The following is a 144,179-nucleotide window of genomic DNA, read 5'->3' as shown; positions in this document are numbered from 1 at the left end:
GAATCAGTAAGCTCTTCAATCTTTCATTCACTGGGCACAACTTACATCACTTACATCACTCAGTATATATGCCTCCTTTTTGGCCATGCAGACACACCTATGCTTACAATGTGGTGACCTCCCGCTTTTATCCCCATTTTTATGCCCACTATGTCATAGTACTACATTCCATTGTGCCAGCTTCACTACTAGCTTTTTTCCTTTGCCGCTATTGTCCTGTACAACATATAGGTCACTACAGGCCTTGGGACAATGAAGGACACCTTTTTCTCCTATCTTCCCCCTTACACTCCAGCATTACAGCTGTGCGTGCGCATTCGGGACACATTTTCCCCAGGCTTCCCATTCACAAGCTAAGCAACAGCACTGCGCAGGCGCGCCCATAACACAGGCAATCACATGACCGCAATTATACAGCTCCCAGCCGGGATTTAAACCCGGAAGTACTACGGGAACACAGCGTTCCCACACCTCCTTCTCTGCACCGAGGACCATGGCAGTCAGGTAACACAGGGAGACGAGGCTTTGGCCGGACTCTCTGTTGCTCAATATAGCTCACTATACAATCCCTTTCATTACAGCGCCTTCTATTTGCAATTCAGTTGCCCTAATCCCAAGCGCTTTTTCCTGCCTTATGGTACCCAGCAGCCATTCAGGGAGCAGAGCCATACATACATACAAGATGGGACGGGAGCACAGCCATACATACAAGATGGGACAGGGGGAGCAGAGCCATACATACAAGATGGGACGGGGGAGCAGAGCTATACATACAAGATGGTACAGGGGGAGCAGAGCCATACATGCAAGATGGGATGGGGGTTAGCAGAGCCATAAATACAAGATAGGACGGGGGGACCAGAGCCATACATACAAGATGGGACGGGGAGCAGAGCCATACATACAAGATGGGATGGGGGAAGCAGAGCCAAACATACAAGATGGGATGGGGGGAGCAGAGCCATACATACAAGATGGGACGGGGGGCCGAGCCATGCATACAAGATGGGATAGGGGGAGCAGAGCCATACATACAAGATGGGATGGGGGGAGCAGAGCCATGCATACAAGATGGGACAGGGGAGCCATGCATACAAGATGGGACAGGGAAGCCATGCATACAAAGATGGGAGGGGGGAGCTGAGCCATGCATACCAGATTGGGGGCATGTATGAAGAAACAATATGGGACAATGAGGGCATGTATGAGGAAACAGTACAGGGGAATGGGGGGCATATCTGAGGAAACAGTATGGGGGAATGGGGGGCATATATGTGGAAATAGTATGGGGGATGGGTGCAGACAATATGAGGAGGAATGGGGGAATGTATGCAGACACAGTATGAGTAGCAATGTGAAAAATTTATGTGGACAGAGTTCAGGGAGTGAGGGAGGTGGGATGTGTGCAGTCACAGAATGGGGAGCCAGGTGAGCAGGCAGTATAGGAAGTGAGGGGGTAAATATATGAGGAGACAGTGTGGTGAACAGGGGGATGTGAGAGGAGACAGTATGAGGAGGGAGGGGAATAGTGTGAGGAGACAGTATGGGGGGGGAAAGTGAGTGGGCACAGAATAGAAACTGAGTAGTGGGGGTTTAGCATGGAGGGACAGTGTAAGGGCAAAGCCAGGAGGGGACAGTATACCAGGGAGGGAGAAGTGTGATGAGAGAGTAGGGGGGGGGGGACACAGTATGAGAGGACAGTGTGTAGAGGGTGCTGGTATGGAAAGGAGAGGTCAGTGTGAAGAGCATGTACCATAAGAGGGACAGTGTGGGGGTCATATTTTGTGCAGACACTATAGTGAGGGTCAATTTTTTATTAAGGAGCATTTTAATAACACTTGTATCTTTAAGGGCATCATGTGGAGACTTTCTGCAAAAGAGCGGAGAAGATGGAAGTCTGCAGAGACGAGCTATGAATGACAAAACTCATTATGGGGTCTGGACAAGATGAAGAAAAGAAGAATGACTCCAGAGGGGACATCATCTATAAGGTACCTGGATATAAATGTTATTTGTGATACTGACTAACTCTCATGTTTTTATTTATGTTAGGAGCATTAAAGGGAATGTCCAGGATTGTAATGAGTCTGCAGTCATTCTTTGTGACTGCAGACTTCTGAATTGTCACAGTGCGCACTGCACGCTGTCAGGATTCTCTCGTGCTGGCGATTTACATACATGCAGCCATGCGCTGACAAGACCTGTGTGGCCTCACTCAATGAAAATGAACTGAGTGAGGCCGGGCACGTCTAGTCGGAATGTGGTCAGAAGTATACAAATCGCATGATTTTGCTGACATTACCGTTCATCGGCAGGGGAGAAGCCTAAAAGTGTGCAGTGCATTCATTGTGAGAATTCAGAAGCCTGCAATGTCAGGATTCAGCTCTGCAGGTTCACATGGACACTTCACTCATATGCGACTTTCATACTATTGGTCCTGTGAGCTTCTCTTCTGCTTATCTGTTTTTCACTGAACATTGAGAGCATTAGGGAGAGGAGCTCGTCGGTACATGACTAAGTGTGCAAATCGCATATGTCCTTGGTGGGGGGGGGGACCAAAATTAATTCTTGCCCCGGGTGCCAGAAAACCTAGATACACCACCTCTGCCGGTATGCCTCTGTGAGCAGTGATTACCGGGTCTGGTGGAGGGAGGTCTGTGCACAGGCAGTGAGGCAGGGACTGAGGGTGTGCACAGAGAAAGTATGGAGACCCGGAGACAGCCCATCCCAGTCTACGCCATAGCCTGGAGCCCTCATTAGCGGAGGAATATGTCAGGTAATAAATTGTTTTTCTAAAGCTTTATAGTGTAGTTTTAGGTCAGGGAGGGATGATTGGGATGAGCTAGCAAGGTGCAGAGACAGGTAGTGATGGCTACTTGCGGACATGTGCGGCACTTGCGGTTTTGCACTTGCGGTCAGACAAAAAAAACACTGCTAGCAGCGTTTTTTTTCCATTGCTGCAAATACCGCATTTATCACGGCAAAACCGCAAGTGCCGCACATGTCTGCAAGTCCCATAGGGAATGAATGAGGCCGAATGCAGTGTTGCCGTAAGTGATCCATTACGTGGCAGGTGTGGAAAAACTGCTGGATCTGCTGCAAAAGGCTACTTTCACATCAGCGATTTTTTCCAAAGTCACTGCCAATAGTGTCATACTCACCAATGGGGGAGGCAGCACTAAAAGTGCCTAGGGCAGCAGAAACTCTAAATACGGCCCTGACCACTGCATTTATTCTCCCTTAACGATTTCAACAGCATGGATGGATCCTCTACTGGCTTTCAGAGCACTTTTGGATAAAAATTTCTGTTGTCACCAACTCACCTTCACTTCTTATCTCATGGACATATTTTTCGTAAATGCTATATGCCACTATATGCCAATATAGAATTGGTTAATTAATTAAATTTTTTTGCATTATGTGACAATATCTTCCCTAATTTTCTCTATTCCATGTATATTTTAGTTCATGTTAAAGAATGTTCTGATGAAGGTCCTGTGATGGACCGAAAACGTTCAACAACAATTTTGTGTTTGGATGCATAATAAAAGGAACTCCTATTGTTCACATACTGAGTGCTAAGTTTGTTATATTATACATTGACGGGTTGGATACCTGACTTTGGCACCTACAGCACCACAGACCAAGAGTGCCGTGTTCCTCTTAACTATGATACAGGCACCATCAATTTTAGAAGTACTGGGACCCTCACTTTCCTGAGTGCCAAACATTAGGGGATTGATGACTACTTCCTGAAACTGAAGGAAGTTCCCCATATTGCTTGCAGATCAAAATACCACAAAAGTATTGTACAGTGCCATCTGTACAATGTGCACAGCCACATTTTTGTACCATACTTTTGCTTTTCGCATGACACTATATGGTTTGAGGACCTGATCTGAGAGATCTACACCCCCCATGTGTTTATTATAATGCAGGATATAATCTAACTCAGGGAGTTGTTGTGGTACCTCGGACAGTTACAAGGGAGCTGTTGTCACGGTGTATGGTGGTCAAGATAAGGACATCCCTCTTGTCCTTATACTTGACTATCAGAATATTGTTGCTGCATTGGGCTCTGCTGTCACCTTTTCTCAGCAGTTGCCCAATTAACAGCTTAGCAAGGTGGAGCATGCAACTGTACCTCTGACAGAGAGGATCTTGAAGAGTGGGATGCTGGTGTAAAAGTTTTCTATGTAGAGGTGATAACTAGTGATGAACGAACGTGCTTGCTACTACTCGGTACTCGGAGAGCACTGAGCATTTCCGGGATTATTCGGCGGGAGCTCGGGTCTCCTCCTTTTAATTTTGGCGCTTTTTAGAGTGCCAATCAACATGCAGGGATTGTCTGCCATGCACTGTAATACAATAGCCATCTTTGTTGTGGGACTACAGTGATTGGCTGACCGCCCAGCGTCAACAGGTCTATAAGAGACCTGGTGCCGCCCTGCTCGCCGCATTCTGCTCCGGACTCAGCTAGTGTAGGGAGAGCTACTGCTGAGATAGGGTCAGATTCTTACTTGTATTAGTTAGTGTGGGTCTGCTATTGGTCAATCCACAAATCCTGATAAACCAACAGTTCTTTTTAGGGCTAGATTGCAGCGCTAGGTAGGCACGGGAATCTCTGTGCACATATCCACATCAGTGCAAGGCATGCAGGCACTGTATGTGAGTATATAGATCCCACTGCATACATCAACACCAAAAGGCGCCATTACTGTCTTGCTGCTGCGTATTTTATATATACGTAAAACCAGAACACATGAGCTGCGCGCACAGTGAACAAGCCAGTAGAGACATGTTCACACCACCAAGAGACTTGAAAACACAAAAAAGCACAGTAAAACCAAAAACACTCTGTTGCAAAAAAATCACAGTGGACAGCAAGTGCTAGTAAAAAGATGGAAAAAACAGGGTATTTGGTTGATACATTTTTTGCAAAAAATGTATATTAAGCCACTCTACCAATCGCCAAGGTATACCCATATCAGAGCAGTCCTAACTAATGTATGTAATCCCTATCTGATGTATTTAAAACCTGGTCATATGTACAATACCTGTATGAGCAGGATTCAGAAAAGGAATGTCCATGTGGACACGCTGGACAGAACGGCTCCTGTGCGCACAGCTCAAAAAAAAATAAAGAGGGGTGGAGGCCTCCCCAGTCTTGTGGAAACAAAAAAACAATTATGTAAAACCAGAACACATGAGCTGCGCGCACAGTGAACAAGCCAGTAGAGACATGTTCACACCACCAAGAGACTTGAAAACACAAAAAAGCACAGTAAAACCAAAAACACTCTGTTGCAAAAAAATCACAGTGGACAGCAAGTGCTAGTAAAAAGATGGAAAAAACAGGGTATTTGGTTGATACGTTTTTTGCAAAAAATGTATATTAAGCCGCTCTACCAACCAGTATTTTATATATACGTAGCTGCAGGTATCCGTGGCTAGGTTTTGGGTTTTTTTTTTGCACCTTATACCTGCTAATTTTATTACAAAGCAATCCATAGCCCCCTTTTTTCTACATTTATTTGCTTGGTCACACTGCAGACTACAGCCAGGTCATTTCAATACAAGAGCGTGAAAATCGAACAATTTAAAAAGAAAATTTTTCCCAGGCATTTGAAGTAAGTGCCCAGAAAATTCTGCCCTTTTTTGGTACTATAGTATTTTTTGGAGTGTTTTACATTTTTGGACACCATTTTGCTGACCAAAAAATCTGTAGTGGGGCCAAAAATATTTAGCTACAGTTCTTATATTTATCACTACTTATTGACACAATTTTGATAGGCCAAAAAAAATCAAGGCCACATTTTGATCAGTCTGTTATATCCATCCGACGCCTGGTCTATCTGTGGTGTCCAAATCCTTGCTTTTCAGGCATACATTCCACTTTTTTGTCAAGTACCCTTGGGCTATACAGTATTTTGTGGTTGAAAAAATTTTAAAAAATACAAGCCACATATTGAAACAGTCTGTTATCTCAGTCAGACGCCTGGTTTATCTGTTGTCTGAAAATCCTTGCTTTTGAGGCATACATTCCAGTTTTTTGTCTGCTACCCTTGGTCTATGCAGTATTTTGTGGTTCAAATTAAAAAAAAAAAATACAGGCTACATATTGAAAGTCTGTTATCTCAGTCAGACGCCTGGTGTATCTGTGGTGTCAAAATCCTTGCTTTTCAGTCATATATTCCAATTTTTTTCTGCTACCCTTGGTGTATACAGTATTTTGTGGTTCAAAAATTTTTTAAAAATATAGGCCACATATTGAAACAGTCTGTTATCTCAGTCAGACGCCCAGTCTATCTGTGGTGTCGAAATGCTTGCTTTTCAGGCATACCTTCATTTTTTTTCTGCTACCATTGGTCTATACAGTATTTTGTGGTTAAAATGTTTTTTAAAAATACAGGCCACATATTGAAACAGTCTGTTATCTCAGTGAGACGCCTGGTCTATCTGTGGTGTCGAAATCCTTGCTTTCTAGCCATACATTCCAGTTTTTTGGCTGCTACCCTTGGTCTATACAGTATTTTGTGGTTCAAAACATATAAAAAATTATAGGCCACATATTGAAACAGTCTTTTATCTCAGTCAAATGCTTGGTCTATCTGTGGTCTCCAAATACTTGCTTTTCAGGCATAATGATCACATATAAATTTTCTCAAAATTAATCCATTTGTATTAAACTTTTAAAATATTTCAGTAGTCTGTTTAAAATGGGCAAGGCAAGAGTGTCATGTCAGACGCTGTTCACACTAGGCCGTCTGACAGACAGCGGTAATTCCTCATTCGTCCACTATATGCTCAGTTGTGCCGGCTAGATTAACCCCGGACAATCTGGATCAATCTGGCTGGTACTCGGGTTGGAGGCTTAGTCACGCCCATTGCCTTTAAATAGTTTTGCTGGGCTTTGGGCGTCGCCGATTATAGCTTGTGTCTTGTGCCTGGTGATCTCGGTCTGAAGTGGTGGTCTAGGAGAGGAAATATCGTATCTGGTGGTGTATTATCCTTCGTTATATTTCTCCTTCCTATATTTGTATTGTTTTGCCCTGTGCACATTATAGTGTTTTCCTGTGTGTCTGCGGTGTGGTGCGTTTCTTAGTTTTCCCTGTCTGTGCTTTCTGTAGGGGTTGGTGTGAGGTCTTATCACTGGGTGGCGGGTGGAGGTTTCAGCTTAGTACTGAAACAGGACTCAGGGTCAGGCCTGGTGGCCCAGACATGCACACCTTCAGTGTAAACTCTGGGAGAGGGACAGACAGGGTTTCCCTAGTTTGAGGGAAATTGCAGGGGCCCGGGTAATCAGCTGTAGTCTACCCAGTACCCCCGTGACATTATAATTGGCCCAAAGAAAAAAAAAAGGGGGGGTTTATGTCATGGATCCCATGACTTCCATAACCCGCCAGTTGGAGGCGCTGTCCCTGCAGGTCACTGAGCTGAAGGAGACAGTTCAGCATCTGGGTCTAGTAGTATCTAAACTGCAAGCTGAATCTGCAGGCAGAGTTGCTGAGCCAAAGTTTTCTTTACCTGAAAGGTTTGCGGGGGAACGCAGTAAATTTGTTACTTTTTGTGAATCTTGTAAACTTTATTTTCGTATGCGCCCGATCTCCTCAGGTAATGAGGCTCAGCATGTGGGCCTGGGGATCCTCAAGCATGGGCGTTTTCTTTACCTTCTGATTCTGCTGCATATAACTCAGTGGAGAGTTTTTTTTCTGCTCTTGGACTCATTTATGAGGATCCTGACAGAATGGGTCAAGCAGAATCTAAAATTTGCGCTATCCGAAAGGGGGAGCGTATGGCGGAGGATTACTGTTCTGAATTTCGCCACTGGGCGGTAGATACACAGTGGAATGATCCCGCACTGCGGAGTCAGTTTGTTCATGCGGTTTCAGGAAGAGTCAAAAAAGCCCTTCTGAGGTACGAGACTTCTGCTTCTCTAGAATCCGCTATGAGTCTTGTTATCCGCATTGATCGCCGTCTGCGTCAGGGGGTGCAAGAGACGCCGCCTATGGGAGAGAGCGTAGGTACACGTGAGGTTGCTGCAGGTGAGCCCACGGAGCCTATGCAAATTGCAGGGGTGTCACATGTGAAGCATCGTGCCCCTTTGCTCAGGAAGCAGAGAGCCTGTTTTTGCTGTGGTAAAACTGGTCATTATGTTAATACTTGTTCTCTGCTATCTAAGAAAAGTGCAACGGTGGAAAATCTTTTAAGCTCAGAGGGTGTGGAGGTGGCCAATCTGAACTTGTGCCTATCCTCCATTGTGGTTTCTCAATGCATGCTCCCTGCCAAGGTTATGGTCGCTGGCAGAGAGCTGCCAATCACCGTGTTTGTGGATAGTGGTTCTGCCTCTAATCTGATTGATGAGGAGTTTGCGCGCACAGCCGGTTTCAGGATCGAAAAACTGCCTCATCCTATCCGGGTGGTCACCATCAATGTTGCTCCTCTCTCACAGGGGGAGATTACTGAGTTTGTGGCTGAGGTTAAACTCCATATTGGGGTCCTACATTTGGAGCAAGTTACATGTAGGGTGCTCAGTAATCTGCCTGCACAAGTGGTTCTGGGTTTTCCATGGTTTGCTATGCACAACACGGTGATTGACTGGAAAACCCAGGACATCATCCAGTGGAGCGGATTCTGCCAGGAGAATTGCCAGGCCACATGTGTTTCCGCTGTGACTCCTAGTATTCCTGAGTCTCTGCTGGATTTCGCAGATGTGTTTTCTGAGAAGGGTTGTTCAGAAGTGCTCCGACCTGGGTCTAAGAACTCTGAGGCGGATGCTTTGTCCAGGTGTTTTCCGGGGGGAGAACCTCGGGAAGAACCGGTACCCATCCTCCAAAAAGGTGTAGTGGTCTCGGCTATCACAACAGAGGTTGAGGCTGAGATTGCCGAGGCTCAGGAGGAAGTACCACCAGAACTTCCCGTTAACAAATCGTTTGTACCGCTCCATCTTCGCCTAAAGATATTGGCAGAGCATCATGATGCTGTCCTGGCTGGTCACCCAGGGGTTAGGGGTAATTTGGAGTTGGTGTCGCGTCGGTTTTGGTGGCCCAAAATCCGACAGGACGTGGTTTCATACGTGTCAGCATGTACCACATGCGCTAGGGCTAAGACGCTCCGCTCTCGTCCTGCTGGCACACTACTTCCTCTCGAGGTACCCAGTAGGCCATGGATGGAGATCTCCATGGAGGAGGACTTGTTAGGAGTACAACTGTCTTCTGTCTGGAGGAAAGTGAAACAGCGTCTGTTGAGCGTGGGTGCAAGGTACAAACGTGTGGCTGACAGTAGACGTGTGCTAGGTCCGGACCTGAGTGTGGGTGACTGGGTGTGGTTGTCCACAAAAAACATAAGACTCAAGATACCATCTCTTAAATTGGGTCCTAGGTTTATTGGTCCATTTAGGGTCGCCATCATTAACCCGGTTGCCTACCGATTGGAGCTCCCTACGGTATATAAGATTCACAACATGTTCCACAGATCGTTATTAAAAAAGGTGGTGGGTTCTGTGGACACTTCGCCGATGCCTCCTCCAGTCTTGTTGGATGGCAGTTTAGAGTTTGAAGTCTCCAAGGTGGTTGACTCTCGAGTGGTGCGCCGCACGTTACAGTACCTGGTACACTGGCATGGTTATGGGCCGGAGAGGTCTTGGGTACCAGCCTCGGATACACATGCGGACTGGCTGGTCAGTATGTTTCACCGCCGCCATCCGGACAAGCCGGGTCCTATAAGTCGTGAGGGCCCTGGGGTCCCTCGTAGAAGGCGGGGTACTGTCATGTCGGACGCTGTTCACACTAGGGCGTCCGACAGACAGCAGTAATTCCTCATTCGTCCACTTCTATGCTCAGTGGCGCCGGCTAGATTGATCCAGATTGTCCGGGGTTAATCTGGCTGGTACTCGGGTTGGAGGCTTAGTCACGCCCATTGCCTTTAAATAGTTTTGCTGGGCTTTGGGCGTCGCCGATTATAGCTTGTGTCTTGTGCCTGGTGATCTCGGTCTGGAGTGGTGGTCTAGGAGAGGAAATATCGTATCTGGTGGTGTATTATCCTTCGTTATATTTCTCCTTCCTATATTTGTATTGTTTTGCCCTGTGCACATTATAGTGTTTTCCTGTGTGTGTATGCGGCATGGTGCGTTTCTTAGTTTTCCCTGTCTGTGCTTTCTGTAGGGATTGATGTGAGGTCTTATCACTGGGTGGCGGGTGGAGGTTTCAGCTTAGTACTGAAACAGGACTCAGGGTCAGGCCTGGTGGCCCAGACATGCACACCTTCAGTGTAAACTCTGGGAGAGGGACAGACAGGGTTTCCCTAGTTTGAGGGATATTGCAGGGGCCCGGGTAATCAGCTGTAGTCTACCCAGTAACCCCGTGACAAAGGGACAGGGAAGTGGACGTGATGGTGCATGCAGAGGACAAGGCCGTGGCCAAGCTGAAAGTGGGCTACAACAAAGACCCACATCTTCTCACTCGACCTTCCTGTCCCAGTTTCTAGGGGACCGCAGCACACCACTATTGAAGCCAGAGCAGTGTGAAACGGTTGTTGGTTGGATAGCGGATAATGCTTCCAGTCACTTAGCCACCACCACCACCTTGTCTTCCACACAGTCAAGTCTGAGTAGCCATGAGCGTGGCCAGCATATTCCTCACCCTGATCCTCCTTCCTCCCACCATGCCGAGTGCCCTGAGACAACTGATTCCACACTTGGGCACTCTGAAGAGCTGTTCTGTTTTCCATTTCAAGATTCAGAAATCTCCGTCGGTCAACTTGAAGTGGGGAAAGATAAGATCGCATGTAGAGCTGCCCAAAGCTTTGACCAGCCCCAGTCACACAAAGGCAATGATGGGAAAGTGTCACAAGAGGTGGACGATGATGAGATACAATTGCCAGAAAGTCAGGAGGAGGAGCAGGGTGTGGATGTGGAAGATGAGGTGTTGGATGACATAGTAACTGACCTAACCTGGCTGAAGGACATGCAGAGCGAGGACAGCAGCACACATGGGGAAGGAGGCATAGCAACAGGCAGGAAGAAGCAGTGTGGTGGCCGCAGACAGAAGGCGTGCATCCATTTCACATAACACCAACATGACGTAAGTTGCCATTCCAACTGTTAGATCTTCCCGAGTATGGTTTAAAGACTCTGCCGATAACCCCAAACAGGCCATTTGCAGCACCTGCCATGCCCGCATCAGCAGGGGTAACAAAACTACCAGCCTGACCACCAGCATGATCAGGCACATGGCAGCAAAGCACCCGACTTTGTAGGCTGAACCCGAGGCTCTAGGAACACTGTCTGCAGGTGACACCACTGCTTCTTCCAATTTTTGCGTAGAAGCCAATACCCCAGTGCATGGTGCGTGTGAAAATGCCTCGTGCCCTGCACCTGTTATTGCCCACAGTTAACCAGCACCATCATCAAGCCCGTCCACATCCTTGTCCCAGCACAGTCTTCAGTTGTCTATACCCCAGTCATTGGAACGCAAGCGGAAATACGCAGCCAACGCCCCACAGGCCACAGTACTAAACTATCACATTTCTCGTCTGCTTGCGCTCGAAATGTTGCCTATTACTCTCGTTGAGACGGAAGCTTTCAGCAACCTGATGGCGGCAGCTGTCCCAAGGTACTCAGTGCCCAGTCTCCACTATTGGTGTGCAGTACCGGTATTACACCAGAACGTGTCCCACAACATTACCCGTGCCCTCAACAATGCTGTTACTGGGAAAGTCTACCTAACCACAGACAAGTGGACAAGTGCTTGTGGGCAGAGATGGTACATCTCACTGACGGCACACTGGGTTAACAAAGTGGAAGCCGGGACCCAGTTGGACCTTGGGATGGAACACATCCTCCTGACACCGAGGATTGCAGGCCCTATGTCAGTCAGGGTTGCCCCCACAGTCTGCAGCTCCTGCACCTCCTCCTCCTCAGTCTCCATCTCTGAAATGAGAACATCAGTCAGAAGTTAGAAGCACTGCCTCAGCCAAGCGGCAACAGGCTGTGCTGAAGATAATCTGCTTAGGTGGCAAACCGCACAATGCTGAAGAGTTGTGGACAGCGCTGAAAAAGCAGTCAGATTTTTGGATGACACCACTGAACCTAAAGCTAGGCATGGTCATGTGTGACAATGGCTGGAACCTTGTGGCAGCTCTGAGGCAAGGTGAGCTCACACACGTACCTTGCCTGGCCCATGTGTTTAACCTCATTGTTCAACGTTTTCTCAAAAGCTACCCGGAGCTGCCAGATCTGCTAGTAAAAGTACACCACCTGTCTGCCCATTTTAGTAAGTCAGCTACAGCTTCAGCCACTCTTGCCGTGCTTCAGCAGCATTTGCATATTCCAGCTCACCAACTGGTGTGTGATGTCCCCATGAGTTGGAACTCTTCACTGCGTATGTTGGAAATGATTTGTGAGCAGAAGAGGGCAGTTATTGACTACCAGCATCAACAGGGCCATCGTTATTCAGTTCAGACTCCACACGTAAGAACGCAGGAGTGGAGATAGATGTCAGACATATGTGTCATCCTCAAAAACTTTGCGGATTGCACCTAGATGGTGCATGTGCTGACACACATTTCCCCCTGGGGGAGTAAAATTTGTTTTGGTTTCAAATCAGTAACGGGCATCACAAAAACACCCTTGCACACAAATTGAGTGACTTTTGCATCACGGAATATGTTCACCCTGGTGTTCTAGTGGTTGTGGAGGCAAAATAAAGTCAGCCATAAGTGCAAGACTGCTAACAGGCAAGACTTCTGTGTCCTCCCCAACAGGACAACTAACCATGCTGTCCTCCTCCTCATCCTCTTCCCCACTGTCCTCACGCCATCCACGCTGAACAGATGGTATGACAGCTGTGCTTGTAGTACCATCTATAGCGCATGAAAGTAGCTCCTGTTCTTCCTCCTTCTCTTCCTTATTGTCTACCAATCCACGTTGGGACTACATGAGGCTGGGCTGAGTGTAATCACCCTGCATGGTTCCTTGCTCCATGTCCTCGTGCTCCACCTGCAATGCATCCTCTTTGTGAGGAGAGGTTTTCAGAATGCAGAGAAGTGGGTGCGAGTGCTGTGCGATTTTTTTTTTTACTCACACTCATTGACTTGCATTGGACTCACTACTCATTACGAATACCCGAGTATTAGGACCTACTCTTTATGAGTATAGCGAGTCCGAATATTTCACTGCTCGCTCATCAGTAGTCCTATCTACTTCCTTTGATTCATATCCATTAATGCAGAGGCTTCCCTTGTACAAATTATTGGATTATTGGCAGTTAATGTCTTTCTATGTGTTGTTATTTCTTGATATTGATCTGATGCCCACTGTTAGTGTGTAGCATACTAATATTATTATGGAACCGCTGATAATGCAATTCATTAATTGAATATTTAAAGTGGCATCTTTATTAACCCCTTCCCGACATGTGACGGTATAGTACGTCACATGTCGGGACCCCCGCTTTGATGTGCGCTCCGGCGGTGAGCGCACATCAAAGTCGCGACATGTCAGCTGTTTTTTACAGCTGACATGTGCGCGCAATAGCGGCGGGTGAAATCGCGATCACCCGCCGCTATTAACTAGTTAAATGCCGCTGTCAAACGCAGACAGCGGCATTTAACTACCGCATCCGGCCGTGCGGCCGGATATGAGCGCATCGCCGACCCCTGTCACATGATCGGGGGTCGGCGATGCTCCTCCATTGTAACCATAGAGGTCCTTGAGACCTCTATGGTTACTGATTGCCGGTGGCTGTGAGCGCCCCCCTGTGGTCGGCGCTCACAGCACACCTGCAATTCTCCTACATAACAGCGATCTGATGATCGCTGTTATGTAGCAGAGCCGATCGGGCTGTGCCTGCTTCTAGCCTCCCATGGAGGCTATAGAAGCATGGCAAAAGTAAAAAAAAAAAGTTTTTAAAAATGTGAAAAAAATAAAAAAAACATAAAAGTTTAAATCACCCCCCTTTCGCCCCAATCAAAATAAATCAATAAAAAAAAAAAAAAAACAACACATATTTGGTATCGCCGCGTTCAGAATCGCCCGATCTATCAATTAAAAAAAAGCATTAACCTGATCGCTAAATGGCGTAATGAGAAAAAAATTCGAAACGCCAGATTTACGTTTTTTTGGTCGCCACGACATTGCATTAAAATGCAATAACGGGCGATCAAAAGAACGTATCTACACCAAAATGCTATCATTAAAAACGCCAGCTCGGCACGCAAAAAATAAGCCCTCACCTGACCCCAGATCATGAAAAATGGAGACGCTACGAGTATCGGAAAATGGCGCAATTTTGTTTTGTTTTGTTTTTTGCAAAGTTTGGAATTTTTTTTCACCACTTAGGTGAAAAATAACCTAGTCATGTTAGGTGTCTATGAACTCGTAGTGACCTGGAGAATCATAATGGTAGGTCAGTTTTAGCATTTAGTGAACCTAGCAAAATAGGCAAGCAAAAAACAAGTGTGGGATTGCACTTTTTTTGCAATTTCACTGCACTTGGAATTTTTTTCCCGTTTTCTAGTACACGACATGCTAAAACCAATGATGTCGTTCAAAAGTACAACTCGTCCCGCAAAAAATAAGCCCTCACATGGCCAAATTGACGGAAAAATAAAAAAGTTATGGCTCTGGGAAGGAGGGGAGCGAAAAACGAAAACGGAAAAACGGAAAAAGCTCCGGGGGTGAAGGGGTTAATAATAACCAGGTCTTTCTTACTTTCTGTAATTCTAGAAATTTTACTTCACTTGTGACTGGCCATCTCATTGTCATTTCCCCATGATCCGGAACATCTATGGTACTTGTAACTGCAGCTGAAATAATACAGATTCTGCTACAGCATCACTTCATCAATAAACTATCAGCAACATCCATACAGTCTTATTGTCCCCTGGGACATTGACTCATGAATGTAATTCTTCCTCTGAAATAAGTGTCAAAGGCAGGACCAATATAATTTGGTATGATAACAAAAATTGCATTAGTGTAATTACATTGCTCTTTGTTCCATATTTCAGAGCATAACCAGGGATATGTTTGTTTTTTTTTACTTAACCTGACCAATTTTTTTCCCATAACATCTACGAAGGACTCACTCAATGGGATTTTTACATGTGTCCAATCTATAAATGTGTTCATTAATGTAAAGTCTTTGCCCAGGATTAAATACTGTCAGCTTGTAAATATTCTTAAGTTTCAATCAACCGGAGTCACTCATCTATCATATTATTACTGCTCCGAGAAAATAAAAAACCTTTGACAATTGCCAACATCAACCACTGAGTGTATTTCTCCTCCAATATGAGTTTTCGCTGCTGAAATGTAATGAATGCAATAAAAACTGTCATCTTTGAAAGATTTTAAACATGGCATTAATTATAAAATCTGTGTAATTTGCACAGTCTTCAGTTCAGCCTTGTGAAATTGAACTGCAACACCTCTCTATAATCATCTGAAAATACAGACAATCATGTGTCACTGGGTTAATAAAAGAGATGTTGAGAGATAAAAGGAAACACATTTCCAGGTGAAATTTTTGCCTTTAGGGGTCTTTATCACTTTCTGTAAGAAATATTTTGAAAATGAACAAGTTTTAATAATTACTTTAATTGAAATGTATCAACTGAAGCCCAAAAATCTTTTCATATTATTATTTTTGTAATTTGCAGCGTTCCAGAAAATTGAAAAGATTCATGAATCATCATCATGTGAAATATATTAGACTGGTGTGTGAAGGGCCATGACGGGCTGATGTATATCCCTGGACTATGCCAATTAATAAAATTGGAAGCGAGTACAAACTTAAAAGTTGACCACAAAGGTGGTCATTATTGATATATGGGACCACAAATGGGGATAACATTAATGTAATAAGCAGTTATTGGTACATGGAGCCATAAAGCAAGACATGATTAATGTGTGGGGGGCACAAAGTGGGATATTATAACTAGAGATGAGCGAATATCATTGGCTTCCTGCTTATTCGGCAAGCTATAGCGCTTACCGTAAAAAGCTGCAGCGGGAAGCCGGATACCTGGAGCGCTCCCGATAATCAGGTGTCTAGTGCCGCAGCTGCATGTGTCACGGCTGTGTGACAGTCACAATACACAGTCTCTCCATGCCCATGTTCCATAACTTTTTAGGTAAATGAATTATAAGAATATACTTTGTAAGGCTGCACACGACTTGGCTTAATAGTGACAAAATATCTGGTGCAAAATAAAAAAAATTACTTCAGGGTGGGTCAGAGTACATTTGTGACAAATGATGACTTAGGTGAAAGAAAACATCTTCTTGAATCCCCAAACTCAGGCCAAAGTCACAAACTAAAAAAAAAACAAAAACCACAGGCAAATCTTTTAAATTTATTAATATAAAGGGAAGAATAAAGGAAATATGAATGTGTTGCAAGTAAAAAAAAAAAAAAAGCTGCAAATAATTAAACTCACCCCAAAACAGGGGTAAATACAATAATGAAGCAAATATCTTGCTTTTAAATCTGTTACGCCATCACCGCCGCCTTTCCGGGTGCCCTTTCATACTTACCGCTCCACGGCGCCCCGACGCTGTCCCGCTCCTTCTTCGGTGTCTTCTCTGACACCCTGCTGGATGTCCTCATGAACTGCAGCCTGGGAACTTTTTCCCATGCTCCAGGTCATATGAGGACATCCACCAGGGGGCACATCACCGCGACTAAAGGTAACTATAGGTCATTGACCTACATTTCCTTCATTCGCCGGGGTTTACAGGCACGAGCACAGCTGCATTATAGCAGAGCTTCTGCCTGTAAACTATTTTAACCCCTTCAGATGGATTTACCTCGTGGGACGTGACAGTTCATCAGAGGGTATGTATATTGTTGGTTTATTATTTTTCCAAGCGAGGGTCTTCAGGTGGATTGAGAGAGCAATAAAATTTTAAAACAACCTGTGTGTTTATTTCATTAAAATACTTTTTAATCATGTGTGTGTGTGTGTTTTAACCCTTTCATACAATTGGATAAATAATGGATAGGTGTCAGAATTGACGCCTCTCCATTATTAATCTGACTTAATGTCACCTTACAATAGCAAGGTGGCATTAACCCTTCATTATTCCATATCCCACCGCTACACGGGAGTGGGAAGAGAGTGGCCAAATGCCAGAATAGGCGCATCTTCCAGATGTGCCTTTTCTGGGGTGGCTGGGGGCAGATGTTTTTATCCACGGGGGGGCCAATAACCATGGACCCTCTCCTGGCTATTAATATCTGCCCTCAGTCACTGGCTTTACCACTCTGGCGGAGAAAGTTGCATGGGAGCCCACGCCAATTTTTTCCGCAATTTAACCCTTAAATTTAATAGCTACAGCGCCAAAAGTTTACACATACACACTACTAACATTAGTAGTGTGGAATATGCAAAAAAAAGGGGGATATGAGATGGTTTACTGTATGTAAACAATGTCTCATATCATGTCGGGTTTAGGCAGGAGAAATGAAAAGCCGGCAATTGAATTACCAGCTTTTCAACATTATCGCGCTGAAGCAAATATTAACCCCTTCCTGACATCTGACGTATTATCCCGTCGAGGTGGGGTGGGCCCGTATGACCACCGATGGGATAGTACGTCATACGCGATCGGCCGCGCTCACGGGGGGAGCGCGGCCGATCGCGGCCGGGTGTCAGCTGCATATCGCAGCCGACATCCGGCACTATGTGCCAGGAGCAGTCACGGACCGCCCCCGGCACATTAACCCCCGGCGGTATAGGGAAGCATCGCGCAGGGAGGGGGCTCCCTGCGGGCTTCCCTGAGACCCCCGGAGCAACGCGATGTGATCGCGTTGCTCCGAGGGTCTCCTACCTCCCTCCTCGCCGCAGGTCCCGGATCCAAGATGGCCGCGGCATCCGGGTCCTGCAGGGAGGGAGGTGGCTTACCGAGTGTCTGCTCAGAGCAGACACTTGGTAAGCCTGCAGCCCTGCACAGCAGATCGCAGATCTGGCAGAGTGCTGTGCACACTGCCAGATCAATGATCTGTGATGTCCCCCCCTGGGACAAAGTAAAAAAGTTAAAAAAAAATTCCCCACATGTGTAAAAAAAATAAATAAAAAAATATCCCAAATAAAGAAAAAAAAAATATATTATTCCCATAAATACATTTCTTTTGCTAAATAAAATAAAAAAAACAATAAAAGTACACATATTTAGTATCGCCGCGTCCGTAACGACCCAACCTATAAAACTGCCCCACTAGTTAACCCCTTCAGTAAACACCGTAAGAAAAAAAAAAAAAACGAGGCAAAAAACGCTTTATTATCATACCGCCGAACAAAAAGTGGAATAACACGCGATCAAAAAGACTGATATAAATAACCATGGTACCGCTGAAAACGTCATCTTGTCCCGCAAAAAACGAGCCGCCACACAGCATCATCAGCAAAAAAATAAAAAAGTTATAGTCCTGAGAATAAAGCGATACCAAAATAATTATTTTTTTCTATAAAATAGTTTTTATCGTATAAAAGCGCCAAAACATAAAAAAATGATATAAATGAGGTATCGCTGTAATCGTACTGACCCGACGAATAAAACTGCTTTATCAATTTTACCAAACGCGGAACGGTATAAACGCCTCCCCCAAAAGAAATTCATGAATAGCTGGTTTTTGATCACTCTGCCTCACAAAAATCGGAATAAAAAGCGATCAAAAAATGTCACGTGTCTGAAAATGTTACCAATAAAAACGTCAACTCGTCCCACAAAAAACAAGATCTCACATGACTCTGTGGACTCAAATATGGAAAAATTACAGCTCTCAAAATGTGGTAACGCAAAAAATATTTTTTGCAATGAAAAGCGTCTTTCAGTGTGTGACGGCTGCCAATCATAAAAATCCGCTAAAAAACCTGCTATAAAAGTAAATCAAACCCCCCTTCATCACCCCCTTAGTTAGGGAAAAATAAAAAAATTAAAAAATGTATTTATTTCCATTTTCCCATTAGGGTTAGGGTTTGGGCTAGAGTTAGGACTAGAGTTAGGACTAGAGTTAGGACTAGAGTTAGGACTAGAGTTAGGACTAGGGTTAGGACTAGGGTTAGGGTTGGGGCTAGGGTTAGGGCTAGGGTTGGGGCTAGGGTTAGGGCTAGTGTTACGGCTAGTGTTAGGGCTAGGGTTGGGGCTACAGTTAGGGTTGGGGCTAAAGATAGGGTTAGGGTTTGGATTACATTTACGGTTGGGAATAGGGTTGGGTGTGTCTGGGTTAGAGGAGTGGTTAGGGTTACTGTTGGGATTAGGGTAAGGGGTGTGTTTGGATTAGGGTTTCAGTTATAATTGGAGGGTTTCCACTGTTTAGGCACATCAGGGCATCCGATCTGAATTCCAGCCAATTCTGCGTTGAAAAAGGAAAACAGTGCTCCTTCCCTTCAGAGCTCTCCCGTGTGCGCAAACAGGGGTTTACCTCAACATATGGGGTATCAGCGTACTCAGGACAAATTAGACATCATCTTTTGGGGTCCAAGTTCTCCTGCTACCCTTGGGAAAATACAAAACTGGGGGCCAAAAAATAAGTTTTGTGGGAAAAAAAAGATTTTTTATTTTCACGGCTCTGCATTATAAACTGTAGTGAAACACTTGGGGGTTCAAAGTTCTCACAACACATCTAGATAAGTTCCTTGGGGGGTCTAGTTTCCAATATGGGGTCACTTGTGGGGGGTTTGTACTGTTTGGGTACATCAGGGGCTCTGCAAATGCAACGTGACGCCTGCAGACCAATCCATTTAAGTCTGCATTCCAAATGGCGCTCCTTCCCTTCCGAGCTCTGTCATGCGCCCAAACAGTGGTTCCCCCCCACATATGGGGTATCAGCGTACTCAGGACAAATTGGACAACAACTTTTGGGGTCCAATTTATCCTGATAGCCTTGTGAAAATACAAAACTGGGGGCTAAAAATCATTTTTGTGAAAAAAAAAAAAGAATTTTTATTTTCACGGCTCTGCGTTATAAACTGTAGTGAAACACTTGGGGGTTCAAAGCTCTCAAAACACATCTAGATAAGTTCCTTAGGGGGTCTACTTTCCAAAATGGTGTCACTTGTGGGGGTTTTTAATGTTTAGGCACATCAGGGGCTCTCCAAACGCAACATGGCATCCCATCTTAATTCCAGTCAATTTTGCATTGAAAAGTAAAATAGCGCTCCTTCCCTTCCGAGCTCTGCTATGCGCCCAAACAGTGGTTTACCCCCACACATGGGGTATCTTCGTACTCAGGACAAATTGCACAACAACTTTTGTGGTCTAATTTCTTCTCTTACCCTTGGGGAAATAAAAAAACGGGGGCGAAAAGATCATTTTTGTGAAAAAATATGATTTTTTATTTTTACGGCTCTGCATTATAAACTTCTGTGAAGCACTTGTTGGGTCAAAGTGCTCAACACACATCTAGATAAGTTCCTTAAGGGGTCTACTTTCCAAAATGGTGTCACTTGTACAGGGTTTCAATGTTTAGGCACATCAGGGGCTCTCCAAATGCAACATGGCGTCCCATCTCAATTCCAGTCAATTTTGCATTGAAAAGTCAAATGGCGCTCCTTTCCTTCCGAGCTCTGCCATGCGCCCAAACAGTGGTTTACCCCCACATATGGGGTATCAGCGTACTCAGGACAAATTGTACAACAAATTTTGGGGTCTATTTTCTTCTGTTACCCTTGGTAAAATAAAACAAATTGGAGCTGAAATAAATTTTGTGTGAAAAAAAGTTAAATGTTTATTTTTATTTAAACATTCCAAAAATTCCTGTGAAACACCTGAAGGGTTAATAAACTTTTTGAAAGTGGTTTTGAGTACCTTGAGGGGTGCAGTTTTTAGAATGGTGTCACACTTGCGTATTTTCTATCATATAGACCCCTCAAAATGACTTCAAATGAGATGTGGTCCCTAAAAAAAAATGGTGTTGTAAAAATGAGAAATTGCTGGTCAACTTTTAACCCTTATAACTCCGTCACAAAAAAAAATTTTGGTTCCAAAATTGTGCTGATGTAAAGTAGACATGTGGGAAATGTTACTTATTAAGTATTTTGCGTGACATATGTCTGTGATTTAAGGGCATAAAAATTCCAAGTTGGAAAATTGCGAAATTTTCAAAATTTTCGCCAAATATTCGTTTTTTTCACAAATAAACGCAAGTTATATCAAAGAAATTTTACCACTATCATGAAGTACAATATGTCACGAGAAAACAATGTCTGAATCGCCAAGATCCGTTGAAGCGTTCCAGAGTTATAACCTCATAAAGGGACAGTGGTCAGAATTGTAAAAATTGGCCCGGTCATTAACGTGCAAACCACCCTTGGGGGTGAAGGGGTTAAAAAAGTATGCTTCCCCATTGAATTGCATTGGGTTTCGTGTTTTGGCCGATCCCCGACCCCGACTTTTCAATAAGATCGGCCGATTTCACTCGACCCGACTTTTGAGAAAGTCGGGTTTCGTGAAACCCGACTCGATCTCAAATAATGAAAAGTCGCTCAACCTAGTCTCCCCTAGGCCTGCTCCTAACGCTTCCTGTATTGGGGGTGGTCTACCTTTTCTACTTGCCCTGGGGAGGTTCGCTGTCGTGATCCTGTGGGTTCACCCTTTGGAGTCTTTTTCAGTCCTAACAAAATCCTTGAAGTCTGGTAGAAGAAAATGTGTGCATGTCACACTCTCCAGGCTCTATCTGGAGCGCCGATCTATGCTGTGGGCATACCTCATTTATTTACATTACAGGTACATTTATTTTAAGTCAGCCACACATATAAATGGATGGGAGGAATTATTACTATATGACTCTTAGCTTATTTTAAATAGAAGACAAAAGCTTATTTTAAATGAAATGCTGCGAGAGCCCAAAACTGTAATTGGACACAAGAACGGCATAACACAGTTCATATGAGATTCAGTCAGAAACTAATAAAGAGGACAATTGCCTTGTAAGACTATGTGCACACTTTGCGGATTCCACTGCGGATCCGCAGCGGATTTGACCGCTGCGGATCCGCAGCAGTTTCCCATGAGTTTACAGTACAATGTAAACCTATGGGAAACGAAAAACGCTGTGCACATGCTGCGGAAAAAGCCGCACGGAAACGCAGCGGATTACTTTCCGCAGCATGTCACTTCTTTTCTGCGGATTTTCACCTGCTCCAATAGGAAAAGGCAGATGAAAAACCGCAGAAGAATCCGCAGTAAAAACCACGACGTGTTTTCACTGCGGATTTTGGAATTCCGCTGCGGAAAAATCCGCAGTGGAATCCGCAAAGTGTGCACATAGCCTAAAAATCCCTGATCTCCCGATTCTACCACACTTTTCAGTTTTGTGCTGCTTCACTCTATTGCAGAGATACTCACATTTGCTTCTTCTGAAGCGCAATATGGGAAATCTCAGCTTGCAAACCAACTAGCCATTTCTGCAGAATCTTCTCTGGGGGCGTGCACTCTTATCCCTCCCTCCCAGACATAGCCAACCATTGCTCAGCAGTTGATATATCATTCTCAGACCCTGTCGCTGAGGTGTGTATATTACAGTTGTCTTATAATTATATTTTTTGCTCCCCTCAGGCACAATGGTCTGGATGTGTTAGTGTGATTGCATCTAATGTCGACAGTATGAACAAATTGTACTAAGGTCATAAATAAGCCAAAAACATGAACAAAAAAACCCTTAAAACTACCAATTTTATTAGGTACAGTATATTTAAAATAATTAAAAAAAAAAATCACCAATAAACTACACACAAAATGAGTATAAACCCTTTTAAGATTCTATGTCACCCCAGTCCTTGGATCTGCCTGTCAGATCAAAGGATGTTTGGAGAAACGCATTGAGGCGTTCAATAGGGGATAAGGAAACCTATTCACATTATTGATAACATACTGCTGGGTTCTTCATATTTTGGCATGAGTCTTCCTTTTTGACCTATGAGCTGTTTTTTGCTTCACACATAGACGGGAGGTGTTTCAAACAAAACTTACTCCCGTCTATATGAATATCATGATTGCTATACTTTTGCACAGAGAACAAGCACTTTATTCTTGATTGGGCTAATTTACCACTTGTTTGGTAATGTCTGTACATGCCAATCTAGAGAAGTGTTTCCCATTTGCCTATGGGACACCACCAATGAATGATCATTTAGTGACAATAAAGATCGCATTAGACCAGGCTCTTTTTTGTTTAGTGATATATAACTAATTATAGTCCCCTGGTTGACCTGGTTTAGATTCATTTTGTGTTTGTTGGTGGATTTTTTTCAATTATTTTAAATATGTCTAATAACATTGGTAGTTTTAAGGTTTTTTCATGTTTTTGGATGATTGCAACTAATACCCTCTTTATAGCTAGGAACAGTTTTCTAAAATGTCATCACCTAACACACAGTAGATGGTAGCAGTAATGTATAGAAGAATGTACAGTTAATTTCTGGTTTCAATGCTTTACTTTAAAAAAACAAACAAAACTTTTAGATCAAAAAAGTTTCTTATAAAGGCAATAAATATCCTCCATTATGCCTTATGGTGTCATAGAAAGGGGATTCCCATCTTGGAATTTTTTCCTGTAACCTACAGCCAAAAGCCACTTTTTACATTCTGGTAGCAAATTTATTTGTACCCCATTTGCTGTTAGCTGATTATGGAGTAACCTGTTTGTCTGGACTGCATTTAACAACATTGAGACATATGCGATGGCCGTATAAACTTGCTTATGGGATATGGGCATTGACCTCTAGAGAAGAGTTTCTTAGGCATTTATACAAAGATCAGTGTGAAGGGAGGAGGAGGTGAGCCATCACCAATTGTAAGTATAGAACATAAGTGATGTTTATTGTAATCTTGCATAAGATAATAATGAGATGACCACAAAAAAGTGATTTGTGCAAAGCAGGAGATGTCACGCCTCTATGAGCCAGAGCGGGTAGAACTGAAAGTGCAAGGTATAATTTCTGTTTTTCTTTTAAAAAGGAACCAGCCCCCAAAAAATAAATGGTATTTGATTGAGCCATGGTTGTAATCTGCAAAGGAAATACTGTTTTAGTTATGTGTGAGAATCTAAATGGAAGTCCGGCTGCAGGGAGAAAATGAAATTATATTCTCCCTGCAGCTGCTCCTTCTAATCATAGGCATTTGCACTGAGGCTGTGATCAATAAGCAGCGAGCATACTATAATCATTCCCCCTGCTCCATGAGTGCAGATTACCCCCATGGCTGCAGGTAAATTCTTTTTTGATGACAGGTTACTTTACATGTTTGTTTAAATCAAGTCTGTCTTTTAATTTTCTGATTACAGTTTTTTTACACTAAGAATTTGAAGATTTTTTAGAGAAATTTGAGTCGCTAACCCATTAAAGACATTCTATGAAATGCCAAACTTTGAACCATTTTAGATTAGGAAAAAAGACAGGAATTCTTTAATTAAGAAAGACAATAAAAAAAAAAAAACAACAAAAACAATAAAAAATGATAAACATTGTATACACAAACAATCTCAAAAGGTACATTTAGCACCCAATAAATATTCATGAAACGTTTATGTCTTCAAATTTTCAGTCACATTTAATTTGTTCCATGTCAATTAACATTTCCTCACAATAGTCTGGATTCTAAAATAAACCTTAGAAATTAAACATCAACAAACTCAGATACTGCTTTGTGGAGAAAGGTGACAGACTGATCCATTATAGATTTACCTCATCCTTATCAGGTATAATAATAGGGCTGACCCAAAACATTTCCTATGCCCTTTCTACCTCTAAATAGAGGTGAACCAGCTTATCTGCTGGCTAACTTATCACAGAAGAGACTACCAGCGGTGAGACCAGCTCTTCTGGAGCCCATTGTAGAAGTTTCACTGAAGGCTCCACCAACTTTGGGTCCCTTAAGAACTCTATGATAGTGGTCAGATGGACAAAAACTCAGTTGACTCCTGTGCCCTTTTCCCTACTATTTTTATTTAGAATATTTACCCATCCCTTATATTCATGTACATTGGAAAATGAAGAACCAATTGAATGATGTAGGACACATGTAAATGGTTGCAGGTGACCACAAGACCTCAAACCCAACACCTTAAATTAAACAATTTAGTCCAGGTCTGTATTTCTTAACACAGATTTGAAAATTCAGCTGCATTACAGCAGTCTATATGCTGCTTTGGCTTCATCAATCAAAATTATTATTATTTTTTTTTTAATTAAGAAGTTGTGCTCCCACCCCAATAGTGACTACCTACATTAAAGCGTTGTACCATAAAGGCGAGTTATCACCTACTTTATTTACAATTGTGTCCACTACATCTTGTTTTGTTATCAAAGTTAAAAAAGAAGTGTTAAACTTAACGTAAGGTACTTACAGTAATTCACATCATGACAAAGGGGTACCTTAATTTTGGATCGTATCTGACTCACCTCTTAATGTGCCCAAACAGTCCTCATGAGAAATAAGGTAGAGATGGGGAACCCAGGTTTAACTCTTAATTAAAACTTTTCTGGGAAAGAGGTGCAGATAAGGGTATTGAGCCTTGGAAGGGTTATGCATGTATGTAATATGTACTGCAAAGAAGAAAGAAAAATATACCCACACCCCTTTGGTATAAACTTAGTCTACAGGTGCACAGTATGTTGTGCCTAATATACAGTACAAGCATGAGAAATCTTAGTCCCTAGCTGGCTTTAGATACTATGTATACAGTTAAGTTGAGATATTTGGGCAGTGACAAGTTTTAGCATTTTAGCTGATTACCAAAACATATTCAAGATACAGTTATAGAATCAAAATGGGCTTAAAGTGCATACTCTCAGCTTTAATCGGAGGGTATTCACATCTTAAATGGTTTTGAAATTACAGCTTTCAAATGTAGCTGCTGCTTTTTAAAGGGACCAAAAGTAATTGGATAATTCTCTCAGAAGGACTTTAATGGGCTATAGGGATTATGCTCTTGTTATTCCATTATACATAAGGCAGGTAAAAGGTCTGGAGCTGATTACAGGTGTTGCATATGCAAGTTGTTACTGTGAACCTACAACATGCGGTCAATTTAGTTCTCAATGGGAGACAAACACCAAAATTATGCTAAAAAACAAACAAACAAAAAAAAAAAACACTGAAGAAATACATCAGAGAGACAGCAGAACTGCCAGGAATAGCACAGGTGAGCTTATGAACTCAAAAAGGCCTGAGCACCCACGGAAGACAACAGTGGTGGATGATTGTAGAATCCATGGTGAAGCAAAAACCCTTTCAAATAACTGCCACAGCTCTTAGTTCCTGTTGATGTTAGATTCATCTGAAGATGGGGACAGTGACACCAGCACTGATTGGGTACAGCGCTTGCGTGACATAACTTCACGTGAACTCTGGGAATGTGAGTGCCGTCCCTGCTGGAATGGCGCTGGAACTGGCGGTGAGTATAGGTGTTTTTATTTTAATGGGCCAAAATGGAGGAATGAGAAGGGGTTGTCTAAGTAGTGGACAACCCCTTTAAGACAATACTTAAGACAGAAAGACCCACAAACAAGCAACAATTGAAGGCAGCTGCAGTAAAGGCGGCAAAGCTTCACAGAGAAGGAAACTCAGTGTTTTGCGACGTCCATGGTTTCTATACTTCAGGCAGTCATTGCCTGCAAAGGATTCTCTACAAAGTAATGAACATTTTATAGCTGGTACGGTTAATTTGCCCAATTACTTTTGAACCCCTGAAATGTGAAAGCCTTGTAGAAAATGGCTGCAATTCCTAAATGTTTCACAGGATATTTTTGTTCAAGCTTTTTAATCAAACGGTAGCAGCATATAGAGCCCAAATCACGATTATTTGTCAATGTAAAATTATTTTTGGACCTAACTGTATAGTGGGTACGGAAAGTATTTAGACCCCTTAAAAGTTTTCACTCTTTGTTTCATTGCAGCCATTTGTTAAATTCAAAAAAAGTTCATTTTTTTCACATTAATGTACACTCTGCACCCCATCTTGACTGAAAAAAAAACAAACGTAGACATTTTTGAAAATTTAACAAAAAATAAAAATTGAAATCACATGGTCAAAAGTATTCAGACCCTTTACTCAGACACTCATATTTAAGTCACATGCTGTCCATTTCCTTGTGATCCTCCTTCAGATGGTTCTACTCCTTCATTGGAGTCCAGCTGTGTTTAATTAAACTGAGAGGACTTGATTTGGAAAGGCACACACCTGTCTATATAAGACCATACAGCTCACAGTGCATGTCAGACCAAATAAGAATCATGAGGTCAAAGGAACTGGCCAAAGAGCTCAGAGACAGAATTGTGGCAAGGCACAGATCTGGCCAAGGTTACAACAGAATTTCTGCAGTACTCAAGGTTCCTAAGAGCACAATGGCCTCCATAATCCTTAAATGGAAGAAGTTTGGGACCACCAGAAGTCTTCCTAGACCTCGCCGTCCAGCCAAACTGAGCAATTGTGGGAAAGAGCCTTGGTGACAGAGGTAAAGAAGAACCCCAAGATCACTGTGGCTGAGCTCCAGAGATGCAGTAGCGAGATGGGAGAAAGTTTCACAAAGTCAAAGATCACTGCAGCCCTCCACCAGTCGGGCCTTTATGGTAGAGTGTCCCGATGGAAGCCTCTCCTCCATTCAAGACATAGGAAAGCCCACATAGTTTGCTAAAAAACACATGAAGGAATCCCAGACTATGAGAAATAAGATTCTCTGGTCTGATGAGACAAAGAAAGACCTTTTTGGTGATAATTGTAAGCGGTATGTGTGGAGAAAACCAGGCACTGCTCATCACCTGCCTAATACAATCCTAACATTGAAACATGGTGGTGGCAGCATCATGCTATGGGGGTGTTTTTCAGCTGCAGGGACGGAACGACTGGTTGCCATTGAAGGAAACATGAATGCGGCCAAGTACATAGATATCCTGGATGAAAACATCTTCAAGAGTGCTCTGGACCTCAGACTTGGCTGAGGGTTCACCTCCAACAAGCCAACAACCCTAAGGACACAGCTAAAATAACAAAGGAGTGGCTTCAGAACAACTCTGTGACCATTCTTGACTGGCCCAGCCAGAACCCTGACCTAAACCCAATTGAGCATCTCTGGAGAGACCTGAAAATGGCTGTCCATCAACATTCACCATCCAACCTGAATGAACTGGAGAGGATCTGCAAGGAAGAATGGCAGAGGATCCCCAAATCCAGGTGTGAAAAACTGTAATAGCTCAAAAGGGTGCTTCTACTCAATCCTGAGCAAAGGGTCTGAATACTTATGACCATGTGATATTTCAGTTTTTCTATTTCAATAAATTTGCAAACATTTCTACATTTTTTTTTTTTTTTCCAGTGCGGAGTGTACGTTAATGAGAAAAAAAAAATGAACTTTTTTGAATTTACTAAATGGCTGCAATGAAACAAATAGTGAAAAATGTAAAGGGGTCTGAATACTTTCCGTACCCACTGTATGTTGTCCCTGGCATTTCCTACTATGTTTTCTATGTTTCAGAGTAAAACATATACACGATGGTTCCGCACACTGCAATTAATGAATACATGAACTCTTATTGATACACGTTAAAAAACGCAAAATGTACCGTATTTTTCGGACTATAGGATGCACCGGACTATAAGGCGCACCCAGGTTTTAGAGGTGGAAAATAGGGAAAAAAATATTTGAAGCAAAAAAAATGTGGTTAAATATTTAATAACATACTATTATATGTGGTGTTATTATATATAGTAGTATGTTATTATGTTGGAAGCTGCGGGACCAGTGTGGTGTCTGTATACTATATGAAGATGCTGGAGGGTGAGTATAAGAATGGGGGCACAGGGCTGATATTGAAAGCACCACTCCAGCACTGCAAAATAACACTGGAGTGCTGCTTTAAAATCCCATGGGAGAACTATAACTCCCAGCATGTCCTGCAGATCCTATGACATGCTGGGAGTTATAGTTCACCAAAGGAGTGGCAGAGTGCTTTATTGTGTTTTGTAAAGACTAACCTCTTAATTGTGGGAGCCAGCCTGTGGTGAGGTAAAAGCTGGAGCATACCATGGCTACACACACAAAGCCCTCTCTCTTGTAGCCTTTCCACAGTGCACGGAAGCTGCAGATTCTAGGTGGGAGTCTGAAGGACCTATGATGATGTCAGAAGAGGGAGGGCTCTGAGCTGCCATGTGATGCTCCAGCCCGCCCACTTCTGACATCACACAGGTCCTCCTTGTGCACCACAGACAGCTCAGCGTCCAGCACAGGCAGGTATGCAGCGATCTCCTGGCCCCTGCTGCTGCTGCCTCCTCCCCCGGACACACAGATTCTCCCCAGAATCAGTGCTGGGGAAACTGTGTGTTGCTGCTTAAGTGCAGTATTCATTTGCTGCTCCCAGCTCAGCTGATCGGTGGGCGGGGAGCCGCTAATGAATATTCACTGCACTTAATCAGCGGGGCCATGTGGTTTTCCCAGCGCTGATTCCGGGCAGCGGGGACATCCTGAAGTGGGATATCATTGCGATCCCACTGCTGCCCCCCTCCCCACATGCTATATCCGTACTATAAGACGCACCCACACTTTCCTCCCAAATTTGGAGGAAAAAAAAGTGCGTCTTATAGTCAGAAAAATACGGTCCTTGGTTATTTTTTTAATCAAGAAAAAGAAATTTTTTACGTGTATACAAATAGAGTTCATGTCTACATTAACCCCAGTGTGCAGACGCATTGTATATGTATGTATAATGGCCAAAGTGTATTTATACATCTGTACATTAAGTTTATACGGAAAGATTTGAGGGTCATATTTTCATTTTTGCTTTTTTTCCGGCGTAAACCTTGCTGCAATCAAGCGGCCAGTGTCTGATCCATGCTGCCCGCGGTGAGTCTAGTGACAGGTTGCCTGAAAGTCAGTGCTGTTGGAGCTTAGATTCCCAGCATTGTTTACAGGACTAGAACAATGCCCCGTTCTATCCATCACAAATCAGGCACTGGTAGCACATCTGCTCCGCGGCTAAAAGCAGTCGTTCCCTCCATGTAGTTAATTAAAATTAGTCTATTTATCAGAACATTACTGCTTCCTACAATTATTCTTACTTTATCTTGCTTCTCAGACTGACTAAATTTTTATGTATGCAATTTACAAATGATATATAGGGACATAAATTGTGTGACAACTACAGCATAATTAAATTGACTCTGGCTGGGTGACCCGATATTTACCTGCAAGCAACAGATGCAATTTATTATGAGAAAAAATATTTTATTATGCTTTGATAAAAATAACTACCCCGAAAAGGACATCAAACACTATAGAAGACTCCATCCCGTCTGCAGTTCTTGGTGCAACCCTACAGCCCACGTGGAACAGCATTAATAATCAGTTGGAAAGAATACAAATATTAACCCCTTAACGACCAGACTATTTTTGGTTTTGCATTTTAATTTTTTTGCTTCCCTTCTTCCTAGAGCCATAGCCGTTTTATTTCTTGGTCAAAATTGCCATGTGGGGGCTTGTTTTTTGTGGGACAAGTTGTACTTTTGAACGACACCATTGGTTTTGCCATATCATGTACTGGAAAATGGAAAAAAAAAAAAGTCCAAGTGTGGTGAAATTGCAAGAAAAGTGCAATTCCACAATAGTTTTTTTTGTTTTGCTTTTTACTAGCTTCACTAAATGCTAAAACTGACTTGTCATTATGAACTCGTAATGACCTGGAGAATCATAATCACCAAACATGTCTAGGTTCTATTTGATCTAAGTGGTGAAAAAAATTCCAAAGTAAAAAAATAAATAATAAATAAATAAAAATGCACCATTTTCCGATACCTGTAGGGTCTCCATCTGGGGTTGAGGGAAGGCTTATTTTTTGCGCGCCAAGTTGACATTTTTATTGATACCATGTTGGTGCAGATAAGATCTTTTGATTGCCCGTTATTGCATTTTAATGCAATGCTGCAGTGACCAAAAACCGGAATTCTGGCTGTCCGATTTTTTTTCTTGTTACACCGTTTAGCGATCGGGTAAAATCTATTTTATATTGATATATCAGGCGATTCTGAACGCGTGGATACCAAATATGTGTAGGATTTATTTTTTTATGTTTTTTTTGAATGGGGCAAAAGGGGGGTGATTTGAGAGTTTATATTTTTTATTTTCTAAATATTTTTAAAAACATTTTTTATTTTTTGGCATGCTTCAATAGTCCCCATGGGAGACTATAATCTCTGCTACATACAAGCAATGATCAGATCGCCTGTATGTAGCAGAATTGCTGACTTGCTATGAGCGCTGTCCACCGGGCGGTGCTCATAGCAATCTGGCAGTGACAACCATAGTGGTCTGCTGGAGACCTCTGGTTGACATGCCAACCCATCAGAGACTCGCTGTGATGTGACACAGGCGCCGATGGGCGGAATTTTTTTGCCAGAAGCGTGTGTTAAATGCCGCTATCAGCATTTAATGGGTTATCAGCTGCAGGTGGATCACGATTCCATCTGTGGCTGTTGCAGGCACACATCAGCTGTTCAAAACAGCTGATATGTGCCAGAAAATATGTGAGCCCACATCAAAGGGAGGGTGTCTGACATCGGCGTACTATTATGCCCGATGTCTGAAAGGGGTTAAAGGTCTTAACCAGAAATGATTTTATAAAAAGTTGGGGGAGGGGGGTCTGCCTCTAGTCAGTAGAGAGCAGGGTACTGGCTGGCTTGCTGAGATACCTTCAATGGAGCTTAGTGGTGGGACTGTGTACAATTCTCATCTTGCCCTTCCACCCAGATAATTTTTCTCTTTTTCATGAGGTATATGACATCACATGATTAAAAACAGACAAATCATTCTAAGCTCTATGTAGAAACAGGAAGTTTTTTTTCCTTGTATGAGTCATCATTAGAACTTCAATTCTATATCACTGCAACGTTCCTGGCAGCTGGGTGGAACAAGGCAGCTGGGTCAGGAGTGGAAGAAGACAGTAAGTCACTCAGGAAGAAGAAAAAAAAATAAATAGATTTTAAGGAGGTTAGAAGGATTCAGCTCGTCGGATTTTGTATGTTTTCTCAACAACAAGACATCTGACATGAGGCATACAGGTAGGACTTTTTCAGCAGCATATAATCTGTATGCCCATATTAACCCCTTTGGCCCCCAGAGCCAGTTTTCACTCTCATGACCAGGACAAATTTTTAAATTATGACCACTGTCACTTTATGAGGTAATAACTTTGCAATGCTTCAACGGATCCCACCGATTTTGAGAATTTTTTCTCGTGACATATTGTACTTCATGATAGTGGTAAAATTTGTTTGATATGACTTGCGTTTATTTGTGAAAATAATAATTCTTATGCTCTTAAACCTGTCAGTTATGTTACACAAAATAGTTAATAAGTATTTACTACATGTCTACATTACATCTGCATCATATTTTAAACAATATTTTGTTTTCTATTAGGCGGTTAACCCCTTCGTGCCATGCACTGCATTAGTGCCAGCCGCAGTACTAGTACGGCGCCCAGATCACCGCGGTCTCACGCTGAGCGCCGCGGTGATCGGGTGCGGGTGTCAGCTGTATATGACAGCTGACACCCCGCAGCAATGCCCACGATCGGCGCTGTCGCCGATCGCGGGCATTTAACCCCTCTGATGCCGCTGTCAATAGTGACAGCGGCATAGAGGGGGATCGTGCAGGGACGGGGGCTCCCTGCGCTCTCCCACCGGAGCAGCGCGATGAGATCGCGCTGCTCCGGTGACCTGGAAGGAGTCCCCGGATCCAAGATGGCCGCGGGACTCCTTCCGGGTCATAAGATGACCCTGCTTGCCGGCGTCTGCTGAGAATTCCTCATAGCAGGCGCCGGCAAGCCTCTGCAATGTGCCTGTCAGATCGGTGATCTGACAGAGTGCTGTGCACACTATCAGATCACCGATCTGTGATGTCCCCCCCTGGGACAAAGTAAAAAAGTAAAAAAAAAATTTTTCCACATGTGTAAAAAAAAAAATAAAAAAAAAAAAATCCCTAAATAAAGAAAAAAAAAATAAATATATTCCCATAAATACATTTCTTTATCTAAATAAAAAAAACACCACACAATAAAAGTACACATATTTAGTATCGCCGCGTCCGTAACGACCCCACCTATAAAACTATATCACTAGTTAACCCCTTCAGTGAACACCGTAAAAAAAATAAAAAAAACACGAGGCAAAAAACAACGCTTTATTCTCATACCGCCAAACAAAAAGTGGAATAACACGCGATCAAAAAGACGGATATAAATAAACATGGTACGGCTGAAAACGTCATCTTGTCCCGCAAAAAAAGAGCCGCCATACAGCATCATCAGCAGAAAAATAAAAAAGTTATAGCTCTCAGAATAAAGCGATGCAAAAACAATTATTTTTTTATATAAAATAGTTTTTATTGTGTAAAAGCGCCAAAACATAAAAAAATTACATAAATGAGGTATCGCTGTAATCGTACTGACCCGAAGAATAAAACTGCTTTATCCTTTTTACCAAACGCGGAACGGTATAAACGCCCCCCCCTAAAAGAATTTCAGGAATTGCTGGTTTTTGTTCATTCCGCCTCCCAAAAATCGGAATAAAAAGCGATCAAAAAATGTCATGTACCCGAAAATGGTACCAGTAAAAACGTCAACTCGTCTTGCAAAAAACAAGATCTCACATGACTCTGTGGACCAAAATATGGAAAAATTATAGCTCTCAAAATGTGGTGATGCAAAAACTATTTTTTGCAATAAAAAGCGTCTTTTAGTGTGTGATGGCTGCCAACCATAAAAATCCACCCAAAAAACGCTATATAAGTAAATCAAATCCCCCTTCATCACCCCCTTAGTTAGGAAAAATAATAAAATTTTAAAAAATATATTTATTTCCATTTTCCCGTTAGGCTACTTTCACACTAGCGTCAGTACGGGGCCGTCGCGCTGCGTCGGCCCGACGTACCGACGCATGCTGTGCAAGCGCCGCACAACGGGGGCAGCGGATGCTGTTTTTCCACGCATCCGCTGCCCCATTGTGAGGTGCGGGGAGGTGGGGGCGGAGTTCCAGCCGCGCATGCGCGGTCGGAAATGGTGGACCGTTGGCACAAAAAAAGTTACATGTAACGTTTTTTGCTGCCAGCGGTCCGCCACAACACGACGCAACCGTCGCACGACGCTTGCGACGTGTGTCAATACGTCGCTAATGTTAGTCTATGGGGAAAAAACGCATCCTGCAGATGACTTTGCAGAATGCGTTTTTTCGCCAAAACGACGCATTGCGACGTTTGCAAAAAAACGCTAGTGTGAAAGTAGCGCTAGGGTTAGGACTAGGGTTAGGGTTGGGGTTAGGGTTTCAGTTAGAATTGGGGAGTTTTCACTGTTTAGGCACATCAGGGGCTCTCCAAACGCGACATGGCGTCCGATCTCAACGCGTTTGCGTTAAAAACGCATGCGTTTTTATAGAAAAAAAAAACAGAACACACACTGAAAAGTCACCCACCACCATCAAGGTGATAAAGGGATCCAAACTCTAACCCTACCCCTAAACTCATCCCTAACAGTTTAATGAACATTTTCTGACAGTCATAGTGCCACGTATTTCAGTGCCACGTATTTTAGTGCCACGTATTTCAGTGCCACGTATTTCAGTGCCACGATATTTCAGTGCCACGATATTTCAGTGCCACGTATTTAAGTGCCACGATATTTCAGTGAAATACGTGGCACTTAAATACGTGGCACTTAAATACGTGGCACTTAAATACGTGGCACTTAAATACGTGGCACTTAAATACGTGGCACTTAAATACGTGGCACTTAAATACGTGGCACTTAAATACGTGGCACTTAAATACGTGGCACTTAAATACGTGGCACTTAAATACGTGGCACTTAAATACGTGGCCACTGAAATATCGTGGCACTTATATACGTATATAAACGTATTTCAGTGCCACGTATTTCAGGTTAGGGTTAGGGGTAGGGTTAGGGTTTTTTGTTTTTTTCTTGTTTTCTTGTGTTTTTCTATAAAAACGCATGCGTCTAAAAAACGCATGCGTTTTACCGCGTTTACATGCGTTTTTTTCACACATGCGTTTTTTAAAAAAACGCATGCAGATAAAAACGCAAGTGTGAAACCAGCCTTACCTTTGGGAACATAAAAACATGGGGGCTAAAATATAATTTTCGTGGAAAAAAAAATATTTATTTTCGCGGCTCTGCGTTATAAACTGTAGTGAAGCACTTGGGGGTTCAAAGTTCTCACAACACATCTAGATAAGTTCCGTGGGGGGTCTAGTTTCCAATATGGGGTCACTTGTGGGGGGTTTCTACTGTTTAGGTACATCAGGGGCTCTGCAAATGCAACATGACACCTGCAGACCAATCCATCTAAGTCTGCATTTCAAACGGCGCTCCTTCCCTTCCGAGCTCTGCCGTGCGCCCAAACAGTGGTTCCCCCCAATGTATGGGGTATCAGCGTACTCAGGACAAATTGGACAATAACTTTTGTGGTCCAATTTCTCCTGTTACCCTTGGGGGGAAAAAAATTGCGGGCTAAAACATCATTTTGTGGAAAGAAAAAATGATTTTTTAATTTTCACAGCGCTACATTCTAAACTTTAGTGAAACAACTGGGGGTTAAAAGTGCTCACCACACATCTAAATAAGTTCCTTAGGGGGTCTTCTTTCCAAAATGGTGTCACTTGTGGGGGTTTCCACTGTTTAGGCACGTCAGGGGCTCTCCAAACACGACATGGGTTCCGATCTCAATTCCAGCCAATTTTGCATTGAAAAGTCAAATGGCGCTCCTTCCCTTCCGAGCTCTGCCATGCGCCCAAACAGTGGTTTATCCCCATATATGAAGTATCAGCGTACTCAGGACAAATTGCACAACAACTTTTGGGGTCCAATTTATCCTGCTACCCTTGGGAAAATAAAAAGTTTGGGGCAAAAAGATCATTTTTTGTGAAAATTAATATTTTTTTTTACGGCTCTACATTATAAACTTCTGTGAAGCACTTGGAGGTTCAAAGTGCTCACCACACATCTAGATTAGTTCCTTAGAGGGTCTACTTTCCAAAATGGTGTCACTTGTGGGGGTTTCCACTGTTTAGGCACGTCAGGGGCTCTGCAAACACGACATGGGTTCCGATCTCAATTCCAGCCAATTTTGCATTGAAAAGTCAAATGGCGCTCCTTCCCTTCCGAGCTCTGCCATGTGCCCAATCAATGGTTTACCCGAACATGTGGGGTATCGGCGTACTTAGGACAAATTGTACAACGACTTTTTTGGTCCAATTTCTCCTGTTACCCTTGGTAAAATAAAACAAATTGGATCTGAAGTAAAAATTTTGTGAAAAAAAAGTTAAATGTTCAATTTTTTTTAAACATTCCAAAAATTCCTGTGAAGCACCTGAAGGGTTAATAAACTTTTTGAATGTGGTTTAGAGTACCTTGAGGGGTGCAGTTTTTAGAATGGTGTCACTTTTGGACATTTTCTGTCATATAGACCCCTCAAAGTCACTTCAAGTGTGAGGTGGTCCGTAAAAAAAATGGTTTTGCAAATTTTGTTGCAAAAATGAGAAATCGCTGGTCAACTTTTAACCCTTATAACTCCCTAACAAAAAAAAATTATGTTTCCAAAATTGTGCTGATGTAAAGCAGACATGTGGGAAATGTTGTTTATTAACTATATTATGTGATATGACTCTCTAATTTAAGGGCATAAAAACGAAAAATTTGAAAATTGCTACATTTTCATAATTTTCGACAAATTTCTGTTTTTTTTCACAAATAAATGGAAGTCATATCGAAGAAGTTTTACCACTATCATAAAGTACAATATGTCACGAGAAAACAATCTCAGAATCACCAGGATCCGTTGAAGCGTTTCAGAGTTATGACCTCATAAAGTGACAGTGGTCAGAATTGTAAAAATTGGCCGTGTCACTTAGATGAAAACAGGCTTTGGGGTGAAGGGGTTAAAAGGGTAAAAAGTTGACCAGTAATTTCTCATTTTTACAACAAAATTTTCAAAACCATGTTTTTAAAGGGACCACATCACATTTCAAGTGACTGAGGGACCCATGACAAAGTACACAAAAGTTTGACACTATTCTAAAAACTGCACCCCTCAGGGTGTTCAAAACCACATTCAAGAAGTTTATTAACCCTTCAGATGCTTCACAAGAATTAATGGAATATGGAAGGAAAAAAAATTAACAATTAACTTTTTTTTTATCACGAGATTTACTTTAGCTCTATTTTTTTTTCCAATTTTCACAAGGATAACAGGAGAAAATGCACCAATTTGTTCAATTTCTCCTGAGAATGCAGATACCCCATATGTGGAGAAAAACTACCATTTGGGAGCACGGCAGGGCTCGGAAGAGAAGGAGTGCCATTTGACTTTTTGAACGCAAAATTTGCTAGAATCATTAGCGGATACCATGTTGCATTTGGAGAGCAACTGATGTGCATCAACAGTGGAAACCCCCCACAAGTAACTCCATTTTAGAAACAAGACCCCTCAAGGAATCTTTCTGGGTGTGGTGAGCAATTTGAACTCCCAGTTGCTTGACACAAGTTTATAATGTTGAACTGCACAATGTTATAAACTTCTGTAAGGCACCTGGGAGTTCAAAGTGCACCTGGAAATTATGCCCAGCTCGTGCTTCTGGAGACGTGCTCCAGTAAATTAAAAAGGCTCTCAACGTTACCGAAATGCCAAACGTGGATGCTAAATTTGGCTTAGGCACACTGGAGCTCAGAAGGGAGGGGGGCATTTGGCTTTCAGAGCACAGAATTACTTGGATTACTTCTGGGGGTCGAGGAGTCCTAGTGCTTTCCAAGAGTCTTTGCGCTATCAGTAACTTCTAAGCCCCATATATTTCCATTAACAGAAGACTGACCTGAATGGGTACTCGATTTTTTTCGTGGACGGAGTTCAAGCTTTCACTGGAAACATTTAACATAACATTTGGTATCACATTTATCCGGCGCTCTACGTGGAGCACTTACTTTGGGTTTTCCATCTAAATCACTAAATGACATGATTCAGGTGAAACCCCCGAGGGATACATTTACTATAGTGAGACAGCAGGGTTACTCTGAACTCCATCTGGCCTCTGTTCAGCAGTCTTTTCAGAAGTGCAGAAAACTGTAGCAGATCGCACTTTTATGCACACCTAAAAAGACGGACACGACCGGATCACAGGTACTATGGTGTTCACAGTGTCTCCATTCGCCTCATTATAGGGAATCTTTAGTTGAGGGTTCCGTTTGAATCACATTTCAGAGATTTACATGGAAACCATGTATAAGAGCTCAGCAGAGAGCATAAGAAATGTGAGCGGAGCCTTACTGTGGTCTTTTGGAGACAGAATTAAAAAAACACAAGGAGCGGTCAAGAATTGGTTTTATTTATTCTGTACACAGTTCCTTGCATAGTATAAGTGATTAGAGGACTTTCTTCTCCAGGCCGATGCAATTACAGCGATACCAGATTTATATAGTTTTTTATGTTTAGCTGATATCACACATTAAAAGACGCTCCCTCATCAATGTACACATGAATGTCCAAAACCCTATAGCCTCAATCATCTAGTATGGTTTTATAATATGACCAGAGGGGAAAAAAAACACTCCAAACCTACCAAACTTAAGTAGGAGGAAAGAGGGGCAAGAGAAATCAAAAGGAGGGTGTCATTAATCCAGGTTTGCTGCAAAACTTAGTACTTTCCAGCTATACTCTCTACCCATCTGCACCCCTTTACCTATTCACTGGACCTCTGACTAACAGCGAAGGTTGGCACCCTATTTAGGCAAAGATGATGCCCCCGCTCCACAGCAGCTTCCCCTGGGATGCCGTAAATTAGGAGACAGATATAGGTAAACTGTATATGATGATTCAATGAACAGCCAGTGATGTACCCAGACTATATGTGCCCTTGGCTGCAGACAGATAACATAATATCATGATATACATAATGAACACGGTATCACAATATCAACATAATTTTAGTAAAGAGCGTGGTACTTATCCAGACATGTCTTAAGTCATCCTCCTCGACGTGTATCTGTTATGAACCGGTGACCTTGGAGCCGCATGAGACTTTCTCAGGAGAAGGTGGAACCTGTACTGACCGCAAACCCTAAAAATATCCACAGCAGATAATACAAAAATTCCACCATCTAACTAAAGACATGGAATGTATATCTGCATCTCCTGAGAATCCAACTTGACTGAAAAAATCCAAACACAGTCCAAGCTGGACAAGAAAAAACAATGAATAGCACTGAATTGTAAAGCACACAGCATGTGTGCTGCAGAAACAAAAACCAGACACTTATCTTAGCTGATTTGGCAGCAGGGCAGGAGGAACCAGACAGAGATGCAAAACCTCCAAGAACAATGGACAACTGGCAATGACTAATGAATCCTGCACACCTAAATACCCCAGTCAGAGCTGCAATCAGCAGGGACACCTGCACAGGATTGCAACCCAGGGACAACTGCATTACCACCAACAACCACCGGAGGGAACCCAAGAGCAGAATTCACAACAGTACCCCCCCCTTGAGGAGGGGTCACCGAACCCTCACCAGAGCCCCCAGGCCGATCAGGACGAGCCTCATGAAAGGCACGGACCAAATCAGCAGCATGGACATCAGAGGCAAAAACCCAAGAATTATCCTCCTGGCCATAACCCTTCCATTTGACAAGGTACTGAAGCCTCCGCCTCGAAAAGCGAGAATCCAAAATCTTCTCAACCACATACTCCAACTCCCCATCAACCAACACAGGGGCCGGAGGATCAACAGAGGGAACAACGGGCACCACATATTTCCACAATAAAGATCTATGGAAGACATTATGGATAGCAAAAGAGGCCGGAAGGGCCAATCGAAAAGACACCAGATTAATAATCTCAGAAATCCTATAAGGACCAATAAACCGAGGCTTAAACTTAGGGGAAGAAACCTTCATAGGAACATGACGGGAAGACAACCAGACCAGATCCCCAACCCGAAGCCGGGAACCAACACACCGACGACGGTTAGCAAAACGTTGAGCCTCCTCCTGAGACAAAACCAAATTGTCCACCACATGAGCACAAATCTGCTGCAACCTGTCAACCACAGAATCCACACCAGGACAGTCAGAAGGCTCAACCTGCCCCGAAGAAAAACGAGGATGAAAACCAAAATTACAAAAGAAGGGCGAAACCAAAGTAGCCAAACTAGCCCGATTATTAAAGGCAAACTCGGCCAATGGCAAGAAAGCCACCCAATCATCCTGATCAGCAGACACAAAGCATCTCAAATAAGTTTCCAAAGTCTGATTAGTTCGCTCGGTCTGGCCATTTGTCTGAGGATGAAATGCGGAAGAAAAAGACAAATCAATGCCCAGCCTAGCACAAAAGGCCCGACAAAACCTAGAAACAAACTGGGAACCTCTGTCGGACACAATATTCTCCGGAATACCATGCAAACGAACCACATGCTGAAAAAACAACGGAACCAAATCAGAAGAGGAAGGCAATTTAGGCAAAGGCACCAAATGAACCATCTTAGAGAACCGGTCACAAACAACCCAGATAACCGACATCCTCTGGGAAACCGGAAGATCAGAAATAAAATCCATAGAAATATGCGTCCAGGGCCTCTCAGGGACCGGCAAAGGCAAAAGCAACCCACTAGCACGGGAACAACAAGGCTTGGCCCGCGCACAAGTCCCACAGGACTGCACAAAAGAACGCACATCACGTGACAAAGAAGGCCACCAAAAGGACCTACCAACCAAATCTCTGGTACCAAAAATACCAGGATGGCCAGCCAACACAGAACAATGAACCTCAGAAATCACTTTACTAGTCCATCCATCAGGAACAAACAGTTTCCCCACTGGACAGCGGTCAGGTTTGTCAGCCTGAAATTCCTGAAGAACCCGTCGTAAATCAGGGGAAATGGTAGAAAGGACCACCCCTTCTTTCAGAATGCTGACCGGTTCAAGGACCTCAGGAGAATCAGGCAAAAAACTCCTAGAGAGGGCATCAGCCTTAATATTCTTAGAACCCGGAAGATACGAGACCACGAAATCAAAATGGGAAAAAAACAAGGACCATCGAGCCTGTCTAGGATTCAGCCGTCTGGCAGACTTGAGGTAAATCAGATTTTTATGATCGGTCAAGACCACAATACGGTGCTTAGCTCCCTCAAGCCAATGTCGCCACTCCTCAAACGCCCACTTCATTGCCAACAACTCCCGATTGCCGACATCATAATTGCGTTCAGCAGGCGAAAACTTACGGGAAAAGAATGCACACGGTTTCATCAAGGAACCAACAGGATCCCTCTGAGACAAAACGGCCCCTGCCCCAATCTCAGAAGCGTCAACCTCAACCTGAAACGGAAGAGAAACATCCGGTTGACGCAACACCGGGGCAGAAGTAAATCGGCGTTTAAGCTCCTGAAAGGCAGAGACAGCCGCAGAGGACCAATTCGTTACATCAGCGCCTTTCTTCGTCAAATCGGTCAAGGGTTTAACCACACTGGAGAAGTTAGCAATGAAACGGCGATAAAAATTAGCAAAGCCCCAAAATTTCTGAAGGCTCTTCACGGATGTGGGTTGAATCCAATCATGAATGGCCTGAACCTTAACCGGATCCATCTCTATAGATGAGGGAGAAAAAATGAAGCCCAAAAAAGAAACCTTCTGCACTCCAAAGAGACACTTAGACCCCTTCACAAACAAAGCATTATCAGGAAGGATCTGAAATACCATCCTGACCTGTTCCACATGAGACTCCCAATCATCGGAAAAAATTAAAATGTCATCTAAATATACAATCATGAATTTATCAAGATAAGTCCGGAAGATATCGTGCATGAAGGACTGAAAAACAGATGGAGCATTAGAGAGCCCGAATGGCATCACAAGGTATTCAAAATGGCCTTCGGGCGTATTAAACGCATTTTTCCATTCATCACCCTGCTTAATACGAACAAGATTATATGCCCCCCGAAGGTCAATCTTCGTAAACCAACTAGCCCCCTTAATCCTAGCAAACAAATCGGAAAGCAGAGGTAAAGGGTATTGAAACTTGACCGTGATCTTATTCAAGAGGCGATAATCAATACAGGGTCTCAAGGAGCCATCCTTCTTAGCAACAAAAAAAAATCCCGCTCCCAACGGTGAAGATGGCCGAATATGCCCTTTCTCCAAAGACTCCTTAACATAACTCCGCATGGTGGTATGTTCAGGCACAGACAGGTTGAAAAGTCGGCCCTTAGGAAACTTACAGCCTGGAATCAAGTCAATTGCACAATCACAGTCCCTATGCGGTGGAAGGGAACTGGACTTGGGCTCATCGAATACATCCTGAAAATCAGACAAAAACTCTGGAATTTCAGAAGAGGAAGAAGAAGAGATTGACATCATAGGAACGTCATTATGAACCCCCTGACAACCCCAACTAGTCACAGACATAGACTTCCAATCCAACACAGGATTATGTACCTGCAACCATGGAAAACCCAGCACGATAGCATCATGCAAATTATGCAACACCAGAAAACGACAATCTTCCTGATGGGCTGGCGCCATGCACATGGTCACCTGTGTCCAAAACTAGGGCTTATTTTTAGCCAAAGGTGTAGCATCAATGCCCCTTAAAGGAATAGGGTTCTGCAAAGACTGCAAGGGGAAACCACAACGCCTGGCAAACTCAAAGTCCATTAAGTTCAAGGCGGCGCCTGAATCCACAAACGCCATGACAGAAAATGACGACAATGAGCAGATCAAGGACACAGAAAACAGAAATTTAGGTTGTACAGTACTGATGGTAAATGAACTAGCGATCCTCTTTGTACGCTTAGGGCAGACTGAAATGACAAGAGAAGCATCGCCACAATAAAAACTCAACCTATTCTGATGTCTGAATCCTTGTTGTTCCGTTCTAGACAGAATCCTATCACACTGCATTGGCTCAGGCATCTGCTCTGAGGACAACGCCACAGTGCGCACAGTTCTGCGCTCCCGCAAGCGCCGATCAATCTGAATGGCCAGAGACATAGAATCACTCAGACCGAAAGGCGTGGGAAACCCCACCATAACATCTTTAACGGACTCAGAAAGACCCTTTCTGAAAATTGCCGCCAAAGCATCATCATTCCATTTAGTCAAGACAGACCATTTTCTAAATTTCTGACAATACAATTCTGTCGCTTCTTGACCCTGAGACGGGGCCAACAAGGTCTTCTCCGCTTGATCCACAGAATTTGGTTCATCATATAATAATCCTAAAGCCTGAAAAAAGGCGTCTACATTAAGCAAGGCCGGATTCCCAGATTCCAGGGAAAATGCCCAATCCTGAGGATCGCCACGCAGCAGGGAGATAATTTTAACCTGCTGAATGGAATCACCAGAGGATCGAGGTCTCAGAGCAAAAAAGTTTACAGTTGTTTTTAAAACTCAAAAATTTGGACCGGTCCCCAAAAAACAAATCAGGAGTAGGAATCTTAGGCTCTAAAACCGGAGTCTGAACAATATAAATCAGAAATACCCTGTACCCTAGCAGCAAGCTGGTCTACACGAGAAGCTAATCCCTGAACATCCATGCTAGCACACGACTCCTCAGCCACCCAGAGAAAAAGAGGGAAGGAAAGACAAAGCAGGCTACAGAAAAAAAAATGGCTCAACACCTTTCTTCCCTTCTTCTGAGATGCATTTAACTCATTGATGGCCAGTTGTACTGTTATGAACCGGTGACCTTGGAGCCGCATGAGACTTTCTCAGGAGAAGGTGGAACCTGTACTGACCGCAAACCCTAAAAATATCCACAGCAGATAATACAAAAATTCCACCATCTAACTAAAGACATGGAATGTATATCTGTATCTCCTGAGAATCCAACTTGACTGAAAAAATCCAAACACAGTCCAAGCTGGACAAGAAAAAACAATGAATAGCACTGAATTGTAAAGCACACAGCATGTGTGCTGCAGAAACAAAAACCAGACACTTATCTTAGCTGATTTGGCAGCAGGGCAGGAGGAACCAGACAGAGATGCAAAACCTCCAATAACAATGGACAACTGGCAATGACTAATGAATCCTGCACACCTAAATACCCCAGTCAGAGCAGCAATCAGCAGGGACACCTGCACAGGATTGCAACCCAGGGACAACTGCATTACCACCAACAACCACCGGAGGGAACCCAAGAGCAGAATTCACAACAGTATCTCCTGTTCGGCTCATCAGGAAGCCTGATAGACAATTAGAATGTTAAGAGTTGGAAGGGACCTCAAGGATCATCGTGTCAAACCCCCGGTGCAATGCAGGCTACACTTAGCCATTCAGACAGATGTCTGTCCAGCCTCTATTTGAAGACTTCCATTGAAGTAGAACTCACTGCCTCTCATGGCAGCCTGTTCCACTCATTGATCACCCTCACTGCCAAAGTGTTTTCTAATATCTAATCTGCATATTCTCCCTTTCCATATCATTCCATTGCTTCGCTTGTTTCCATGAGCAAATGAGAATGATCCCTCTACACTGTGAAATCCCTTCAGATATTTGTAGACAGCTATTAAGTCTCCTCTTAGCCTTCTTTTTTTGCAAGCCAAACATTCCCTGATCCATAACTGTTCCTCATAGGACATACTTTGTGTCATGCCAACATAGGCGGAGCGAGGTTAGTGAATCCACTTGACCACAGAGGACACTGTGGAAGCTAAACCCAAGGAACCACCCGGACAAGGACGTCAGATAAATTGCAAGGCTTTATTTAGAGTCTTAAACAGGAGAGATCCTACAAGGGAGAACCCTCTGGACTGAAACACCAAATTCCCCCAAGGAAGCTCCGGCGAGAGAACCCCTATAACAGGGATTGTCCCGGAACAACCAGGGAAGCTGAAGTACAACAGATCCAAAACTAGAGGATCAGACCCAAAAGGAACAGTAGAATAGAGAGGAAGTGGGTGAGAGATTCAGGGAGCCAGAGGTGAACCTGAAGATCCAGAGGGTATCATCAGAGACCACAGGCAGGACCCCGGCACTAGAGGGAAAACACTTGGTATTAGTATAAAGCGAGACAAGGCAGAACAAGCAGGCGCTGGTCTGAGACCTGAGAACAGCAACATAGAAAAAAGCACGAAGTTGCCCAGGCACCTCTCAAAGGAAGTGAGGACCTTAAGTATTGACAAGCCTCTCAGTGATTGGCTGAGAGGTGATTACAGGAAAAAGGAAGCATGGGTCCTTTAAATCATTTGACAGCCATGCGCACGCGTCCTATGCTTGCCCGCCCACCACCTGCAAGTGAGGAGGCAGAGGAGACACGTCGGGAAGACGCCGCAGCCCGAGGGAACATTGTGGGAGCACGGACAAGGTAAGAAAGATTGCAGGAAAAAGATGAATGTCTGCTGTCAGATGGAGCCTAGTCTCCTGCCGACCGGGTGGTTACAATTTGCAGTCCGCTCACCATCCTCGTAGCTCTTGTCTGAACTTTCTCCAGTTTTTCAATGTCTTTTTAAAATGTGGTGACCAGAGCTAGACACAGTATTCCAGATGAGGTATGACCAAGGAGGAGTAGAGAGGGATAATTATTTCAAGAGATCTAGACTCTCTGCTTCTCTTAATACATCCTGGAACTGTGTTTCCATTTTTTGCTGCTTCATCACACTGTTTACTCACGTGCCGTCTGTGATCTATTAGTATAGACAAGTCTTTTTCACACGTGCTGTTGCTTAGTTCTATTCCACTCATTCTACAGATGTACCGTATATACTAGAGTATAAGCCGACCCCCCTAATTTTGCCACAAAAAAATGGGAAAACTTAATGACTCGAGTATAAGCCTAGGGTGGGAAATGCAGCAGCTACTGGTAAATTTCAAAAATATAAATAGATACCAATAAAAGTAAAAATTAATTGAGACATCAGTAGGTTAATTATTTTAGAATATCCATATTGAATCAGGAGCCCCATATAATGCTCCATACAGTTCATGATGACCCCATAAGATACTCCATACAAAATACACCCCATATAATGATCCATACAGTTCATGATGGGCCCCATAAGATGCTCCATATTAAAATATGCCCCATACAATGCTGCACAAAGGTTAATAATGGCCCCATAAGATGCTCCATAGAAACATTTGCCACATACAATGCTGCATAAAGGTTGATGGCCCCATAAGATGCTCCATAGATTATGCCCCATACAATGCTGCACACATTATGCCCCATATGCGGTTGCTGCGATTAAAAAAAAAAAAAATCACACTCACCTCTTTTCGCTCAGGCCCCCGGCACTTGCGATAGTCACTTTCCCTGTTCTACCACTCCACACTAACTACGTCATCGCACCTTCTGACCTGAACAGTCACAGCCAGAGGACGGAAGACAGAGCAGCACGCAGCGGTGGAACGGGGACAGGCGAATATCGCGCAATGCTCACCTCGCCTGTCATACTCACCTGCTCACAGCGCGGTCCCTGGCAGCGTCTCACTGTCAGATGGTCTCTGGGAGACGGCGGCATCTTTTTATGTTCAGGCGTCACGTACCGCTCATTAAAGTAATGAATATGGGTCCATATTCATTACTTTAATGAGCAGTACCATGTGACCGCTGAACACAGGAAGAGCTCCCCGGAGACCATCGGACATGCAGGGACCGCGCCAGGAGCAGGTGAGTATGTGACAGCTGCCGCTCCCCCTCCGACCCCCTGGGACAACGACTCGAGTATAAGCCGAGAGGGGCACTTTCAGCCAAAAAAAGTGGGCTAAAAATCTCGGCTTATACTCGAGTATATACGGTAATTTATGTTTTTCTTGCCCAGATGTAGATCTTGCATTTCTCCCTGTTAAATACTATTCTATTAGTCGTTGCCCATTGTTCAAGCTTATCTAGATACTTCTGAATCCATTCTCTGCCTTCTAAACTGTTCGCTATTCATGAAATAAAGTTATTAATTTTAAAATTAGACGTTTGTACGTTAGCCAGCGGTAATATAAGCTGATCACCCGGCGCCGATCGAACATGCACAGCTCATGTGCACGCCGCAAAATTGCAAGGACATATCCAGAAGTCCAAGGTCGGGAAATTCGCCAAGTCCTCAAATTCTCAAATATTAGACACAAATTAGATTCACATTAAAATCTATAGACTTGGCTCTAGGACATACCCACCAAAAAATAAAACAAAACACATTGGTTATCCTGCACACATTATATGCAAAATCTGTGGAAAAAAAAAAAAGCTATGGGTCTCAAGAAAATGTATAGTTATAAAGCAAACTACAAAATGAAAATACAAACATTTAATTTAATCAAGTAGTAAAATAAAAATAAATAAAATCTTAATTTTGTACGGTCATTATTTTATCAACCTGCAGAAGAAAATAAAGTTAGCATGTTGATTATATTAGTGAACTATAATGAACAAAGTTTAAAAAAATAAATAAAAAAAAAAAAATTACCGTACTTTGTTCTCATCTGTTCATTCCACCTCCGTAACAGTGATAAAAGTAACGTGTGCCCCAATTAAACGATGAAAACTACATCTAGCAACGCAAAAAAAAAAAAGCCACAATGTTGCTCAGTTGATGGAAAAATGTTTAATCTTCTGACTCTCAAAAAATGGTGACAGAACAAACAAGTTTTCAATGTATTTATTGAACAAAACTGATAAAACTACATAAATTGGGTGTCGCCACAATCTTCCTGACACACAGAACAACATTAACTATATGTGTGCAGCAAATGAAGTGTGAAATCTGAAATGGCAAAAAACAGTGGGATAGTTTTTTGCATTTCTTCCCATAATACATTAACCAAGGTTGGGTATTATGTTGTATGTATCCCCTTTCCCCTTCCCCACCAAAAAAAAAAGAAAAAAATTGTGAATATGAAGGCTAAATTAGGCATGATCCTTAATGGGTTAAATAGATCTGAGACCTGATGAGGCTGGTGTGAAGGCTGATGAGAATGCATGTCAGAATGGCTTTATAATCCCAATATTAAAAGTAGCTCTTTATAAATCCACTAGAGAGTATTCAGGTTCCGACAGCTGCAGCTCGTACTGACAAGGATCTCAGCAGCAGGCAGACTGAGAAGCTTTCAATCAGGTCAGGTAGGCAAAATAAATAAAATTTGGCTCACTTTTTAACATTTTACCATGGATTTTCAAAATCATTACACCAGCCCATCCAGGTCAAAGATCGATTTAGTTATGTTGGACTTTGTATTATGAAATCTGGTAACAGATCTGCTTCAGGTTCTGTTAAAATGTAAGTTTTATTCAATTATATAAACAAATAAAATAATAAGAAAAATTAAGGAAACCTTTAGGGGTTTTCTTCTAAATTTCTGGCACAAACTATATGCGATATTTAATTGCATTAGATGTGAAGGTACTACGAGGTACTGTTATGTATCCAACCACATTCACCCTGCACATTAGTATTTCAGTTACTACATTGAAAAATTGGACATTTTTTTACTTTGATTTAAAAGTACCTATAGTTTCAGGTAACACTTCAGAATATTCTGCCACGTGTGCACATGAGGCATAACAATTTATAGCCATTATGACTTCTAGTCTTAATTTTCCATCATTTCTGACTTCAACAGCTTCTCTAATTTTCAGTTCGGAGAGCTGGGGAGTGCAGAATAGCTGCTATTACGCCTCCACATACAGGACACAAAGCTGGACCCCTGCTCTTTCTCTGTAGCATACTGAATCAAGCACCAGTAGCACAGAGGACATTATAATGCATATTGAGCTGTGTGGCTGTGAATCCAACACTGGAGTAAGGCACACAGATGCTTGAAGCTGCAGCTAGGTTTGCCTGCTACTTACTGTGCCGAGTATTCCCCTACACATTCCCCTCTTCATAGAGAATAATAGTAATGGGGTAACCTGACACCTCATTGACCGTGAACATTTAAGTTTTTTTAATTTCACAGATGTCTTTACATGATTTTGTGAAAAAAAATTTTTTTTTAGTAAGAAAACTTTAATAAAATACTGGTGTTAATCTGTTATTGTTTACATACAAATCTCCAGCTGCAATATTTAGTAACAGTAAATCCGTCTGACAATACTTTTAGAAAGACTTCTGTACATGGCTGAAAGCATTTAAAAATGAAAAATAATCTCAATATTCACATAAGTTTAAGCAATTTACTGCCACTATTGCTTTAATACATTACTCCGGGTGGGAAGGAATAAAAAAAAAAAAAAAAAAAGTATAAAAACCACTATAGCTATCTTTGTTATCACATTAAAAAATCAATTCATAGATCTTTTTCAAAACACTAAAATGTTGGGTAATGCTACCCATTCTGAGGTAATGAATATAGTTTGTGATGGTGCAAATACTAGGACATAAAAATATCTAATCAGTTCTTTTCCTCTCATCACAACTCATCGTGATTTCTGGTGAGGTCTTCTCCATAGTTGGTGGCCTGGCTACCCACAAACATATTCCAATTTTGGATGATCTCATCTTTGGTCAACATTTTATCCTGCAATAAGAAAAACAAGAAACAAAGTTTTACAAATAAACAACTGAAAGGCAAACCCCAGATTTTAACCTAACTTTGTCCTGGAACCTCTGCTTTAGTGACCTCTATGAGAGTGGCTAGCTCTGTGGTTCATGAGGCCCTGCCACACCTGTAAAAGCACTACATAAACAAGCAAGTGAATGAGATTTTTAACATGCGAATAAGATTTTCAGCACAGAAATTTACCATTTTGAATCCAAAGTATGTCAATTTTTGTTGCTGAAAAAACAAATTTGTTGCAGATTTTCCCTATAGATTTTAACAAGGATTTAAAACCCCACAATCAGATACTAGAGGTGTAGATATTGCTGCTGATTAGCTGTATATTACAGGTGCAGATAATCATTTGAAATAGAGAAGCAGTATACTAATCTTCTGGTTCCCTGCTGGTCTCCATCTACTGGCTTCCATCTTTCCAAATTTTTGGCCCCCTGCTAGTCTGTGCAATTGCTTTCACCTACGCAATCTTTTGTCCCTCTGCCAGTCTGTGTACTGGCTTCCATGTTCCTAATCTTTCGCCCCCTGCCAGTCTGTGTACTGGCTTCAATGTTCCTAATCTTTTGGACCCCTGCCAGTCTGTGTACTGGCTTCCGTGTTCCTAATCTTTCGCCCCCTGCCAGTCTGTGTACTGGCTTCCATGTTCCTAATCTTTCGCCCCCTGCCAGTCTGTGTACTGGCTTCCATGTTCCTAATCTTTTGGCCCCCTGCCAGTCTGTGTGCTGGCTTCCATGTTTCCAATCTTCTGTGTCCCTGCCCGTCTCATTGTAATGGCTTCCATCTTCCCAATCTTCTGGCCTCCCAGAATGACATCAAAGGCTTTCCTACAGGTCACATATTTTAGACACCATTTCTGGTGCAGCAAAAAGGTTTTGCAGAAATGAGATGTGGCCTATTATATGAACATTTTGGAGAACTTCTGCACAAAGTAAACCAATCAATAGGTGGCGTAATGTTAAGACTTCACCATCTAAAAATATACACCAAAGATATCAAAAATTAGCTTAGGCACTTCTGAAGTAGCATAGTTGAAGGCTCCCCAAACACATCAGATCGCCGTTAGCCAACTGTTGGTTTGGCCAAAATGATTGTTCGGACATTAGGCTGTTGGACAAATCTGTCATTATTGGCGAGTCCAACTGACATTCATCTAATTTGTATCGGAGGTTTAAAGTTCACACTGTCTTGTAAAGTATACATTTATAGCATTTAGGTTCCATGTGTTGGTGTCACACTCTAGAGGTCAGGTGCTATAGAAAACAATCTGATGGAGTCCTAATGTCATTACATGGGGCTGGATTTGAAAAGTTAGGTAAAGAGGTAAAGACTAGTGGGGTGTTACTTCATTAAAACATAGCTCTAATCATCTAATCCATACAGATTAGTAAGAAGAGTTGGTTCAAGATGATAACCCTTGTACATAGAGCATAGCCTCTAGGGCAGAGGTTAAAAAGGAAGAAAAAAAAGGGGGGGTTGAGTCCAGTCTGGCTAGGTCTTAAAGTACACTTATTACATTACGGCTATAGGAGAATACCTTGTTCACATCAGACTCGTATATTAGATGCCTGGCTTCGGCCTGTGCATGGTCATAATCTTGAGGAAGAATCCAGTGTCGGATTTCATCTTTGTCCATTTTTCCATCCTTGTTAAGGTCACGGAAATCTGAAAATTGTTCCCGTTCGGTAGCTACCCAGTCAGGCTCTGGGGTTCCCTCTTCATGTGAGAACATATCCTCTGCAGATAAAAAGTTGGTCAATTACTACCTTAAACACAAAAATGTTTAGAATTGAGAGTCCTCAGTGGTTGATACCATCTTTTCAGTTAGCCATTAAAAGGTAACAAATTGCAAGCTTTCGAGACTACACAGGTCTCTTCATCAGGCATAGACTAATACAAATTCTGAAGAATCACATATTTATGCCCAACATAGCACAGAAAAAACAACAAAAAAAAACAAAAAACCATGGATAAGACAGGTGGCATGAAGCAGAATTACCATGAGTGATAAACAGTTATGTCCATAAATGTTGGGCCAGTTCTTAGATAAGGAATGTTTTATTGTCCTCTGATTGGGGTCTCTGTTGTGATGACCCCTTATATTCTGAGGGGCAAGTTCCTTACTTGCATGGATTTATGTCTTTTTACATCGACACATTCATTCCACCACTAAGACAATCAAAGGTCGTCATCAGTTTATATTCCCAGACTCTTCTGTCTCTCTGAGTTTTGAAGTTACCTTTCATCAAGCCTGCTGACAAGGGAGGTGCAATAGTCATGATGAACACATCAGACTATATGAAGGAAGCAAACAGACAACTTTTGGACACACGCTACTACAAAAAATTGGAGTCGGATCCTACACAGGACTACTACAAGGAACTAAACAAGTTGGTATCTTGTCTGCCCGACGAATCCATAAGAGCCAATGACCTGATACCAGAAAGGCCAAGAACAGGGACATTCTGCATGCTTCCCAAAATCCACAAATCTGGAAATCCAGGAAGACCAATTATTTCATGTGTGGGCACCCTTACTGAGCAGGTATCTGGATGGGTAGAGGGTGTTCTTAAACCCCTGGTAAAGGATACATCCAGCTTCATTCAGGACACAACTGACCTATTAAATAAACTATCAGCAATAGGTCCTCTACCAGAAGGAACCATCCTGGCCACCATGGATGTGGAATATTTGTACTCCAATATCCCACACCAGAATGGATTAAATGCCTGCAAATTCTTCCTGGAAAACACAGGGACTGATGCAAATTCTGTGGTGAAACTTATAAAATTCATCCTCACCCACAATTACTTTGAATTTGACAAGAAGATCTATCTACAGGAGACTGGCACAGCAATGGGAAGTAAAATGGTCCCACAGTATGTAAATCTTTTCATGGCCAAGCTTGAAAGCGACTTTGTCCTCATGTCCCATCAGGCCTCTGGCCTACTTCCGCTACATTGATGACATTTTAATCATCTGGGCAGAGTCTGAGCCACAGCTAAAGACGTTCCATGAACAGTTTAATCAATTTCACCCTACCATCAACTTGACACTCAACTACTCCTGTACTGAAATTAACTTTTTGGACACCATCATTAAGCTGCAGAACAATAAAATAGAGACATCCCTGTATCAGAAGCCAATCGACCGTCCAACATACCTTAAATGGGACAGTGTCCGTCCAAAACACAAACTCCATTGTCTACAGCCAAGCCATCAGATACAATCGTATATGTTCCAACCCAATGAACAGGAATGAACACCTTGGTCGCCTCAGAAAGACCTTTTTGAATCAGGGCTACCATCCAAGAACAATTGAAAACCAGATTACAAGAGCCACCAGAATATCAAGGAATCACCTGCTACATTACAAAGCTAAAGAAGAAAATAACCGGGTACCTCTAGTAGTTACCTACAATCCAAACCTGGAGGTGCTAAGGGGAGCTGCACGGAAATTACAACCTTTACTACAAAAAGATGCCCGATTACAATCCATTTTTCCAGACCCCCCCACTACTGTGTTTTAGGCAGCCCCCAAATCTAATTAGTATCATTGTCAAGAGCTTCCTGTCCTCTCCAACAGCTGCAGGAACCTTTCCTGCAATCAGAAAAAATGTAAAACCTGTCCATTTATAATGACCACGGACAAGATAAAGATCCCCAACTCACATCAGGAATACAAGATACCAGGTACTTTCAGCTGCGTCACTTCTAATGTGGTGTACCTAATTATTTGTACTAAATGTTCAACTGGGGGTCTGTATGTGGGGAAGACAGGGCAAAAGCTTAGAACAAGAATGAATTCTGACCGCCATACAATAAGAGAAAAAAGAATGGATCTACCTGTGGCAATACATTTTTGTCTCCCAAATCATAGCATTATGGACATGAAATTACTTGTATTAAAAGGTAACTTCAAAACTCAGAGAGACATAAGAGTCTGGGAATATAAACTGATGACGACCTTTGACTGTCTTAGTGGTGGAATATGAATGAATATGTCGCATGGATTTAGGTCTTTTTACATCAACTAAGGAACTTGCCCCTCAGACTATAAGGGTGCATCACAACAGAGACCCCAATCAGAGGACAATAAAACATTCCTCATCTAAGAACTGGCCCAACATTTATGGACATAACTGTTTATCACTCATGGTAATTCTGCTTCATGCCACCTGTCTTATCCATGGTTTGTTTGTTTGTTTTTTTCTGTGCTATGTTGTGCATAAATATGTGATTCTTCAGAATTTGTATTAGTATATGCCTGATGAAGAGACCTGTGTAGTCTCGAAAGCTTGCAATTTGTTACCATCTTTTCAGTTAGCCATTAAAAGGTATCAACCACTGAGGACTCTCAATTCTAACATTTTTCTATCTACTGGCTAACACGGCACCAAGATATATATCTTTCCTGTACCTTAAACACACACATCAAAAGAAAACTAGTAAAATGTAATGCAAGATAAGCAGGTTCAATATTAAAGCATTAAAGGGGTGCCCGAAATCCAGGTTAATTTACATCTACTTGATGCCATGATCTAAACTATTTTACAATATACTTGAATTAAGAACTTTTTATCCTTGAACTACATTGGTTTTTTTTTCTTACTTCCTTTTTTGACGACTCTTCATCTGAGAATCCCAGAGCATTTTGGGATACTCAAATGAAACTTAATTAGGGGGCAAGGGCTGCGGCCTCCCTTCAACAAAAAGTGTCATCAGTGAAACTTGTTTCAGGGGCTGGGCTAGTCCCGGAGCGATGCGCACAATAACAGCACACTCTCTCTCAGGCTCAGATCAGCAGTAACGAACTGACACCAAAGTGCGTTGTCAGAATACCCCGCCTGCAGAGACCAGCCCCGTCCCCCACAAGGGACATTATTGTTTCAGAGTATTTAGTTCCGCCATACAGTTCCAGGGTTATGGGTTGTGTGTGTCTCTCTCTTGGGGCGTGCGTCTGTTGGGGCATAAGGCAGACTTAAAAGGGAAACAAGAAAAACTAAACAATACTTATGGGAGCAGCAGGAGAGGATAAAAAAAACTGGCAACTTTTGACCTGGCAAAGGGCCCTCTTGAAGATCATCTGATTTGAAAGGCCTATTAAATACTCCCCTCTTATCTCCTCTTCCCACAATCGTATACAAGATTTCTCTCGCGCATCACCCCTACTCTGGAACGCTCTACCCCAACATATCAGACTCTCGCCTACCATCGAAACCTTCAAAAAGAACCTGAAGACCTACCTCTTCCGACAAGCCTACAACTTGCAGTAACCACCGATCGACCAAACCGCTGCACGACCAGCTCTACTCTCACCTATTGTATCCTCACCCATCCCTTGTGGATTGTGAGCCCTCACGGGCAGGGTCCCCTCTCCTACTGTACCGGTCGTGACTTGTATTGTTTAAGATTATTGTACTTGTTTTTATTATGTATACCCCTCCTCACATGTAAAGCGCTATGGAATAAATGGCGCTATAATAATAATACCTAAATACCAGTGGCATGGTCTAGATATTGCTGTGCTATATAACAGGTTACTGACAGCTGAGAATGTGAGCCAAATCATCCAGGAGTGAAATACCAAACTTCTATGTGATGCCTTATTGTTGTGATGTCTTATTGTTCAAAGACCCTTCTAAAGAAAATAAAAGGGATTGTGCAAGGCAGAGATATGCTTTGAAGTGCACCTATAAGGATCTGTGCACACAACTCCTTCTTAGGGTGGGTACAGTCATTAACCTGCCTGAAAATGTACTAAATAAATGTAAAAAAAAAAAAAAAAAAAAAAAAAAAGAATGAACATATGCATTTCTATGTAATAATGACTTGCTGTTCATATGTTCAGTCTTTTGAGCATATTTTAAACAGCTTCTGGTTATCAAAGACTCCAGGCAGTTAAAAGAAGCGAGAGGACCATCCCTCAGGCGGCTTCTGCTTCCAAATAGAGTTTTGCTTTGTTTGTTTTTTTAAATAAACACCAGTGGTCAAAGACATGGCAAAAAGCCCCTAAACTACCCAAAAGATTAAAAAATAAATAAAACACGTAGTTACTTACTGGTAACGGGATTTCTCAGAGCCCATGACAGCACCACGGAGAGGGAGTATTCAAGGAAAAGAAACATACAGATAAAAAGGGTAACACCTCTCCCTTGCATTAGTTGGTTTACAGAGCACAAAAGGACCTCCAGGTTATTACAATAATGAACATCCTAACTATAATGCTTATAAGGAAACACCCTGTGACCTACACAAAAAAAAAAAAAAAAAGTGTGCTCACCACACGTGACGGGAGAAAAATAAGGGTGAGGTCATGGGCTCTGAGAAATCCTGTTACCTGTAAGTAACTATGTCTTTCTTCTTCCCCCATGACGGCACCACGGAGAGAATTGCAGAGAATTATATTTTAGGGAAGGACTGCAGCCTGCAAAACCCTTCTCCCAAAGGTGAGATCAGAGGAAAAGGCTAGATCCAACCGACAGTGATCGCAAAAGGTAGAGGGAGATGACCATGTGGCAGCCTTACAGATTTGCTCTATGGAAACATCTAATTTCTTCGCCTAGGAGGTTGCCACTGCTTTTGTGGAGTGAGCTCTCAATCCCATCCAGGATGACATTCCCACTCAACAAGTAGGCAAGAGAGATTGCCTCTTCCTTATCCATCTTGCCAATGTGCCTTTTGAGGCCTTGACCCCTTTCCTAAGCCCCTGAAAACACACAAATAGAGACCTATCCTTCCTACAACCCTGAGTGGCCAATAGGTTACTGAACCAGACACCTTCTTACGTCTAATGTATAAAGATTTTCTTCACTGGTATTTTTGTGGTTGGAGCAAAAGGATGGAAGGACTACTTTCTGGGATCTATAGAAATTTGACAGTACCTTAGGTAGATAGACTGGATCTGGTTGAAGAATGACCTTATCCTCTAAAATTTGAGTAAAGGGGGGCCTTCAGAGAGGGCCTGAATATCGCTCACCCTGTGTGCAGATATTAATGCAACTAGAAGAGGTGTTTTTAAGAGATAAAATCTTAAGGGATGTGTAATCTAAATTCAAACTGAGAATTATTTAGGGCCAATAGCACTAAATTTAAACCCCAAGGCGACAATCTCTGGCTAACAATGGGTCTAAATCTAGCAGAGGCTCTAATAAATCTTGCCACCCATCGCTTGTCTGCTAAATCAGTTATACAGGGCTCCCAGACTGTATTTTTATGTAGTACCAAGTCCTAAGGGTATGTGCACACGTCAGGATTTCTTGCAGAAATTTCCTGAAGAGAACCGGAAATTTTCTGCAAGAAATCTGCATTTTTTTTTTTTTGCGTTTTTTTTCCCGTTTTTTTTTTGCGTTTTTTTTTAGCATTTTGCAAGCGTAATTAGCTTGCAGAATGCTAAAGTTTTCCAAGCGATCTGTAGCATCGCTTGGAAAACTGATTGACAGGTTGGTCACACTTGTCAAATATAGTGTTTGACAAGTGTGACCAACTTTTTACTATAGATGCTGCCTACACAGCATCAATAGTAAAAGATAGAATGTTTAAAAATAAAAAAAATAAAAAAAATGGTTATACTCACCTGCAGGCGTCCGTTCCTATAGATGCTGTGTGTGTTCAGGACCTTCGATGATGTCGCGGCTTGTGATTGGTCGCTGAGCGGTCACATGAGCGGTCACGCGACCAATCACAAGGCCGCGACGTCATCGCAGGTCCTGAACACAGACCATCTAAAGGAACGTAAGCATGACTCCGGGGCCATCGAAGGTGAGTATATCACTATTTTTTATTTTAATTCTTTTTTTTACCAATTATATGGTGCCCAGTCCATGGAGGAGAGTCTCCTCTCCTCCACCCTGGGTACCAACCGCACATAATCTGCTTACTTCCCGCATGGTGTGCACAGCCCCGTGCGGGAAGTAAGCAGATCAATGCACTCCTAGGTGTGCGGAATCCCCGCATTTCCACATTTTTAATGAACATGTTGCTTTTTTTTCCGCGATGCGATTTTTTCGCGGAAAAAAATGCAACATTTGCGAAATGCGGAATACACTGTAAATAATAGGAGGCATATGTTAGCGTTTTTTCTTCGCGTTTTTATCACGTTTTTATAGCGAAAAAACGCGAAAAAAAACACGAAAAATACTGAACGTGTGCACATTGCCTAACCCCTTTTGTAGAAACTCAAGGATGGCTGTACTTGGTTCACCCTCCTGTACTTTTGCCCCCGAGATGGACAGGAACTTCTTCCAAGTTTTTCCATAAGCTTTAGTGGTGACAGCTACTCTCGAGTTGCGTAGAAATCAAATTAGGGGAAAAACCTCTGTCCCTCAGGAGTGTCCTCTCAAATTCAAAGCTGTCAACTGTAAGTTTGTTGCCTGAAGGTGACATACAGGCCCCTGGGAGAGAAGATCTGGAATCTTGGGCTGCACCCAGGAGGTCGGTGATAGACATCATCCTCAGCCAGGAGAACCATGTCCTTCTTGGCCGGAAGGGAGCAATCAGATTTACTCTTGCTCTGTCCTCTCTAATTTTTCTTCAAACAGCTGGGATCAGGATAACTAGGGAGGTGGGGGTTGAAAGGCATTGGTCAGGCTGATTCCACAGAATAATGTAAACATCCAGAGCCTGAGGGTTCCCCCTGGAATCTATAGAACAAGATGTTTTTACTCTTTTGTTCTGGCTGTTGGTCAAAAGGTCTATAACTGAAAGGCATCACATTTCTACAATTGATCAAATATGGACAGCCTTAGTACCCATTTGCCTTGTTTTAACTGGGTCCGGTTCAAAAAATCTTCCCTGTAATTTTCTAAATGTAGAGGGCTGACAGACAGGAGATTGATTTCCACTATCTGAAAAATGTGGCTTGCTATGTCCATCAAAGGGCGGGACAGAGTTCCGCCTTGGTGGTTCAGATAAGTCACCACCACTTGGTTGTAAGGACATGGTGGCCATGAAGGGAATCCCAAGAGTTCTACCAAAACGTGTTTCACTGCGAACAGTTCTTTCATGTTTGAGAAACACGCTGTTCCCCTGTCCAAATTCCCTGAGCTATTATGTCCTTTAGATGCAACCCCCAACCTCTCAAGCTTGCATCAGTGGTCATTACTTGAGCAATTCTGTTTACCCAAAGAACTCCTCTGGATAATTTTTCCATTTTGAGCCACAAACCCAGGGAATGAATAGTTTTTGAAGACCGAGTCAGCTGTCGTTTTAGATGTCCTCTCAGGTAAATCTTGTTTCCTAAGATGTCACAATGCAGTTGCCTGTTGTGAATCTGGGCCCACTGTACTGCAGGCATGCAGGAGGTTAGGAAACCTAGAAGGGACATAGCTTTTCTCAGAGTCATAAAGGGGGTATATAAATGCTCTTGACACCTGACCCACAATCTTTTCAATTTTTTTCCTCTGGAAGGTGACACGCCTGTTTTTTTGGAATCTAATATAAGCCCTAGGAACTCTTGAATCCTTTTTGGTTTGACTTTTTATTTTTTTTTTTAAATGTAAGAGCCATCTTAAGCTTGCTAAAGAAGTCATGACTCTTTGCAGCTGATTTTTGTAGTGCTGAATCAAGCTGCCCATCATCAAAAAGTCATCCAGGTAGGTGATAAATCAGGATGTCCTGCTCCTTTAGGTGTGCCATTGCCTCCGCAATCAGTTTTGTGTACCACAAACAGACTCCCAGCATGGATTCCTAGCAACGCACAACACGAATACCAATTAAGCGAGTACAACACCAAAAAATTATCCATATATACCACTTATATTAGTTCAATCCATGTTAGTTCTGTTATAATTAGCGCGGTGATTATCCTTAATTATTATTAAGCAGTTTTGTAAACACCTAAGCAGAAACTGCTAAGCCGAATGGGAGAGCTTTGTATTGATGTCTGATTATCCCGCTTAAGAAAACCCCTACCCTGAGCAACTTCTGATTGTATGCTTCCCTCAGGTCCAGAACTGTCATAAAGCAATCTGGAAACAGAATTTTGACAGTTGTTTTTATTGACTCCATTTTGAACATTTACGTTCTCAGTAATCTGTTCAGTTTTTCAGATTGATGATCATCCTGAAGGATCCATCTGCTTTGTTTTCACCAGAAACAGCGTGGCATAAAATCTTTTTTCCTGACTTTATTAAGCCAAATAATAATGATAATCTTCCTCACACCTGGGAAAGACCATCAACTGGGAAGGCTTTCTATTGTCATCTGCTGGGCCCCCAAACAGGAAACCTCTGCCTTTCTTTTTCTCCTCCTCCTTGTCTCTGGGATAGGTGGGGGGTCTTCTGCTATTAAATTTCAAGCTCTGAAAGGACTTCTTCAATGTGGGGAAAGAGAAATTGGGGAATCTCATTTTACGATCACCTGAACAAAAATTCACCTTCACAGGGAATAAAGCATAATTTTGATTTTGTCTGAAGATCCCCCGGCCAACACTTAAGCCAGAGGGCTCTACGGGCTTGCATTAAAAGAAGGCTACTGATCTGGCTGCTAATCTAACAGAATCGGCCAGGAATGCTGCAGCCCCTCACATTAAGGTAATGGAAACTAATACCTTATCTCTAGATACCTTGTCCCTGAGCTGCTTTTCTAAAGGTACCGTCACATTTAGCGACGCTGCAGCGATCTAGACAATGATGCCGATCGCTGCAGCGTCGCTGTGTGGTCGCTGGAGAGCTGTCACACAGACAGCTCTCCAGCGACCAACGATGCCGAAGTCCCCGGGTAACCAGGGTAAACATCGGGTTACTAAGCACAGGGCCGCGCTTAGTAACCCGATGTTTACCCTGGTTACCAGTGTAAATGTAAAAAAAAAACCCACTACATACTTACATTCCGGTGTCTGTCGCGTCTCCCGGCGTTCTGCTTCCCTGCACTGTAAGCGCCGGCCGTAAAGCAAAACGGTGACGTCACCGCTGTGCCCTGCTTTACGGCCAGCCGGCGCTGACACAGTGCAAGGAAGCAGAACGCCGGGGGACGCGACAGACATCAGAAGGTGAGTATGTAGTGTTTGTTTTTTTTTTACATTTACACTGGTAACCAGGGTAAATATCGGGTTACTAAGCGCGGCACTGCGCTTAGTAACCCGATGTTTACCCTGGTTAGCAGTGAAGACATCGCTGAATCGGCGTCACACACGCCGATTCAACGATGTCTGCGGGAGATCCAGCGACGAAATAAGGTGCTGGCCTTCTAGCTCCGACCAACGATGTCACAGCAGGATCCAGATCGCTGCTGCGTGTCAAACACAACGATATCGCTATCCAGGACGCTGCAACGTCACGGATCTCTAGCGATATCGTTGTTAAGTTGTTCAGTGTGAAGGTACCTTAACTAGTCTAACCAGATCATTAATGACCTAGACGTGCAGGTTGGTGCAATAACTACCTTCAGACCTTCATCCAAAGCTTCCCAGGATCCCTTAAGAAAGTTATCTGCTTTATTTTACAGAGGATCTTTTAACACCACCACGTCCTCAAATGGAAGGGTAAACTTATTGGAAGCTTTAGCAATAGCTACATCTAGTTTTTGTGTTTTTTCCCCAGGATGAGAATAGGGGATTGTCAAATGAATAATTTTCTTTTGAAGAATGGAGTAGAAGAGTTTTTCCTTTTTTTTAGAGACTTTTTTTTCTCATTAAGGAATGACCGACGCGTTTTCTGTCCAACCCGGCCAAACATTAATGTCCTATATGGCCTTTCTGGATGAGGGTCTATCACTCCCATTTTGGAGCTAACCGCTTTTGCAAGACTGTTTCTTCCACTAGGAAACAATGGCGCAATCCCATATCTTTTTCTGATGTTGATGAGGAAGAATCTGAAGAACCAGTATTCCTCTGTTCTCCTTCTTCAGAACTACTGGTCCGGGACTCAGGGCACCCTGTTCTGGATTTTTTGTTTTTATTACTACCTCCTTGGGACAGGAATCTAAAAGGTGTTCTCGACCTCAGTTTTGATTACGGATCTTAGTTCAGAGGCAAAACTTGGGGTTTCCTTACAAAGTATCTGATCTATGCATGACTGACAGTTTTTTCACCCAGGTAATGAGCAACTCTTTGTTATAGGAGTGCACAACTCCTGTGATTAGTCTTAGCTACGCACTTTGCTCCCTAAATGAATGAGACAAAAGGGTCCCCAACAAGAAAGTTAACTTTCACGAAGGTCACTTATCAATCAGACGCAACCAGATCTCCTCTGAAATCCAGAGATTCATCCACCACGCTGAAGCCTTTGCTGTACTGAACAGATCTGCTGCCCGAACGTTCACTTCCACCACTGGAACATTCACAATTTCGAGATGATTTTTCTGCTGCCTATGCTGATGCAGATTCTACTTTGGCTGCTGTTGTGGCTGTTCTTTTGGCTCCATGGTTACCTGCATACTTGGAGGAGATGGCTCGAAGATGCTCAGAATGCTATTCCAGTGATCCATTGCCTTTTTAGGCTGTGTGCACACGCTCCGGATTTTTCCGCTTTTTTTGCTATAAAAACGCGATAAAACCACGAAAAAAACTCACATTAAGCATCCTATTAAAAGAATGCAATCCGCATTTTGTATGCACATGCTGCATTTTTTTCCTGAGCGGAAACGCATTTCGGAAAAAAACGCAGCATGTTCGTTAATTTGCTGAATCGCCGGGATTCTGCACACATATGAATGCATTGATGCAGGAAGTAAGCGGATCATGTGCGGATGGTACCCAGGGCGGAGGAGAGGAGACTCCTCCACTGGACTGGGCACCATATAATTGTAAAAAAAATAAATAAATAAATTAAAAAAAAAAAAAAAAAAGTGATATACTCACCTTCGGATGGCCCCCGGAGTCCTCCCGCCTCTCAGTGGTGCACGCGGCACCTTCCATTCCCAGGGATGCTGTGCGAAGGACCTGCGATGATGTCGCGGTCACGAGACCGTGACGTCATCCCAGGTCCTTCGTACACAGCATCCATGGGAACGGAAGCCGCTGCGTGCACCGCTGAGGAGATCGGGGGCCGTCGGAAGGTGAGAACCATTTTTTAAATTTTTTTAATTATTTTTAACATTCGATCTTTTTACTATTGATGCTGCATAGGCAGCATCAATAGTAAAAAGTTGGTCACACTTGTCAAACACTATGTTTGCCAAGTGTGACCAACCTGTCAATCAGTTTTCCAAGCGATGCTACAGATCGCTTGGAAAACGCTAGCATACTGCAAGCTAATTACACTTGCAAAACGCATGCTAATTCCGCATGCGATATACCCGCGGCAGGAGTTCCGGAATTGACGCGGAAATTTCCGCGGCAATTCTGCAATGTGTGCACTTAGCCTTAAGGTAAGCAGCCTCCAGCTTGTCTCCTCAGCATTTTTTCTAGCTACATTGCTGGAAATTAATTAGTCACTTAACCCCACCATATAATTAATCACGAAGTGCCTCCAGTGCTTCCCCGCTCATGCGCAGAACAAGATGCCCAGAAGCCGGCACCAGTAGTGTGGTGCGGCGGCTGTGCTCCCCTGCACATCCCTGATGGCCCTCTGGACCCAGCAGTGGCGCTTCAGGACACTGCACCAGCCGAGGCAACAGCACGTCCATGGCCTGGATCGGTCTGGTCAGGCCTAATGCGATGTCTATCTTCAATCTTCTCCCTTCAGGTACGCCTCATTGAAGGTTCCTCATCAAGGACAGAAAACCCAACTGATTCGAGGGAGAGGTGCCATCCCTCTCTCCGTGGTGCGGTCATGATGGGAAGCAGAAATTATATATTGATATACTTATTAATACGCTTCAGTGCTAAAGAGTTCTCCCCTGAAAAGACTTTGCATGTAAAAAAAACAAAAAAAAAAACAAACTTTTTTTTATTTGACCCCCTTTTAAAGGGTACTGTTGATCAGTGGGGGTCTTCGTCCAGACCTCCACTGATCACTTAAACTGTTCTGCTGACAAAGCTTATCACGCATGCACTGGGCGATGTATGGACTTAGGCTACGTTCACATTTGCGTCGTCGACGGATACCGACACATGCGTCATGCGCCCCTATCTTTAACATGGGGGGCGCATGGACATGCGCCGGTATGCGTTGTAATGCGTTTTACGACGCATGCGTCATATTGACGCACAAGACAGGGCGCAGGACGCTACTTGTAGCGTTTTCCCTGTGCCGAAATTCCTGATCTTTACGATCTTATGACAACGCATGCGTCGCAAAACGCTGCAGTGTGTACATGCGTTGTTGGTTGCGTCGCCGACGCTGCGCCCAACAACGCAAATGTGAATGTAGCCTTAACAGAAAGTGTGTCTGCACACAACTATGTGCACTATCAAGCTGAGTGCTTCTGCCTGAAGAAATGTGCACTTCAATACAAGTTTTTTGAGCAATCGAATGTGTAGTGTGTCTCGGCAAACAGACCCTTCCAGGCAGCAGCTGAACTTGACTATATAGCGCCAACATTTACAATTACACTTTAAGCGGAAACGTGTACAGAAAATCAAGACATTACAAAGTAACACCGTTCCACAGTTACAGGAAGAGTGCGGGTCCTGCACAAAAGCTTACAATCTATAAAGGAAATACAAGGGGGCCACAATAGTTAGAAGGTGCTAGTCATGTATGGTCCAACTGTCTTTATAATAAATGCTTTCTTGTAAACATGCATGATCCGGTCATCAGCCAGGATCTGTCTAAGTGTAGTTACCAAGTGATATTGGGTGCATGGAGGATGTGGAATCAGATAAATAGGAAGGAGCAGATTATGATTAATTTTTAGAAGGAGGGAACAGGGGAGAGTTAGGTTAGTGAGTTGAAGTGATAGGCCTCTCTAAAGAGAGGTGTTTTCTAAGGCACGCTTAAAATCATAGGGGCTAGATATTAGTTTGTTAGTGTCTGGTAGAGCATACCAGAACAATGGTGCAGCACAAAAGTAGTCTTTGAGACAGTAAGAATGGTAGTTAGTGATATGTGTAAAGAAAACATTGGCAGACCAAGGTGTGAAATTGAACAATACTTGACCAATTAAAGGGCTAACCAAAGTGTGAAAGTAAAGAGTGTCCTACAAAGTCAATGCTCTCTGCCAATGTCTTAAATTATGCCTGACCAATTCAAGCCCCCCTTTTTTCATGAACTATTAAGAATTGTTTTTATTCAGAATAGTAACTTTTTTTTTTTCAGACAATCTTTTTCCACTAAATAATTAGATCAAAATGCCCTTTTCCCCAAAATTGGTTTTGGTTTCATATTGCTCTTGCATTGGTGACCTATCACTTTACATTGTTCATGCTTCTGTGGTGGAATCAAAGCTGAAGTTTGGAATCCTGAAAGCCTTACTTACTGGTAACGGGATTTTTCAGAACCCATGACAGCATCACGAGAGAGGGGATTCACCTTCACCCTTCAAAGGACAAGAAACCCACAAGCATATAAGGGCAGCACCTCTCCCACGCATCAATTAGGTTACGGCGCACAAGAGGACCTCCAATGGTTACCGCAAGAAAAAATAAAAAAATAAATTATTAATAATATATATATTTATTACACACACACACACACACACACACACACACACACACACACACACTTGTGGCCAAAAGTATTGAAACCCCTGCAATTCTGTCAGATAATACTCAGTTTCTTCCTGAAAATGATTGCAAACACAAATTCTTTGGTATTATTATCTTCATTTAATTTGTCTTAAATGAAAAAACACAAAAGAGAATGAAGCAAAAAATTGATCATTTCACACAAAACTCCAAAAATGGGCCAGACAAAAGTATTGGCACCCTCAGCCTAATACTTGGTTGCACAACCTTTAGCCAAAATAACTGCGACCAACCACTTCCGGTAACCATCAATGAGTTTCTTACAATGCTCTGCTGGAATTTTAGACCATTCTTCTTTGGCAAACTGCTCCAGGTCCCTGATATTTGAAGGGTGCCTTCTCCAAACTGCCATTTTTCGATCTCTCCACAGGTGTTCTATGGGATTCAGGTCTGGACTCATTGCTGGCCACCTTAGAAGTCTCCAGTGCTTTATCTCAAACCATTTTCTAGTGCTTTTTGAATTGTGTTTTGGGTCATTGTCCTGCTGGAAGACCCATGACCTCTGAGGGAGACCCAGCTTTCTCACACTGGGCCCTACATTATGCTGCAAAATTTGTTGGTAGTCTTCAGACTTCATAAGCCATGCACACGGTCAAGCAGTCCAGTGCCAGAGGCAGCAAAACAACCCCAAAACATCAGGGAACCTCCGCCATGCTTGACTGTAGGGACCGTGTTCTTTTCTTTGAATGCCTCTTTTTTCTCCTGTAAACTCTATGTTGATGCCTTTGCCCAAAAAGCTCTGCTTTTGTCTTATCTGACCAGAGAACATTCTTCCAAAATGTTTTAGGCTTTTTCAGGTAAGTTTTGGCAAACTCCAGCCTGGCTTTTTTTATGTCTCGGGGTAAGAAGCGGGGTCTTCCTGGGTCTCCTACCATACAGTCCCTTTTCATTCAGACACCGACGGATAGTACGGGTTGACACTGTTGTACCCTCAGACTGCAGGGCAGCTTGAACTTGTTTGGATGTTAGTCGAGGTTCTTTATCCAACATCCGCACAATCTTGCGTTGAAATCTCTTGTCAATTTTTCTTTTCCATTCACATCTAGGGAGGTTAGCCACAGTGCCATGGGCTTTAAACTTCTTGATGACACTGCGCACGGAAGACACAGGAACATTCAGATCTTTGGAAATGGACTTGTAGCCTTGAGATTGCTCATGCTTCCTCACAATTTGGTTTCTCAAGTCCTCAGACAGTTCTTTGGTGTTCTTTCTTTTCTCCATGCTCAATGTGGTACACACAAGGACACAGGACAGAGGTTGAGTCAACTTTAATCATGTCAACTGGCTGCAAGTGTGATTTAGCTATTGCCAACACCAGTTAGGTGCCACAGGTAAGTTACAGGTGCTGTTAATTACACAAATTAGAGAAGCATCACATGAGTTTTCAAACAGTGCCAATACTTTTGTCCACCCCCTTTTTTATGTTTGGTGTGGAATTATATCCAATTTGGCTTTAGGGCAATTCTTTTTGTGGTTTTTCATTTAAGACAAATTAAATGAAGATAATAATACCAAAGAATTTGTGTTTGCAATCATTTTCAGTAAGAAACTGAGTATTTTCTGACAGAATTGCAAGGGTGTCAATACTTTTGGCCACAACTGTGGATGGATGGATGGATATATATACACATACATATACACACACACACATAATAAATATATATATATATATATATATATATATATACACACACACACATACAATATATATATACATACATACAATATATACATACATACATACATACATACAATATATATATTATATACACATACATACATATATACATACATACACATAAATATATATATATATATATTATTATAATTATTATTACATTATATATATATAATAATAATCTTAATTTTTATATAGCGCTAACATATTCCGCAGCGCTTTACAGGTTGCACACACATTATCGTCACTGTCCCCGTTGGGGCTCACAATCTAAATTCCCTATCAGTATGTCTTTGGAATGTGGGAGGAAACCGGAGTACCCGGAGGAAACCCACGCAAACACGGGGAGAACATACAAACTCTTTGCAGATGTTGTCCTTAGTGGGGCTTGAACCCAGGACTCCAGCGCTGCAAGGCTGCAGTGCTATCCACTGCGCCACCGTGCTGTATATATATATATATATATATATATATATATATATATATATATATATATATATATATATATATATATATATATATATATATATATATATATATATATATATATATATATATATATATATATATATATATATATATATATACACACACACATATACATATACAGTCATGTCCAAAAGTATTCACACCCCTGCAATTCTGTCAGATAATACTCAGTTTCTTCCTGAAAATGATTGCAAACACAAATTCTTTGTTATTATTATCTTCATTTAATTTGTCTTAAATGAAAAAACACAAAAAGAATAGTCCTAAAGCCAAATTGGATATAATTCCACACCAAACATAAAAAAGGGGTGGACAAAAGTATTAGCACTGTTCGAAAAATCATGTGATGCTTCTCTAATTTGTGTAATTAACAGCACCTGTAACTTACCTGTGGCACCTAACAGGTGTTGACAATAACTAAATCACACTTGCAGCCAGTTGACATGGATTAAAGTTGACTCAACCTCTGTCCTGTGTCCTTGTGTGTACCACATTGAGCATGGAGAACAGAAAGAAGACCAAAGAACTGTCTGAGGACTTGAGAAACCAAATTGTGAGGAAGCATGAGCAATCTCAAGGCTAAAAGTCCATCTCCAAAGACCTGAATGTTCCTGTGTCTACCGTGCGCAGCGTCATCAAGAAGTTTAAAGCCCATGGCACTGTGGCTAACCTCCCTAGATGTGGATGGAAAAGAAAAATTGACTAGAGATTTCAACGCAAGATTGTGCGGATGTTGGATAAAGAACCTCGACTAACATCCAAACAAGTTCAAGCTGCCCTGCAGTCCGAGGGCACAACAGTGTCAACCCGTACTATCCGTCGGTGTCTGAATGAAAAGGGACTGTATGGTAGGAGACCCAGGAAGACCCCACTTCTTACCCCGAGACATAAAAAAGCCAGGCTGGAGTTTGCCAAAACTTACCTGAAAAAGCCTAAAACGTTTTGGAAGAATGTTCTCTGGTCAGAAGAGACACAAGTAGAGCTTTTTGGTCAAAGGCATCAACATAGAGTTTACAGGAGAAAAAAAGAGGCATTCAAAGAAAAGAACACGGTCCCTACAGTCAAACATGGCGGAGGTTCCCTGATGTTTTGGGGTTGCTTTGCTGCCTCTGGCACTGGACTGCTTGACCGTGTGCATGGCTTTATGAAGTCTGAAGACTACCAACACATTTTGCAGCATAATGTAGGGCCCAGTGTGAGAAAGCTGCGTCTCCTTCAGAGGTAATGGGTCTTCCAGCAGGACAATGACCCAAAACAAACTTCAAAAAGCACTAGAAAATGGTTTGAGAGAAAGCACTGGAGACTTCTAAGGTGGCCAGCAATGAGTCCAGACCTGAATCCCATAGAACACCTGTGGAGAGATCTAAAAATGGCAGTTTGGAGAAGGCACCCTTCAAATATCAGGGTCCTGGAGCAGTTTGCAAAAGAAGAATGGTCTAAAATTCCAGCAGAGCATTGTAAGAAACTCACTGATGGTTACCGGAAGCGGTTGGTCGCAGTTATTTTGGCTAAAGGTTGTGCAACCAAGTATTAGGCTGAGGGTGCCAATACTTTTGTCTGGCCCATTTTTGGAGTTCTGTGTGAAATGATCAATGTTTTGCTTTTTGCTTCATTCTCTTTTGTGTTTTTTCATTTAAGACAAATTAAATGAAGATAATAATACCAAAGAATTTTTGTTTGCAATCATTTTCAGGAAGAGTATTATCTGACAGAATTGCAGGGGTGTGAATACTTTTGGCCATGACTGTATATGTATATGTACAGTGGGGCAAAAAAGTATTTAGTCAGTCAGCAATAGTGCAAGTTCCACCACTTAAAAAGATAAAGGCGTCTGTAATTTACATCATAGGTAGACCTCAACTATGGGAGGCAAACTGAGAAAAAAAAATCCAGAAAATCACATTGTCTGTTTTTTTTATCATTTTATTTGCATTTTATGGTGGAAAATAAGTATTTGGTCAGAAACAAAATTTCATCTCAATACTTTGTAATCTATCCTTTGTTGGCAATGACAGAGGTCAAACGTTTTCTGTAAGTCTTCACAAGGTTGCCACACACTGTTGTTGGTATGTTGGCCCATTCCTCCATGCAGATCTCCTCTAGAGCAGTGATGTTTTTGGCTTTTCGCTTGGCAACACGGACTTTCAACTCCCTCCAAAGGTTTTCTATAGGGTTGAGATCTGGAGACTGGCTAGGCCACTCCAGGACCTTGAAATGCTTCTTACGAAGCCACTCCATGCCCTGGCGGTGTGCATTGGATCATTGTCATGTTGAAAGACCCAGCCACGTTTCATCTTCAATGCCCTTGCTGATGGAAGGAGGTTTGCACTCAAAATCTCACGATACATGGCCCCATTCATTCTTTCATGTACCCGGATCAGTCGTCCTGGCCCCTTTGCAGAGAAACAGCCCCAAAGCATGATGTTTCCACCACCATGCTTTACAGTAGGTATGGTGTTTGATGGATGCAAGTCAGTATTCTTTTTCCTCCAAACACGACAAGTTGTGTTTCTACCAAACAGTTCCAGTTTGGTTTCATCAGACCATAGGACATTCTCCCAAAACTCCTCTGGATCATCCAAATGCTCTCTAGCAAACTTCAGACGGGCCTGGACATGTACTGGCTTAAGCAGTGGGACACGTCTGGCACTGCAGGATCTGAGTCCATGGTGGCATAGTGTGTTACTTATGGTAGGCCTTGTTACATTGGTCCCAGCTCTCTGCAGTTCATTCACTAGGTCCCCCCGCGTGGTTCTGGGATTTTTGCTCACCGTTCTTGTGATCATTCTGACCCCACGGGGTGGGATTTTGCGTGGAGCCCCAGATCGAGGGAGATTATCAGTGGTCTTGAATGTCTTCCATTTTCTAATTATTGCTCCCACTGTTGATTTCTTCACTCCAAGCTGGTTGGCTATTGCAGATTCAGTCTTCCCAGCCTGGTGCAGGGCTACAATTTTGTTTCTGGTGTCCTTTGACAGCTCTTTGGTCTTCACCATAGTGGAGTTTGGAGTCAGACTGTTTGAGGGTGTGCACAGGTGTCTTTTTATACTGATAACAAGTTTAAACAGGTGCCATTACTACAGGTAATGAGTGGAGGAAAGAGGAGACTCTTAAAGAAGAAGTTACAGGTCTGTGAGAGCCAGAAATCTTGATTGTTTGTTTCTGACCAAATACTTATTTTCCACCATAAAATGCAAATAAAATGATAAAAAAAACAGACAATGTGATTTTCTGGAATTTTTTTCTCAGTTTGTCTCCCATAGGTCTACCTATGGTGTAAATTACAGACGCCTCTCATCTTTTTAAGTGGTGGAACTTGCACTATTGCTGACTGACTAAATACTTTTTTGCCCCACTGTATATATGTATGTGTGTATATATATATATATATATATATATATATATTAGTATGTATGTGTGTGTATATATGTATATATATATATATATATATATATATATATATACACATACACACACACACACACACAGGGGTTGGACAAAATAACGGAAACACCTTACGTTTGGCATAATAATCTTCAAACATGTTATAAACATACAAACCATGACATATGGTAATGTTTTGTAGTTGATTATTTGTGTTATGTGATATGTGTATGTAAATTAACTGTTTGCTTTGCTGAATTGTAAGTACATTGATGAGAACCTGATACCAATGGCAGACCTCTCGGATTTTCAAAGAGGCCAAATTGTTAGTGCTCGTATGGCAGGTGCTAGTGTAACAGAAAGTGCCCGAATGCTTGGCGTGTCAAGAGGTACTGTCTCCAAAGAAATGACTGTGTTTGAAAGAGAAGGAAAAACGTCCGAAGCAAAGCACAGGTCCGGCCGAAAGTCGAAGATGACAGAGACTGTCGGACTCTAAAGCGAATTGTGAGAGAGGATCGCAAGACCACAGCTCCGAAAATCACTGCTGAGCTCAATGAACACCTACAGAACCCAGTTTCCACGAAAACTGTTCATCGGGAGCTGCACAAATCTGGATTCCACGAAAAAGCAGCAATTAGAAAACCGCTGCTTTCAATGACAAATGTTTCCAAGCGTTTAGAGTGGTGTAGAAACCTCCAGAATTGGTCCCTCGAGCAATGGAAACATGTGATATTCTTAGACGAATCATCATTTACCCTATTTCCGACCTCCGGCCGAGTGTACGTTTGGAGACAGCCGAAAGAAGCATTCCATCCAGACTGCCTTCTCCCAACCGTAAAACATGGCGGAGGTCCTGTGATGATCTGGGGTGCTATTTCGTGGATGATATCCCTTCATGGAAGAATTAACAGCTGAGATTATTTAGGCATTTTGGGCAACCAAGTGCACCCAATGGTTCAAGCACTGTTCCTGGAGGGGAATGCCATCTTTCAGGATGATAATGCACCAATTCATACAGCTAGAATCGTTAAAGCATGGCATGAGGAACATTCTAATGAAGTTGAGCATCTCATCTGGCCCCCACAATCCCCAGACCTCAACATTATTTAGCATTTAATTCAATTTTAGAGATTCAAGTTAGACGTCGATTTCCACCGCCGTCGTCGCTCAAAGAACTGGAGGGTGTTTTAACTGCAGAATGGGCTAAAATTCCTTTGGAAACAATTCACACCTTGTATGAATCCATACCTCGGAGAATTGAGGCTGTAATCGCCACAAAAGGTAGACCTACACCATATTAAACTAACTTTTGTTGATATTTCCAGGTGTTTCCATTATTTTGTCCAACGTGTGTGTGTGTGTGTGTGTGTGTGTGTGTGTGTGTGTGTGTGTGTGTGTGTGTGTGTGTGTGTGTGTGTGTGTGTGTGTCTTACACGTTACTTCCAAACACGCCGGCCGGCATCACTGGAGAACTGCACGTGTCGTCATCTTCTTCCTCCTCAGCACGTGCCAGCTGCCAAACAGCCACATCAGAGCCAGATATCCCCACCAGGGATACTGCTCACCTGTACACAAGTGTGAAAGTCTCCCTGGACCCACTGTGACGCTTCCAAAGTCCCCGCACTGGCCAAGGAAAGGAAAATACCGCTGCCAGAAATGACCGGCCTGGGAAAATGATCATCCATTCTTCGGTCTTCAGGTACGCCTGCAAGAGGTTCAATCGTCAAGGACAAGAAGCCAACTGATGAGTAGGAGAGGTGCCAGAGGCACCTGTAGATTTCCTGTTCTTGAAGGGTGGATCCTCTCGTGATTCTGTTATGGGTGATCAACAGAAATGCAGCAAAACCTACTTTTTGTAAGCAGCTTCTTTACTGCTAAGAGAGCAGGTTTTGCTTGCAGAAAAAAAAAAAATCTGCAAAAATGCAATGTGTGAACATAGCCTTGCAGCAAACGGAGATTGTAACAGTCATGGTTATCTTCGCAGTACGCTTGATCAGAAGATGAAATGAAGACTACTGCAGTTGACATTTCTATGGTGCCACCAAATGAATCCAACTCATCCCAGAATTTTACCATTAAAATGTTTTTTATTCTAGACCAAAAGGAAAAAAATTGACCAATAAATAATCTCTATTCATATATCACCAACATATTCTGCAGCGCTTTACAGTTTATGCACACATCATCATCGCTGTTCCCGATGGGGCTCACAATCTATAATCCCTATGAGTATGTCATATCAGTATGTTGTACGTGGTATTTCCTGAAGAAGGGGTCCTAATGACCTTGAAACGCGTTGAATAAACCACCTTTAAACTTCATCACTCCTTTGGAATTGCATTACTTTGGCAGCGCGGACGTAATCCACATTTCCTATGCGGTATATGCTGTATTTTTTGGATTATAAGATGCACTTTTGTTCCCCCAAATTTTGGGGGAAAGTGGGGGGTGCATCTTATAATCCGAATCTGTGTGCTGTGGAGGAGGGGGACAGCTCTGGAGTGGTGTCAGGGGTCTGGAGTGGGCTGGCTGCAGAGACAGCAGGAGGTCCTGTGCTCCCGCTCATTAGCCCCATGTAATATTCACTGCACCCGCTGTCCATCACCTTGGTGCTGAAGCCGCGCCGAGTTGCTTGACAGGGGAGCAGTGCATATTGCATGTGCCTGCACTCCCTCCCATCATGAACGATCATAATATGCCCCCCCGCTGGCACACACACATGGCCCCCTGGTAACTATATGCCCCCCTGCAGGCACGCACATGATAAAACAACAAAAACAGAAGGAAATTATTGGCAATTATCAAGACACACAATAAAAGGAGTGGTTCTGCAGGTGGGGACCACAGACCACATCTCAGTACCAATGCTTTCTGGCTGATGTTTTGGTCACTTTTGAATGCTGGTTGCACTTTCTCACTTGTGGTAGCATGAGACGGACTCTACAACGCACACAAGTGGCTCAGGTAGTGCAGCTCATCCAGGATGGCACTCAATGCGAGCTGTGGCACGAAGGTTTGCTGTGTCAGCGTAGTGTCCAGAGGCTGGAGGCGCTACCAGGAGACAGGCCACCAGAGGCTGGAGGCGCTACCAGGAGACACGCCAGTACACCAGGAGACGTGGAGGGGGCCGTAGGAGGGCAACAACCCAGCAGCAGGACCACTACCTCAGCCTTTGTGCAAAGAGGAACAGGAGGAGCACTGCCAGAGCTATGCAAAATGTGTCTGCACAAACAGTTAGAAACCGACTCCATGAGGATGCTCTGAGTGCCCGACGTCCACAGATGGGGGTTGTGCTCACAGCCCAACAACATGCAGGACGATTTGCCAATCCTGGTGTTCTGTGGCAAATGCCAATTCGCCACTTGCGCTCTGTGCTCTTCACAGATGAAAGCAGGTTCACACTTAACACATGTGACAGACGTGATAGAGTCTGGAGACGCCGTGGAGAGCAATCTGCTGCCTGCAACATCCTTCAGCATGACCGGTTTGGCAGTGGGTCAGTAATAGTGTGGGGTGGCATTTCTTTGGAGGGCCGCACAGCCCTCCATGTGCTCGCCAGAGGTAGCCTGACTGTTATTAGGTACAGAGATGAGATCATCAGACCCCTTGTGAGACCATATGCTGATGCAGTTGGCTCTGGGATCCTCCTAAGGATCCTGTAGGCAGCAAATCACTCTCCACGGTGTCTCCAGACTCTCTCACGTCTGTCACATGTGTTCAGTGTAAACCTGCTTTCATCTGTGAAGAGCACAGGGCGCCAGTGGCGAATTTGCCAATCCTTGTGTTCTGTGGCAAATGCTAAGCGTCCTGTACGGTTTTGGGCTGTGAGCACAACCCCCATCTGCGGATATCGGGCACTCAGACCATCCTCATGGAGTCGGTTTCTAAGCGTTTAAGCAGACACGTGCACATTTGTGGCCTGCTGGAGGTCATTTTGCAGGGCTCTGGCAGTGCATCTCCTGTTCCTCCTTGCACAAAGGCTGAGCTAACGGTCCTGCTGCTGGGTTGTTGTCCTCCTACGGCCCCCTCCACGTCTCCTGGTGTACTGGCCTGTCTCCTGGTAGTGCCTCCAGCCTCTGGACACTACGCTGACAGACACAGCAAGCCTTCTTGCCACAGCTCACAATGATGTGCCATCCTAGATGAGCTGCACTACCTGAGCCACTTGTGTGGGTTGTAGAGTCCTTCTCGTGCTACTACGAGTGTGAAAGCATAACCAACATTCAAAAGTGACCAAAGCATCAGCTAAAAAGCATTGGTACCGAGATGTGGTCTGTGGTCCCCACCTGCAGAACCACTCCTTTATTGAGGGTGTCTTGATAATTGCCAATAATTTCCATCTGTTGTCAATTCCATTTGCACAACAGCATGTGAAATTGATTGTCAATCAGTGTTGCTTCGCAAGTGGACAGTTTGATTTCACAGAAGTTTGATTTACTTGGAGTTATATTCTGTTGTTTAAGTGTTCCCTTTATTTTTGAGCAGTATATATACGCATGTGTGTATATAAAGAAGAATCATACTGACAGGTCATTATTTCCACGCAATGATTGCGGAAAAATAAGTAATCGCAGAATTGCGTTTTTTTGTGTGCAATTTCACAGCACTTTGATTTATTCTATTATCCTGTATATTGGACGGTAAAATGAATGAGGATATCCCTTCATCTCTCTTACATCCTTTTTACAATGTGGGGCCCCAAACAGTCTAATTTTTAAAGGAGTTGTACACTACTAACCCTGTCTCAGTCCCCATGTATGACCCAATAAAATGCTCACCTTCTGTGCTGGCGACCTTCCACTATGAATCTACAAAGAGTAAATGTAACATTGGGATCACAATCACTGGTTTTCCTTTTTTCGTTTGCTTGTGCAGCTGCTGTCTGACATTGAGAACTGCTACTTACTTACTAGTAACCAGAATATCAAAGTCCTTCTTCAAAACTGTATTCCCGAGTATATTACCATTTGTGGTATATTCAGGCAATACCATTACTGCTGACTGGGGGCATGACTACATGTATGAAGCAAACCTGACCTGCCTGGTCAGAAGCCTTGAGGCTTTATATAAACCCAACTAAAAAGCACTGTATTTTTCAGACTATAAGGCCGGGTTCACATTAGCGTTTCTGTGCGCAGTGTATGATCTGCATATATCCGCATGCGTCATGCGTACATATCTTTAACATGGTGTACGCAGGAACATGTGTCATTTTGTGGTGTGCGGCGAACGCAACATGTTGGATTTTTGAGGCGTCAATTATGCGCAGACATACGCATGTGGACGAGTGCGTCAAAACAACGCATTACTGTCTATGGGAACGCATTTATACGCAAGGACATGCGGATGCATGCGTTCGATATGCATGCATGCGTACTTCTCACAAATTATCTCCAGGAAATGATGTAACCACATGCAAAATGCCTGCTGTATAAAAAAGGGTCTGGAAACAGGAACTCCAATTCTCTCAAGACTCTGGATGCGGGCACAAGACTCTAGATGTAAAGTATAGAAGCTTTGAGAAGGTCTGTCTCTCTGCATTCTGTACCTATGTTTTTTTTCTTGCTCCATGTAGACTGTTTTCTGCTCCGTTCCTGGACTACTTCTGTTGTGGCCCTCAGTTCTCCTGTCCAGGATTTCTCTGTTCCGCTGGTTTGGTGCTGTGCTGCTGTCCTGGTTCTCTGCTGCCTGATTGCTGTGCTGTTGGACTACTGACTAATGTAAGTATTGGCCTTCAATTTATTTTTTGGCCTTTGCCTACATTGTTTTTTGCTTAAGTTGAATTTTTCTTTTCTTTTTTTAGTGTTTCACTTGACTGTTGCCTGCTGTTCAAACGTCCTCCAGTGAAGACCTGAATGCTTCCCAGAGTGGACATGACACGGATTATGTAATCACATTTGATATACTGAGTGGTATGTATTGACTGGCAATACTACACGTTTTAAATCAGGTCTTTTCTTTACAGGTACCTTCCAGTTATGAAAAGCAAGAGCAGTCAAGTGGAAATGAAGCTTCCCAGGGTCGTCGGGTTAAATTTCCCTTCATTCTCAGGCTTGAAATTTGATTTTTTTTTTTTGCAGGTTTGTATCTTTAACACTATATTTTTAATTTATTTTTCTTATTTGATCTATAGGTTCGAAAACGAGAGAACGCTCAACATAAAATTGACAGTGACCTACTCATTCCCCTCCCTGGTGCAAGAGCGAGTAGCGTTGTGTGACCCCCCATGATCGGAACCATTCCGACTCAGGAGTGATCTGACGACTCTAGGAAGAAGTGGCCAGATCGCTGTTGGATGATTGTTACCATGCAAAACCACAAGTCAGAAAGGATTTTCGTAAGTATTGCAAAGTGGACTGACGCGTCTGTTTTCCTGTAAATGTTGGTGTATTTTTCAACATTTTTATTTTTTCTTCCCCCTTAACAGTGAAGAGAGAAAAAGTCCGTAGGCGTTCGATGAAGGATCGCTTCAATAAGGATATGAGAGAGGAGATTCGGGTTAGAAGTGGTGCTCTTCCAAAAGGTATCCAAATACAAGTACAACAGTATGCAGTTTTTTCTGAGGCCTGAGGCTACTCAGCGAACGTGAGAATTTTTCTGTTGTCTATTATATAAACTGTTACATTTTTTTTTTTTACTAATGCTTTTATTTTATTTTCCACACAGAACCTGGAGCAGCACTCTACAACCTGGATCTTCCTCTGTTGGAGCGGCCCCTCATCGACCAGCCAAACTTTCCCAATCATCCACCAGCGAAGGAGCAACCAGGCAGGCTTCGCAGGCTGGGGAACAGGCAGCCGGTACATCAGGTATTCCCCTCTCCCAGCACTCTGCCACTGCTTTCGTTGGGACTTCTCGTCAGCGGCAGGGGACCTGGGAGAGGTCAGTCATGCCCGAGTTTATTCACTTAAGCTCGGTCTTCCAGGATGGGATGTTAGGTGATTGGAGATAGACTGGACAGTCGGTTCACTCAGATTAACCCACTTTTCCAGGATGTCCACAAACGCCTTGACCGCCTGGAATCCGACCTTCAGAGACCGGCGAAACTTTTTTATTTTTATTTTTTTTCAGAAAACCTTATTCCTGAACTCCAGCTGAACGACATGCAGGCCTGCCAAGCTGCTTACAGCCAGGTATTACAGCAGCAGCAGTCCAGAAGCTGTCATCTGCAGTCTAGATTTTACCACCATCCACAAAGCACAGCATCAGTGGGCTGTTCCCCCAGTTCACAGCTACATCACCATGCTGCCGAGTGCACCACCCCTGCAGAAAGTAACGTCCACCACGATCCAAAGTGCACCCTGCAGCAAGCAGCATCCACTGCTACAGAGGCCACCACTCCAACTCTGCCCTCAAAAAAAGGAAAGCCTGCCACTAGGGCCTCATCAGCGCACTGAAAAATGAAGACACGGGGCAAGAAAAGCCACCCAAAAATGGACTAGCCACCTCCACCCTCACCTCCCAGTGTGTCTCTATTGTCACTACCTTCTCTCCCTTCAAATTTTTCTATCCATTCCAATGATTCCAATTCCAATGTGTCATCTACTCCCAATGTGTCCAGTCCCATCCAGGAGCCAATCCTACAATTTACCTCCCCTTCCCCTGTAACCCCTTCATCATCAATCGCCACCCAATCCTCCCAGCTCCACACCATCTCTCCGCCAATGAGACCCAGATCCCAAAAAGAAATCTAATTTAGTTTTGTTAAATAAAAATGTTATTCTGTTTTTGCAATCTGTTTTCTTTGTTTATTTAGGTGAAACCACACACGTGTGTATAGTATGGTTGACTGAAGTTGTAACAGATGTGTAACTTGAGGTGTTTTATTAGTAGTAAAGTCAACAAACATTAAAAGGTACATTTAACTTACAAGTGTATTAAACTATATTGTCTTGCCGTGATACACGTCCAATATCAGAAACAAAGTAATCAGCAAACTTTTCCCTCATCTGGGCAACTTCCACAGTTGTCCTCAGAGTGTGATCACGGTAATCCTGCAAAGTGCTAGCAACAGGTTCGTCAAGTTCTAATTGTTGTCGCTCTTTTGCCAGGATGTAATTGTGCGTAACACACGCTTTGAAAACATCAATGGTCTCAATTTTTAGATTGATTGGTGTTCCGAAAATACGCCATTTAGATGCCAGCAAACCAAAGTTCTTCGTGCCCTTGTCAGTCGTTCGTTGAAAATTTGGTGTGATTCAACTCCTGACTTGAGTACGGTTTTAGGAGGTTGGCATACATTTAAAAGGAAAAAGACAAAAAAACGGCACTGTCTGAACAAAACCAAGGCCGCTCCACTCCTGGAGCCAGGTGTTAATCAACAGTCATTATACTGCCAGCCACATATGCTCAGATCGGGTGCTCTTCAGAATGAAGCAGACGATTCCAATAGTACATGCAAGAAAAAAGAAGGCACTCACCGATCTAAAAGTTGGCAATCTTTATTCAATCTTTATATAAAAACTTCATGGCCGGGGGAGTGAGGAAAGGAGCTCATGCGAGCAGGAGCAAACGACGGCCGTTTCGCACTGTGCTTGCGCTTCTACGGGTCAGCATGTGTGAAGGCATGGAAGGGAAAGGAAATATACCAGCCACAATACACTCCCCCTCCCGTCCAGCCCCTCCCACACCACCAGAAATACAAAACATTAAAATATGCACAATTAAAAACAAAATCCTTACACGTCATCCCGAGCGTCCATAACGACAGTGAGAAACATCAATACTACACTCACTCCTGCCTAATCAACAAAGAAAAAGAAAAAAAAAAATTGTTCCTTTCTCTGACCAGGCAGTGTGGTGAGGTTTATTCATTCACATTTAAATACCTGTATGCGCTCAAATACTACATCACCCACCTGCGCACATACTATGGTCATACGTTGTAAAACGACAACCGGACATACTAGCTGTTTTACTTACTGCAGGAACATCGCCATATCTACCATATTGAAGCCCAGTGGACCCATTGCGTCAGTGCGCATGATCCACCTAGCTTCCCTTTTCAGCAACAGATTATCCAGATTCCCTCCTTGGGCTGGTAAGTTCACTTTCTCCATCCCTGCAAACATCAATACATTAAGGTTTCCATTATGCTTCTCCTTAATATGCGAGATCAATCTTGTGACTCCCTTCCCCGATGCTATTGATTTACAATGTTCCCGGAACCTAACATACAACGGGCGTATCGTTTTTCCTATGTAATAGTATTTGCACAGGCAAAACACTACATATACCACATGATCTGTCTTACAGGTTATAAATTCAGTCACTAGATGATCTACTGTCCCCATCCGCAAAACCCGTTCTGTGACATGTCGCTTACAGAAAGGGCAATGTTTGTAGTTACCTTTAGGGATGCCAGCACCAAGCCAGTTTCCGTCTCGTTTCAGAATGTGATTTCTTACTAACTTATCCTTTAGTCTAGGGAGCAGCACTACTTTATCCCCTTTATTGGCTGATGTCACTACAGTATCCTCCCAAGTACTTATTTCTCGCATCGCCTCCTTCTCTACCGCGGTAAGGTTAGGGGGAGCTCTTTGATATATCAAGGCTTCTACATCCCTAATTACTTGCGCTTCAAAAACGTCAATCAAATTCCCCGGAGATATGGGTGGCATATAATTCGATGGTACTTCCCCTCCCCCCCCCCCCTTCCAAAAAAAAAAAAAAAAAGGGGGTTACGCCCTCAGCACTAGAGTTTGCATACCTACTGCATTGTAAATCAATAGCATCGGGGAAGGGAGTCCCAAGATTGATCTCGCATATTAAGGAGAAGCATAATGGAAACCCTAATGTATTGATTGTTTGCACGGATTGAGAAAGTGAACCTACCAGCCCAAGGAGGGAATCTGGATAATCTGTTGCTGAAAAAGGAAACCAAAGTTAGGTGGTTGGTGTAGTATTTGAGCGAGCGCATACAGGTATTTAAATGTGAATGAATAAACCTCACTCCTGCCTGGTCACAGAGAAAGGACATTTTTTTTTTCTTTTTCTTTGTTGATTAGGCAGGAGTGAGTGTAGTATTGATGTTTCTCACTGTCGTTATGGACGCTCGGGATGACGTGTAAGGATTTTGTTTTTAATTATGCATATTTTAATGTTTGGTATTTCTGGTGGTGTGGGAGGGGCTGGACGGGAGGGGGAGTGTATTGTGGCCGGTATATTTTTTTTTCCCTTCCATGCCTTCACACATGCTGACCCGTAGAAGCGCAAGCACAGCGCGAAACGGCCGTCGTTTGCTCCTACTCGCATGAGCTCCTTTCCTCACTCCCCCGGCCATGAAGTTTTTATATGAAGATTGAATAAAGATTGCCAACTTTTAGATTGGCGAGTGCCTTCTTTTTTTTTTGCATGTACTATACATTTAAAAGGCCTCATCTCCAACTACAACAAGGAAAAAGCCAATTTCAAGGACAAATCCAGATTCCGACAGAAGCTCTCCATGCCAAGATTCATCTTGCAGCACTATACAGCAGCAAAAAGATGAGGATTTCATCTGTGTAGGGTTTACATACAGAATCCCCATGAGACGCGCCCATTGCGTGTGTCTTGTGTAAAGAAAATTCTCCTGGAAATATCGAAAGCATGCGCTAAAAAACACAAATGCATGCCAAAACGCATACAAAAGCAGCGTTTTTTTGGCGTGAGTAACCATGCGTTTGCAAGAGTTTTCGCATACAGATGAAATGCTGCGCACACATACGCTAATGAGTGCTTAGCCCAAGATACACTTTTTCCCCAAAATTTTGCGTCTTATAGTTGGAATACAATTACAAATACCATGGCGACGGTCCCAGTCCGACGCTGCACCCTCCCTTCTCAGGCTGGTGCGGCGGTGCTCTGTGGGACGGCGGCGGGGCTCTGTCGAAATTTCATGAATGCCCGGAGGCCCGTGCAGATCCATTCCTGCGATGCGGAGGTAGGAATGGATCTGCGTGGGCCTTTGGGCATTCACAAAATGCCGTCCCACAGAGCACCTGTCGCAAAATGCCGGCGGAGCCGCGCCACACCACAGAGCAGCACCACTGCACCAGCCTGGGATGGGATTTCCCAGAGACAACCACACCAGCCTGAACCACCGAACAACTCCTGTGACCACTCCTCCACCTGTGCCAAAACCCCTCCCCGGTAAGCTGAATTCAGACTAAGACGGACCCCCCCCCCATTTGACACTTTTCCCCCCCAATTTTCCTTCTGAAAATTTGTGGTGCGTCTTTTGGTCCGGTGCGTCCTATAGTCTGAAAAATATGGTAGTAATGCCATTAGCAGTGAGGTAAGGATTGCTTATACAATCTACAGTAGAATGTAGCACACCTAAGGCTATGGGCACAGGTTTGGATTATGCAGCAGATTTTTAAAATATAAGCATTTTTGCTGAATTTTTTATGCTTTTCTATCTAATTCATTTGAATGGGCGAAAAATACTGAAAAGAACTGACATGCCGCAGACTTGGGAAAAAACGTTTTAATGGCTCATATATGCAGGCGAAAAACTAAGCAGCATGTGCACGAGAGTCCAGAAATATTAACTTTTCTAGTACAATAAAATGCTGCTTTGTGAAAAAGCCCTTAGTGATAAACAGGAAGCATAAGACCAAACTGGTGTGGTTATGACGTACTCTGTTTCTGTAAACCTGCATATTGTCCATGGACCCAAAGCAGAGAGAAGCCGCAGCTGCACCTCCCCCCCATTATGAAGGTCTACATTTATTTCCTTTTTTAAATTGGCTCTGTAGCTTTGCAGACATGTACAGGGAATGCAGGTAGGAAAGTAGCTGAAATGTGAGCAGTATCACTTCTCCCCAAAGACACATTACATACACACGTGGTCAAAATTGTTGGCACCCCTCATTTAATGACAGAAAAACTCACAATGGTCACAGAAATAGCTTGAATTTGACACAATTTTGACCATATGTGTAGCTTCATATAACTGCATGCTACAAAAAAAATGCAATTCAATTGGGCCAATCAAGTAACATTTTTAATCTGTACCTTCAGAGAGGAAGCCTCGAAGATACAGGTGTCAAATATTGAAGCTCATTTAGTGATTAAATAATAGGCCCATCCAAGATTGCAGAGATAATGTTATGGACCCCGCGCCATAAGCTCAGTTGGCCTCTGCATTGAAAACCAGAGCCAACTCATAACAAAACCTTGGGATAGATTTAAAGGGGTCCTCTGGTTGTCCTGGCGATAGGTGATAACTTATTGATCAGTGCGAATCCAATGCTGTGAATGGGGCTCCTTTATCCCTGCTATAATGGAAGGGCAGTGCGCATACCGGTACTTAACCGCTGCTCCATTCACTCCCTATGGGGCTTCCAAGCAATAAATAAATATATATATATATATATATATATATATATATATATATATATATATATATATATATATATATATATATATATATATATATAATTGTCTAAGGGGTACTTCCGTCTTTCTGTCGGCAACTTCCGTCACAGATATTCATTCGCTGATTGGTCTCGCCAGCTGCCTGTCATGGCTGCCGCGACCAATCAGCGACGGGCACAGTCCGATTAGTCCCTCCCTACTCCCCTGCAGTCACTGCCCGGCGCCCGCTCCATACTCCCCGCAGTGACTGCTCACAGGGTTAATGCCAGCGGTAACGGACCACGTTATGCAGCGGGTAACTCACTCAGTTACCGCCGCTATTAACCCTGTGTGACCAAGTTTTTACTATTGAGGCTGCCTATGCAGCCTCAATAGTAAAAACATCTAATGTTAAAAAAAAAAAAAAAAACAACAACAAATCATTATATACTCACCTTCCGCCGCTCCGGTGACCGGTCCATGCAAGCAGCAGATTCCGGTGCTAAGGTTGGTGTGCGACAAGGACCTGCCATGACGTCACGGTCATGTGACCGCGACGTCATCACAGGCCCTGCGCGAGAAGGACCTGCCATGACGTCACAGTCATGTGACCGCGACATCATCACACCCTCGGACCGGAAGCTGCTGCCTGAACCGAACACAGGCGACAGAACTACAAGGGGCCCCTTAGAAGGTGAGTATATCTTTATTTTTTAACTGGTGACATATGTGGCTGGGCAATATACTACGTGGCTGGGCAATATACTACGTGGCTGTGCTGTATACTACGTCGCTGTGCAATATACTACGTGGCTCTGTGCTGTATACTACATCACTGGGCAATATACTACGTCACTGGGCACGTCACTGGGCAATATACTACGTCACTGGGCAATATACTACGTGGCTGTATACTACGTGGCTCTGTGCTGTATACTACATCACTGGACAATATACTACGTCACTGGGCACGTCACTGGGCAATATACTACGTCACTGGGCAATATACTACGTGGCTGTATACTACGTGGCTCTGTGCTGTATACTACGTCACTGGGCAACATACTACGTGGCTGGGCAATATACTACGTGACTGGGCAATATACTACGTGGCTCTGTGCTGTATACTACGTCACTGGGCAATATACTACGTGGCTCTGGGCAATATACTACGTGGCTCTGGGCAATATACTACGTGGCTCTGGGCAATATACTACGTCACTGTGCAATATACTACGTCGCTGTGCAATATACTACGTGGCTGGGCAATATACTACGTGGCTGTATACTACGTTGCTGGGCAATATACTACATGGCTCTGTGCTGTATACTATGTCGCTGGGCAATATACTACGTGGCTTTGTGCTGTATGCTACGTGGCTGGGCAATATACTACGTCGCTGGGCAATATACTATGTGGCTCTGTGCTGTATACTACGTAACTGGGCAATATACTACGTGGCTGGGCAGTATACTACGTGGCTGGGCAATATACTACGTGGCTGGGCAATATACTACGTGGCTGGGCAATATACTACGTGGCTCTGTGCTGTATACTACGTCACTGGGCAATATACTACATCACTGGGCAATATACTACGTGGCTGTATACGTCGCTGTGCAATATACTACGTGGCTCTGTGCTGTATACTACGTAACTGGGCAATATACTACATCACTGGGCAATATACTACGTGGCTGTATACGTCGCTGTGCAATATACTACGTGGCTCTGTGCTGTATACTACGTAACTGGGCAATATACTATGTCACTGGGCAATATACTACGTCACTGGGCAATATACTACATCACTGGGCAATATACTACGTGGACATGCATATTCTAGAATACCCGATTCGTTAGAATCGGGCCACCATCTAGTGTGACCATATTTTCCAACAGCCTCGTAGAGTAAAAAGGTGGTCCGGTACCTGACCAGCGACACCACTTCATAACTAGGATAAAAATCCTCTGAGCCATCATGGACACCCACAGATCAGCAAGTTACACCCAATCCTGCGGAAGACCCCTTTAACTGTACATTACAAAGGGTGAAGTCAACACTAATAATCTATAAAAGTTTATATGCTGCATTATTCCCTCAATCACACGCAGATCTTTTCTGCCATTATGTTTTTAAACCCCAGTCAACACTTATTGGACTGGATACTGGTGCCGATCTTTGGTGCAGAAGCCACATCGAAAATCTACAGCAATTCTGCAGTATGTGAACACACACTTACATGACAGAGAATCTATGCCTACAAATGCCCATGCTGCAATTACTCATAAGCAGTGTATAAATATTAAAAAATGCACATAAAAACATGATGCCAATATTTCCATGCATGATAACCATTAGTAGACATTGCGCAAAAAAAGAAAAGAAAATACAAAAAAGAAAAATGCAATATATAATCAGCTTAATTTGTGTTGTAAGCATGTGAGGCTGGAAATTAAAATCACACAAGAAGCAAAGGTCTCATTATGTCAATTTTGATTTGGCCACAGAAAAAAAATGTGTAAACCTGAAATAACAGAATGTCATTTTTTGTCTCTCTACCGCTGCGAAAACAACATTCTTGATCAACACCTAAATTAAATTACTTTACCTCTCTCCATTACTGAAAGCACTCTGGGAACACATCCTGTCATTACCAAGTGGGGTGCTGACTTCTATAGCACTGTGACATTGTACACAAAACAATATACACAATTTGGACTACTTTACGCTCGCTGGGATAACAGCAGGGCAGTAGGTAAGCACCAGCCGAGAGAGAACTTTGACCAAAGAAACATTTTAATTGCCAAAAGCCCATTAAACATCTTGGGAGACCGTTTGTCTGCTCTTATAGTCGGATGGATTTCTGCTTCATTTCATCATATACAAAAGGGACACAATTATAGGTCTAATTTAAGCGCACCTGCATTATTTCAAATCAGATGTATATAGATTTAAATATATATATAAGAAAAGCCAGGTTTGACTTCTCAGTGTGAGCAGTCAAATCTGGTGAGTAGTCCAAACTTTCCGTACTGGGGTCTTTTTTTTTTTTTACAGCTTTGGAATAAAGTGTGTTGCTTGTCAGCTCTACAAAACATAGCAACCATGAATGTCCCTGAATGACTAGCTCTTTATTTGGAAATGGCGCTCCTTTTGTCTTTGTGCTGTACTTGGGATTGCTTCAGATTTGCAACAATCAGTAGGCAAAAAAAACAGACATGTCCTACTTTACTCAGTGTTGTAGATCAAACTCATCAATAAACGGATAACAGTCACCTGTGTGCTTATGGGTGCTAAAAGCTAAGAAATGGTTTTTATCTCCATACACCAGAAGAAAGGATCCAACAAAAAATGGGAATAAAATTTACCAAAAAGTGGTCCTTTACACAAACACACACACCCTTGCCCCCAGAAAACACATTTTTTCAAGGATGAGAAAAACCCTCATATTTCACACATCTTTGGAGACAAGGACAGTACTCAGGGTGGTGGACCAGCCATGTGTTATAGATGGGACATCACGCAGCCATGTCAAGAAACACAAGAGGGGAGCAAAGGAGTAGGGGCTTATATATAAGTGCTACCAATTTTGTTAGATTCCCTTTAAACTTCTAGAATTTGACCAATTTAGAAACCCTGGCTGCTTTTGCTTTAATATGTCACCCCCTGGACAAATAATTTAAGCTATTACTATGGGCATACAGGTAATACAATGGTTAGACCAGTCTTACCTGTATGCCTCATAGATGGCGGTCTAGATGTTGGGAAAAGCAGCTTTAATGTTATATGTTAATGATTTCTTCCAGGCTCCGGGGCGCGCAGTGCCTCATCTCCTCATTACAATACCACCCCCCTCCCATGTACATCACACTGCCATGTGCAGTTGCGGCGCCGTAATCCAGTGCATGAGCCGTGCACTTGTGCAGTTATGGGTATCTTATCCGCCCTTCTATGGGAAGAGTCTTCATCGATTTTCTACGCAGCCAAGTCACTGTGCAGCAGCAGAGACCCTCCGGCGCCTGCACAGATCAATGAAGAGCCCATAGCAATCGCTTAAAATAGTCCAGAGGGTGACAGATTACCTGTATCTGCACTTTCAAAGAACAATTGACACGTGAAAGCTATGTGATATTCAGGTGTTATTTATTACTCAATAGCCTTCAGCTCAGGCACGAGCCATGGCGATTTGGATGAAGGCTCTATAGAAGATCCATCTTGTGCAAGCCTAGATAGTGGCGGCAAATACACTGGTGGACCTATCTTAATTGTATCAAGGTTGCTGGTCTTCCTCTTCGCGTTGTTCCTTCTATTCTTCCGACCATGACCTGCTCCAGTTACCACAGAAAAGACCATACTATGTACGAGCTGTGCCTTCATCACCAGTGAAATGTTTATCAATTTTGTAAACTTTCTTCAGCACCTTCATTGTTGACTTGCCCACAACCATTCTCCTACTGACTTCCAGTGTCCTTGCTGCATCTGGAGTGATCATTGATCTGAGCAGGCTGAAGTCCTTTACAACTTCCAGTTTGTCACCATCCATCCGCCGTCAGATGTTGAGACCACACCAACACACTGCCCATATACAGTCATTGATGAGACCCAACCAACTGCTGAATGGCAGAGCAGAAGGGCTGAGCTGAGTGCATGTCTGAGGGCAGGCTAAAGGTACCGTCACATTTAGCGACGCTGCAGCGATCTAGACAACGATGCCGATCGCTGCAGTGTCGCTGTGTGGTCGCTGGAGAGCTGTCACACAGACAGCTCTCCAGCGACCAACGATGCCGAAGTCCCCGGGTAACCAGGGTAAAGCGCAGGGCCGCGCTTGGTAACCCGATATTTACCCTGGTTACCAGTGTAAATGTAAAAAAAACAAACACTACATACTCACATTCCGATGTCTGTCGCGTCCCCCGGCGTTCTGCTTCCCTGCACTGTAAGCGCCGGCCCTAAAGCAGAGCGGTGACGTCACCGCTGTGCTTTGCTTTACGGCCGGCCGGCGCTGACACAGTGCGCTTAGTAACCCGATGTTTACCCTGGTTACCAGTGAAGACATCGCTGAATCAGAGTCACACACGTCGACTCAGCGATGTCTGCGGGAGATCCAGCGACGAAATAAGGTGCTGGCCTTCTAGCTCCGACCAACGATGTCACAGCAGGATCCAGATCGCTGCTGCATGTCAAACACAACGATATCGCTATCCAGGACGCTGCAACGTCACGGATCGCTAGCGATATCGTTGTTAAGTTGTTCAGTGTGAAGATACCTTAACTACAACGTCTGGGAGCCAGTATCCAATATTGGGGGAGAAAACCCGCAAGGTTACATTTCTATATGCCAAAACGTTTCCAGCGAGTCTTGGCCCAAGTCATTCTAACAGGTGTGGCACACAAAAAGTGTAAAAGCACTTTCTTACAGAACACTATACATCCATCAGGAGAACTTACCAATATATTCATCTTCATCCACAAACCCGTCTCCATTCTTGTCAATGTCTTCTAGGGTTTCCTGCAAAAGCACAAAAAGCACATTGTACATCAGTCATACAATTCATGCTGCTAGAAACGTTTCCTGAACTTACGGTAATTGTTCCTGGTCTTTATACAAAGTCTCTGCCACAGATGTACAAAAAACAGTTCATCCTAGTTGTCAGAGCCTCGCTGAACATTTATTAATGGTCTAGCAGAAGGGCAACACATGCTGCAAGACCCCATACATGGATTATTCTTCTGCAAATTCTCACACATCTTTGTGTTGTGTCTTTCCTCTATTATTCCTATTAGAAACGTCTGCGTAAATTGATAACTGGGTGTTACTAGTTGGAGGCTTGTCACTGCACAGTCTGATATTCTCCAAGCAGTCCTAACAGTGTAAGAACCGCTTCAGACATCTGTGCAACTCAGCCCAAGCAAGGACAGGTCGTGGTGGTCCCAACCAGAGTCACAGCCTAATAGCAATATGGCCACTCTGTGCTTTAAAGTCTGTGCTCAGACCGATTTGCATAGATGTTTGAAGCAGCCCCTGGACTAGGGTAGGAACACGCCATTACTCATTATAGACATAAAATCCTGGCAAGAATAATGTGGACAGCAAAACACAGAAGAGATTAGAAATGGTTATTTAATGAGGACTATAAATATTTACAGTCATGGCCGAAAGTGTTGGCACCCTTGAAATCATTCCAGAAAATTAAGTATTCTTCCAAGAAAATTATTGCAAAAACATGTGTTGACATACACGTTTATTTCCTTGGTCAGTATTGGAACAACACAAAAAAAACAAAACAAAACACCACACAGAATACTGTATTTTTCGGATTATAAGACGCACCTTTTCCCCCTAAATTTGGGGGGAAAATCGGGGTGCATCTTAGAATGCGGATATACAATACCGGCTGCGATGGAGCAGGGTGCCAGCAGGAGGCGGCAAGAGTGGAGCATTGTTGCAGGCCGCAGGTTGGGATGAGGGGGTGTTCGGTGCTGTGCGGGCTCTGCTGACATTTTGTGAAAGCCCAGAGCCCCTGCACTTACATGGTTTACTATGCGGTGGACTCCGGGAAAATGGCTGCCGAGGGCGGCACATGCACAGATAGAGATCTCGGCACCAAGATCTCTGGAGATGGACTTGTAAACTTAAAAAGGAACCGGTCACCAATTTTGCCATAGATCAACTGAAACTCTCACAGTCTGTGCTGCATTCCATAAACGGTTTATAACCCCCTGACTCCCCGTGTGTATGCTCAAAAACCTTTTGAAGTCAATACTGTGGCTCTGAGGCGTCCTTTCTGTGCTCTCTATTTATCCTCCTGGTTTCTGCTCACTGTCTTCGTGCTTTGATTGACGTGGATGGCACCTCCTGTGTCATCCACACGGCTGGGCGAAATTTGCAGAGAAATGGCTGTTTGCGCCTGCAAACTAGGTTTTACCCTACTGTGCGCATATACGCTTATGTTTTCAGCTCACAGTAGAGCAAAACATAGTGCGGAGGTGCAATATTTCACCCGGCAGTGTGGATGACACATGAGGTGTAATCCACGTCAAAGCAGGAGGACGGTGAGCAGCAACCGGGAGGAAGAAGAGAGCACAGAAAGGATGCCCATTTGACCAACAGGATTAACCCCTTAATGACCGCCAATACGTCTTAACTGACCTGAGATAGAAGGGAATAGCCTCCCCATACAGGTGACAACTCAGCAGCTGTTGGCTGTACACTATAGCTGACAACTTGCTGCATCAGCCTCGATCAGGGTAGTCACCGTCCATATCTATAACCCCATAGATGATTCTGCCAATAGTGACTACATCATGTAAATGGTTAACAGAGTGTGAGGGCTTCCTCTTTATCCCAAATTGTGCCCTCACATCATGATTGTGTGGTCCTGATGTTTGCCATGGCAATTCATGACCAAATAGCGGTCTTAGAGTCTGACAGCTGTAGTAACCTGTTCAGAAGTCAGCAACATTTTGGTGGTAAAAAATACATTTTCACTTCTGTTATGCCACTTTGCATTAATTCCTGAAAGTCGCCTGAAGGGTTAATAAACTACCTGACTGCAGTTTTTCAGTATGTCAGGGGGTGCTGTTTTTAAAATGGCATAATTTTGGGGGGTTTCTCAATATATGGGACCCCTAAAGTCACTTCAAACATGGATAGGCCCCTAAAAAAATAATTGTTCTAAATTTCCATGAAAAAATGAAAAATTACTGCTACATTTTTAAACCTCCTAAAACGCTAACAAAATAAAATATCATTTTACAAATGGTGCTGATGTAAAGCAGACATGTGGGAAATGTTATTTATTAATGTTTTCGTGTGGTATGACTATCTGAATTAAAGGGATAATCATGCAAAAGTTTGAAAATTGCTAATTTTTGAACATTTTTCTCAAATATCTGATATTTTTTATAAATAAACACAAAACATATCAACCTAAATTTACCATTATCAAAGTATAATGTGTCATGAAAAACCATCTCAAAATGACTGGGATTTGTTGAAGCCTTCCAGAGTTATTACCACATGAAATGACACTAATCAGATTTCAAAAATTTGGCTCCGTCACTAAGGGGTTAAAGTGTGGGAGAACTTCAAAACGTTTTTTGGGGGGTGAGACAGGAAGTTATAAACAGTTTATGGAATGCAGCACAGAAACTGAATAAGGTGATAGTTTTAGTTGATCTATGACAGGTTCCCTTTAACCCCTGAAGCTTTTTTCGGTTTTGCGTTTTTGGCTCCCCTCCTTCCCAGAGCCATAACTTATTTTTCCGTCAATATGGCCAGCTGACACGTTGCTATTTTTCAACAATTTTGGTTCTCAAGTCCTAAGACAGTTCTTTTCTTCTCATTCTTTTCTCCACGTTTAGTATGGCACACACAGACACACAATGCAAAAATTGAGTCACCTTCTCCCCTTTCTATCTGGTTTCAGGTAATTTTCATATTGCCGACACCTGTTACTTGCCACAGGTGAGTTTGAATGTACAACACATGTTTGAAACAAAGTTGTTTACCCACAATTTTTGTAAGTTGCCAACAATTTTGTCTCTCCCATTTTTGGGGTTGTGTGTGAAATGATGTCCAATTTGTCTTTTCTGTTTCTTGTGTTGTTCAAATACACAAAGGAAATAAACACGTGTAATTGCAATAATTTTCTAAGAGAAATACTTCATTTTCTGGAACAATTTCAAGGATGCCAACACTTTGGGCCATGACTGTACTAAAACAGACCTGTACGGAGAGCAAGACGGATGCTCATCACCGCCACACAAGAAGTGACTCTAAATGACCTGGCACTCTAAACTTTTAGGCAAACAAAGGCCCCAAGCAACAAATTTGCACAATTTAAACAAAGTTGTGTAGGGGAGCCGATGGCAAATCCAAACATCACAATCACGTAAAGGAAAGAAGAGTTCGGCGGATCACGGGTGCTGCAGCTGACAAAAGGTTTTTGCAAGTGGCAGGTGTAAAAAATAAAAAAAAAGCCTACAAATGATTGCAACGTGTTTCAGAGTAGAACCTACCGCTTCCCCAGGCATGTGATGATCAGATGACTGAGGTAGGAGTAAGTTCTACTCTAAAACGCAATGCAATAAATAAGTTTTTTTTGTTTTTTATACTTACTACCTGGATTAACCTCTGTCAGTGGCAGCGACCAGGATCCACCACACTCCAGTACAGTGGCCAGAGCAGCAGCCATGACTGGATTATGCATCACTATTCACGTAGTCGTGCTACGCAACCTAATCAGGTGAGCGACCGAACCCTCAAGCTCACCCTCACTTGTTTCCACCGCCTCTTGTTTTTTCTCCCTTTCTAATATCCCAATCACAGGAATGGATATAAAAAGGTCTTTAAGGTGCTCTCCATGACCACACAACTAATCTCTGACCCGCCTTACCTCAGAGGCAGGTCCAAGCCACTGATCACACACCGTCTATTCTAAGGACAAGGTCATCAGTGATCTAGCCTCAGAGAAACCCTTAACAATGTCTATTACTCTACTAAAGTGAAGTTGTTCGCTTTTGTACCTGCTCCTGGAACTATTCCTGGAAACACTGACCTAAAACTAAAGACCAAGGGTCAAAGCCTTAACTCTGTATTATAAGCCAGGAACGTGCTCGTACCAATATAACAATGTCCTTCATGTGCTCAAATTCTTCTGGGTGAAGAAAAGCAGTGAACTCTTCTCGATTTGCCTCAAGATCTCCATTGAGGTCAGCTTGTTTAAACCTCCTTTCATCCCGAGGAAGCATTTTCTTGAAGCTAAACTGCTCGGCTGCATCCTGGAACTCTTCAGGGTTTGCTGCACAGATATAGGGACACAAAAATTAATGCAATTATCAGAAATGTTCACTAACAAGCGCCATTATTTTAAAAGGGGTTTCTAGTCTTATTTAAAGACTGCAAGACCTTATGCTAACAGATTCATCTCTAGACATGCAAACAGATTTCTCGCTCAATCCTGACCACGTTCAAGATCGTTGCTTGCTGTTGATGAAAACATCCTACAAATGGCCATCGGAGTGGGAGGGTTGATCAGGATTACAAAACATGACCGTATTCTTCCTGTAATGGACCCACACCTGTTTATTAGTGGTGTCTGGTATTCCAGCTCAGCTCAATTGAATTAAGTATTGTAGACAATGGGGAAGCAGTTTTGGAAGAAAGTAGCCATGTTCTTGTATATCTGTACAATCCTTTAATCAATTACTTCTTTGCAATTTAAAGAGGACCTTTCAACAATTGTTGCAGGTTGAACTGGACACATGATGCAATAGTTGCTGCAGAATGGAATTTATTTATTTTTCAAATAAAAATTTTTCAAATTTTGCCTCTCTGTTGTAGAGTTATTATCAAACTATTTGGCATCTAATAAGTTAATGAAAAAGAGGATGTTAATAGGCAGTTTTCACTGGGTGTATGTACTTCTCCCTGTACGATGCTAACCAATCATAAGAACACACCCTTACCATAGCTTAGAGCAGGTTTCTCAGTGTTAGATGTAAGGATACAGCTCTGACCTCCTGGTCTAACCCCCTGCATGATTAGAAAGTGCAGCTGAGTTTTGCAGTGTCATATTACAAACCCTTCTGCTATCTCCTGATTTTTGAGTGTGTCAGCATCACACTAACCCTGCAGCGGGATCAGGGCTGTCATTACAGCTCTCACAGGAGTCACTTGCCTGAAATACGCCTCAGTGAGGTGTAATGCCAGCCTGCTCTGATGTCTCTGCAGATGTATTACAAGTTGGGCACGACAGACATAAGTGTGATTACTGATACATATCTAGACAGGCAGTGTGGGAGTATAGCAGAGGTGACCGCGCTACGCGATGAGAGCTGATAAAAGGGTTTGTGATAGGACATCGCCAAACTTAGCTGTTGCCTTTCCTTCCACTGGGACCTCTTCTGAAAAAGGTTAGTGATCTGTACTTTCTAATCATGTAGGAGATTAGACCAAGAGAGCAGAGCTGTAGTCTTACATCTCACATACTAACAAATATGCCCTACACTATTGTGGCAGCATGTGTTTCTTTCCTTTGAGTGTTGCTGCCTGCTTATGATTAGTGGGTATTTAAGAGGAAGAATTAGTACATGCCCCCAGTGAAAAACTGACGAATCCAGGTACGTATTAACTCATTAGCAGACAAATACTTTGATTGCTAATATTTCCACCATGGGGAGGTGGAAAAAAAAATTATATTTCTCTCCACAGCCACTATTACATTGTGTGCCAGTTCAACATGAAAAATTTTGTGAAAAGACCTTTTAATAAAAACAATGTTGGGAAGGTTAGGGGATGATATGCAGGAGTCGGCAGTATATACTGCAGACATCCTGCTCTAATGGCCAGGATTGTAGATGGCCAGGGTAGAATGCCACTGTAAATGCTAACTGCATCATACAAGTGGTTTTACAGAGGGAGCTGAATCCCTCCAGTCACCCTCTCCAGCAATATGTGATTGGGTGGAGATCAGATGCCATCACAGCCAGGGGCCTAATAATGACCCCCATGCCGGCCAATGAGGGAGAGGTGCCAAGGAATGGCATATCAGTGGTAGTGTTAATACAAAGCAATACTGAGGCATTTCAGTGTTTCAAATGAGTAATCAGAGGATCACATGTTCAAGTTCCTTTGATACTTCAACCCAATGCAAATTGCACTTTGTTTGTTCATGAAGTCTTAAAAAAATGTAATAAAAATCTTATGAAAAAGTCTTCAAATATACCCAAAAATCACATCAAAGAGAACTACAAGTCACCCAGCACACAAAAATCCATCACACAACTCCAGCTATGGAAAAATAAAAATATTATGGATTTTTAAAAACCGTCACACAAAACACATTTTTTTTTAGATAAAGAGTTTTTATTGGGCAAAAGTACAAAGTCATAAAAAAATACTGTCACAAACAATAAAAAATATGTCAAAAAGGGAACACCATAAAAGCCAAACCCACAAACTAATGGCAATATAATTGAGTTTTCTCCACTCTTACATCCCTTAAAAAACAATTAAAATTATACAATGCAGTACATGTACTTCAAAATGGAAAAAAAAAAAAAATCACTAACACCGCTAGAGTGACAAAAAAAAAGACAAAAAAAAAACAAAAAAACATGAATATTGAAATTTTGGGATAAAATAACAAAAATAAAAATATAAATATCACCAAAATTGGTTTTCTTTAAAACAAAACAAAACAAAAAAAATAATGACAGCTCCTTCAACACTACCCAATATATTAGTAAATCAGCGGCAGAATACATACAATAAGCAACTTACCCAAGTAATACCCATATGTGGCCTGCTTGTACTCTTCCCAGGATATGTGGTTATCATTATTGACGTCATAGTCCTTCCATACTCGAGCCACATTTTCATAGACGTATCTTTTCTGGACCCGCTTAATCCAGGCCGTCAGCTCCTCAGTGCTAATTAGCCCATTACTGTCGCTGTCAATCCTGTCAACTATATTGCTAGGAACAAAAATATGATTTATAAGTATGAAGATTTATTTGGTTTCTATAAATGTTTCCACTCTGAAGTCCCCATGGGCCAACATTTCCAGGGCCTTTTTTTATTATTATTTAAATACCGGTACATGTTTTTTGGTAAAAAATATTTTTTTTAAAATTGTGTTGCATTAAAAATTCTGCACCATTTGCAATCTGGAGGCTTCATGTTGTACTGTCTATTGCCGGGTGCAGAATGAGTAAACTGAGAATCCATCAGGGAGCTCAGTCAGCTCAACTTTCATTTGGCAATAAACCAGCTTGGAAGGAACATTACAGTGCTAAACTTCACAAGAGCTCACTCTTAACTTCTGTACCTAGTAATAGGCAATGCAACACACAAGCTATACAATGCAAAAAATGCCACATTTTTTACTTAAAAATTTTCATTGGGCTACAAATACATGGAAAAAAAAAAAATTCACCCCCAAATCCTTAATGCTATTTTATGTATACACTTCTGTCACGAGCACGATACCTCATAAATGTTCTTGTGCAAGATGTAAAAGAATATGGAGTATTGTGCTAATTGTGTGGACCTGTACTGTACCATTATTTTTTTCACGCTGAACAATGGATGGGGAAAAATAAATACATACCGTATTTATGGTTTTGCTCATCCAGCCTCACAGAAAAAGAAAATAAAAAGAGATAAAAAAGTTGCATGTACCCAAAAATGGCACCAATGAATAGTACAGTCAGTCCAGAAAAAAAAAAACCAATCCTTCCAACAGCATGGTCCATGGTATAATAAAAAAAGCCTATTGGGTCTGTAATATGGCAACTGCCCCCACACCCATTTATTTGTGTGCGTGAAAGTAATAACACAAAAACCAAGAAACAGGATATTGTCATTATCACAGTGAACTGTAGAACAAGATCACCATGTCCATTAAACTGAACAGTGCGTGAGAGATACATACACATTGCAGAAAAACTGCTTGTGGTGTATATTCCACCACCAAAGCGTGTAATAAAAAGATAAAGTCAATGTACAATTGTGCATTTATCACAGAAAAGTCATAAAATAAATGCAACTTGTGGAAGGTCGGCTCACTTAGCTGCTCCCTGAGGAAGACACAGGGACACGTTTGGTTAAAGTCTCTGGATGGTTTATTGCGCCATAAACCAATAAGCCCAAACTGGTAACAGAACAAAAGCCTTTCTGGCTCAAATTAAAGTAAAAAGTCCATATAAAATCATTCCCAGTATGGCTCCTGCCTTCTGGGACAACATATGTGGCAGCTCTGGCAGGAGCTTCAGTCAGGAGGCGTCCTTCCTCCACACAAAACAAAGAAAAAAACATGGCTGGACATTCAACTCCCTCCAGCCACACCCTGGAGGAGTCCTACCCATCTCTCTACCCACCATGAAAGCCAGGCCCATATAGTGACTGGATTGCTCTCAGCACATAACATGATGGAAGAAAAACACCAAGGTTACTTACCGGTAGCCGGTTTTTCCGGAGCCCAAGACAGCACACCTGAGAGAGGGGATCCACCCAGTCAGGACAGGAAACCTACTGAAATAAAAGGGCGTACCTCTCCCTCGCTTCAGTTGGTTTTCAGAGCATGAGAGGCCCCCTTGGTTAGTTCACATGGCAATCTACCACCACATTATAATAATAACAAAAAAACACCCAATTAAAAGTGTGCACCAAAGGGTGAAGAAGAAGAAGGGAGGGAATATACAGGTGCTGTCATGGGCTCCGGAAAAACCGGCTACCGGTAAGTAACCTTAGTGTTTTCCCGTCTCCCATGACAGCACACCTGAGAGATTTTTGGAGAAAGAACACCTTAGGGAGGGACCACCACTTGCAGCAACCTTCTACCAAAGGTAAGGTCAGTAGAGGAAGATAAATTCAGTCGGTAGTGTTTAAAGAAGGTAGACGGTGAGGACCAGGTAGCGGCCTTACATATCTGATCAATCGATACCTCTGCTTTTTCAGCCCAGGAAGTAGCCACTGGCCCTGGTGGAGTGAGCCTTGATGCCTTCAGGGATCGGAAAGCCACATGCAGCATAGGATAAGCTAATGGCCTCCCTAATCCATCTGGCAATAGTACCTTTGGACACCCCATGACCTTTCCTGCTACCCTGGAAAGCTACAAATAGAGACTGATCTTTCCTCCTTACATCAAGAGTATGAAACCTTTCCTCACCTGGATTTCTAGGATTAACACAAAATGAGGGTAATACAATCTCCTGACTCCTATGAAATTTAAGAACTACCTTAGGTAGATAAGCCGAATCTGGTCTTAGAACCACCCTGTCGTCATATATCTGTGTGTATGGAGGACAAACGGACAGGGCTTGCAAGTCACTCACCCTACGTGCGGATGTTAAAGCTACCAATAGCACTGTTTTTAGAGTGAGAAATTTTACCGATAACTCTTGCAAAGGCTCAAAAGGACTTTCAGTTAGAGAATCTAAAACCAGATTTAAATCCCAGGGAGGAATTTTCTGAATTACTACAGGTCTAGACCTATTACATGATTTAATGAAACGGGCTACCCATATAAAGCTCCTAACGCTGACACTTGAACCTTAAGCGTATTGGTTGCCAACCCTAGTTGTAAGCCTGCTTGTAGAAACTCTAAAATAGCACCCACAGGAGCCTCATCCGACAAAGGTTGTCCTAAAAATTCTAGAAACCTCTTCCATGTCCTACCATAAATTCTCGATGTAATCGGCTTCCTACTTCTCAACAGGGTGGAGACTAGCCCTGACGAGAATCTGTCGGCTTAGTAATGCCCTCTCAAATTCCAGGCTGCCAGATGGAACCCCTTCACTTGAGAGTGGCATACTGGTCCTTGGGTAAGCAGGTCCGGAACCTCTGGTAGGATCCATGGATCGGTTACCGACATTTGTCGTTGGAGAGAAAACCATGGTCTTTTCGGCCAAAATGGAGCAATGAGAATCACTCTTGTCTGCTCCATTCTGATCTTCCTTACTACTACCGGAATTAATGCTATCGGTGGAAACACGTAAGCGAGGCTGAATTTCCACGGTATTTGAAGGGCATCTACTGCAACCGGGTTCCCCCTCGGGTCTAACGAGCAGAATCTCTTCACCTTCCTGTTGTGAAGCGTTGCAAATAAGTCTATTACCGGTTACCCAGGCCTGCACTATCTGTTGGAATACCCTGGGATTCAGCGACCAGTCTCCCGGTCTTAGCTTTTTGCGACTAAAGTAGTCCGCTTTCGTGTTTTCGACCCCCTTTATGTGCAGAGCTGTGAGGGACAGTAGGTGAGATTCCGCTAACTGAAGAAGCACAGATGTTGCCCCCATAAGTGAAAGGGACCTTGTTCCCCCCTGATGGTTGATATAGGCTACTACTGCGTAATTGTCGGACATACCGTATATACTCGAGTATAAGCCGACCCGAGTATAAGCCGACCCCCCTAATTTTGCCACAAAAAACTGGGAAAACTTATTGACTCGAATATAAGCCTAGGGTGGAAAATGCAGCAGCTACCGGTGAATTTCAAAAATAAAAATAGATGCTCCATACCGTTCATTATGGCCCCATAGCTGTGCCATATAGTGCTCTGCACCGTTCATTATGGCCCCATAGCTGTGCCATATAGTGCTCTGCACCATTCATTATTGCCCCATAGCTGTGCCATATAGTGCTCTGCACCGTTCATAATTGCCCCATAGCTGTGCCATATAGTGCTCTGCACCGTTCATTATTGCCCCATAGCTGTGCCATATAGTGCTCTGCGCCGTTCATTATTTCCCCATAGCTGTGCCATATAGTGCTCTGCACCGTTCATTATTGCCCCATAGCTGTGCCATATAGTGCTCTGCACCGTTCATTATTGCCCCATAGCTGTGCCATATAGTGCTCTGCACCGTTCATTATTGCCCCATAGGATGTGCCATAGAAAGCTGTGCCATAGAAAGCTGTGCTGCTGCTGCAATAAAAATAATAAAACACATGCTCACCTCTCTTGCTTGCAGCTCCTCAGCGTCCCGTCCTGGCGTCTCTCTGCACTGACTGATCAGGCAGAAGGCGGCGTGCACACTATATGCGTCATCGCGCCCTCTGACCTGCACAGTCAGTGCGGAGAGAGAGACACTGGGAAGACAGAGCGGCGCCCGGCGTGTGGAACGCGGACAGGTAAATATGACATACTTACCTGCTCCCGGCGTCCCGCTCCTTCCCCCGGACAGCTGGTCTTCGGTGCCGCAGCCTCTTTCTCTGTCAGCGGTCACCGTTACCGCTGATTAGAGAAATGAATAGGCGGCTCCGCCCCTATGGGAGTGGAGTCCATAGTCATTTCTCTAATGAGCGGTCCCACGTGACCGCTGAACAGGGGAAGAGCTGCGGCACCCGGAGACGGGCAGGGGGAGCGCCAGGAGCCCCGGAAGCAGGTAAGTATGCCTCAGCGCCCTCTCCCCCTCACCCGCCGACCGTGACTCGAGTATAAGCCGAGAGGGGCACTTTCAGCCCAAAAATTTGGGCTGAAAATCTCGGCTTATACTCGAGTATATACGGTAACTCTGGTATGACGACCCTGAAGGACAGGAAGGAAATGTCTTACTGCCCTTTCTACAGACCATAACTCTTTTATATTGGATGTCTGATGTGTTTCTGTATGGGACCAGGATCCCTGTATCGAAAGGGTCCCTAGATGTGCACCCCATCCTGTACCACTCGCGTCCGTTGTGATCACTTTTTCTATCGGAGTTAGCCACTGAACCCCTGAGCTCAAGTGATCCCTTACTGACCACCAGACTAGGGAATCTCTGACGCCTACTGAAAGGTGAATTTTTCCCTCCAAACGCCCTTCTAACAATCTTTGTGTTGACAGGACCTCCCACTGTAATTGCCTCAGGTGAAACTGTGCCCATTTTACAGCGGGAATACAGGATGTTAGTGACCCTAGCAGGGAAATCGCCTTCCTCAGTGTCATTACAGGCTGATGTATCGCCAATTCCACAAGACTTTGTATTTTGGATACCTTGCTCTCTGGCAGGAGACAGAGTTGGCGCGTGGAGTCCAGAACCAACCCCAGGAAGGACTGAACTTTCTCTGGTGTTAATCTCGACTTGGCGACATTTATTTCCCAACCTAACACTGCTAGTGTCGTAGTCACCTCTTCTATTTGTGCAAGACAGTGATCCACTGATCTGCCTATTACAAGGAAGTCGTCTAGGTACGGAATAATGACTATGTCCCGGGAACGGAGGAAGGACATGACCTCTGACATTAATTTTGTAAATATTCTTGGCGCTATCGATAGACCAAATGGAAGGGCAGCATACTGGTAGTGTTTGAGTTGCCCTTGGACAAACACTGCTACCCTCAGAAATTTTTGATAGTCCCGATGAATTGGGACATGGTAGTAAGCGTCTATAGCTGCCATGAAGCAGTCCGGGAACAGCATCTTTATCACTGAGTTTACCGACTCCATTTTGAAGGAGTAATTTATTATTGACCGATTGAGTTTTCTTAAGTTGACAATAGTCCTTAGCGAGCCATCTGGTTTTCGTATCAAAAAGAGAGGGGAATAAAAACCTTCTCCCTCTTCTTCCCTTGGAACTTCTACTAGGACCCGTTTTAGAACTAGCCCCAATACCTCTGTTTCCAGAGCTAGCTGTTCCTCTTGAAGTTTTCTGTGTGGTGTCAACACAAAAGTCTGTCGAGGTGGATGAATAAATTCTATTTTTAGTCCGTCGCTGACAACACTTAACGCCAAATGGCTGGGGGAAATACTTATCCAGGCGTGAAGAAAGAAAGAGAGCCTTCCCCCTACTTCTGGCTTGGCGTCATTGGGAGGGCTTTTTTGTCGATGTGGAGGGGCCCTTAAACATGTACCCAGATCCTTTTCTATCTCTATAGTCCCAGTTCCTTCTATCTCCCGGAAGGCGACCTCTATTAAATTTTCCCCTCTGAAAATAAGGCCTTCTGATATCCACTGGAAAGCGAGGAAAACCTTTTTTCTTGTCGCCTGCTTTTTCTAAAATGTCCTCCAGCTTCTGACCAAAGAGGAATTTGCCGTCGCACGGAATGGAACAAAGTCTATTTTTTGAGGGCAAGTCCCCTGGGCACCCCTTTAATCACAAGGCACGTCTTGCCGCGTTAGACAATCCCGCTGCCCTAGCTGCTAGTCTTACAGAGTCTGCTGAGGAATCTGCTATGAAAGCTGCCGCTCCTTGTGCCATTGCCATATTGGCTAGGACCTCTTCTCTCGGCACTTTAGATTTCAACTGATCCTCTATTTGTTGCAGCCAGACAATAAGACACATGTTCCGGCTATTGCCGGTTTTAGACCTCCTGCGGCTGCCTCCCAGGTATGTTTTAAAAAAGCATCCGCTTTTTTGTCTAAAGGGTTTCTTAGGACGCCTGAATCCTCTAAGGGTAGGGATGACTTTTTAGATGACCTAGCCACCGCACCATCAATCTTAGGGGCTTTATCCCATACTTCTGAATCCTTTTCCTCAAAAGGATATCGTCTCTTAGAAGCTGAGGGAAGACTACCAGACTTCTCAGGCTTCTTCCACTCTTTTTCTATAAGGGCTTTTACTTTAGTATTAACTGGGAAGGTACGCTTCCTCTTCTCCTCCAAACCACCAAACATAACGTCCTCTACCGATCTAGATGCTTTCTCATCCTTAGGCTCATTGTAGCCCTAACTGATTTCACTAGTTTATCTGTGTTCTCAGTTAGAAAGCATGGTCGACCCCCAACATCGCTATCTGAAGAGGAGCCAGAGAACACAGAAGAGGATGAACAGGGAGACAGAGGTCCCTCTTGATATTCCTCGTCAGACTGAGAGGCACCAGAATCCGAAACAGTCTCTAGGGCTTTGCTACTTTTCTTTTTAAGGACTGATTTTAAAGACCCTTTAACCTCTGCCCTAATCATGGCCCTGAGGCTAGAGGCAAAGTCAGGGGATTCAGCCTGAATAGTCTTTTGGATACAGTCCGCACAGAGGCTTTTCTGCCACTGGACTGCTAGCGGGGCTTTACAGAGGGCACATTCTTTGTTCTTTGCCTTGGCACTAGCCTTCCTCGGCGCCTGACAAGTAAGCAGAGAAATGTAGCCTGTTACCACCAATGTGACATTCACGAAGATCACTCACCACCCGCTGACACTCAAGGGTACCGGATTTTGAGGCCGATCTGGAGTACGGATAAAGTCCCTCCTAGAAGCTGAGGAATCCTGCGACTTTCGATCCAGACGACTGCCGCTTCTCCTCTTAGTATGCTGGTGAGCAGACATAGCACCTGGTAAGATCTCTTGCTGCTGCTGCTGCTGCTGTAGCAATGGCTGTTGTGGGTGCTGCTCCATACAATCCTCCATAGTGGAGCTCTGTAGATGTGAGCACTTCCACTGTGGACTCACCCCCTTTTGAAGGGTGATCCACTCTGCTCACCGCCTCATCCGGTTCAGAAATTGCTCCTCCCCCGCCTCTGCGCCCATCAGGAGACCGCCAGAAGATCCCTGTGACCCGGCCAGCGTTAGTCTATGGGAACCGCCATCTTGGATCCGGCGCGCCCATTCCCAGCGTGCCCTGCGCGCAACGCCTGCCGCGCACCCGGAAGCTAGGCCCAGGGCCGAAGGCAGCAGCAGAGGGGGCAGAGAGAGGCGTGGCAGCTGCAGAAGAGCCACAGGACTCCGGACTGCGCTGACCCGACGCCCGCACGTGCGCAAAGGCCCCAGGACCTGCGAACGGCGCTTCCACAGCCTGAAGGCCGGCATACAGGCTCTCTGCCTGTTCTTCCAGTGCCGGGACAGGAGTGGGTGAGTCTTCAAAACCGCCGTGATTCCAGAACTAGGGCTCCTATCAGGACAGGAAACCCAACTGAAGCGAGGGAGAGGTACCGCCCTTTTATTTCAGTAGGTTTCCTGTCCTGACTGGGAGGATCCCCTCTCTCAGGTGTGCTGTCATGGGAGACTGGAAAACTTATGGCTTTCACATCATGCAGGTAAGCAACCTTTTAGACACATTATCTCCCCTCATGTACGGCGCCAGTGACCCTGTCACAAACTAGACACATTTGGCATCGCCATAATGGTGCTGACCCACTGAATAAAATTAAAGAAAACCTGTCACAAAAAGCAAAAATGATGTACGGGCAGAGACCCCGATTCCATGGATGTGTCACTTACCGTATATACTCGAGTATAAGCCGAGATTTTTCAGCCCATTTTTATGGGCTGAAAGTGCCCCCTCTTGGCTTATACTCGAGTCATTGTCGGCGGGGAAGCGGCGGCTCACACACACTCACCTGCTCCTGGCACGGTCCCTGCATGTTCGATGGTCTCTGACAGTTTGTTTCTGTGTTCAGCGGTCACGTGGTACCGCTCATTAAAGTAATGAATATGGAAGCATATTCATTACTTTAATGAGTGGTACATGACCACTGAACATAGGAAGATGCCACCGGCTCCCGGAGACCATCTGACAGTGAGACGCTGCCAGGGACCGCGCCGGGAACAGGTGAGCATTCCGATATTCACCTGACCCCGTTCCACCGCTGCGCGCCGGTCTGTCTTCCTCGTCCTCTGCCTGTGACTGTTCAGGTCAGAGGGCGCGATGACGTATTTAGTGTGCGCCCTCTGCCTGAACAGTCAGAGCGGCGCGCAGCGGTGGAACGGGGAGAGGTGAATATCGCAAGTGCCGGGGGCCTGATCGACGAGAGGCGAGTATGTGATTTATTTTAATCGCAGCATATGGGGCATAATGTATGTAGCATCTTATAGGGCGTATTTTGTATGGAGCATTATATGGGGCTCCTGATTCAATATGGATATTCAAAAACACAACCTACTGATGTCTCAATTAATTTTACTTTTATTTTTGAAATTTACCAGTAGCTGCTGCATTTCCCACCCTAGGCTTATACTCGAGTCATTAAGTTTTCCTAGTTTTTTGTGGCAACATTAGGGGGGTCGGCTTATACTCGGGTCGGCTTATACTCGGGTATATACAGTAGTTTACTGGATGCAGCAGTTGTGATAAACTCAGTTTTCTCTATTACAGATCTAGCAGTGCTCTAAATGCTGAGCTCTGTGTAACCCTGCCAAAACCAACTGGCAGCTTTATGTCAATGCACATTGGCTCTTTTCTGTGTACAATCAGTGTTGGGGTTATAGAGAGCAGTTGACTAGGAGGAACAAGATACCTAGTCATGTAGCGGAGCGATAATCTCCTTCTGATAAAAGCTGATTTTATTGAAAGGAGAGCACAAACCATAATAAGTTACATATCACTGGAAATAGAGTTTCTACCCATACATTATGGAGTGTATATAGGCTGCACGATACCTGCAAAAATCACAACACCTGATGACTCAGGCAGTGACCGGCCCTGGCTGGTTGTAATACAGCTGAAAGAGAAAAGGGGCCAGAAACACAGTTTTGCCCAAGAACCAATTTGCAATAGGTCTTGATTAACTTATATTGACTTTACTAACTTTTTGGTTCATTCTCTCTTGAAGCTTATAAAAAAATAAAAATAAAATACAGTATATACTCGAGTATAAGCCAAGATTTTCAGCCCATTTTTGGGCTGAAAGTCCCCCTCTCGGCTTATACTCGAGTCATACCCAGGGGGAGGGGGTCGGCAGGGGAGGGGGAGCGGTGCTGTGCAAAATACTTACCTGCTCCCGGCGCGGTCCCTGCAGGTCCCTGGTTCTCCCGGCGCCGCAGCTTCTTCCTGTACTGAGCGGTCACATGGTACCGCTCATTACAGTAATGAATATGGACCCGACTCCACTCCCATAGGAGTGGAGCCGCATATTCATTAATGTAATGAGCGGTAACGGTGACCGCTCAGTACAGGAAGAAGCTGCGGCGCCGGAAAACCAGGGACCGCACCAGGAGCAGGTGAGTATAATGGGGAGGGGGAGCGCTGCACAATATTCACCTCTCCTCGTTCCAGGCGACGCTCTATCTTCAGCGTCTTCTGTAGTGACGCTCAGGTCAGAGGGCGCGGTGACGTGGTTAGTGCACGCCCTCTGCCTGAACGTCAGTGCAGAAGACGCTAAAGACGGAGCAGCGCCCGGAACGAGGAGAGGTGAATATTGAAAGTGCCGGGGGCCTGAGCGACGAGAGGGGAGTATGTGATTTTTTTATCGCAGCAATAACATATGGGGCAAATATCTCCATGGAGCATCTTATGGGGCCCATCATTAACTTTATGGAGTATTATATGGGGCGTTTTTGTATGGAGCATCTTATGGGGCCCATCATGAACTGTATGGAGCATTATAAGGGGCTCCTGATTCAATATGGATATTCAAAAACACTTAACCTACTGATGTCTCAATTAATTTTACTTTTATTGGTATCTATTTTAACTTTTATGCAAATTGCCTCTTCTGAGTAAAAGAGGACTTAAACTCTGTAGCGCCACCTGTTGGAAGTAGAGATCCTACAAGTCACAATCAACCCTTTAACGAGTCGTGCAATATGACTTAGGATAAAAGCCAAATCAGTATCTGAATTCGCAGACACGGTGTTTGGGGCTGTTATCGCTACTTCCAACAGGTGGCCCTATAGAGTTTAAGTCCTCTTTTTCTCAGAAGAGGCAATTTGCATATTATATTTCCCAGAGGAGCATTGCACGGCGAATAAGCCTCCTTACCTTAACAAGCCAGAGATGGTATGTCACTATTTTAACTTTTGAAATTTACCGGTAGCTGCTGCATTTCCTACCCTAGGCTTATACTCGAGTCATTAAGTTTTCCCAGTTTTTTGTGGCAAAATTAGGGGTCTCGGCTTACACTCGGGTCAGCTTATACGGTAAAATAATATTATTATTATTATTATTATGCCACATTAGTGACAAGCCCTAATTTTCCATTTAAGGTTTTGGGGGACCAATATGAGCACCAACTCAGGGGCAGGACTGTAGCTTTCAGAATACAAGGACAAAATCAAATGATAAAGTAAAATATTTTTTATAAAGTTAACAGGCACCAGCAACCTACTGACAGTTTCCAATGAAAAACTTTTTGGCTACATTGCACACATCAAAACAGTAAAGCAGACTATTAAGATAAACCGTATTACAAACATGCTACATTTTAAGTTTGTGGACTACAAAGCCAAGATTAACCCATCTCTCCGCAGGTCCCTATACAAACTGTGCAGAAAACGTTACAACAGCGACTGTACTATACGCTTATTAACCCTCAATAGTCACCCAAGCAGCGCTGATGCCATTCAGGGGAATGTCATGTAACAACACCTCTGGCTGGTCGGACATCCTGCAGACTGGAGTAGGTTGGCATCCAGCAATCATGGAGATTAAACCAAGACCACTGCATCCTTGGAATGATCTGAGCGTAGACTTTCTACCCAAACAACTGAGTCTTGATGACCCCAAGGGGTAATGCGCACAACACCTGTGCAGTACGGGGGCAGATTTACTAATGCTGTATAATGTGTAAGCAGAGGAAATTTATGGCCAATTTCCTGCTGGATAAGAACAGGTGAAAGGCTGGCGGTATGACCCCCTGTGCGGGCCGACGTACAGACTGGCTGTGGGTCTCCTGACCAGGGCTAGTCTTCCTATACATGCCTGTGCAGCTGACGTGTTTAAGTCAAAAGACCTGCGGCCGGTCCACACATCACGGGCTGAGTACAGATAGCAAAACACGGATGTGTGAAACCAGTCTCGCTAAAAGTAAAAATGTGCTGCAAACTGGTAACTTGCTACCGAATTCAAGGCAGTCACATAAGCGAGACTGCCCATTATTTCCTACAGAGCTAGAATGAACAGCTTACATAGGGACGAGCGGAGGGCGTTACTGCACAGCAGAACTACTGTACTGGGGACAGGGAAACCTAGTGCCGCGCTCCCCACCTCGAAAAATCAGAGTTCACTTCATTAAATTCCTCAGCTCCAGTCATACAACTTTGTACACGTTCCTGGGTAACACTGAGAAGAATCAGAACATTATACACATGTAATAAACGGTAGCACTGAGTCCACGCGATGAGGTGACAAGACTTAGATTGGAAGATCTTCCCTCCTTCCAGTCGTTCTGTGTAAGACCTATAAGATTACTCTGAGGAGAGAAGGCAGATCAGGGACTGCTCCTCAGCTGGAAGGACAATGGCTGGCACTGGTGTGGTGCCCTGCAGATGCCACCTCTCCCACAGAGAAGCTCACTGATGCCAACACGTACAGCATCACAAGTGATGTGCCACGTTATCAGCAGGGCTGTGGAGTCGGTGTCATGGAAATTGAGGAGTCGGAGGTTTGGTTTACCAACTCCACAGCCTTGGGTATCAGCACGGAGGACACTTCTGTCATCCCATCATCTGACACCTCACTGCTAGGAACGTCCCAGGGTGGAAAGAGGACCTGATGGCTCTGCCAAGTGCCCGTCTACTGTACTCACCGGACAGATTACTGCAGAGACGCAAATCCTATACTATGCTACATACTTATGTGGGTACAAAGGGAATATCACTTTGTAGGATGCACTAGGACACGTCCTGTAAACCACTGGTGGTATTGCAAGAATGAGGTGACACTATATGATACGACATGGCCATTTATGAAATTACTTAAAAGTAATTTTATGTGTAGCGTTAGCGTTATAGCTGTAAAGGTGCTTGTCCCCAAATAAGAATTAGAAGAGATCCACTGCACCAGAGCAAATTTAGCTTAGAATCCATATGGAAATCAGGTTAGAGGTGCACTGGGGCGTGTGGAAGAGGCCATGTACGTGCAGACACACCCACAGTGCACTGATAGCATGATTTACATATATTAGATTTCTTATGAGTGGCAGATCAGGTGTATACAAAAAAGCTGATCCACTACCTCTATATGTGAAATTGTGCTGACAAGCTTCTTTTAGGCAGTATATTGCTTTATGGGTTTTCTTATTCCAGACAAATCCAGTGTGTATTGTCAGTGTAACTCACGGCAGAAATTGGAGGGCGTTTCAGAGTCAGAAATAGCAGCAATAATTGATATGCCCAGCAACACAGATTCCCCATTTAAAATAAAGGGTGGTGCTTTGTGGCCTACATGATTTCTGTAAGAAACGCAAACCCTTGTGAAAAAAATCTTCATGTGAACATGTACTAAAAGTGAAGAGGCAAAGTCTTAGGCCGGGGTCACACTAGACCGTAATACGGACGAGTGTTATGCGAGAAAAAAAAAATCGCATAGCACTCGGCCCAATGTTAATCTATGGTGCAGCTCCCATCATCCGATATTTTCTCCACCGTATTTCGGATCCGAGGGAACTCGCAGCAGGCTGCGATTGTCAGCGTATCTCGGCCGAGACTCGCCAATGAAAGTATATGGGGGCGAGAATAAATCGGATTACACACGGACCATGCGTGTGCATTGCGAGAAATACGCAGCGGTGTTCTATAGAAAAGCCGGTAATTCAATTGCCGGCTTCTCATTTCTCCTGCACAAACCCGACAGGATATGAGACATGGTTTACATACAGTAAACCATCTCATATCCCCATTTTTTTTGCATATTCCACACTACTAATGTTAGTAGTGTGTATGTGCAAAATTTGGCCGCTGTAGCTGCTCAAATAAAGGGTTAAATGGCGGAAAAAATTGGCGTGGGCTCCCGCGCAATTTTCTCCGCCAGAGTAGTAAAGCCAGTGACTGAGGGCAGATATTAATAGCCAGGAGAGGGTCCATGGTTATTGCCCCCCCCCGTGGCTAAAAACATCTGCCCCCAGCCACCCCAGAAAAGGTACATCTGGAAGATGCACCTATTCTTGCACTTGGCCACTCTCTTCCCACTCCCGTGTAGCGGTGGGATATGGGGTAATGAAGGGTTAATGCCACCTTGCTATTGTAAGGTGACATTAAGCCAGATTAATAATGGAGAGGCGTCAATTATGTCACCTATCCATTATTAATCCAATTGTAAGAAAGGGTTAAAAAACACACACAGACATTATTAAAAATTATTTTAATGAAATAAACACACAGGTTGTTTTAGTATTTTATTGTTCTCTCAATCCATCAGAACACCCTCGCTTGGCAAAATAATTAACCCACAAGATACATACCTTCCGATGATCTGTCACGTCCAACGAGGTAATCCATCTGAAGGGGTTAATTATTTTACAGCCATGAGCTGCGCAAAAGCACTCGCTCGTGGTTGTAATCCCCGGGTAATGAAAGGAAATCTGAGTGATCTGTACTTACATTGAGTTGCGGTGAGGCGCCCTCTGGTGGATGAACTCATATGAACTCGAGCGTGGGAACTTTTCCAAGGCTCCAGTTCATGAGAACATCCACCAGAGGGCGCCTCACCGCAACTCAATGTAAGTACAGATCACTCAGATTTCTTTTCATTACCCGGGGATTACAACCACGAGCGAGTGCTTTAGCGCAGCTCATGGCTGTAAAATAATTAACCCCTTCAGATGGATTACCTCGTTGGACGCGACAGATCATCGGAAGGTATGTATCTTGTGGGTTAATTATTTTGCCAAGCGAGGGTGTTCTGATGGATTGAGAGAACAATAAAATACTAAAACAACCTGTGTGTTTATTTCATTAAAATAATTTGTAATAATGTCTGTGTGTGTTTTTTAACCCTTTCTTACAATTGGATTAATAATGGATAGGTGTCATAATTGACGCCTCTCCATTATTAATCTGGCTTAATGTCACCTTACAATAGCAAGGTGGCATTAACCCTTCATTACCCCATATCCCACCGCTACACGGGAGTGGGAAGAGAGTGGCAAGTGCAAGAATAGGCGCATCTTCCAGATGTGCCTTTTCTGGGGTGGCTGGGGGCAAATGTTTTTAGCCACGGGGGGGGGGGGGGACAATAACCATGGACCCTCTCCTGGCTATTAATATCTGCCCTCAGTCACTGGCTTTACTACTCTGGCGGAGAAAATTGCGCGGGAGCCCACGCCAATTTTTTCCGCCATTTAACCCTTTATTTGAGCAGCTACAGCGGCCAAATTTTGCACATACACACTACTAACATTAGTAGTGTGGAATATGCAAAAAAAAGGGGATATGAGATGGTTTACTGTATGTAAACCATGTCTCATATCCTGTCGGGTTTGTGAAGGAGAAATGAGAAGCCGGCAATTGAATTACCGGCTTTTCACAGATATCGCGCTGAAATATAAATACAGAATGAATATATATATATATATATATATATATATATATATATGTATATATGTATATATATATATATATATATATATATATATATATATATATATATATATATATATATATATATATATATATATATATATATATGTGTCTCAATGACATATCTATATATATATATATATATATATATATATATATATATATATATATATATATATATATACACACACACACACACACACACTGTATATATTTTTTAACGAACATTTGAGCACATAAATCCATTAGATGTCGGTTTTGCAAGCCTGCGAGAAAATCTCAGCATACGGATGCCATACGGATGTCAAAGGGATCATTTGATGCGAGGAAATCGCATCCTCGCACTGCACACGGATCACTGTTTTGGAAACATTTGTGCGATTCTCGTCCATGAAAAACGGACCGTTTTTTTATACGTTGTGTGTGTCCCCGGCCTTAAAGAGAGTCTGTCACCCCCAAAATTAAACTGCCCGGCCATCTATGTAGGGGACTCAGCCCCTGTTTAGTCTTACTGGGCAGCTATAGTTGCACTTAATTTAATACAAATCTCTCTGAAGCGGAGCGTGAAGACGGCCATATAATTTCGCGTGTAAGTGGAGGAGTACGGCAGTGTGTCAGAGTGACAGTATAGATGAACACACAGTGTGGCTGTCAGAGCGCTCTGATACACGGCTGCCGTCTGTCTGCGGCTCGCTGCACCCAGTAGTAGAGGGTCATCTGACGTGTGTCCACCGCTTTGAGGACATCGTTCAGCAGCCCATTGAATCACCACTGGGGTGAAGTAGATGACTTTTACACAGGAAATATTGCATACCACTAAGGACGTCCCTAGAGTAATTCTCCGTGGAACATAACGCTGAGTTACATCTGTCATAAACATAGCATCCTTGAGATAACACGCATTACAATCCTAGTACCTATATTTGGCTTTGGGATCTGTATATACCTTATATTCTACGAATAAGAGGCACACCAGGCCTTATTTAATATATACACGGATTTTGACACCTACTCAGTCAGTACCCACTAGTACCACAGAGACAGAGAAAAGTCTGATTACTATTACGTACTTGATAAAGGTTCATTTGAGGGACCGAAACGTTGTTGTTTTTGGGACTGCATTAAAACCTTCATATCAGACAAAAAGTTGAGTGCCAAGTTTATTTATATTAAACATGAAAGAATATGACAGTGTTTGGTCAATCACAGGCATTATTATGCACATAGGAGGGTATGGCATAACCCACACCAAGGGTGCACTGAAGCGTCCTCGTTTACATAGCAAATAATGTTTGTTTGTTTTTTAATAAAATTTTAAGTAAAACGATACTTGCCTAGTATGATCTAAGGAGGGCTAGGTCCCCTATATAAGCGTTTAGGAAGTTTAGTTGCCATCTTGGGGTGACAGACTTCCCCCATATGGAGTGGTCATAATGACTGCCACTATTGTTCCCAGAGGGGCGGTCACCCAGAAATCAAGCCTCCCAATTGCCACACAACTTCTTGTGCCTCTTTTTGCCCCCAGTATAACTAGCATTGTAAGGCTCACCCCAGTCTGTCTTTGCTTTCTTCCGATGTGAGTTGGTCGAAGGTCTTGGCCTCATCTTTCCCCAGGAAAGCCTCGTGATCCATCTTGAAGCTCTGGTTCTCTTCATGGATTTGTGTATTGAGCTCAGGGTCCAGGCGGATCCTCTCCTTGCGAAACATGGGTTTGGCAAGGATCTCTCCAGCACATAGTAGTAAGAGGTATAAAAGGCTTTCAGGCTGCATCTCCCTCCACCTCACCGCAGTGCTGGAACTGGAAGAGCACAGGTCCATGTTACAGTATATACTAGGTAGGGAGGATTAAAGATTGGGGGACACTGGAGTGGGCAAAAGAGACCGGATCCTGGTTAACCCTTGTGGATCCCCCCTTCAAAGGACAGTATGTGTAAAGATTCTTGATTGTGCCAAGTAACTTTTTCCATACAAGTTCTATAACAACAAAAAGTGACTTGATACAATCAAAATGGAGTAAGGTAAATAGGAGACAATATAGCGGAAACGGATCTCGTGGTGCTGAACATAAACAATTGCCATAAGTCCAAGTAAGGAGATAAAGTGGCACTCCCATCTGTACAACATCGCGTATCAAATATCAGTTACAAATATGCAGCAATGGAGCCAGCGGGACGAGAGAGAGAAAGATGGCCGTTCTGCGCACAAGAACGGTGAGAAGCACTTTATCTTCTTACTTGGAGCTTGCAGGTTCTCCCTTGGTTTGTGTGGACTTCCTCCAGTTTCCTCTCAAACACCAAAGACATACTGATAGGGGATTTATACAGTGGGGCAAAAAAGTATTTAGTCAGTCAGCAATAGTGCAAGTTCCACCACTTAAAAAGATGAGAGGCGTCTGTAATTTACATCATAGGTAGACCTCAACTATGGGAGACAAACTGAGAAAAAAAAATCCAGAAAATCACATTGTCTGTTTTTTTATCATTTTATTTGCATATTATGGTGGAAAATAAGTATTTGGTCAGAAACAAAATTTCATCTCAATACTTTGTAATATATCCTTTGATGGCAATGACAGAGGTCAAACGTTTTCTGTAAGTCTTCACAAGGTTGCCACACATGTTGTTGGTATGTTGGCCCATTCCTCCATGCAGATCTCCTCTAGAGCAGTGATGTTTTTGGCTTTTCGCTTGGCAACACGGACTTTCAACTCCCTCCAAAGGTTTTCTATAGGGTTGAGATCTGGAGACTGGCTAGGCCACTCCAGGACCTTGAAATGCTTCTTACGAAGCCACTCCTTCGTTGCCCTGGCGGTGTGCTTTGGATCATTGTCATGTTGAAAGACCCAGCCACGTTTCATCTTCAATGCCCTTGCTGATGGAAGGAGGTTTGCACTCAAAATCTCACGATACATGGCCCCATTCATTCTTTCATGTACCCGGATCAGTCGTCCTGGCCCCTTTGCAGAGAAACAGCCCCAAAGCATGATGTTTCCACCACCATGCTTTACAGTAGGTATGGTGTTGGATGGATGCAACTCAGTATTCTTTTTCCTCCAAACACGACAAGTTGTGTTTCTACCAAACAGTTCCAGTTTGGTTTCATCAGACCATAGGACATTCTCCCAAAACTCCTCTGGATCATCCAAATGCTCTCTAGCAAACTTCAGACGGGCCCGGACATGTACTGGCTTAAGCAGTGGGACACGTCTGGCACTGCAGGATCTGAGTCCATGGTGGCGTAGTGTGTTACTTATGGTAGGCTTTGTTACATTTGTCCCAGTTCTCTGCAGTTCATTCACTAGGTCCCCCCGCGTGGTTCTGGGATTTTTGCTCACCGTTCTTGTGATCATTCTGACCCCACGGGGTGGGATTTTGCGTGGAGCCCCAGATCGAGGAAGATTATCAGTGGTCTTGAATGTCTTCCATTTTCTAATTATTGCTCCCACTGTTGATTTCTTCACTCCAAGCTGGTTGGCTATTGCAGATTCAGTCTTCCCAGCCAGGTGCAGGGCTACAATTTTGTTTCTGGTGTCCTTTGACAGCTCTTTGGTCTTCACCATAGTGGAGTTTGGAGTCAGACTGTTTGAGGGTGTGCACAGGTGTCTTTTTATACTGATAACAAGTTTAAACAGGTGCCATTACTACAGGTAATGAGTGGAGGAAAGGGGAGACTCTTAAAGAAGAAGTTACAGGTCTGTGAGAGCCAGAAATCTTGATTGTTTGTGTCTGACCAAATACTTATTTTCCACCATAATATGCAAATAAAATGATAAAAAAAACAGACAATGTGATTTTCTGGATTTTTTTTTCTCAGTTTGTCTCCCATAGTTGAGGTCTACCTATGATGTAAATTACAGACGCCTCTCATCTTTTTAAGTGGTGGAACTTGCACTATTGCTGACTGACTAAATAATTTTTTGCCCCACTGTATCGTGAGCACCAATGGGGACAGTGATGATATTTGTGAAGCACTGTGGAATATGATGGTGCTATATAAAAGAATTATAAAAGTGAATGCTCAGTGAGAATCGGGCACAGTTCCTATTCTAAGGACTGGCTGGGCAGAAAATGGGTGACCCAACAAGTACCGCTCAAGATGCATCGGTTCTCCATGCCCCAAAACCATACAGTATACCTGTACAACCACCTCATGTGGCTTCAGCTCTTACATAGGTGGACACATCTGACACACTGTCAGGTAACATCCTAGACCTGCTTATGACCTTGGTGGATCATTTCCTTCTCCCTCTTGCACTGTCTGCACTCCTCGTATAATCCTGGACGCTTACAGTATTGTACCACACAATCTCCTACACCCTCTTCATTCATGACATTCTCACTCTGTACAACCCTTGGATTAAGCTGAGATGCCAACTCTACACTACTTCATCAACTAACAGGTGACAGCACCTCTAGAGGATGTAGACCACCATCCCAGAGTACAAAAACAAGGCACAGACCACCTGACAAAGAAAGGCAAACAAGTGAGTACATTCGAGTACAGACCACCATGGGCTTACCACCAGACACAACTTGGTGCAGACCAACCCAGGCACATCTTGGCACAGACCACCAGACATCATGGCGCAGATCAACCCAGGCATCATGGCGCAGGCCACCAATGGCACGCTCACGTGGAGACCACCAGACACATCTTGGTGCAGGCCACCCCAGATACACTCACATGCAGACCACAAGACGTCTTGGCGCAGACGACACAGGCATGCACAGGCGCAGGCCACATTAATGTGCATACCACCAGGTACATCTAGGTGCAGACCACCACGGGCACGCTCCAGTGCATACCACCACATGCATCTAGGCGCAGACCACACTGGGCACGTTCCTGTGCATACCACCAGGTACATCTAGGCGCAGACCACCACGGGCACGCTCCTGCGCATACCACCAGATACATTTAGGATGAGACCACTCAGGTGCAGACCACCACATGCATCTAGGTGCAGGCCACCCAGGGCACACTCACATGCAGACCACCAGATACATCTAGGCACAGACCAGCCCACGCATTAAGGCGCAGACCACCCTGGGCACGCTCCTGCACATACCACCAGATACATGTAGGCAGACCACCCGGGCACGCTCCTGCACATACCACCAGATACATCTAGGCACAGACCACCCTGGGCACACTCCTGCACATACCACCAGACACATCTAGGCACAGACCACCCGGGCACGCTCCTGCACATACCACCAGACACATCTAGGCGTAGTCCACCCTGGGCACGCTCCTGCACATACCACCAGATACATCTAGGCGTAGTCCACCCTGGGCACGCTCCTGCACATACCACCAGATACATCTAGGCGCAGACCACCCTGGGCAGGCTCCTGCACATACCACCAGATACATCTAGGCGTAGACCACCCTGGGCACGCTCCTGCACATACCACCAGATACATCTAGGCGTAGACCACCCTGGGCACGCTCCTGCACATACCACCAGATACATCTAGGCGCAGCCCACCCTAGGCACGCTCCTGCACATACCACCAGATACATCTAGGCGCAGACCACCCGGGCACGCTCCTGCACATACCACCAGATACATCTAGGCGCAGACCACCCGGGCACGCTCCTGCACATACCACCAGATACATCTAGGCGTAGACCACCCTGGGCACGCTCCTGCACATACCACCAGATACATCTAGGTACAGACCACCCGGGCACGCTCCTGCACATACCACCAGATACATCTAGGCACAGACCACCCTGGGCAAGCTCCTGCACATACCACCAGATACATCTAGGCACAGACCACCCTGGGCACGCTCCTGCACATACCACCAGATACATCTAGGCACAGACCACCCTGGGCACGCTCCTGCACATACCACCAGATACATCTAGGCACAGACCACCCTGGGCACGCTCCTGCACATACCACCAGATACATCTAGGCACAGACCACCCTGGGCACGCTCCTGCACATACCACCAGATACATCTAGGATCAGACCACCCTGGGCACGCTCCTGCACATACCACCAGATACATCTAGGCACAGACCACCCTGGGCACGCTCCTGCACATACCATCAGATACATCTAGGCACAGACCACCCTGGGCACGCTCCTGCACATACCACCAGATACATCTAGGATCAGACCACCCTGGGCACGCTCCTGCACATACCACCAGATACATCTAGGATCAGACCACCCTGGGCACGCTCCTGCACATACCACCAGATACATCTAGGCACAGACCACCCTGGGCACGCTCCTGCACATACCACCAGATACATCTAGGCACAGACCACCCTGGGCACGCTCCTGCACATACCACCAGATACATCTAGGCACAGACCACCCTGGGCACGCTCCTGCACATACCATCAGATACATCTAGGCACAGACCACCCTGGGCACGCTCCTGCACATACCACCAGATACATCTAGGCGTAGACCACCCTGGGCACGCTCTTGCACATACCATCAGATACATCTAGGCACAGACCACCCGGGCACGCTCCTGCACATACCACCAGATACATCTAGGATCAAACCACCCTGGGCACGCTCCTGCACATACCACCAGATACATCTAGGCACAGACCACCCGGGCACGCTCCTGCACATACCACCAGATACATCTAGGATCAAACCACCCTGGGCACGCTCCTGCACATACCACCAGATACATCTAGGATCAGACCACCCTGGGCACGCTCCTGCACATACCACCAGATACATCTAGGATCAAACCACCCTGGGCACGCTCCTGCACATACCACCAGATACATCTAGGATCAAACCACCCTGGGCACGCTCCTGCACATACCACCAGATACATCTAGGATCAAACCACCCTGGGCACGCTCCTGCACATACCACCAGATACATCTAGGATCAAACCACCCTGGGCACGCTCCTGCACATACCACCAGATACATCTAGGATCAAACCACCCTGGGCACGCTCTTGCACATACCACCAGATACATCTAGGATCAAACCACCCTGGGCACGCTCCTGCACATACCACCAGATACATCTAGGCACAGACCACCCTGGGCACGCTCCTGCACATACCACCAGATACATCTAGGATCAAACCACCCTGGGCACGCTCCTGCACATACCACCAGATACATCTAGGCACAGACCACCCTGGGCACGCTCCTGCACATACCATCAGATACATCTAGGCACAGACCACCCTGGGCACGCTCCTGCACATACCACCAGATACATCTAGGATCAAACCACCCTGGGCACGCTCCTGCACATACCACCAGATACATCTAGGCACAGACCACCCTGGGCACGCTCTTGCACATACCATCAGATACATCTAGGCACAGACCACCCGGGCACGCTCCTGCACATACCACCAGATACATCTAGGATCAGACCATCCCAGGCACACTCAGGTCCAGACCACCAGCCACTTCTTGGTGCAGACCACCTTGGGCACATCATGAACCCATTCCGTAAGCTCTCAGCACAGCCCCATGCATGGAGTACATGGAGAGACCCAGCCTTCTCTCAGTGAGCACTACAGGACAGCTAGCAGACCCTGCTGCAGACCCCTGTACACGCCAGTGCAGACGCTGCCCTCACACGCCCCCGGTCCCCGCTCACCCGGCCGGGCTGACACCTACACTGAGCATTTAAAGATTTGCACTTACTTGATCCGGGCAGAGATGAAAACCTGCTCTCAGCCAATGGCGTGCTAGAACACATACTTTGTTGCAGAGCTTCTGATTGGTCAGGTGTATCTCAATGACTAGGCGGGGCCAGCGCGCCACGTTGCAATGGGCCCTGGAGATAACTGCAGTGTGCCTGCTGGCAGCTCACGGGATACTGCTCCTGGGGGGCTGCCGGCTGTACTGGCCCCTGATCACACGTGTCACTGCCAGCACGGCCGGTAGATGTGCTGCTCGTCCTCCTACAATGGAGCTGCCGCACCACTCTCTGTCACCCGCGTCCCCACACTGCGGACGGACGAGTGTGGCGCCTGCAGACGACCATGGACACAATCGTCCACGTTTCAGCTACAAAACTCTGACGATTTTTTTCTAATTTTCAGCAGATTTTCATTAAAGGGGTTGTGCACGGCTAGGACAGCCGCTGCTCATTCCACATGTTTGGCTCCATCAAAATAAAACCACCTACACTCCCAGTCAGGGGCTGGCTGGCAACTTTCAGCCTGGGGGGCAATCACAAGGCAGTGGCCCTCGAGTTGTGGTGGCCCTCCTTTTCCCTGCTTATATCTGGCCACTGCATTAAAGTAGCAGAGATAACAGGCTTTAAAAACAGGCTGGTACACAGATATGGGAACTGAACGGAGCTTGCTGCATAGATATGGGAGCAGAATCGAGCTTACTCCAGAGATATGGGAACAGAACGGAGCTTACTACAGAGATGTGTGAGCAGAACAGAGCTTACTGCAGAAATATGGGAGCAGAACAGAGCTTATTATAGAGATATGGGAGCAGAACCGAACTTACTAGATTCAGAGATATAGGAGCCGAACCAAGCTTACTGCAAAGATATGGGAGCAGAACCGAGCTTACTACAGAGATATGGGAGCAGAACCGAGCTAACAGCAAGGATATGGGAGCAGAACCAAGCTTACTGCAGAGATATGGGAGCGGAATGGGGCTTACTACAGAGATATGTCAGCAGAAACGAGCTTACTACAGAGATAAGGGAGCAGAACCAAGTTTACTACAGAGATATGGGAGCAGAAACGAGCTTACTACAGAGATAAGGAAGCAGAAACGAGCTTACTACAGAGATATGGGAACAGAACCGAGCTTACTACAGAGATATGGACGCAGAACCGAGCTTACTGCAAAGATATGGGAGCAGAACCAAGCTTACTACAGAGATATGGGAGCAAAACCGAGCTTAGTGCAGAGAAATGGGAGCAGAACCGAGCTTACTGCAGAGATATGGGAACAGAATCGACCTTACTACAGAGATATGGGAGCAGAACCAAACTTACTACAGAGATATGGGAGCAGAACCTAGCATACTACAGAGATAAGGGAGCAGAACCGAGCTTACTAGAGAGATAAGGGAGCAGAACCGAGCTTACTACAGAGATAAGGGAGCAGAACCGAGCTTAATAAGTCTACTACATGGAACCAAGTCTGCTACATAGAAACTGGAGCAGAACTGAGATTACGACATACATACAGTACCATAATCTAGATTACTACATTGATAGAGTACCAGAACCAAGCTTACTGCTTAGATATGGTGCCATAACGGAGCTTACTTAGAAACATACACACAACAATACAGCTATACAGTGCCTAGTAATATCTCCACTACACAGAGAATACATAATATTATAATATCACCATTACCTCTACATGAAACTACATTCTATACAAAGACCAATAATGCCACCATACACTCCCTGACAGAAGTTATGTCGCTTATCCATGTTATGTAAATAAAAGCTTATAACCTGATGTTAAATTCATCCATTGGTTGTATAAGTTATTCTTTTGAAAGCTGGAACCCTCCAAAATGTGATTTAGGTTAAGAAAATAAATTATCAAAGCAGAAATATTGATCAGTTAATGGACACAGAATGGTCAGATTTTGGCAAGACAAATTTTGTGTTGCCCACAGACAAATAATTAACTTAAAATACAAATATGTGTTGCATAACATTGGTGAATGAAGTTGTGGTACTCATCTAGATTCTCTGGTTTTGTCTTCCAAGCTTCCTCGTTCATCCTTCCCCAAACATGCTCAATGATGTTCATGTCTGGTGACTGGGCTGGCCAGTCCTTGAGCACCTTGATCTTTTTGCCTGGAGGAACTTTGTTGTAGAGGTGGATGTATGGAGATGGAGCACCATCCTGCTGCAGAATTTGACCTCTTTTATGATTTGGAATATAAGCGGTAGCTAATACTTCTTGATATTTTAGGCTATTGATATTGCCTTCCACCTTGCAAATGTTTCGCACACCCCCATACTGAATGTAACCCCAGACCATGATCTTTCAACCACCAAATGTAACTGTATTCTGGGTGTATTTTGGATCCATACTGGCTCCAGTAAGTCTCCTGCAGTGTTTCTGGCAGCTGTGGTGTAATTCTCCAGTTTCTTCAAATCTTTTTTTTTAATTCTTTGTTCTTGACGCTGAGACACATTAAAGGTGCCCGCCACCTCTGCAGTGGATCTGGTCTTCAGCCTCTTGATAATCCAGGCTTTGGTTGCAGGGTGGATTTTTGGCATGTTGTCAAGAGCTCAAGTTGCAGTTCAAGTGAAGGTCTGGGGTGCTAGGTTTCTTCTTATACACACACTAAATAACTGATCATTTACTGAACACAGGTAAGGATGTAAACTAGGATTGGGTCATTATATGACCAGGCGACAAAACTTTTGTCTTGCTAAAACCTGACCATTCTGTGTCCATTAACTGATCAATATTTCTGCATTGATGTCAATTTATTTTCTTAACCTAAACCACATTTTGGAAGGTTTCAGCTTTCAAAAGAATAATTTATACAACCAATGGATGAATTTAACTTCAGGTTATAAGCTTTTATTTACATAACATGGATAAGCGACATTACTTCTGTCAGGGAGTGTACAACTTTTACTACTAGTATACTACAATGCTGATCATTAATTTTAAAAAAAGCACAACACTAAGTGCCATTTTTATACAGGAACTCTGTATTTACGGTCAGTGTAAAGATACTACAGTGATCACTGGTGACATTATACACAGGAGATCTGTATAAGGTGTCAGTGTACAGGTAATACAGTGATCACCACTGCCAGTGACATTATACACAGGAGCTTTGTATATAGTATACAGTGTATAGTGCCAGTGTACAGGTAATACACTGACTCACTAGTGATGTCTCTAGCTGAAGTCCTTCATCTTTGCTTTTCATTTTCATCCAGCACAGACTGCCATCACTTCTTCCAGTCAGGACTCGTCTCTGCATAAAATAACACAGTTGCCTAGAGCACGTCTTCCAGACCACATTCCCCACTTTTTCCCTTTCTTCTACACCATGTTCCAAATTATTATGCAAAATATATTTTTCTCGGATTTTCCTAAATGGTCGGTGCAAATGACAGTCAGTCTAATAAAAGTCATCACCCGTTAGAGTATACATCGAATTTTATTGGAGAAACCTCCCAATGATAACACTATAACCTCCAAAATGAATAAAAACTCAAAAAGCACTGTTCCAAATTATTAGGCACAGTAGAATTTCTAAACATTTGATCTGTTTTAAAGAACTGAAAATGCTCATTTGTGGAATTTGCAGCATTAGGAGGTCACATTCACTGAACAAAAAAGCTATTTAACTCCAAAACATCCTAACAGGCCAAGTCACATGTTACCATAGGAACCCTTCTTTGTTATCACCTTCACAATTCTCACCTCCATTGACCTTGTGAGTTTTTGGAGAGTTTCTGCTTGTATTTCTTTGCATGAAGTCAGAATAGCCTCCCAGAGCTGCTGTTTTGATGTGAACTGCCTCCCACCCTCATAGATCTTTTGCTTGATGATACTCCAAAGGTTCTCTATAGGGTTGAGGTCAGGGGAAGATCGTGGCAATACCATGAGTTTATCTCCTTTTATGCCCATAGCAGCCAATGACTCAGAGATATTCTTTGCAGCATGAGATGGTGCATTGACATGCATGAAGATGATTTTGCTCCTGAAGGTACAATTCTGATTTTTATACCATGGAAGAAAGTTGTCAGTCAGAAACTCTATATACTTTGCCGAGGTCATTTTCACACCTTAAAGTACCTTAAAGGGCCCTTCCAGCTGTTTCCCCATGATTCCAGCCCAAAACATTACTCCTCCATCTCCTTGCTGACGTTGCAGCCTTGTTGGGACATGGTGGCCATCCACCAACCATCCACTACTCCATGCATCTGGACCACCCAGGGTTGCTCGACACACATCAGTAAACAAGACTGTTTGGAAATCAGTCTTCATGCATGTCTGGGCCCACTGCAACCGTTTCTGCTTGTGAACACTGTTTAGGGGTGGCCGAATAGTAGGTTTATGCATCACAGCAAGCCTTTGAAGGATCCTACACCTTGAGGTTCGAGGGACTCCAGAGGCACCAGCAGCTTCAAATAACTGTTTGCTGCTTTGTAATGGTATTTTGGCAGCTGCTCTCTTTATCTAATGAATTTGTCTGGCAGAAATCTTCCTCATTATGCCTTTATCTGCATGAACTCTGTCTGTGCTCTGTTTCAGTCGCAAATCTCTTCACAGTATGATGATCACTCTTAAGTTTTCGTGAAATATCTAATGTTTTCATGCTTTTGACCAAGGCATTGCACTATTTAATGCTTTTCAGCAGCAGAGAGATCCTTTTTATTTCCCATATTGCTTGAAACCTGTGGTCTGCTTTATAATGTGGAACATCATTTTTAAGTAGTTTTTCTTTAATTAGAATCACCTGGAAAACTAACGATCACATGTGTTTAAGATTGATTTCAGTGATCCATTGAGCCCTGAGACACAATACCATCCACGAGTTTATTTGAAAAACAAAACAATTAAATCTTTATGACACTTAAATCCAATTTGCATAATAATTTAGAACATGGTGTACACTAGACATCTGAATACAGAGGTGCACCCACAAACAATATATAATTGGTTATTATGCAACCTCATAGATTGTAAGCTTGCGAGCAGGGCCCTCATTCCTTTTGGTATCTGTTGATCTATGTGTTTATTGTTATGCTTAATGTCCATTGTCTGTACAAGTCCCCTCTAAAATGTAAAGTGTTGACACTATAGAAATAAAATTATCATACTTATTATTATTAACCGACCATTCCAAATATAAATTATAATCCACCACTGTGCACCCACTAACTATAAATAACCACTTTCCCCATTTAATATATAAATTAATTAGCACCTGTACTCTTTCCCCCAATTCATTACTAGTCACTTCATCCTCAACGCCCCCCACTATGTACCTACCACTCTAACCCTAACCCCGATTCATTATAGTTACATGCCCCTCCCGCCCCAATTCATTGTCATGTCTTTCTCTCTCAGGGTATGTGCACACGTCAGGATTTTGTCAGGATTTTGTCAGGATTTTTCATCAGGATTTGTAGCCAAAACCAGGAGTGGAACAATTAGAGGAAAAGTATAATAGAAACATATGCACCACTTCTGCATTTATCACCCACTCCTGGTTTTGGCTACAAAACCTGATGAAAAATCCTGACAAAATCCTGACAAAATCCTGACAAAATCCTGACGTGTGCACATACCCCCTCTATTCATTATCAACTGCTCTACCCCACATTCAATACATCATTTACTCCCCCACCCTTAAAATTCATTATTTGTTCTTCCCCTAGATCATCATTTGCTCTCCCCACCCACTCTTCAATTGATCATTTGCTCTCCCCACCCCCACCTTCAATTAAATTGCTGTCCCCTGTCCCTTACACTGAATTTATAATTTTGCAGTTCCCCCACTTTAATTTGAAGTCCCCTTACTTCATTCATTGCAGTCTCCTATCACCCCCTCACTTCATCTGCAGTGCCCCTTCATCATTTGCAGCCCCCTATCCCCCTTCCATTTCATCATGAGCAGTCCCCCATCAGACACACTTCATCATGTGCAGTCCTGCAGTCCCCTTCTCCCACTTCATCATGTGCAGTCCCCTTACCCCCCCACTTCATCATGTTCTGTCCCCTTACCCCCCACTTCATCATGTTCAGTCACCCTTACCCCCCACTTCATGTGCAGTCCATCTTACACTCCACTTTATCATGTGCAGTCCCCATTACCCCCCACTTCATGTGCAGATCACCTTACCCCCCACTTCATCGTGTGCAGTCCCCTTTAACCCCCAATTCATCATGTGCAGTCCCCCTTACCCCCCACTTCATCATGTGCAGCCCCACTCCCCCTTCATAATGCGCAATCCCCCTTACTCCCACATCATCATGTGCTGCCCCATTCCATCATTTACAGCCCCACTCTCCCCACTTCATCATGTGCAGTCTCCTTTATCCACTAAACTATCATGTGCAGCCCCACTTCCCCTTCATCATGTGCAGCCCCACTCCATCATGTACAGCCCCACTCAACCTTCATCATGTGCAGCCCCACTTACCCCCTCACTCCATCATGTGCAGTCTCCTTTAACCCCCAAATTCCATCATGTGCAGCCTCCTTACACCCCCCACTTCATAACTTGCAGTTACACACCATTAAATTTATTTTATAAAAAAAACAAAAAAGTTCTTCATACTTACCTCACCAGTCGCTCCCCTGCAGTGCCTCTCTGCTTCTAGCATCCGGGTCATGTCGGCGTGTGCGTGAGGACGCCATCGCGCATGCCCAACACCTAACTTGGAAGTATAGAGAACATGAAGGAAGCAGTAGCTGCGCAACCGTCAAGGTGACAGCCAAGCATAGCTCCTGGCCCCAGCGCAGACGTGTGCGCTAACTGTCATGCGGCTGTGTCTGCTGCCAGCCGCGTCACAGTACAGCAGACATGGCTGCGCACAATTTGCTGTGTGGCTGTAGCCACCACCAGGCAGCCGGCCCTGAACAGCTGCTGGGGGAGCGGCCCGGGGGGCATTTGCCTCTTTGCCACCTGGGCCAGTCAGCCCCTGCTCCCAGTGGTACCTACACTCCGAGCGGTCAGCGGTGCCTACACTCCCAGTGGTACCTACACTCCGAGCGGTCAGCGATGCCTACACTCCCAGTGGTACCTACACTCCGAGCGGTCAGCGATGCCTACACTCCGAGCGGTCAGCGGTGCCTACACTGCCAGCGGTGCCTACACTCCCAGCGGTACCTACACGGTCAGCGGTGCCTACACTGCAAGCGGTCAGCGGTGCCTACACTCCAAGCGGTCAGCGGTGCCTACACTGCCAGCGGTGCCTACACTCCCAGCGGTCAGCGGTGCCTACACTGCCAGCGGTGCCTACACTCCCAGCGGTCAGCGGTGCCTACACTGCCAGCGGTACCTACACTCCCAGCGGTCAGCGGTACCTACACTCCCAGCGGTCAGCGGTGCCTACACTCCCAGTGGTCAGCGGTGCCTACACTCCCAGTGGTACCTACACTCCGAGCGGTCAGCGATGCCTACACTCCCAGCGATGCCTACACTCCCAGCGGTCAGCGGTGCCTACACTCCCAGTGGTACCTACCCTCCGAGCGGTCAGCGGTGCCTACACTGCCAGCGGTGCCTACACTCCCAGCGGTCAGCGGTGCCTACACTCCAAGCGGTCAGCGGTGCCTACACTCCAAGCGGTCAGCGGTGCCTACACTCCCAGCGGTCAGCGGTGCCTACACTGCCAGCGGTGCCTACACTCCCAGCGGTCAGCGGTGCCTACACTGCCAGCGGTGCCTACACTGCCAGCGGTGCCTACACTCCCAGCGATGCCTACACTCCCAGCGGTACCTACACTCCCAGCGGTCAGCGGTACCTACACTCCCAGCGGTCAGCGGTGCCTACACTCCCAGCGGTGCCTACACTCCCAGCGGTCAGCGGTGCCTACACTCCCAGTGGTACCTACACTCCGAGCGGTCAGCGATGCCTACACTCCGAGCGGTCAGCGGTGCCTACACTGCCAGCGGTGCCTACACTCCCAGCGGTACCTACACGGTCAGCGGTGCCTACACTGCAAGCGGTCAGCGGTGCCTACACTCCAAGCGGTCAGCGGTGCCTACACTGCCAGCGGTGCCTACACTCCCAGCGGTCAGCGGTGCCTACACTGCCAGCGGTGCCTACACTCCCAGCGGTCAGCGGTGCCTACACTGCCAGCGGTACCTACACTCCCAGCGGTCAGCGGTACCTACACTCCTAGCGGTCAGCGGTGCCTACACTCCCAGTGGTCAGCGGTGCCTACACTCCCAGTGGTACCTACACTCCGAGCGGTCAGCGATGCCTACACTCCCAGCGATGCCTACACTCCCAGCGGTCAGCGGTGCCTACACTCCCAGTGGTACCTACCCTCCGAGCGGTCAGCGGTGCCTACACTGCCAGCGGTGCCTACACTCCCAGCGGTCAGCGGTGCCTACACTCCAAGCGGTCAGCGGTGCCTACACTCCAAGCGGTCAGCGGTGCCTACACTCCCAGCGGTCAGCGGTGCCTACACTGCCAGCGGTGCCTACACTCCCAGCGGTCAGCGGTGCCTACACTGCCAGCGGTGCCTACACTGCCAGCGGTGCCTACACTCCCAGCGATGCCTACACTCCCAGCGGTACCTACACTCCCAGCGGTCAGCGGTACCTACACTCCCAGCGGTCAGCGGTGCCTACACTCCCAGCGGTGCCTACACTCCCAGCGGTCAGCGGTGCCTACACTCCCAGTGGTACCTACACTCCGAGCGGTCAGCGGTGCCTACACTGCCAGCGGTGCCTACACTGCCAGCGGTGCCTACACTCCCAGCGATGCCTACACTCCCAGCGGTACCTACACTCCCAGCGGTCAGCGGTGCCTACACTCCAAGCGGTCAGCAGTACCTACACTCCAAGCGGTCAGCGGTGCCTACACTCCAAGCGGTCAGCGGTGCCTACACTCCCAGCGGTCAGCGGTGCCTACACTCCGAGCGGTACCTACACTCCGAGCGGTCAGCGGTGCCTACACTGCCAGAGGTGCCTACACTGCCAGCGGTGCCTACACTCCCAGAGATGCCTACACTCCCAGCGGTACCTACACTGCCAGCGGTACCTACACTGCCAGCGGTACCTACACTCCCAGCGATGCCTACACTCCCAGCGGTACCTACACTCCCAGCGATGCCTACACTCCCAGCGGTACCTACACTGCCAGCAGTACCTACACTACCAGCGGTCAGCGGTGCCTACACTCCCAGTGGTCAGCGGTGCCTACATTCCCAGCGGTCAGCGGTACCTACACTCCAAGCGGTCAGCGGTGCCTACACTCCCAGCGGTCAGCGGTGCCTACACTCCCAGTGGTACCTACACTCCGAGCGGTACCTACACTCCGAGCGGTCAGCGGTGCCTACACTGCCAGCGGTGCCTACACTCCCAGCGATGCCTACACTCCCAGCGGTACCTACACTGCCAGCGGTACCTACACTCCGAGCGGTCAGCGGTGCCTACACTCCCAGCGGTGCCTACACTGCCAGCGGTACCTACACTGCCAGCGGTACCTACACCGAGCGCTCAGCGGTGCCTACACTCCCAGCGGTGCCTACACTGCCAGCGGTACCTTCTCTGCCAGCGGTACCTACACTCCGAGCGCTCAGCGGTACCTACACTGCCAGCGGTACCTACACTGCCAGTGGTGCCTACACTCCCAGCGGTACCTACACTCCGAGCGGTCAGCGGTGCCTACACTCCCAGCGGTACCTACACTGCCAGCGGTACCTACACTGCCAGCGGTGCTTACACTCCCAGCGGTACCAGCACTTGCGGTACCTGGGACTCGCGTGCGGTTATGACACCAGAGCCCGACGCCCAAATCAGCGCCAGCGTCACTGTCTTCGCCTTCCAACGAATGGAACATCAAGAGGAAGTCGGAGCAGTCACCACCCTGACTCCTGTTGATGTATGTCTGAAGGCGAAGACAGTGACGCCAGCGCTGATTGCGCGTCGGGCTCTGGTGTCATAACAACCACACATGAGTCCCGGGAGTGCCGACTGTTGTGAATTCTGCTCTTGGGTTCCCCCGGTGGTTGCTGGTGGTAATGCAGTTGTCCCTGGGTTGCAATCCTGGGCAGGTGTTCCTGCTGATTGCAGCTCTGACTGGGGTATTTAGGTGTGCAGGATTCATTAGCCCTTGCCAGTTGTCCATTGTTCTTGGAGGTTATACATCTCTGTCTGGTTCCTCCTGCCCTGCTGCCAAATCAGCCAAGATAAGTGTCTGGTTTTGTTTCTGCTGCACACATGCGGTGTGCTTTACAATTCAGTGCTATTCATTGTTTTTTCTTGTCCAGCTTAGACTGTGTTTGGATATTTTCAGTCCAGTTGGATTCTCAGGAGATGCAGAGATACATTCCATGACTTTAGTTAGTTGGTGGAATTTTTGTATTATCTGCTGTGGGTATTTTTAGGGTTTTAATCCTGACCGCTTAGCATTCTGTCCTATCCTTTCCTATTTAGCTAGCATGGCCTCTTTTGCTAAATCCTGATTTCTGCCTGCGTTTGTCTTTCCTCTTATACTCACAGTCAATATTTGTGGGGGGCTGCCTATCATTTGGATTCTGCTCTGAGGCAAGATAGAATTCCCATTTCCATCTATAGGGGTATTTAGTCCTCCGGCTGAGTCGAGGTGTCTAGGAAGTGTTAGGTACACCCCACGGCTACTTCTAGTTGCGGTGTCAGTTTAGGGTTTGCAGTCAGTACAGGTTCCACCTTCTCCTGAGAAAGTCTCATGCTGCTCCAAGGTCACCGGATCATAACAGCCGACACCGCTGGAAAGAGACAGGAGTGTAGGTGGTTTTATTTTCATGGAGCCAAACATGGGGAATGAGAAGGGGCAGTCCTAGCAGTACACAACCCCTTTAAATAGGTTGTCCCCTACTTTTTGATTGGCCATGGTCTGACACCCAGCACTCCAGCCAATCAGCTGTTATCAGTGTTGCTGGCCGGTAGTACTTGCGGAGCTGGCTGTCTACTTATAGCAGGAGGATGTGTAGCTCCCTGCAGCCTAAGGATAGGTCATCATTGTAAAAGTAGTGGACCACCTCTAATGTGCCATCCATCAGTCTGGCCGCTTTTTACTTCCATGTGTGATCCGTTACCATGTACAGCGGGGAAAAAAAGTATTTATTCAGCCACCATTTGTGCAAGTTCTCCAACTTAAAAAGATGAGAAAGGCCTGTAATTGACATCATAGGTAGACCACAACTATGAGAGTCAAAATGATAAAACAAATCCAGAAAATCACCTTGTCTGATTTGGCAAAATTTATTTTGCAAATTATGGAAGAAAATAAGTATTTGATCACCTAAAAACAAGCAAGATTTCTGTCTCTCACAGACCTGTAACTTCTTCTTTAAGAGGCTCCTCTGTCCTCCACTCATTACCTGTAGTAATGGCACCTGTTTGAACTTGTTATCAGTATAAAAGACACCTGTCCACAACCTCAAACCATCACACTCCAAACTCCATTATCGTGAAGGCCAAAGAGCTCTCGAAGGACACCAGAAACAAAATTGTACCCCTCACCAGGCTGGGAAGACTGAATCTGCAATAGGCAAGCAGCTTGGTGTGATGAAATCAACTGTGGGAGAAATAATAAGAAAATGGAAGACATACAAGACCACTGATAATCTCCCTCGATCTGGAGCGACAGGCAAGATCTCACCCCGTGGGGTCAAAATGATCACAAGAACGAGGAGCAAAAATCCCAGGACCACACAGGGGGGCCTAGTGAATGACCTGCATAGAGCTGGGACCACCATAACAAAGGCTACCATCAGTAAGGCTTAGTTCACATTAGCGTATCTGTGCACAGCGTATCATCTACATGCGCAAATGCATGCCAAAACGCATGCTTACGCATGATGCCAAAAAAAGCTGTGTGTGTATGCGTCTGTATGCATTTTTGCATGCGTTTGCGTTTTTTCTGCGAATGTATTCGAATTTTCACTGAATTTTGTTTATGCTGCAAATGCTGTTTCAGGAGAATTTCCTTGAAAAAAGCCACACCTCAAAAAAATCTTCATCTTTTGCTGCTGTATCCAGCTGCAAGATAGATCTTGGCATGGAGATGTGGCAGCCCAGGAGTTCGGGTACCACAGTAGTGCTGTCTTCCTCACGGGGAGGATAGTGCTATGTCTGGAGACAAGTGAGGTTTCCTTTGGTAGGTTTACACACACAACACCTTCCACGTCCAGGCCAGGAGGGGGAGCTCCAAGCCCTGTATTAGGGCAGCTTCCCTCAATAAAGATCCTGGTTTGGATGCGGAGAGAGGTCAGTTTGTAGCAGGAGTCTGTGTGCGATGACAGACAGGAGTGGAGCACAGAGGAAAGAGAGAGCTTCAGGAGGCCATGAGCAGGCCTCTGAAGAGTATCAGCACAAGAATCTGGGTACCAGGAGCCCGAGGCTTTTGTGGATTATAAAACAGAGCAGAACCGGAGGGTATTGTTCTACAAGGACTTTGCCTATAATTACCTGTGGCACAGCAGCACCTAGGAGCCTGGAGTCACCGAGAACAGAGCCCAGTTCACACGGCCCGAGCTGCCTGTCCTAGGACAGCAGAACGATTAAAGACCTTGTTGAGACACTTAGTGGCAGCAGAGACTTAGAGACAGAAAGCACAGAGTGGTAGGCTCCTACCTGACTTACCCAGGGGAACTTGCTTGTCTCTGGACTGCCCGGACTTCTTTGCCTGCCCTGTGGTCTGGTGCCCTAGACTGTGGATGCTGAGGTGTTCAGTAAAGGTAAAGAGACTGCAACCTTGTGTCCTCGTTCTCTGCACCTCTCAATATATCACTATCCACACACCGGGAGCCCTGGGGATATACTTCACCTGTGGGAAGATATATCATCTAGCTGCCCTAACATCCCCCAGCAGACCCCTTAAAGCAGCGTCAGTCCCCACTGACCGAATACCACAGGTGGCGTCACGAACATAAACTTTATCCCTTTAAAGACCTTTCCCCTTTCACATGGGCGCCCTGGGCCACAGACCTGGTCGCAGCCACCATGACATCCCCCTGTGAACCGCAGGACCCGATGCCGAGTACCCCTAGCCCACGGGGCGTCTCAGAGAGCTTCTATCATAATCTGGATTTGGAATTGAAATTGGCTTTTGCCTTTGCTGTGGCTTGTGAAGAAGAAAGAAGAGCAAGATGGAGAAGACATTGTCGCTACTGGCAACACCCCATTGTTGAAGTCCGAGAGAGCCGTTGAGCCTACCACTCATACATGAGCTGTGTGTAAACCCATAGAAGTTTTTCGAATACACAAGGATGTCGTAACAGAGCTTCCATGAATTGCTGCAACGTGTGCGAGGATCCATCACCAGGCAGGACACGCAACTACGTCGAGCAATTCCTGCTGAAGAATGTCTGTTGGTGACCCTGAGGTGTGTAATTTTGAAAAATAAACACATTGTTTGTATTACTGTCATAAAAGCCATGTACTGATTTTTGTTTCCATTTTCTGTGCGTCAGATTCCTGGCTACCGGAGAGACCTTAAGATCTCTACATTTCCAATTCCGGATTGGAGTGTCCACCCTTTCTGGGATTGTTGGAGACACCTGCCGTGCATTATGTGACATTCTGCGTGCAGAATTCCTCTCCCAACCCACAACTGAACTCTGTTTGAAAAATGCAGCAAAATTCAATGAAATTTGTAATTTTCCTAACTGTGTGGGGACTGTGGACGGCAAATACATTCGGATTATGAAACCTGCTGGAAGTGGATCCGAGTATTTCAATTACAAAAAATACTTTTTAATTGTTCTCATGGTGATTGCAGATGCTGAGTGTTGTTTTGTCGTTGTTTACTTTGGCTCATTTGGATGAGGAAATGACTCACAGACTTTCAAAAACTCTGACATGGGCCAACGTTTATATGGTAATAATTTTAATTTTACCTCCACAACCTCTTTCGAACACCGAAGGACCGCCAATGCCATTTGTTGTGGTTGGGGATGAGGCGTTTCAAATGTGTGCCAACCTCATAAATCCGTACTCGAGTCGGGACTTGAATAACACCAAAAGAGTTTTCAACTACCGACTGACAGGGTCACGAAAAACTGTGGTTTGTGTCTTTGGTTTGCTGGCATCAAAATGGCGCGTTCTGGGAACACCAATCAATCTAAAAACTGAGACAATTAATGATGTGGTCAAAGCGTGTGTTATGCACAATTGCATCCTGGCAAAAGAGCGACAACAAATAGAACTTGACGAACCTGTTGCTAGCACTTTGCAGGATTACCGTGATCACCCTCTCAGGACTACAGTGGAAGTTGCCCAGATGAGGGATAAGTTTGCTGCTTACTTTGTTTCGGATATTGGATGTCTTGCATGGCAAGACGATATGGTTCAATACACTTTAAGTAAACGTTATATGTTTTCTGACTATACTACTAATAAAACACCTCCAGTTAAACAACCGCTCCAACTTGACTGAAAAATACAATACAATACACACGTGTGTGTTTTCGCATAGACAAAGAAAACAGGGATTGTGCAAACAAAATAAAAAATTTTATTTAACAACAAACAAACAATTGGTTTTTATGTTTGGGGTCTGTATGACGGTGAGATATTGTGAAAGTCAAACAAACAAGGCAGCACACTGTAGCGCCAAAACATGCAAACATGAAACATGAAAGTTAAACTGCATTACTGCACTAGAAATATGAAAAAATGAGAGCGTTTAGCGCATAAATTGGCCAATTTACGTGTACCTGGTAGCCACTTTACGGCATCTCTCGTATACCAGGTTTTTTGAAAGGTGAGATATTGTGGACCTTGGGGGTGTGGAGCTGTGATGATTGGGTAACATTTGATAATGAAGGGGTTACAGGGGAAGGGGCAATTAATTGAAGGATTGGCTACTGGATGGGACTGGACACATTGGGAGTAGATAACTCATTAGGAGTTGAACTGTGGGAAGGGATAGACAAATTGGAAGGGAGACAACCAAGGGAAGGTAGTGGCATATTAAGACAACAGAGACACATTGGGAGGGTGGAGGTGGTAGGAACATTTTTGGCTGACATTTCTTGCTCATGGTCTTCATTTTACGGTCACTAGTGGGAGTCTTTCTGAGTTTCTTTGTTGTATAAGTGGGAGTTTTGGCCTCTGTAGCAACGTGTGGTGCTGGACTGTGCAGCGTGGTGGATGCTGCTTGCTGCAGGGGTGCTGCACGCTGAAGCGAGGTGGATGCTGCTTGCTGCAAGGGGCTGCACTCGAGTGTGGTGGATGCTGCTTGCTGCAGGGGTGCTGCACTCTGCTACTCTGGAGCGTGGTAGATGCTGCATTCTGGAGCGAGGAGGATGCTGCTTGCTACAGGTCTGTTGCACTCTGGAGCATGGTGTAGCTGTAAACTGTGGGAAAAGGCCAGTCATGCTGTGCTTGTTGATGCTGGTAAAATCCGACATGCGGCTGATAGCTTCAGGACTGCTGCTGTAATGCCTGGCTGTAAGCAGCCTGGCAGGCCTGCATGACGTTGAGCTGGAGTTCAGGCATAAGGTTTTCCGACACGCAATGCTCTATTGCTGAAAAAAAAACGGTCTCTGAAGGTCGGCTTCCAGGCGGTCAAGGCGTTTGTGGACATCCTGGAAAAGTGTAAACAAAGAGGAAAGCAGCAACACTTCCATTTTGCGATGAAGAAACCTTAGTCCTTTATTTCCAATATAAATTCATGGACAAGGATGACGGCCGTTTCGCGTTAACCACGCTTCCACGGGTCATGTGGTTAATGCGAAACGGCCGTCGTCCTTTTTACTTGCACTGTCCCTGCCCTGTTTACCTTGTCCATGAATTTATATTGAAAATAAAGGACTAAGGTTTCTTCGTGACAAAACGGAAGTGTTGCTGCTTTCCTCTTCGTTTAGATTTATCTACATGTTTCTTCCTGGCAAGCACCCTCCACCAAGTGACTTTACTCCCATAATGTGCCAATGATTCAGAGTGTATCCTTTATACCAGTAAGTAACTTATTACATTTATCTCAGTGCCATTCATTTTTTCTTCTACTTGGAATCCTGGAAAAGTGTGTTCACCTCAGTGAACCCACTGTCCAGTCTATCTCCAATCACCTTAATTCCATCATCCTGGAAGACCGAGCTTAAGTGAATAAACACGGGCATGACTGACCTCTCACAGGCCCTCTGCCGCTGACGAGAAGTCAAAAGTAGTGGCAGAGAGCTGGGAGAGGGGAAAACCTGATGGACCGGCTGCCTGTTCCCCAGCCTGTGAAGCATGTCTGGTTGCTACATCGCTGGTGGATGATTGGGACTGTTCGTTGGCTGGTTGATGAGGGGCCGCTCCAACAGAGGAAGATCCAGGTTCTGTGTGGAAAATAAAAGAAAAACATTACTAAATGTTTTTTTAAAGTTTATATAATAGACAACAGAAAAGATACATTCGCTGAACAAGCGCAGGCCTCAGAAAAGTCAGCATAAGATTGTATTTATACTTCGAAAGCTTTGGAGCAGCACCACTTTTAACCCACATCTCCTGTCTGATATCCTTATTGAAGTGATCCTTCATCGAACGCCAACGAACTTTTACGTTCTTCACTGTGAAGGGGGAAGAAAAAAAAAGTTAATTGTAAAATAAGACACCAACATTTACAGGAAAACATTCCACATTGCAATACTTACGTAAATCCTTTCTGACTTGTGGCCTTGCAATGGTCCCAATCATCCAATAGCGATCTGGCCACTTCTTCCCAGAGTCGTCGAATCAATACCGAGTCGGAATGATTACGATCACGGGGTCCCACAACGCTACACGCTCTTGATCCAGTGGAATGAGTAGGTCAATGACATGTTGACCTTCCTCACAATGTTAAACCTATAGTTCAAATAAAATAAGAAAAAATATTAAGTCATACAGTTTTAAATATACAAAACTGGAAAAAAAACAATTACAAGTCTGATAATGAAAAGAATACTTACACCCAGTCTTTCCTCCTCAGGTATTTGAACCCGATGACCCTGGGAAGATTCATTTCCACTTGACTGCTCCTGCTCTTCTGCACTGGAAGGTTCCTGTAAAGAAAAAGCATGATTTACCAAATGTGTAGTATTGCCAGTCAATACATACCAATCTGTATATCAACTGTGATTACATAATCAATGTCATGAGGAGAACCAAAAAGGACCAAAAAAGCACCAGAGGAACCAAAATAATCATAAGAAGATTTTATTGATTAAAAGAGTAACAAGGCATAAAAACACACAGAGAGAGACAGGGAACACACCACAAACAGGTGGCAAGGTGGTCACTGACAGGTCAGTAAAAACTAGTAAGCTGATGAGCGCTAATCTTTAGCGCTCATCAGCTTACTAGTTTTTACTGACCTGTCAGTGACCACCTTGCCACCTGTTTGTGGTGTGTTCCCTGTCTCTCTCTGTGTGTTTTTATGCCTTGTTACTCTTTTAATCAATAAAATCTTCTTATGATTATTTTGGTTCCTCTGGTGCTTTTTTGGTCCTTTTTGGTTTTCCTATTATGCATGCACTGAACCTTTACATGTCCTGACACCCCAATAACTTTGTGGTGGGGGTGTATTGTTGGTTCGGAATTCTTTGATATAATCAATGTCATGTCCACCCTGGGAAGCAGTCAGGTCTTCACTGTAGGACATGTTTGAAGAGCAGGCAGCAGTCAAGTGAAACACTACAGAAAAGAACAAATAAGAAAAAAACAACTTGTTTAAAAGAGCCAAACACAATGTAGCCAAAGCAAATAAAAAAAATGAAGGCCAATACTTACATTACAGGCACAAGTCCAGCAGAAAAGCAGGCAGCACAGAAGCGTGATAGCAGCACCGCATCGGAACAGCAGCTCAACACGGGGACAAGAGCACAGCATTGGGACAGCAGCACAACACGGAGACAGCAGCACCGCACCAGCAGCACTACACGGGGACAACAGCACCGCACAGTCTACAAGGAAAAAAAAGGAAAACATGAGACACAAAGTGACGAAGGGTGTGAATCTGGGCAGAGTGTGAGACTGGGCAGAGCAACATAGTACACACACTTCTACTTACACAAGGCCACAGGAGCAATCCACAACAGGTAATCCCGGACAGGAAGGGGCAAGCTAGGCAAGGAGTCCAGGACAGGAAAAACACACAGTCTAGATGGAACAGAAAACAAAACATAAGTACAGAGTACAGAATGCAGTGAGAGACAGACATATGTTTTCAAAGCTTCTATACTTACATCCAGAGTCTTGTGCTCGCATCCAGAGTCTTGAGAGTAATGGACTTCCTGTCTCCAGGCAGGGATTTTGCAGGTGGTGAAATCATTTCCTGGACATGATTAGTGTGAAGTACGCATGCGTATCGAATGCATGTGTACGCATGTCCTTGAGTACCAATGCGTTCCCATAGACAGTAATGCGTTGTTTTGACACACTCATCCGCATGCGTATTTCTGCGCTAAATTGACACCTCAAAAAATGCAACATGTTGTGTTCGCCCCACACCGCAAAATGACGCATGCGTATGGAGCGCCCCCACGTAGGGGCAAAGGGGTACTCGGTACCGGGTCCTTCGGTTTGGGGAATGTCACTGTGGCCTGACCCGGTCCGTGGCCCTTTGAGGGGAGTCCAATAAAAGGAAGAGTTTTTTATGGGATAATGTTCGCGACGCCACCTGTGGTATTCAGTCACAGTGACCGACGCTGCTTAGGGGTCCGCTGGGGTGATGTTATGGCAGCTAGATGGTATACCTTCCCACAGGTGAAGTGTATCCCCAGGGCTTCCCAGAGTGTAGATGGTGGATGATGTCAGGCGCAGTGAATAACGAGGACACAAGGTTGCAGTCTCTTTACCTTTACTGAAGGCTTCAGCGTCCACAGTCCAGAGCACCGGATCACAGGGTAGGCAGAGTCCGGCCGGTCTGAAGGCAAATCCAGAGTCCCTTTATCCAGGTGGAAATCAGTAGCCTTCCTCTAGCGCCTGAATGTTGTAGTACCCCCCTGCTGAGCTTCTCGGTGAGGTCCTCACAACTGATGTTGGTGTTCTAGATGTTATTTCTCTTCCTCTCTGTCCCCCAGATGGTATGGATAGGACAAACCCATATGACTGATGGCCTGAGGCTTTTTACAGGGACTCTATCATGCCCCTGCATACACAATGTTAAATATATGTACGCAAGACGCATGCAGATCAGTACGCAGATATACGCTGCGCACACATACGTTACTGTGAACCCGGCCTAACATACTACGTCGCCAGGCACTCAGATCCTGCAGTGCCGGACATGTCCCCCTGCTTAAGCCAGTACATGTGTGGCCCCTTCTGAAGTTTGCTAGAGAGCATTTGGATTATCCAGAAGTGTACTGGGAGAATGGTCTGATGAAACCAAAGTTCAACTGGTTGATAGAAACAAAACTCGTCGTGTTTGGAGGAGACAGAATGCTGGGTTGCATCCAAAGAACACCATACTTACTGTGAAGCCTGGGGGTGGCAACATCATGCTTTGGGGCTGTTTCTCTGCAAAGATACCAGGACGACTGATCTGTGTACATGAATGAAAGGGGCCATGTATCGTGAGATTTTGAGTGCAAACCTCCTTCCATCAGCAAGGGCATTGAAGATGAAACATGGATGGGTCTTTCAGCATGACAATGATCCCAAGCACACTGCCAGGGCAATGAAGGAGTGGCTTCGTAAGAAGCATATGAAGATCCTGGAGTGGCCTAGCCAGTCTCCAGATCATAACCCCATAGAAAACCTTTGGCAGGAGATGAAAGTCCGTGTTACCCAGCGATGGGCCCAAAACATCACTGTTCTAGAGGAGACCTGCATGGAAGAATGGGCCATCATCCCACCAACAGTGTGTGCCAACCTTGTGAAGACTTACAGAAAACGTTTGACCTCTGTCATTGCCAACAGACGATACAGTGGGGCAAAAAAGTATTTAGTCAGTCAGCAATAGTGCAAGTTCCACCACTTAAAAAGATGAGAGGCGTCTGTAATTTACATCATAGGTAGACCTCAACTATGGGAGACAAACTGAGAAAAAAAAATACAGAAAATCACATTGTCTGTTTTTTTATCATTTTATTTGCATATTATGGTGGAAAATAAGTATTTGGTCAGAAACAAACAATCAAGATTTCTGGCTCTCACAGACCTGTAACTTCTTCTTTAAGAGTCTCCCCTTTCCTCCACTCATTACCTGTAGTAATGACACCTGTTTAAACTTGTTATCAGTATAAAAAGACACCTGTGCACACCCTCAAACAGTCTGACTCCAAACTCCACTATGGTGAAGACCAAAGAGCTGTCAAAGGACACCAGAAACAAAATTGTAGCCCTGCACCAGGCTGGGAAGACTGAATCTGCAATAGCCAACCAGCTTGGAGTGAAGAAATCAACAGTGGGAGCAATAATTAGAAAATGGAAGACATTCAAGACCACTGATAATCTCCCTCGATCTGGGGCTCCACGCAAAATCCCACCCCGTGGGGTCAGAATGATCACAAGAACGGTGAGCAAAAATCCCAGAACCACGCGGGGGGACCTAGTGAATGAACTGCAGAGAGCTGGGACCAATGTAACAAGGCCTATCATAAGTAACACACTATGCCACCATGGACTCAGATCCTGCAGTGCCAGACGTGTCCCACTGCTTAAGCCAGTACATGTCCGGGCCCGTCTGAAGTTTGCTAGAGAGCATTTGGATGATCCAGAGGAGTTTTGGGAGAATGTCCTATGGTCTGATGAAACCAAACTGGAACTGTTTGGTAGAAACACAACTTGTCGTGTTTGGAGGAAAAAGAATACTGAGTTGCATCCATCAAACACCATACCTACTGTAAAGCATGGTGGTGGAAACATCATGCTTTGGGGCTGTTTCTCTGCCAAGGGGCCAGGACGACTGATCCGGGTACATGAAAGAATGAATGGGGCCATGTATCGTGAGATTTTGAGTGCAAACCTCCTTCCATCAGCAAGGGCATTGAAGATGAAATGTGGCTGGGTCTTTCAACATGACAATGATCCAAAGCACACCGCCAGGGCAACGAAGGAGTGGCTTCGTAAGAAGCATTTCAAGGTCCTGGAGTGGCCTAGCCAGTCTCCAGATCTCAACCCTATAGAAAACCTTTGGAGGGAGTTGAAAGTCCCTGTTGCCAAGCGAAAAGCCAAAAACATCACTGCTCTAGAGGAGATCTGCATGGAGGAATGGGCCAACATACCAACAACAGTGTGTGGCAACCTTGTGAAGACTTACAGAAAACGTTTGACCTCTGTCATTGCCAACAAAGGATGTATTACAAAGTATTGAGATGAAATTTTGTTTCTGACCAAATACTTATTTTCCACCAGAATATGCAAATAAAATGATAAAAAAACAGACAATGTGATTTTCTGTATTTTTTTTCTCAGTTTGTCTCCTATAGTTGAGGTCTACCTATGATGTAAATTACAGACGCCTCTCATCTTTTTAAGTGGTGGAACTTGCACTATTGCTGACTGACTTAATACTTTTTTGCCCCACTGTATATAACAAAATATTGAGATTAACTTTTGTTAATGACCAAATATTTATTTTCCACCATAACTTGCAAAATACATCTTGCCAAATCAGACAAGGTGATTTTCTGGATTTGTTTTCAGATTTTGACTCTCATAGTTGTGGTCTACCTATGATATCAATTACAGGCCTCTCTCATCATTATAAGTGGGAGAACTTGCACAATTGATGGCTGACTAAATACTTTTTTCCCCACTGTACATGATCAGTTTCCTTGGTTTGTATTAGAAAGATATCAGTCCTAGTGATGAGGGAACATGCTCTGATGTTCTGTGTGGGATCCAATATCTTTCTAGCACCCATAGACTTCCATATATGAGTCTCACTTGCCTGATCTCTGCTCCCCCCAGCTCTATTCCCCGCCCAGCATAATCTCATTTGCATATATGTTCAAACACTGATTTCTGAATAATGGAGGAAGGGACTGGTCATGTAAAAGCTTGGCAGGATATGTCTTTGAAAGAATTGTAAATGTATAGAAACAGTTTGAGGGGTGAGATCCTGCTGACAGATTCCTCCTGACTTGGTATCACAACCACAAAATGACAAGCTCTGCCATTTCCCTGGCAGATTCCAGTGCAGTACTCCTAATCTCTGCTCAGTGAGCTCTGCAGCTTGTTCAGAGGCCATGTTATCTCTGTGTACAGTTGTGGCCAAAAGTATTGACACCCCTGCAATTCTGTCAGATAATACTCAGTTTCTTCCTGAAAATGATTGCAAACACAAATTCTTTGGTATTATTATCTTCATTTAATTTGTCTTAAATGAAAAAACACAAAAGAGAATGAAGCAAAAAGCAAAACATTGATCATTTCACACAAAACCCCGAAAATGGGCCAGACAAAAGTATTGGCACCCTCAACCTAATACTTGGTCGCACAACCTTTATCCAAAATAACTGCGACCAACCACTTCCGGTAACCATCAATGAGTTTCTTACAATGCTCTGCTGGAATTTTAGACCATTCTTCTTTGGCAAACTGCTCCAGGTCCCAGGTGCCTTCTCCAAACTGCCATTTTTAGATCTCTCCACAGGTGTTCTATAGGATTCAGGTCTGGACTCATTGCTGGCCACCTTAGAAGTCTCCAGTGCTTTCTCTCAAACCATTTTCTAGTGCTTTTTGAATTGTGTTTTGGGTCATTGTCCTGCTGGAAGACCCATGACCTCTGAGGGAGACCCAGCTTTCTCACACTGGGCCCTACATTATGCTGCAAAATATGTTGGTAGTCTTCAGACTTCATAATGCCATGCACACGGTCAAGCAGTCCAGTGCCAGAGGCAGCAAAGCAACCCCAAAACATCAGGGAACCTCCGCCATGTTTGACTGTAGGGACCGTGTTCTTTTCTTTGAATGCCTCTTTTTTTCTCCTGTAAACGTTGATGCCTTTGCCCAAAAAGCTCTACTTTTGTCTCATCTGACCAGAGAACATTCTTCCAAAATGTTTTAGGCTTTTTCAGGTAAGTTTTGGCAAACTCCAGCCTGGCTTTTTTATGTCTCGGGGTAAGAAGTGGGGTCTTCCTGGGTCTCCTACCATACAGTCCCTTTTCATTCAGACACCGACGGATAGTACGGGTTGACACTGTTGTACCCTCGGACTGCAGGGCAGCTTGAACTTGTTTGGATGTTAGTCGAGGTTCTTTATCCAACATACACACAATCTTGTGTTGAAATCTATTTTTCTTTTTCGTCCACATCTAGGGAGGTTAGCCACAGTGCCATGGGCTTTAAACGTCTTGATGACACTGCACACGGTAGACACAGGAACATTCAGGTCTTTGGAGATGGACTTGTAGCCTTGAGATTGCTCATGCTTCCTCACAATTTGGTTTCTCAAGTCCTCAGACAGTTCTTTGGTCTTCTTTCTTTTCTCCATGCTCAATGTGGAACACACAAGGACACAGGACAGAGGTTGAGTCAACTTTAATCCATGTCAACTGGCTGCAAGTGTGATTTAGTTATTGCCAACACCTGTTAGGTGCCACAGGTAAGTTACAGGTGCTGTTAATTACACAAATTAGAGAAGCATCACATGATTTTTCGAACAGTGCCAATACTTTTGTTCACCCCCTTTTTTTATGTTTGGTGTGGAATTATATCCAATTTGGCTTTAGGACAATTCTTTTTGTGTTTTTTCATTTAACACAAATTAAATGAAGATAATAATACCAAAGAATTTGTGTTTGCAATCATTTTCAGGAAGAAACTGAGTATTATCTGAAAGAATTGCAGGGGTGTCAATACTTTTGGCCACAACTGTATGAGAACAGTGTTAAGTGTAGACATCAGGATAAGCCAAAGACAGACCACTAATGTGTCACAGCAGGTTATACTCTCCAGTAGGAGAAGATACTGAACCAAGACTGTCACTCAGACACGAGTATAATTGAAGCTCTGACCGTCGGGTCAGAGCGATATCGGCAGCGTGATCAGGTAATGTGATCACGCTGCTGACGTCACTCGCCAGCGCGGAGAGCATTGGTGGTAAGTGCTCCACATTAGTGGAGCTGAAGACACCGAAGATGGGGAGAGATTTAGTGTAACGGGGATGGGGGATATTTACTGTGTTTGGGGGGGGAGTATTTACTGTGTCTGTGGGTCTATAATACTTCTTAAAAAAATGTACCGTATATACTCTAGTATAAGCCGACCCGAGTATAAGCCGAGACCCCTAATTTTGCCACAAAAAACTGGGAAAGCTTATTGACTCTAGTATAAGCCTCGGGTGGGAAATGCAGTAGTTACTGGTAAATTTCAAAAATAAAAATAGATACCAATAAAGTAAAATTAATTAAGACATCAGTAGGTTAAGTGTTTATGAATATCCATATTGAATCAGGAGCCCCATATAATGCTCCATAAAGTTCATGATGGGCCCCATAAGAGGCTCCACATTAAAATATGCCCCATATAATGCTGCATAAAAGGTTATTGATGGCCCCATTAGATGCGTCATAGAATATTATGCCCAATATATTGCTGCACAAAGGTTGATGGCCCCATAAGTTGTTCCATAGAATATTATGCCCCATATAACGCTGCACCAAGGTTGATGGCCCCATAGGATGCTCCATAGAATATTATGCCCCATATAAGGCTGCACAAAGGTTGATGGCCCCATGAGATGCACCATAGAATATCATGCCCCATATAACGCTGCACAAAGGTTGATGGTCCCATAAGATGCTCCATAGAATAATATGCCCCATATAATGCTGCACAAAGGTTGGTGGCCCCATACGATTCTCCATAGAATATTATGCCCTATATAATGCTGCACAAAGGTTGATGGCCCCATAAGATGCTCCATAGAATATTATGCCCCACATAATGCTGCACAAAGGTTGATGGCCCCATCAGATGCTCCATAGAATATTATGCCCCATATAATGCTGCACAAAGGTTGATGGCCCCATAAGATGCTCCATAGAATAATATGTCCCATATAATGGTGCACAAAGGTTGATGGCCCCATAAGATGTTCCATAGAATATTATGCCCCATATAATGTTGCACAAAGGTTAATGGTCCCATAAGATGCTCCATAGAATAATATGCCCCGTATGCTGCTGCTGCTGCGATTTAAAAAAAAAATAAATAAAAATGACATACTCACCTCTCATCGCTGGGTGCCGAGAGATGGGTCCCTGAGCAGGCAGGCGCCAGGTGCCGGAGTCGCCACTGGCTCAGGCCCCGGACACTTGCGATATTCACCTGTCCCTGTTCCACTGGCTCGCACCGCTGTATTTTCCGAATCTCTGCAGTGACTGTTCAGGCAGAGGGCGCGCACTAACCACGTCATCGCACCCTCTGACCTGAATGTCACAGCCAGAGGATGCGGAAGACAGAGCCCGGCGGAGAAACAAGGACAGGTGAATATCACATGGCTCACCCTCCCCCGTCGTATTCATCCCCTCCTAGCGCGGTCTCTATGTTTGTCCCTGCTTCTCCGATGGTCTCCGGTGCGTGCCGGCTGCTTGTTCCTGTGTTCAGCGGTCACATGGTACTGCTCATTAAAGTAATGAATATGTGCGCCACGCCTATGGGAGTGGAGTCGCGTCCATATTCATTACTTCATTAGCGGTACCACATGACTGCTGAACACAAGAAGATCTGCAGGCGCCGGTCACCATGGGAGAAGCAGAGAAGTGCAGAGACTAAAAAATGGGCTGAAGATCTCAGCTTATACTCGAGTATACAGTTATATGGGAAAGTTTGGGCACCCCTATTAATCTTAAGCTTAATGTTTTATAAAAATAGTTTTTTTTGCAACAGCTATTTAAGTTTCATATATCTAATAACTCTTGGACACAGTAATGTTTCTGCCTTGAAATGAGGTTTATTGTACTAACAG

General features: G+C 44.2%; 1 protein-coding gene across 5 annotated transcripts; it reads right to left on the bottom strand.

Annotated features, from left to right (window-relative positions):
- Positions 1–47,563: 47,563 nt before the first annotated feature.
- RCN1 (reticulocalbin 1) lies at positions 47,564–118,432 on the bottom strand. Of its 5 annotated transcripts, none has more exons than XM_077288080.1 (7): positions 118,306–118,432; positions 112,197–112,445; positions 95,282–95,475; positions 92,620–92,798; positions 88,444–88,504; positions 51,070–51,269; positions 47,564–49,499 (listed from the first exon to the last, which is right to left on the bottom strand). In XM_077288080.1, exons 2-7 carry the CDS (start codon positions 112,415–112,417, stop codon positions 49,392–49,394), a joined length of 963 nt encoding a protein of 320 aa, XP_077144195.1. In that variant the 5' UTR covers positions 112,418–112,445; positions 118,306–118,432; the 3' UTR covers positions 47,564–49,391. The 5 variants fall into 5 exon arrangements, with proteins under 5 accessions (XP_077144195.1, XP_077144198.1, XP_077144196.1 ...); XM_077288083.1 differs by lacking the exon at positions 118,306–118,432 and adding an exon at positions 118,259–118,279; XM_077288081.1 differs by lacking the exon at positions 118,306–118,432 and adding an exon at positions 118,006–118,261.
- Between the last annotated feature and the right edge of the window lie 25,747 nt (positions 118,433–144,179).

The sequence above is a fragment of the Ranitomeya variabilis genome, chromosome 2 (genome assembly GCF_051348905.1).
Source record: "Ranitomeya variabilis isolate aRanVar5 chromosome 2, aRanVar5.hap1, whole genome shotgun sequence".
NCBI lineage: Eukaryota > Metazoa > Chordata > Amphibia > Anura > Dendrobatidae > Ranitomeya > Ranitomeya variabilis.
This window is presented reverse-complemented; position numbering and strand designations above follow the sequence as displayed.

Coding starts and splice junctions, on each gene's coding strand:
- RCN1 (XM_077288079.1), bottom strand. CDS start 115,204: ATGTGCCTGGGTTGGTCTGCACCAAGTTGTGTCTGGTG. Junction 112,446..115,166: donor GCACCAAGTTGTGTCTGGTG/GTAAGCCCATGG, acceptor GTGCTCTTCCAG/TTCCAGCACTGCGGTGAGGT. Junction 95,476..112,196: donor GAAAGCAAAGACAGACTGGG/GTGAGCCTTACA, acceptor TTTTGTTCCTAG/CAATATAGTTGACAGGATTG.